Source organism: Zea mays, chromosome 1, assembly GCF_902167145.1.
Source record: "Zea mays cultivar B73 chromosome 1, Zm-B73-REFERENCE-NAM-5.0, whole genome shotgun sequence".
Taxonomy (NCBI): Eukaryota; Viridiplantae; Streptophyta; class Magnoliopsida; order Poales; family Poaceae; genus Zea; species Zea mays.
In genome coordinates, this window is record NC_050096.1 from 178,076,313 (window position 1) to 178,220,491 (window position 144,179).

At 44.4% G+C, this 144,179-nt stretch overlaps 6 protein-coding genes across 14 annotated transcripts; all 6 read right to left on the reverse strand.

Annotated features, from left to right (window-relative positions):
- Positions 1-15,479: 15,479 nt before the first annotated feature.
- LOC103645071 (DNA polymerase eta) lies at positions 15,480-21,918 on the reverse strand. 7 transcript variants are annotated; one of them, XM_035964141.1, is made up of 13 exons: positions 21,500-21,918; positions 19,990-21,309; positions 19,703-19,770; positions 18,129-18,522; positions 17,544-17,687; positions 17,342-17,453; positions 17,067-17,234; positions 16,824-16,988; positions 16,523-16,626; positions 16,243-16,362; positions 15,970-16,021; positions 15,696-15,789; positions 15,480-15,534 (listed from the first exon to the last, which is right to left on the reverse strand). In XM_035964141.1, exons 6-11 carry the CDS (start codon positions 17,447-17,449, stop codon positions 15,985-15,987), a joined length of 702 nt encoding a protein of 233 aa, XP_035820034.1. In that variant the 5' UTR covers positions 17,450-17,453; positions 17,544-17,687; positions 18,129-18,522; positions 19,703-19,770; positions 19,990-21,309; positions 21,500-21,918; the 3' UTR covers positions 15,480-15,534; positions 15,696-15,789; positions 15,970-15,984. The 7 variants fall into 7 exon arrangements, with proteins under 7 accessions (XP_035820034.1, XP_035820033.1, XP_035820036.1 ...); XM_035964140.1 differs by having other exon boundaries at positions 19,868-21,309; XM_035964143.1 differs by having other exon boundaries at positions 18,129-18,345; positions 18,454-18,522; positions 19,703-21,309.
- A 4,398-nt stretch (positions 21,919-26,316) lies between these two features.
- On the reverse strand, positions 26,317-28,138 carry LOC100284931 (uncharacterized). Its single transcript, NM_001372149.1, has 3 exons — positions 27,452-28,138; positions 26,901-27,207; positions 26,317-26,745 (listed from the first exon to the last, which is right to left on the reverse strand). Exons 1-3 carry the CDS (start codon positions 28,039-28,041, stop codon positions 26,590-26,592), a joined length of 1,053 nt encoding a protein of 350 aa, NP_001359078.1. The 5' UTR covers positions 28,042-28,138; the 3' UTR covers positions 26,317-26,589.
- Positions 28,139-28,797: 659 nt separating this feature from the next.
- On the reverse strand, positions 28,798-34,311 carry LOC100273038 (hydrolase-like protein). Its single transcript, NM_001147487.1, is given in 10 exon segments — positions 28,798-29,332; positions 29,489-29,555; positions 29,754-29,863; positions 29,972-30,007; positions 31,005-31,063; positions 31,781-31,886; positions 31,959-32,106; positions 32,378-32,505; positions 32,664-32,799; positions 34,053-34,311. Coding segments are annotated over 9 exon segments (987 nt in total). The 5' UTR covers positions 34,259-34,311; the 3' UTR covers positions 28,798-29,332; positions 29,489-29,497.
- A 2,949-nt stretch (positions 34,312-37,260) lies between these two features.
- On the reverse strand, positions 37,261-40,712 carry LOC542751 (origin recognition complex subunit 3). Its single transcript, NM_001112260.2, has 3 exons — positions 40,307-40,712; positions 37,763-40,073; positions 37,261-37,663 (listed from the first exon to the last, which is right to left on the reverse strand). The coding sequence occupies exon 2, from the start codon at positions 40,016-40,018 to the stop codon at positions 37,811-37,813; it is 2,208 nt and encodes a 735-aa protein (NP_001105730.2). The 5' UTR covers positions 40,019-40,073; positions 40,307-40,712; the 3' UTR covers positions 37,261-37,663; positions 37,763-37,810.
- Positions 40,713-42,031: 1,319 nt separating this feature from the next.
- On the reverse strand, positions 42,032-52,622 carry LOC100193929 (uncharacterized). 3 transcript variants are annotated; one of them, XM_020545187.2, is made up of 14 exons: positions 52,137-52,622; positions 51,782-52,041; positions 51,477-51,672; positions 51,197-51,273; positions 50,987-51,086; positions 50,775-50,882; positions 50,509-50,685; positions 50,105-50,279; positions 49,867-50,028; positions 49,568-49,783; positions 49,439-49,476; positions 49,194-49,357; positions 48,977-49,102; positions 42,032-43,091 (listed from the first exon to the last, which is right to left on the reverse strand). In XM_020545187.2, exons 1-14 carry the CDS (start codon positions 52,291-52,293, stop codon positions 42,273-42,275), a joined length of 2,775 nt encoding a protein of 924 aa, XP_020400776.1. In that variant the 5' UTR covers positions 52,294-52,622; the 3' UTR covers positions 42,032-42,272. The 3 variants fall into 3 exon arrangements, with proteins under 3 accessions (XP_020400776.1, XP_020400758.1, NP_001316441.1); XM_020545169.2 differs by having other exon boundaries at positions 50,105-50,390; NM_001329512.1 differs by lacking the exons at positions 49,867-50,028; positions 50,105-50,279; positions 50,509-50,685; ... (4 more) ...; positions 51,782-52,041; positions 52,137-52,622 and having other exon boundaries at positions 42,159-43,091; positions 49,568-49,781.
- A 13,757-nt stretch (positions 52,623-66,379) lies between these two features.
- Positions 66,380-67,923, reverse strand: LOC109943705 (uncharacterized). The gene has a single exon (XM_020547202.1). It carries the CDS (start codon positions 67,414-67,416, stop codon positions 66,793-66,795), a length of 624 nt encoding a protein of 207 aa, XP_020402791.1. The 5' UTR covers positions 67,417-67,923; the 3' UTR covers positions 66,380-66,792.
- Positions 67,924-144,179: the final 76,256 nt, after the last annotated feature.

Genomic DNA, 144,179 nt, shown 5'->3' on the forward strand with positions numbered 1-144,179 from the left:
ATGAACAGTGGCTGTCCGATGGTGCACCGGACTGTCCGGTGTGCCACCCGATAGAAGGCAAGGATAGCCTTCCTTGTTGGCCTCCAACGGCTCCTAGTTGCCTTGGGGCTATAAAAGGGACCCCTAGGCGCATGGAGGAGTCATCCAAGCATTCACTAAGCATTCTAAGTCCTACACACTCCGTCTCCGCGCACTTGATCGATCGTGTTAGTGATTTGAGCTCCGTTCTAGTTGTGAACTCTTTGTGCTTCATTTTGAGCTCAAGTCGTGGCTTGTGTGCGTGTGTGTGCTGCGGATTTGTGTGTGTTGCTCCCCAACCTTACTCTTGTGTTTTCATTGTGATCTTTGTTGTAAGGGCGAGAAACTCCAACTTGTGGAGATTCCTTGCAAACGGGAAAAAGAGAAAAGGAAGAAAAGCCATGGTATTCAAGTTGATCATTGGATCACTTGAAAGGGGTTGAGTGCAACCCTCGTCCATTGGGACGCCACAACGTGGAAGTAGGCAAGTGTTACTTGGCCGAACCACGGGATAAAAATCGTGTGTCTCTTGTGTGCTTTACCTTTGATCATCTGTGTTCACAAGAACTCATTTCAAGCTACTTAGCCATTCTAACTTACATAACAAAGTTTTGTGGCTATTAGTGTTGAATTTTACAAGATCACCTATTCACCCCCCCTCTAGGTGCTCTCAATTAGTATCAGAGTCGTTCTCTTCACGTAAGGGACTAATCGGCCGAAGAGATGGATCCTAAGGGAAAGGGGATGGTGGTCAACGACAAGGAGAAGGAGTCTTTCCTCAACGAGCCTAGAGATGACAAGCCAACCGACTCAGGCTCGAGTCATAAGAAAAGGGATGGAAAGAAGAAGAGGCGCATCAAGAAGATCATCTATTACGACAGTGATGCCTTGTCTTCTTCACCACACGACGACGATGACTCCTCTTCAAAGAAGAAAACGGTTAATCAAAATTATTCATTTGATTATTCTCGTATTCCATTCAATTCCAATGCTCATTTGCTTTCAATTCCACTTGGTAAATCTCCACACTTTGATGGAGAGGACTACTCTTTTTGGAGTCACAAAATGCATAGTCACTTATTCTCTCTCCATCCTAGTATTTCGGAGATAGTTGAAAATGGAATGCATTTCGATAGTACGGATAACCCGGTGTTTATTAATGAGAAAATTCATAAAAATGCACAAGCTACCACTGTTTTGTTAGCATCTTTGTGCAGGGATGAATACAACAAGGTGAGCGGCTTGGACAATGCCAAGCAAATTTGGGATACCCTCAAGATATCACATGAGGGAAACGACGCCACCATGATAACCAAAATGGAGTTGGTGGAAGGCGAGCTGGGAAGGTTCACGATGATCAGGGGAGAGGAGCCAACACAAACATACAACAGGCTCAAGACCCTGGTCAACAAGATTAGGAGCTATGGAAGCACAAGATGGACGGACCACGACGTCGTCAGACTTATGTTGAGGTCATTCACGGTAATTGACCCCCATCTTGTCAACCTTATTGATGAGAATCCCAGGTACACCAAGATGACGCCCGAGGAGATTCTTAGGAAGTTCGTGAGCGGGCGCATGATGGTGAAGAAGGCTCGATATGTGGACGATGCTCTAAACGGTCCACTACCCGTCCACGAGCCTCAAACTGTTGCCCTCAAAGCAACCAGCAGCAGGGAGACGCTGCCAAGCAAGGTGGCACAAGTGGAGGCCGCTGGCCTCAACGAAGATGAGATGGCGCTTATCATCAAGCGCTTCAAGACCGCATTGAAAGGACGCAAGGAGTACCTCAACAAGAACAAAGCAAGGGGAAAGCGCTCCTGCTTCAAATGCGGTAAGACTGGTCATTTCATAGCACAATGCCCCGATAATGATGATGACCAGGAACAAGAAAAGCATGGGAAGAGGGAGAATAAGAAGGTTTACAAGAAGGCGAAGGGCGAGGCGCACCTTGGCAAAGAATGGGAATCGGACTGCTCTTCATCCGACTCCGATGATGAAGGACTGACAGCCTTGGCCTTCAACAAGTCTTTGCTCTTCCCCAACGAATGACACACTTGCCTCATGGCCAAGGAAAAGAAGGTAAGTATTCGTGAAACCCCCAAATACACTACTTATAGCGATGATGATTCTAGTGATGATGAAATAGATTACTCTAGCTTATTTAAAGGATTAGATAGAGCTAAAGTAGAGAAGATTAATGAACTAATTGATGCTTTAAATGAAAAGGATAGACTTTTAGAAAAGCAAGAGGATATTTTGTATGAAGAGCATGATAAGTTTATTAGTTTTCAAAAATCTCTTGCTCTAGAAATTAAGAGAAATGAAATGTTATCTTCTGAACTATCCGCTTGCCATGAAACTGTGTATAGTTTAAAGAGTATTAATGATGATTTAAATGCTAAGCTAGAAGAAGCAAACAAATCTAGCTCATGTGTAGAGCATGTTAGTATTTATAATAGATGTAAGGATTTTGATGTTAATGCTTGTGATGAACACCTTATGTCTATTACCAAATTAAATGATGAGGTGGCAAGTCTTAATGCTCAACTTAAGACTTGCAAAATTAATTTTGATCAATTAAAATTTGCTAGGGATGCCTACACCATGGGTAGACACCCCTCTATTAAGGATGGACTTGGTTTTCAAAAGGAAACCAAGAACTTAATAAGCCAAAAGGCTCCCGTACTCAACAAGGAGAAAGGGAAGGCTTCTATGGCTAGTAATACTCAAAGGAATCATGATTTCATTTATAATGATAGAAGATATTCTAGGAATGCTCATAGGAGTTATGATCATGATTCACATGCTATGTTTGCCTCTAGCTCTACTTTTGTGCATGGTAGGCCTAGGAAAAGTAATGTTGTGCATCATGTGCCTAGGAGAGTATGTAATGAACCTTCTACCATTTACCATGCTTGCAATACTTCATTTGCGCTTTTGTGTAAGAATGCAAATGTAGTGGCTAGGAAATTGGGATCCAAATGCAAGGGAGACAAGACTTGCATTTGGGTTCCAAAGGTCATTGTGACTAACCTTGTAGGACCCAACAAGAGTTGGGTACCTAAAACCCAAGTGTAAATTGCCTTGCAGGTTTATGCATCCGGGGGCTCAAGCTGGATTATCGACAGTGGATGCACAAACCACATGACGGGGGAGAAGAAGATGTTCACCTCCTATGTCAAGAACAAGGATTCCCAGGATACGATTATTTTTGGAGATGGGAACCAAGGCAAGGTTAAAGGTCTGGGAAAGATAGCCATCACAAGCGAGCACTCTATTTCAAATGTATTCTTAGTAGAGTCATTAGGGTATAATCTCATGTCTGTAAGTCAATTGTGCCACATGGGCTACAATTATTTGTTTACAAATGTTGATGTTTCTGTCTTTAGAAGGAGTGATGGTTCATTAGCTTTTAAGGGTGTATTAGACGACAAACTCTACTTAGTTGATTTTTCGAAAGAGGAGGCCGATCTAGATGCATGCTTAATAGCTAAGACTAGTATGGGCTGGTTGTGGCATCACCGTCTAGCACATGTTGGGATGAAGAACCTTCATAAACTTCTAAAGGGAGAACATGTGTTAGGACTAACCAATGTCTGCTTCGAAAAAGATAGACCTTGTGCAGCTTGTCAGGCAGGGAAACAGGTGGGAAGCACTGATCACAGCAAGAATGTGATGACAACATCAAGACCACTGGAGCTTCTCCACATGGACCTCTTCGGACCCGTCGCCTACCTTAGCATCGGGGGAAGTAAGTATGGTCTTGTAATTGTAGATGACTTTTCCCGCTTCACTTGGGTGTTCTTTTTGCAGGATAAATCAGAAACCCAAGGGACCCTAAAGCGCTTTCTAAGGAGGGCTCAAAATGAATTTGAGCTCAAGGTGAAAAACATAAGGAGCGACAACGGGTCCGAGTTCAAGAACTTACAAGTTGAGGAGTATCTTGAGGAGGAAGGTGTCAAGCATGAGTTCTCCGCTCCCTACACACCACAGCAAAACGGTGTGGTAGAGAGGAAGAACAGGACGCTTATCGACATGGCGAGGACGATGCTTGGAGAGTTCAAGACGCCCAAGCGGTTTTGGTCGGAAGCTGTGAACACAGCTTGCCACGCCATAAACCGACTCTATCTGCATCGTCTCCTCAAGAAGACCTCCTACGAACTCCTTACCGGTAACAAACCTAATGTATCTTACTTTCGTGTATTTGGGAGCAAATGCTACATTTTGGTGAAGAAAGGTAGACATTCCAAATTTGCTCCCAAAGCTGTAGAAGGTTTTTTACTAGGATATGACTCAAATACAAAGGCGTATAGAGTCTTCAACAAATCATCGGGTTTGGTTGAAGTCTCTAGCGACGTTGTATTTGATGAGACTAATGGCTCTCCAAGAGAGCAAGTTGATCTTGATGATATAGATGAAGATGATGTTCCGACGGCCGCAATACGCACCATGGCGATTGGAGATGTGCGACCACAGGAATAACAAGAGCAAGATCAACCTTCTTCCTCAACAATGGTGCATCCCTCAACTCAAGATGATGGACAGGTTCATCAAGAAGAGGCGTGTGATCAAGGGGGAGCACAAGAAGAACAAGCTATCAAGGAAGAAGCACCACCGGCCCCTCTAACTCAAGTCTGAGCGACGATTCAAAGAAATCACCCCGTCGATCAGATTCTGGGTGACATAAGCAAGGGAGTAACTACTCGCTCAAGATTAGCTAATTTTTGTGAGCATTACTCGTTTGTCTCTTCTATTGAGCCTTTCAAGGTAGAAGAGGCCTTGCAAGATCCGGACTAGGTGTTGGCCATGCAGGAAGAGCTCAATAACTTCAAGAGGAATGAAGTTTGGAGCATGGTGCCACGTCCAAAGCAAAACGTTGTGGGAACCAAGTGGGTGTTCCGCAACAAGCAAGACGAGCATAGAGTGGTGACAAGAAACAAGGCTCGACTTGTAGCAAAAGGTTATGCCCAAGTCGCAGGTTTGGATTTCGAGGAGACTTTTGCTCCTATGGCTAGGTTAGAGTCTATTAGAATATTATTAGCCTATACCGCTCACCACTCTTTCAGGTTGTTTCAAATGGATTTGAAGAGCGCCTTCCTCAATGGGCCAATCAAGGAGGAGGTGTATGTGGAACAATCCCCTGGCTTTGAGGATGACAGGTACCCCGACCATGTGTGTAAGCTCTCTAAGGCGCTCTATGGACTTAAGCAAGCCCCAAGAGCATGGTATGAATGCCTTAGAGATTTCTTAATTGCTAATTCTTTCAAGGTTGGGAAAGCCGATCCCACTCTTTTCACTAAGACTTGTAACGGTGATCTTTTTTGTGTGCCAAATTTATGTCGATGACATAATATTTGGTTCTACTAACCAAAAGTTTTGTGAGGAGTTTAGCAGGGTGATGACTCAAAAGTTTGAGATGTCGATGATGGGCGAGTTGAACTACTTCCTTGGGTTCCAAGTGAAGCAACTTAAGGACGGCACCTTCATCTCCCAAATGAAGTACACTCAAGATCTTCTCAAGCGGTTTGGGATGAAGGACGCCAAGCCCGCGAAGACACCTATGGGAACCGACGGACATGTCAACCTCAACAAAGGAGGTAAGTCCGTTGATCAAAAGGCATACCGGTCTATGATAGGGTCATTACTTTATTTATGTGCTAGTAGACCGGATATTATGCTTAGCGTATGCATGTGTGCTAGATATCAATCTGACCCAAGGGAATGTCACCTTGTGGCCGTTAAGCGGATTCTTAGATATTTAGTTTCTACGCCTTGCTTCGGGATCTGGTATCCAAAGGGGTCAATCTTTGACTTAATTGGATACTCAGACTCCGATTATGCTGGATGCAAGGTTGATAGGAAGAGTACATCAGGGACGTGCCAATTCCTAGGAAGGTCCCTGGTGTCTTGGAGTTCAAAGAAACAAACCTCCATTGCCCTATCCACCGCTGAGGTCGAGTATGTTGCCGCAGGACAGTGTTGCACGCAACTACTTTGGATGAGGCAAACCCTCCGGGACTTTGGCTACAATCTGAGCAAAGTCCCACTCCTATGTGACAATGAGAGTGCAATCCGCATGGCGGATAATCTTGTTGAACACAGCCGCGCCAAGCACATTGACATCTGGCATCACTTTCTGAGAGACCACCAGCAAAAGGGAGATATCGAGGTGTTCCATATTAGCACCGAGAACCAGCTAGCCGATATCTTTACCAAGCCATTAGATGAGAAAACCTTTTGCAGGCTGCGTAGTGAGCTAAATGTCTTAAATTCGCGTAACTTGGATTGATCTATAGCATACATGTGTTTTATGCCTTTGATCATGTTACTTATACATTTATGCAATTTGTTGCTTATTTATGGTGCTCAAGTTGTGCAAGGGATCCCCGGACCTCACAAGTCCATGTGTGAATGATGCACATATTCAGGGGGAGAAGTGCTACAACTTGATCCTTTGCGACTAACCTTTGTGTTTAAGTGTACTTAATGTAGTCTCAAAGGTGCATTGAAAGGGAAAGGTGAACTTGGACCATGCAAAGACTTCCACTGCACTCCGGTATTAGTGTACTCACCTCCAAGTTCACTCTTATGCTCTTATTGCCTTTTGCTCTTAATTGACAATTTTTGGTGAGGCAATGGGGTTAAAGGGCAAAAAATGAGCCCGTTTTGGTGCTTGATGCCAAAGGGGGAGAAATTAAGGCCAAAGCAAATGGATCAGCTACCACTTGAGAATTTTGAAAATAGTAGAGTTAGAATTTTTGGTTTGCCAAAATACTCTTATTGCAAAATTTGGTCTCTTGTGGGGAGAATTTATAATTATGGGAAAAAGGGGGAGTTTTTAGATCTTGTTCAATTTCACTTTTGGAATATCTCTCTTTATGCCCAAACAAGTGAGTTTGACTTAGAGATAGGAAAATGAATTTGATTTGCAAAAACAAACCAAGTGGTGGCAAAAAATGATCCAAATATGCCAAATTAGAGTCAAAAATAATTTGGTCTTCAATTTGAATCAATGTTGCATGTTTTGCATTGCTTTTTGATGTGTTGGCATAAATCACCAAAAAGGGGGACATTGAATGGGAAATGTGCCCTTGGGCCATTTCTATAATGTTTTGGTGATTAATTGTCCAACACAAAGTGAGTGAAATATTATGTGCCAAACAAGCAAAAGATGCAAATTATGTAACAAGGTACGTTTCTAGACTTAGTACATTGTTTTGAGTACTAACATATGTTGTCTAAGTGCTAGAAACAGAGAAAAGAAAAGAACCAAAAGACTTGGCTCGGTGCAGCCAAATCTCTGCTCAGTCTGGCACACCGGACTGTCCGGTGGTGCACCGGACAGTGTTCGGTGCTCCAGGCTGGACTCCGGTGAACAGGTCGCTCTCGGGAGAATTTGGCGGCATACGACTATAATTCACCGGACTGTCCGGTGGTGCACCGGACTGTCCGATGAGCCAACGGCTACCAGCGCAACGGTCGGCCGCGCAATCCACGGGCGACGTGTGGCCCGCGCCAACTGTCGGCAGGGGGCACCGGACTGTCCGGTGTGCACCGGACAGTGTCCGGTGCGCCAACTGCCACGGCTCTGCAACGGTCATCTACTCCAGAATAGGAAGGAGATCGCGCACCGGACATGAATAGTGGTGCACCGGACTATCCGGTGCGCCACCCGACAGAAGGCAAGGATAGCCTTCCTTGTTGGCCTCCAACGGCTCCTAGCTGCCTTGGGGCTATAAAAGGGACCCCTAGGCGCATGGAGGAGTTACCCAAGCATTCTAAGTCCTACACACTCCGTCTTCGCGCACTTGATCGATCGTGTTAGTGATTTGAGCTCCGTTCTAGTTGTGAACTCTTTATGCTTCTTTTGGAGCTCAAGTCGTGGCTTGTGTGCGTGTGTGTGTGTTGCTCCCCAACCTTACTATTGTGTTTTCATTGTGATCTTTGTTGTAAGGGCGAGAGACTCCAACTTGTGGAGATTCCTTGCAAACGGGAAAAAAGAGAAAAGGAAGAAAAGTCGTGGTATTCAAGTTGATCATTGGATCACTTGAAAGGGGTTGAGTGCAACCCTCGTCCATTAGGACGCCACAACGTGGAAGTAGGCAAGTGTTACTTGGCCGAACCACGGGATAAAAATCGCGTGTCTCTTGTGTGCTTTACCTTTGATCATCTGTGTTCACAAGAACTCATTTCAAGCTACTTAGCCATTCTAACTTACATAACAAAGTTTTGTGGCTATTAGTGTTGAATTTTACAGGATCACCTATTCACCCCCCCCCCTCTAGGTGCTCTCAAGATCCCCTTACGCTACCCTCGCATTTCCAAACATACTCCATTACTTTCCGTTCCATTAGGCAAACCACCGGCTTTTAATGGTGAAGATTGTTCTAGATGGAGTGAAATGATGAAATATCACCTAACCTCACTCCACACAAGCTTATGGGACATTGTTGAATTTGGAGCACAGGTACCATCCGTGGGGGATGAAGATTATGATGCGGACGAAGTCGCCCAAATCCAACACTTCAATTCCCAAGCAACTACTATACTCCTCACCTCTCTAAGTCGAGAGGAGTATAATAAGGTGCAAGGTTTGAAAAGTGCTAAAGAGATTTGGGACGTACTAAAGACCGCGCACGAAGGAGACGAGATGACCAAGATCACCAAAATGGAAACGATCGAGGGGGAGCTCGGTCGATTTATGCTCAACCAAGGAGAGGAGCCACAAGCCATGTACAACCGGCTCAAAACCTTGGTGAACCAAGTGCGCAACCTCGGGAGCACCAAATGGGATGACCATGAAGTGGTCAAGGTTATTCTTAGATCACTCGTTTTCCTTAACCCTACTCAAGTTCAATTAATTCATGGTGATCCTAGATATAAGCTAATGTCTCCCGAGGAAGTTATAGGAAAGTTTGTGAGCTTTGAATTAATGATCAAGGGCTCCAAACAAATCATCGAGCGAGGCGCCACCTCCACACCCGAGGTGCAACCCATCGCCTTCAAGGCAACAGAGGAGAAGAAGGAAGAGTCTACATTGAGTAGGCTTCCCATCAACGCCTCCAAGCTCGATAATGAGGAGATGGCGCTCATCATCAAGAGCTTCCGTCAAATTCTCAAGCAACGGAAGGGGAGAGACTACAAACCCCGTTCCAAGAAGGTTTGCTATAAGTGTGGTAAGCCCGGTCATTTCATTGCTAAATGTCCATTATCAAGTGATAGTGACAGGGGCGACGACAAGAAGGGAAGAAGGAAGGAGAAGAAGAAGTACTACAAAAAGAAGGGCGGTGATGCCCATGTTTGTCGGGAGTGGGACTCCGATGAGAGCTCCACTGACTCCTCCTCCGACGAGGACACCGCCAACATCGCCGTCAACAAGGGTCTCCTCTTCCCCAACATCGGCCACAAGTGCCTCATGGCAAAGGACGGCAAAAAGAAGGTAAAATCTAGAGCCTCCACTAAATATGCAACATCTAGTGATGAGGATAACTCTAGTGATGATGAAGATAATTTGCTTGCCCTTTTTGCCAACCTCAACATGCAACAAAAAGAAAAACTAAATGAATTTATAGGAGCTATTCATGAGAAGGATTAACTCTTGGATAGCCAAGAGGACTTCCTTATTAAGGAGAACAAGAAGCATGTTAAGGTTAAAAATGCTTATGCTCAGGAAGTAGAGAAGTGTGAAAAATTGACTAGTGAGCTAAGCACTTGCCATGACATTATCTCAAACCTTAGAAATGAAAATGCAAAATTAATTGCTAAGGTTGAGAAGTTAGATGTTTGTGATGATTCAATTGTTAGTCTTAGAAATGATAATGATAGTTTGATTACTAAGATTAACAAGTTGAATGCATCACTCTCTAGTCTTAAAATTGAGAATGAAAAATTAATTGCTAAGGCTAAAGATTTAAATGTTTGCAATACTTCTATTTTCAATCTTAAGAATGAGAATGCTATTTTACATGCTAAGATTGATGAATTAAATGTTTGCAAACCCTCTACATCTACAATTGAGAATGTTAATATTTGCACTAGATGTAGAGATATTAATGTTGATGCTATTCATGATCACCTAGCTTTAATTAAACAACAAAATGATCACATAGCTCAACTTAGTGCTAAGATTAATGAGCATGACTTAGAAAATGAAAAATTTAAATTTGCTAGAAGCATGCTCTATAGTGGGAGACGCCCAGGCATTAAGGATGGCATTGGCTTCCAATAGAGAGACAATGTCAAGCTTAATGCCCCTAAGAAATTGACTAACTTTGTTAAGGGCAAAGCTCCCATGGTTCAGGATAACGAGGGCTATATTTTATATCTTGCTGGTTATCCCGAACACAAAATTAGGATAATTCATTCTAGGAAGTCTCACTCTGGCTCTCATCATGCTTTTATGTATAAGAGTGAGGCATCTAGTTCTAGGCAATCAACCCATGTTAAATTGCCTAAAAAGAAATCTCATGTTGCATCAAATGATCATAACATTTCATTTAAAACTTTTGATGCATCATATGTTTTGACGAACAAATCAGGCAAAGTAGTTGCCAAATATTTTGGGGCCAAACACAAGGGCTCAAAGACTTGTGTTTGGGTACCCAAGGTGCTTGTTTCTAATGTCAAAGGACCCAAGACCGTTTGGGTACCTAAGAACAAGGCCTAAACTTGTTTTGTAGGTTTATGCATCTGGGGGCTCAAGTTGGATCATTGATAGCGGGTGCACAAACCACATGACAGGGGAGAAAAGGATGTTCTCCTCCTATGAGAAAAACCATGATCTCCAAAGAGCTGTCACATTCAGGGATGGAAATCAAGTTTGGTCAAAGGACTTGGTAAAATTTCTATATCACCTGACCACTCTATTTCCAATGTTTTTCTTATAGATTCTTTAGATTATAACTTGCTTTCAGTTTCTCAATTATGCAAAATGGGCTACAATTGTCTTTTTACGGATATTGGTGTTACTGTCTTTAGAAGAAGTGATGATTTAGTAACATTTAAGGGAGTACTCGAGGGTCAGCTATACTTAGTTGATTTTAATAGAGCTGAACTCGATACTTGCTTAATTGCTAAGACTAACATGGGTTGGCTCTGGCATCGTCGACTAGCCCACGTTGGGATGAAGAATCTTCATAAGCTTCTAAAGGGAGAGCACATTTTGGACTAACAAATGTTCATTTTGAGAAAGACAGGATTTGTAGCGCATGTCAAGCAGGGAAGCACGTTGGTGTTCACCATCCACATAAGAACATCATAACAACTGACAGGCTGCTTGAGCTACTCCACATGGATCTATTCGGCCCGATAGCTTACATAAGCATCGGCGAGAGTAAGTACTGTCTAGTTATTGTGGATGATTATTCTCGCTTCACTTGGGTGTTCTTTTGCAGGATAAATCCCAAACCCAAGAGACTTTAAAGGGATTCTTGAGATGGGCTCAAAATAAGTTCGGATTGAGAATCAAAAAGATAAGAAGCGATGGAGTTCAAGAACTCTCAAATAGAAGGCTTTCTTAAGGACGAGGGCATCAAGCATGAGTTCTCTTCTCCCTACACACCACAACAAAATGGAGTAGTGGAGAGGAAGAATAGAACTCTACTTTACATGGAGAGAACCATGCTTGATGAGTACAAGACTTTGGATCGGTTTTGGGCGGAAGCAATCAACATCGCTTGCTACGCCATCAACCGTATCTACCTTCACCGAATCCTCAAGAAGACATCATATGAACTCCTAACCGGTAAAAAGCCCAATGTTTCATATTTTAGAGTCTTTGGTAGCAAATGTTTTATTCTTGTTAAAAGAGGTAGAAAATCTAAATTTGCTCCTAAGGCTGTAGAAGGCTTTTTACTTGGTTATGACTCAAACACAAGGGCATATAGAGTCTTTAACAAGTCCACTGGGCTAGTTGAAGTCTCTTGTGACATTGTGTTTGATGAGACTAATGGCTCTCAAGTAGAGCAAGTTGATCTTGATGAGCTAGATGATGAAGAGGCTCCATGTGGCGCGCTAAGGAACATGTCCATTGGGGATGTGTGTCCTAAGGAATCCGAAGAGCCTCCACAAGCACAAGATCAACTATCATCTTCCAATCAAGCATCTCCACCAACCCAAGATGAGGATAAAGCTCAAGATGATGAAAATGAAGATCAAGAAGAGCCACCTCAAAAGGAGGACAATGATCAAGGGGAGATGCCAATGATCAAGACAAGGAAGATGATGAGAATCCAAGACCGCCACACCCAAGAGTCCACCAAGCAATACAACGAGATCACCCCATGAACTTCATCCTCGGCGATATTCATAAGGGGGTAACCACTCGATCTCGTGTTGCTCATTTTTGTGAACATTACTCCTTTGTGTCTTCTATTGAGCCATACAGGGTGGAAGACGCATTAAGGGATTCAGATTGGGTGTTGGCAATGCAAGAGGAACTCAACAACTTCACGAGAAATGAGGTATGACATCTTGTTCCACGTCCTAACCAAAATGTTGTAGGAACCAAGTGGGTCTTCCGCAACAAGCAAGATGAGCATGGTGTGGTGATAAGGAACAAAGCCCGACTTGTGGCCAAGGGATATTCACAAGTCGAAGGTTTGGATTTCGGTGAAACCTATGCACCCGTAGCTAGGCTTGAGTCAATTTGTATATTACTTGCCTATGCTACTTACCATGGCTTTAAGCTTTACCAAATGGACGTGAAAAATACCTTCCTCAATGGACCAATCAAGGAGGAGGTCTATGTTGAGCAACCTCCCAGCTTTGAAGATAGTGAGTACCCTAACCATGTGTATAAACTCTCTTAGGCTCTTTATGGGCTCAAGCAAGCCCCAAGAGCATGGTATGAATGCCTAAGAGATTTTCTTATCGCTAATGGCTTCAAAGTCGGAAAAGTCGATCCTACTCTCTTTACTAAAACAATTGCAAATGATTTGTTTGTATGCCAAATTTATGTTGATGATATCATATTTGGGTCTACTAACAAATCTACTTGTGAAGAGTTTAGTAGGATCATTGTAACACCCCGGGCTCCACAAACACCTCGGAATGCTACTGAACTACACTTCTGACATCTATATAAAATTTCGGCAGCATCTCCATTGCAAAATTGCATAAATGGGGGGGGCAACAGTGTATAAATATATATCATGACAAAAACGTACTAAGTATTATTAATCGGCTAGCAAAGGGAAGTTAAACATACGACATGAACTGAATTAACCAGTGCGCACGACTAGCTAAAAAACAAACTTCCTTTGACAACAAGTTTCTAATTAAATCATGGCTGCGCCTAGGCAGCGTTATTATGAGAGTGAAAGTAGACGTACTGCTACTCCCCTCATTCCCAACATGTATCAAGTACCTGCATTGAGTAATGCAAGAGTGAGATGACACATCTCAGCAAGTAAAATAATATCAAATTGTTTAACCACATAAGAACATTGCTTTACCACCACTTGATTTCACAACCTTCTTATCACGAAGGTGCAGCACGTATACAACGTACAACACTCCTAGTTACCACACCTCGCAGGTAGAAACCACAATAGTAACATAGTAATGTCACACTTCATATATACCTCATGAGTGCAAATGTCTGCAAATGCAAGGATGACTTCTGCCTTCATACCTCTAAGGATATGAAGCCGCATCGTACCCCTCCTCGGGCAACGTACGATGCTAAAAATGTACTGGGTACGGTCGGACCATAAGATCATGACATAACTTCAGAATGCAAGATGGATGATGCGATGTGCATGACATGCCTACAATACTTCATATAACTCCGGTGTGCCAGCCATGTCACCATGTCGATGGGTTCCGACCGTTGGAGCTCTGACTTGTGGGCCCGTCTGGCTGTCCGGTGGTGCACCGGACAAGTCCTGTAGACTGTCCGGTGTGCCACCCACGCGTGCTCTGTCCTCTGTGCACGCAGGCGTGCATTTAATGCGTTGCAGTCGACTGTTGCGCGCGAAGTAGCCATTGCTCCGCTGTCACACCGGACAGTCCGGTGAATTTTAGCGGAGCGGATTCCCGAAGCTGGCGAGTTCAGAGTTGCTCTCCCCTGGGGCACCGGACAGTCCGGTGATTTATAGCGGAGCGCCTCTGAGAATTACCGAAGGTGTTGAGTTCAGCTTGGAGTTGCTTGGTGCACCGGACAGTCCGGTGCGCCAGACCAGGGCACACTTCGGTTATCCCTTGCTCTTTTTGTTGAACCCTTTTCTTGGTCTTTTTATTGGCTTTTTGTGAACCTTTGGCACCTGTATAACTTATAGACTAGAGCAAACTAGTTAGTCCAATTATTTGTGTTGGGCAATTCAACCACCAAAATCATTTAGGAAATAGGTGTAAGCCTAATTCCCTTTCAGGAAGAAAACACCCTTCTGAGTTCTCTCTTCCTAGCTCCCTTCCCTCTCCCTTCTTCACCCTTCTCTCTCCCTCCAAGGCTCCAACACCCTTCTCTCTACACCAGTTGGGAGAAAACAGCTCCTCATCTGAAGGTATATGTCTGAACTTTGAAGTCTCCAGTTAAGACTGAACTTTTCCCATTTTAGACTGAACTCTTAAGTCTTCAGTTAAGACTAGACTTTTCTCATTTTAAATTGAACTGTGAAGTCTCTAGTTAATACTGAACTCTGAGATCTAAACTTTTCTCATTTTTTTTGTTCGGTTTAGACTTCAGTTTAGTTAAGACTTCTGAAATTCTGAAGCTCCTGTCTTGAATTCAGTTTAGTTTAGTTCAAACTTCAGTTCAGCTTAGTTCAAACTTCAGTTTAGACTATATAGCTATATAATATATACTAGGTGAGTGCCCGTGCGTTACAACGGAAACATATAATACTATGATATTTTATGTACAAATGTCCACTACATTGCAACCATCAGTATCATACAGACTTCTATATATAACTAATACAATATTCGTGTGTTGCGACGACACATAAATTATTTGAGAGGGACCTGCTATGACTCGTACGGGTCAAGAGCTATAGTTGTTGCTAGGCACCGGTAAGGCGGTGAACGATTAAGCAATCAAGTGCATAAGCACAATTAAAAAAGGTGATACCATTGTGAAAGTTGCGATGTGGTAAATAAATAAAAATGTATTCATTCAATATTAGAATCCTAGCATTCACCTCGAGAGAATTTATAGACTTGTCCAGAGACATCGCCCATAAGGACCAAACAATTGACCAAGTCAAAAACTATGTACAGCTTTACTTTCAAATAAATTCCAACGCACTATGTACAACTTTGCAGCGTGAATGAATTTCATCCGTTTTAATAATTAGTGTAATCTATCTATAAACAAATACATGTGGGATTTTTCTGACAGATCAAACAACAATGAACACGAGCAGCCCATGAGGGCGTGACTCGACGAAGCAGAGAACTCACTACGTTTTAGCGACAGAAGAGAACGACGATCGTCACAAGCAGCGTGATGATCGTGGATGGGTGTCAGCTTTACTCCTTGAGGTGTTTATTTAAAAAGAGTTGTTCTACAATCTGAAAAAGAACAAAAAGAAGTATTAAATACAAAAACATTTATTTAAAGATACTATTTATGTAAGAACCAAAACAACAAAGCATCTTTCCATACGACAATCCAATACTTGTCACATTATCAGGGGGCAGCATATAGTGCTATAATGTTCAAACGAGAATACCTGAAGACAGCCAACCATCAGTATATTTGTCAGTCAAACTGTACTGATCATTGCAGACTTTGACCATGTGTCCGTCCAGAACCTTTTCCAAACCCTGGAAGCACAAAAATAACCCAATTTAGCAATCACGGGCATCCCATTGATATAAAATATTGTCACAAAAGCAATGGAATGACATAAGAACAATACAAAAGCAACAGAAAGGTTCTCATCTGATGATAATGTTGCTCCAAAAATATTTTCAGTACAGAATTTTTCTGATCCGATTACTTACCATTACACACCATGCTTATATAGTAGTAGGGAGATATATTATATGGTCAAACCTGAAATGGTTTCAGCAGCAAAAATCCTAAAGCATGTTATGGTAAGAAAAATAAAAACAAAATAGTTCCTGAAGCAAGAACTGACAACCTACCTAATGTGCAACTTTCTGCCCTGGAGAACATACATTACATTCATATGGCCAGATTTGATAATATCGAAGAAGCCAAGTAATCAAGGTAAACCAAATAATAACACATTAATAAAGCATGAACATAATTACCCAGTATTTACTCCATACTGCTCTTGTAATTTTTCCTCTGTAAAACTTAGGAGATCACCAATTGTCTCAACCCCAAGATTATCCTGCAAGGAACTTCCAAGCTTACCACCAAGTTGTTTCCTGAACAATATGGTTATTCTCACTATTCAGTTTCACATGCAGAGTTCCAACTAAAGCACAATGTTCTGTGATCTAATAGTGACACAAAGTCTCAAAAACTTTTCCCAGGAAAGCAAGAACCATAAAGGACAGAGGCATCTTGTTAGAGGTAGATCATTACATCTTTTTCACAGGTAGTGATGCTAGTAAGTCTTGAACTGATGAAGAAGGGACAACTGTTTGCTGAGCAGGCTTGTACATTCCACTGACAAGTTTAGCTAACATCTGCACAGTATAAGAACAATGAGTGGAAAACTAAGATAGCAAGAGAAAGGAATAAAGGAATGCAGAAAACAGAAAAACAGGAACCTTAGCTGATTTCCTGAGCACAACAAAACTAACACGATAATAACCATGGGCTACTGAACATTTTTGTCAACAGAAAGAAAAGCATCTACTCACTATTACGACTCATTATAAACCTTATTGTGAGCAATCCCAGCAGAGCATGTGAATTGGGTTTCCTCCAGAACTCTGACTCGTAACTGTGCAACAATTATAGCTCCACATGCCAGTAACTTGTCCTGGTAATCAGCTTCTGATTGACAAAGCCATGCCCTCACATTCTTTTCCTTCTCGCTGGCATCCTGAATATATCATGGCCTATGACCATGCTACATCAAATAGCAGAGCAGTAACAAATCTAACTGTGAGAGTGTTCTTACAGCCGGAAGGCCCAAGATATTTGACTTTGTCGCCTCCATAAAAATCCCCTCTGGTGAATCTGGGGGAGCTTGTAAGAGCATTTCCTTTGCTGCATCAGTAAGGTCAAGATAAACTTCGTCGATGGATGCCCGCTCGCACTTCCCTTTGCTTGCAAGGATTACAACAACCTGAAAGTTCAGGTGCAAAATATAGACTTATTGTTCTATAATAATATGCCATGTAAGTCCTGCGCAATTATAACTTGTAGTAAATTAGTCAGCGATGGTGAACCAACCTCAGCACCAGCACTTCTGTAAAGATTAAGGTTAGCCTTGCCACGCGCCACTGGGACCTGAACAAGATTAATACCAGGACAGACCCTCTTGGCCTCATCTCCGTGCATGGACCTGAATAAGCACAACCATTTCGTCAGAAGTTACGACCTAAGCAAATTCCAATTAGACGGGACTGTTGACGAAGAAATGAAGGGCACTCGCCTCTTCACACCAAATCCACGAGCCTCGTAGCTGACGGCAATCAAGCCGCCGCCTTTCCAGCCATTGTACTGCACCACGACAGTTGGCTGTCCCCTGAGCGCCGGGTTCCTCCGCTGCTCGACTGCAGTAAAGCAGATGATCAAACTGAAAAGCACCAAAAGGAGGGTAGTTAAAAGTAATAGTGATGTTTTTTGGCTAGGATATGGTCAAAAAAACAGCATGAATTTCAGGGTCAGCCACATCACTGTTGTCATATAGGGATGAGGTACATATGGAGTTCTTTTGTGTGGGCATGTGTTTAATAAAATATCATCTCTCTAGTGGTGTTTTCTTTTGGAGCTCATTAAGATATGTCTTCTGCTCTTTGTGAGCCCAGGAAAAAACAATTAAATATAGAGTAAAATTCAATGGAAATGCCTGACCAGTGTGAGAAATGTCAGCTCCTACTTTCTCTCTGGTATTCTCAAGGCATTTGTGTTAGAGGCTTCAGTTAGTAGCAGTTTCAGTTAGTAGTGGCTAAGAGTAGCAGTTTCAAAAAAGGAGGGATTATACACCAGATTGAAATGAGCTTGCTCAAATGAAGACCTGGCACCGTGAAGCTCCTGATTGAGCTAAAAGATAAAAAGGGTTATGAAGTCGTCGCCTTCGGATTAAAGGATCTGGGCAGTTTTCTTCCCTTCTAATTCAAGGATTTGGGCTTGTTTCTTCCCTTCTGATTCAAGGACTTGGGCACATATTCTCCTTTCTACTTCAGCCTGCATCTCCATAGCCTGCCTAATCCCTGTTGGAGGAGTTATGTCCCCTGCATTGCCAAAATAAAAAATAAATAAAAAACATTAGAAGCAAACCATATATTATAACTCAAATTATTAAACACGAAAAAGCAACACATTGATCTCATAGTGGATACACTTCATGCCCAATCTGTGGCTGCCATTGATGGCACTCCTTTTTATCTCTGCAGATGTGTGTTCACAACCTGAAAGAAAACATGTTATGTAGTGACACAAACATGCAAAGCATAGAGTTTGAGAGATTGAACCATCAACCAACATAATTCACACATCCAATTTAGTGCGTCCTATTGACAACGCATGGTGCTTTTTATAATGTCCCCATTTCCCTATTCTTTATGCCATTTGGGAGTTGATATTTGTTAATACATACAAAACCAATTACGACACTACCTATATGTGTGTGCCAAGTTTCCTAAATCATGCAAAACCAAGATAAATCAGCTACAACTACTATTGGTGCAACCTTTCAACTGTGCTGTTACAGCTTTCTTGAAGCCATCTAATGTGGTAACCTTGATATACATAGACTCTTACAGTATGGCCAAATAAACATAAACTAAAGAGCTCAGATGCTAGGCAACTATAGAACACCGTCTAAACGACGCTATTATGTGCAAGCACGCTATGTGTGAAATAGATGGAGTAATTTTCTTTAGCTTCTACTAAACTCTGTCATGCTCTCGGATCACTTTTAGTTTTAGAGAAGAGAGTACAAACATGCCATATAGGGATTTTCTTTAGCAGTCGCCAATCAGTTATGTACGTACTTCATGAACACACCATTTTCTAGCAAATCCTTTATCTCACAAAACCCTCTATAAAAATTGATTTGAAGTTGGAAACGAAGTACCAAAGAGCAACTCGGTAAGATCATAAAACTTTTTCAAGCACTGAAAAATTGCTGCAGCCATGTCCCAGTCATCATCAGATGGAGAAATTTTCCTATCTGGGAATGTGAGGTAACGACAGAAGGGGTTTACCAAGTACGTTAGCTTCATTAGTTGTTAGACATCGATATGTCCATGTCTCGATGAAAATCCAACTAACAACGTATAACAAGTAGATGGTAATGTGAAAAACTGGAATTTGTAGAAAATCCAAATGCATTTCTGACCAAACAAAGCTCAAATAGACATTGATTCCTAAAAGGAAAATCAGAATTCTTCTAGTTCCAGACTATGGGGTAGGACTCTACCTAGCAAGAAGAGACAGTGCAAGTGCAAAAGTACCAGTATCCTGTACAATGCTGCTTAGTTTAGCCTATTACATAGAGGCATGCAAGTGCAAGATCAACAATGTCTGTATTAGTCTGTTTCTCAATAATGTCTGTATAAGTCAAGAAGTATTCAAGGCAAGGCAAACCTTCTTCTCTGAGAGTATCTTTGGTTGCTTGCAAATGTCTAGTGTATTTGGAAGGTCCATATAAATCCCTTTGAAGAGCATGCAAATATAGGATAGAAAGCTTGGTTAGAAACAATATTTATCCACGCTGAAAAATCAGTTATCTTCTAACTCAGTTCAACTTACCATTTCTTCTTGTAGCTAGGATAGCCAATTCATTGAAAATATATCCATGGACCAGGGGTGGATGGCGCACATCCGAGGATCAAAATAGGGATTGCAATTTCTAAAGTGGGGGATCGTTTTACCTGTGCCCTACTGTTGTCGCTGGCTGCTTCTGCCCACCTGCACGGTACCCCCTGTTGGCTGTTGGCGTGCAGCACTCGGTGGCTAATGCTTCACGCCGGCAGCCTCCACCGAAACCCCAGCAGCAGCCCACGCCTCCAAGTCCCCAATCACTGATCCGGCCTCCAGGGGATCGCCTGCTGCCCACCGACAGTAGATTTGGTCGCTGTGCCAGTCGATTCAGTCATCGGCCTGGTAGATTTGGCTGCTTCGGCCGTCGATCGCACGTCACGGCTGGGGGCGGCTTTGATGGGTGGCAGCGGCTGGCACGGTGTGGGCGAGCTGGGCGCGTGTGGCGTCCGCGCATCGCCTGTCACAGCAAGCAAATGCAGGGGTCACGGGGAACTCGCGGCGGGGGCTGCAGGACGGGGAGCGCGTGGGGGTGAGCGCGACGTCCATGTGGCACATGTCGCGGCAGGGAGAGGCAGGTGTCGCGGAGAAAGCGTGGCGGGGGTGGGCGCGCGTGGATCCACAGATCGCATTTATGGTGGATAGGCGGATCCGCGGCATCCGGATCTACGGCATCCGGATCTGCGACGCAGGCAGTGCGCGTTGATGGCGGGGAGCAGAGGGGAGGAGGGTGGGGGATCCGTGGAGCGACGCGACTGTAGGTGTTGATGGCAGCGTGCAGAGGGGGAGGAGGGTGCGGTGCGTGCGCCATGGATGGAATGCTGGGGGAGGCGCGGTTTCTGGGGGACAGGATTTCACCGCGGCGACGCCATGGATGGAAGGGGCACCTAGGGGAGGCACGTTTTACGAATGAAAGGCCATGGATGGAAGTGGGCGTGCGCGTGGGGAAGACGAGCGCGGCGGGCGGGATGCAGAACGGCAGAACCGTAGGCAATGTGGACGCCTACAATAGATGCTTAAGAGATAGTAGAGATAAGTAGTAGAGATACTATACTTCTATCACAAGGAATCTTTAGGCAAAAAAATGCTACAAATTAATAAAAAAAAACTTTGCTCCATCACAGGTAATCTAGGGATCTTAGATAAGATGAGCAAAGGGGAAACAATTATGTTACTCTATGGTCAATGTTGACAAAAACATTCATTGTAATTAATTAAAAGAAGATGAAGATCTGATGTATGATTGATCACGGATCTATTGCACAATGGACCAGTTGTACCATGGACATTTAGAGTCTAAGGTGACAAGCCACAAACCTCTGATATATGACGGATCATAGATATGCCTCAAGAAATAATGGTCACATGTACCAGTATCATAGTTGTCCTCAAATATGAGATGCCTGAATCCAGCCTTTAGCGCTTGCTTTAACCTATTCATAGTATGTTTAAACAAAAGTATTAATAAAAAATAATTGTTTGATTTCTCGTCACTTTCATGCTTAGGATTGGTGACAAAAAGAGCGTAATCAAACATAAAAAACCATGATACATTGAATCAGAATTATAGTTTAGCACGATCAAGATAAAAACAAACAGAAAAGGTCTATGGATAGATTTTACCTTTTCAACTCACTTTGGTGGTCATCAAAGAAAATGAGCACCTTTTCAGAATCAGAAATGCCATGATTTCTCAATAGTCTTCCCCAATCAATGCTTCCAAAATCAACAAAATCCTTCCCATCGAGGTAAGTGCAGTTTCTATCAAATATGCAGGTCCCTTCTTAAGATATTTCTCAGGGTGCGTAGGAGAGTGATATAATCCTAGTAATTGGCATGGCCTTCCGCAGAACCCAAGTAGAGTGCCCCTTGAAAGCACCACCACTCTCAATCATCAAATCTGGTTTAAGCCAGCGAGCCATAAACCAAAGCCCAAAATTGTGGTCAAAACCCATTCCATTTAAGTTATTCTTAATGGGGTTTGTCTCATATATTGGTACGAATTCTTCCAGTCCATATAGTCTTCCATGTTTTTTATCTGCCTTTTGTGACGGAGAAAAGGGATAAGATATGGCATCCCATATAATGTAAAGAATAAACTGACACCAAGGAAATTATGGGTCGCATCATCAAAACAAAAAAACTCACTTCGAAATCCACAACACCTACAATTAACTAACATAAATAACTGTTCAATGCATCCAACAAGCCTATTCCAAAAGGAATACCAAGGAAGTGGCAATAGTTATTGCCCTTATGTTTCTTTGTCTTTATGTTCAATGATACATCCGGAGGAGAAGCATAAAAAGAAGCAGGTGAGAGAGAGTAAAATAGGAACGTATGCAAGTGCACCGTACAAAAACATACAATGTTTACAATGATCAGGATACAAATAGTAGCTAGCAATTTACATAAGAATAGAATACAACGGAACTAAACATTAGCAGCATGCACTGCCCCCATATTTCCTGTCTTGCTCCACAACCAACTATCCCAGACCACCCATGCACATCACAACATGTCAATAATTTCTTTGAAAATAGATTCAAATATCTATCTAATGATACTAATTATATATTATAAAATATTAATATTTTCATGGTAGAGAAATGGAACCATAAGTGTTACCAAAACTCTTTTTTTTATTTGTGGGATAATTGTGCTCTCTACCAAAACCATGCTCTTAGACTACTAATATAAAATAACAATATGGGAATCTCATGGGATCAAATAAAAGTTAGTCACCAAATCTACATGGACCACAAAATGACAAAGTGTGTTTATTGTCCATACCAATCAGGCCCACTGCCCCACTCTATTGAAACCCTACCCTGCGAGGGAATATATAAAGCTCAACGAAATCTATGTTCCCAGAAAACCATGAAGGTGAACTGAACTGTTCTCACACTCCACACCTACAACTTGTGACATCGTAATCAATAGATATTGTGATATCGTAATCAATAGGTATTGTAGTATTCTAATGGATTTATATTTCATTTTCCTAGCTACAAATCCTCAACTAACTCACAAAAACAGGAACTTCTAACTCCAGAAACTATTGTCCAACAAAAGACCTTCCAAATAGGTCGTCATACTCATGAATCAATCAATTGTACTTACTTTACCATACAAAAAAGAGCAACTAATCCAAGAAATAGTATGACAATTGGATGTAAAAAATGCGACTATCTTTTAATAAGTCTAAAAGGACCAGTCCAAACAGCTATCAACATATTGATGTATGAACCAACAAGTTCATCAGAAAACCTGTTCGATGCAATAAACCAGCCAACCAGGCTACTCCCTCCATATCAAGAACCAATGTTAAAAAAGCAAGCACCCCATTAACCCCCATTACCTTCTATGTGCAAGTGCAAGCTGCATATCATTGGCATTGGAGTAATCCTGGATTCCTGGACCATCTATTGTGGAGAAATATTGTGCCCATACGGTAAGCATATTTTAGTGGAAATGGGGTTTGGAACTAAACAGATTTATAAGCTATCAGAGTCGAGAAGAGGGAAAATTGCTATGAGAAAAAAAGGAAAAGGAAATACATAATTTTAGATCTTCGGTAGAAGCTAATCATTTAAGCTTGATTGCTTAAAAATAAAGAAAATCAATGAACCAAATTAGCACAACGCACGCAAAGGTTAGATGATGAGATCACTAAAAATAGCACCTCCTTGCACACAAGGCAAACACTTTAGCCGAGCTAATCATTTAACCTTGAGTTGCTTGCTTCTGAAACATCTTACAATTTGACATGCTTCACTGTTCGTGCATGCAGAGAACAAGGAATCAATAGAATTTGGCGGCAAACCAAGTGCTGCTTACTGGATAATTAAAGACATTCTTTCCTACTAAAACATAATCAGGTAGTCAGAGAAATAATGAAGTCATACCATATATTGCTCCCAGTGTAGCAATCCAATCCGATAATCTTAGAAAGTGATAGCTGTAAAGCAGAAAACGATGTGTGGCCGATCTATCTGTTCACATGCCAAATTGAGAACGGGAGTGGGGTCACGTCAGGAATCAGGTTGGTAATACGTTGAGTAGGTGGCGAGTGGGAGAGTTTTGAAGCATCGACGGTGGAAACATGGCAAGGGTTGGGCGGTGTACGGTGTACCTCCATGGTGTGTTTCAAGCGACTGTACTTCCGAAGCTCCCTGACGACGTGATTGAGCTGATAGTTCTGCACTGTGCGGCCCTCCTCCGCCCATCGCCGCAGCACCACCACCAACGCTTCGGGTAGATGAGCTTCAGCAGGCGCTGCCCTGGTGTGTCACCACTCCCCGTAGTGCCGCCCGCGTGACCGCCTCGGGCGGAGGAACTTGGCGATGCGGGTGTAACCGGTGGTGTGTGGAGGGCTTGTCGAGGACGGCGTGGGCGGAGATGACGTGGGCGGTGAGGGTATGGCCATGCATCTAGGGGCGCGGTTGGTCCACGGTGGTGAAGCGCCGTCATTGGGGCTCGTGCCAGGGGCGGGCCACAGCGGACGGTGCCAGGGGCGGGGCGTTGACCGAGGTGCAGCATGCCACGGTGGTGGCGACCCCCGCCACGAGCTCCCCTTCCAAGTGCGACGCCGAGTCCTCGCCCTTGGTAGCGTCCCCCGCATTGTTGGATGGGCGGCGACATTTGCTTCGGATGGGCGGCGACAGTGGTAAGAAACCCTAGACGACGCTCGCAATGACCTCAGGCCACCGGCGAGTGAGGAGCTCGCGGATCCAGGACGCGGCGAGCAGTAATGGCGGCGAGGAGGGGGCGACAGTGGTAGAGGAGAGGAGGTGCGCGACTGCCTGCGGGATGAGGAGTAATGGCGCTGGTCAGCCGTGGGGATGAGAGCTCGCCGGCCGGGATGAGAGCGGCCGCGCTAGAGCCGCGCGACCGACGGAGAGCCTGCGTGCGGGCGTCTCTAGGTTTTTTTTGCTAAATGGGCCGTATACACTTGAATTGATAGATGGGCCTCAAATAGGCCAGCCAAATAAATTCCATCTTCTCTACCGCGGCGCAAATAAATGGTACCATATCGGTCAGCAAAAGAGAGCGGTAGCAACTTATAAACGTGCCTGCTATGGAGAAAGCAATCAGCTCTTGTAATCAGTTAGTGGTATTGTGTACATGTGTCAATTTTTTGCGCGCGCGGATGGACGATCCAGATTGAACAACAGTGATGCGGATGGACGATCCAGATTGAACAACAGCGATGGACGCTCCAGATTGAACGAAGGCAGAACGGCAGGCTACCCTTAGAGCCTTAATAAGTAGTAGAGATAGTGTAATATATATATATATATATATATATATATATATATATATATATATATATATATATATATATATATCCTGCAAATACACAGGACGACAAGGGGGCGATTAGGCTCGATCAGAGGTGATTAATTGCCCTGATCGTCGTCTAATCGCAACTAATCGTCCAGTGGGATCCATACCATCTGAAAACAATGTGTAGGTGTACTAATCGAATCCACGCTACAATACTACAACAGTATGTATCATCATATTTGTCAATGTGGATAACTTACAGTTCATTTGCTATGCAGTACCCGATACTACCAAGAGTGAGGAAAAAGTAAGAAACAAGTACACATAAATAAATGGAAGCGAACATTTTGAACTGCGGTTCAACTTCAACAAACAGATATGCAAGCAGGACTTAACACCTAACTATCTGGCTGTTTATCATGAATGTATCTGGCCATGTTCAGAAAATATATACAAATACACTGGTAGTTCGTAGAAATATTACACAACCAAATTCGTTCAAAATGCAGCACCTTAATAAAATGACTATGGTCACATAGGCCATGCAACAAAACTTTAAAGTCTGGTTTGGTGGATAAGGATTACGAGAGGATCCATAGGAGAGGAATCCTCTTGCTATTCAATTTTCACCAAATTAGCTCTCACCAAATTAGCTCTTAGAGGGCACATCTATTGTCGGAGACTCCTACACGGGGTCTGCGAAAGGGATAAACCAAGATAAGCCTTCTGCTGCAAATATATAGAGATTGCTTTGACGTCTGCAAAAGGGATAAACCAAGATAAACCTTCCCCGCAAATATAGAGGCTGCTTTAAACCTGTGATGAGACAGCTCTCACCACCACGTCAGCACTTCTGGAGCAAAACTTCCAAATTAAAAAAAAAGGACTCCAAACCAGGTAGCATCCCAATAAGACATGATCTTTATGCAAGGCTGTCAGATATTACCACTCTACCACTTAGCGTAACAATACTAACAACACCAAAGTCCGAAGCCTTCTAATTATAAGCATTCTAATTATAAGCAAGTTGGATTAAGCTAGAGATGAAATCCAACAAGGGTAACAAAGATTGAGCATAGAGTAACAAAACAGGTCTTAGAAATCGTACTGGTGACAAGAAAGAAGGAATTTTGTTGAACCAGGAACCAAATAAACTATACAAATTTATATAATTTAACCAACTAAATTACACATCATATAATTTAATTTCGAGGTTCCACTGCAACCAGTCATGCTCAAGAAACAGGAGAACATCGATGTCTTAGTATTATTAATTACCACAAACAGGAACAGCAGTGCAAGAAGTAAATAGCAGAAGGAAAACAAGAGGTATTAATACAAAACAGGCAGGAAGCGTCTAATATAGAGAAGAGTAAAATTCAGACGTTGGCTATCCTCTCTTCCATGCAGCTCATTCCCTTCACTCAGATTGGCATGCCTTTTGGCACGATCTGGTCCTTTATCCACATGTAAATAGGCACCAGAACATAGTAGGCAGCACATATCGTTCCTACGAGGAAGCGGAAGAGGAAGGTGATCGGATTCACTGGCTTGCTGACATCCTCCGCCTTGGGACCAAGCTGCATAGGAAATAAAACGGAGAACTCATACCAAAGCCATTGAATGCCTACCTACTTGCAGGAAAATGAACAATCTAGAGTCTTAACGAGATGTGCCAGAACCAGAAGCGCCACCTCTTTCCATTGTTATTAGCAAAATGAAAAGGAAAAGGTACCTCCAAGGGAGAGTCACCGCGCTCTCTCTTGACGCCTGTGACGGAGCAGCCCATGATGAGGCCATGCCTTCGGACACCGCGGTACCACTTCGGTCCAATCCTCTTCAGCTTGACATCCCTAAACCCAGCCTTCTTGAACCACTCGATGTACTCTTCCTCCTTGGGGAAGAGCATCCACATGTCGGCGAAGAAGCGGGACAGCCAGAAGGTCGGGTAGACCGGGCCGATCACACAAGCTAGCCCACCAAATCTCAGGACCCTGTAGGCTTCCTTGATCCCCCGCTGTGGGTCTGGCCAGTACTCGATGCTGCAAAGCACCATGACAGGGCAGGAAAATCAGCAATCCGTACTTGGGTAGCTCAGCTGTCATACTAATGGCTTGTTTGGGAGCAAGGGGATGATTAATTCCCTTTAATCCCCTTCTTCCAAACAGGCCCTAATGGAATGTGCAATCATCGCAGCACCGCTTATTTGGAACATATTCACAATACGCACAGGATGGTATACACGGACAGTAGCGAATCGAGCGGCAGGGGAGGACGAGAAGAGACCTGCCGGCGGAGATGTATCGGTCGAAGGAGTCGGTGGGGAACGGGAGGTCCTCGGCGTCGCCCTCCATGATGGTGACCCCCTTGAGGGCCTCCTTCTGCCGGGCCTTGTCGAGCTGGTGCGGGGACTGGTCGAGCAGCGTGACGTTCTCCGGGTTGACGTGCTTGACGATGCCGAGCGTGGTGAACCCCGTGCCGCCGCCGACGTCGACGACCGTGAGGTGGCGGCTGAAGAGGTCGGCAGGTTCCAGCGCGTCGTCGCGCATGTCCTCGGTCCAGTGGCCCGGATTGATGACGTGGTCGTACACGATGGAGAGGAAGCGGTAGAACCAGAAGGCCTCCTTCTTGTGCTGGATGAAGCGCGGCGCCGTGGCGGGCCGCGCCGCCGCGGGGGACGACGACGCCGCGCATCGCAGCCTGGCGCCCACCGCGACGGGGCTGCTCATCCGCCTGGCGAGGGCGAGGGGGCGGGGGAGGCCGGCGGCCTTGGAGGGGCCGAGGAAGCCCAGCCCCGCGGGACCGCGGACCCTGCATCTACCCTGCGCGAGCGCCCGCGCGCCTCCGCCCGGCGCGTAGGTGGAGGCCATCGCCATTGCCGCCGCCCGCGCTGCGAAGATGAGGAGGGGGGATGCGACGAGGAGAGTGAGGCCACGCTCCTGGGACTGGAAGGGAGAGAGGATGTGTGGTGGCTGGTGGGCGTATTGGATGGATGGGCTGCGGCGCTGCGCGGTGCCGTCCTCTCCTTCTCACACACACGGCCCGCGCCTGCCCTACTGGCCGTGCCGCGTGTCGGCGTGTGTGCGCGCGCGTGCGCGCGGCATGTGGGCCAGGGACCGGCCTGCTTGGATGAACGGCAAATTTTTTTTGGAAGCCCAAGGTAGAGATTGGAAGTCAGAACTTCTTTTAGGGGTGTTTGGTTACACCCCGCTAAAATTTAGTCTCTGTCCCATCGAATGTTTGAACCTCCGTTCCGGATATTAAATGTAGTCGGATTATAAAACTAATTTGTCAGCCAAAGATTAAAAGACGAGACGAATCTAGTCCAGTTGGTTGGGTCTATATTTCATACTCATATTTAAAAGTCAAACGTTTGATGTGACCCGGGCTAAACTTTAGCAGGAGCAACCAAACACCCCCTTACGAAAAAAGAGTAGTAGTTTTTCTTAAAGAAACCTCTGCTGATACTCAGGAATCAGGCCTAGACCATGAATCGTTTCACTTTTAGTCAAACATTATTAACTTTGACCACATTTATATAAAAATATTAATATTTATAGTACATAATTAATATCGTTAGATAGATTTTTGAATTTATTTTTATAGTAAAGTTATTTGAAGATATAAATATTACTAATATATTTTATAAATCTAGTCAAACTTAAAAAGTTTGAGCGACAAACATTGGTGAACCTAGAGTAGGAGTCATCTGCGTGCTCTTCACAAGCAAGAGTCTTGGAGATCGTGTGGCTCGGTCTGGCGCCACGAACATGCTCAATCGACTTTCCTCTTACGGTATACTACAATACATGACCCGGGCGCGACCGAGGGAAAAAAAATCGCATGCTCAGTTCGACTGGTGGGCATGCATCCAGTGCAGTGTAGCTTCCAATTGACAAGATTACAAGAACATTCGACTACCTTTACCAGGGAGATGGCCATTAATTTGCCGGGGCACTGAACCAGCTACTAGCAAGTGGCTACTCTCTCTCTTTTCTTTTCTTTTTCTCTTTTTTATTCAGAGATTCACGTATAAACTAGCGAAACGTAAAATGATGCACCAAATAGGCTCGCCTTTTTAGTCAGTTTGCACTTTCTTCACAAGTGGGAATGGATGTTACATCAGCCAGAAAGCCTGGCGCGGTTCGCTGAGTATGGCATATTTTCCTGATATACAGCGAAGAGTAGAAGACTGTCAGTGAACCGACAAACATCATATGCATGGTACGCTGGATAGTGAACTGTTAGACCAACGGACCATGATAATGAACAAAGCAATGTGACCTATCGCTATATAGTCAAAACAAAGGCAGTGACGTGTACCTTTCACGGCTACAGATCAATGTAGACACGCAAGCCATCACGAGCTAACTGCACGTCAATCCCCTCCCTGCGTTTCCAAATTACAGGACATGAGCACGCACAGTAAAGCGTCTGCTTTTAACGAATAGCAGTAAATGAACATGTGTCATGTGTGTCTTTCTATGATAAGATCGTGTTTCCATCTTCCTGTGTTCTTCATGTCAACTTATTCGGTACATGAACCTGTGTCTGCACACATCTAAGGTATCTAGGAGGAAGGCCTTACCTCCTGGACCATTCTTCCAATGTTTGGTTGTCCTTGTGATGATCCATCTCGTGGGTCATCCCAATAAGCAGTGCTCTTTTGGGGCAAATCCTCCTAACAGCATCTAGTGTCTGCATAAGATCTTAATATGAGCATAAATCATGCATGCAGGATATACAAGAAATAGGGAAACAGTTTGCATATAAATTATGAAAAAGTGGAATGAAATGAGAACCAACCTGGTCCCAACACAAGTGCACATTGTGAGAACCCGTCTGTTCACATGTCAAGAGATGCAACAAATTAGTGAAGACGAGAATGAAATATAACACTGCTAACTAATGATCACATGTTCTTAAATAATAGCAATTGTATTGCCCCGAATTACAAGATAGCTCAACTGCTATGTAACTAGTACTTTGCAAAGTGCAGAATTACTTCCATAACCAAAGCCAAAAACTATCTGGACAGTACTGGTTGTTCAATATCATCTATTTGTTGCAGTCAGTCAATGTTCTGAAATTGATTTCAAGAATCTCGTGGGCTGTACGCTTGATGCAAAATCAACAGATCATGCTTGTGCTATATGAAAAACATTAATGTTCACCCCCAAGAAACAAAAATGGTCGTCCATACAATATTACCAGCAATTAAAGATTTCCTACTATGTGCACGCATCAATTTCTGGATTACAAACTCGGCCAGTAGGGGAAAGACCGCTCCCACGATATTATATTAAGAAGAAGCTCAATTGGAGCCCCAACCGAGAAAGGTCAAGAAAGCTGCCTGCCCCCCCGTGTAGCACGAGGGTCCACCCCCCTATAGGGTAGATCTTTACTCGTGCTTTGAGTCCTCCTTAGCCCCTACATGAGGATTCGGCCTCCATAGGTCAGTCTATCTTGTGTGCACACTACCAAGGGAACCAGCGAGTGACATTTTTTAACCTCAACTTGAAATTCGCTCCCACTAGAATTCGAATTCAAGACCTGAGGATTCATACCACCTAATCAACTCAGCTAGAGGCCCTTTTGCAATTTCAGGATTACAAGCAAAAGAGATCTTGAGAAATGGTGTTTACCAATTTCTACATGTATGTTCCTATCAATATTCAGAGACATCTGTCCTTATTCTGTAATCTGAGGTGGCTAGTGAGCTGTGGTTCAATAAACTAAATTTTTCATAGTTTATATGTAAATCTAGAAACAAATACATAATGAGCAGCAGTAAATGGAAAACACAGCATAGAAAACGTAAAGAGCTAAAGAAACTAACCCTGTATAGGCAATCCAAGATGAGCAAATCAAGTTGCCCTCCTCCAGATTTTGAAATTGCTGAAACATACGTACATGTACAATCAAACAAGGTAGAACACGCAATAAATCTACAAAACCTGCAGCTATTCTCAAACAATCAGCAAAGATAATGTAGCAGCGCATGCATGCATGGATTGTTAAGGTCAAGGAAAAGGACAGGCAAAGCAAAGCAAAGCACTCACAATGCATCTGTGAAGTACATATAAACAGATGTTTATTTCCCAAACCCCATGAATAAGTTTGCAAGTCTAAGTATTAATATCATCATATTTGTACTATATTGATCATCACTTTCTGCGGCAGGGGAACAATGTATTATGGTGAGTACCAAGCAGAGATGGTAACACATAATACCATGGAACAACAACAACAAAGCCTTTTATCTCAAACAAGTTGGGGTTGGCTAGAATTAAAAACCCAATAGAACCCACAAGTTAAGGTTTGGGCACATGAATAATCGTTTCCATACTCCTATTTAAAGTTAAATCTTTGGGTATATCTCATCCTTTCAAGTCTCCTTTTATTGCCTTTTCTCATGTCAACTTCAATCTTCCTCTTCCTCTCTACTAGGGTAATTCATCTCAACCAAAACCTAGACTGAGTCACCAGTCACCACGGTGCACACTCCTATCACTGCGAACTTTATTCCAGAAAAATCAAGCATAGGCAACATGGTAGCATAAGATGGTTAAAAAGCAGAACTAATAGAGTAGCATTAGCAGACAGCAGAAGTACCATATTCTGTGCTTGGGGGAAACCGTGAAACATCTGATATGTAAGCAACTTTTGATTTCCTTCCGAAAAGGAAACCCAAACAAATGTAGTCTTCACCATGGATCACCTGATACCAATACAGATTAAGAAAAATGAATAGCAAACTAAAATGCAGTTGAGGGGAAATGCTTCTTATTACCGGCAAGGGAACAAACTCTAGCCCTGAAGTTGTGAATGGTTTCTGAATATCACTCTCAATTATCTTCCATTCAAGTTGAGCAACTCGTCTAACCTCCTCCCCTTCCTTTAATTTCTTTTTGACCAAATAGGGGAACTTTTGGCAGATGCTGTTTCAGATTGAATTTATGAGCATAGCATTGTTGTATTTTTCAGTTACTATATCAATATTTATTTAGAAATGCTTGAAATCCTTCACTAACTTAGTTCTCATGATTATGAAACATGCTAAAGTGGTAAATTGTGTGCATGAGAAGTGGTTCCCTAATGTACATGTGAGAGAGAATCACTCAGCTAAGTGTAGTATAATTATGACAAAACAAGTTGCACACATTCCTAACTGAAATATATTATAACTTGAAAAGAGCAGTAGTGTAGTACCTGTCCATAGCGAATTGAGAGAGATAAATTGGGGTTGGATCAATATCATTTGTGGGACTAAATGGCTGTACGACCCGAACATCATCAAGGCCCAAGATCGCATCTGCATGCTCATGAGTCAGAAGAATCTGTTATCAATAAGGAAGAGGTGTTAGTGTACCATGGGTATGCAGAACACTGGATTTTCTTTAACAGCCATAGTGAACCCTCTCTTAGTTGGCCTTTTTGTTTGAAATAAACCATTATAGGAAAAACTAAAACAAGCAAGAGTATATCAGGGACTCACAGAATCAACGCAAGGGATTTTGTGGCGAACAAACCATCTCAGAACTTGTTCTCTGAATGTCTTCCCAACATCTATTATAATATACTTATGTGCACGTTCATCTTGGCAATAGTCAATCAAAAGAGAAGTGTTGCACCTGCATGAAATACACATATAAGCATAAATTATCTACCAACCTTGTTCAGGTACAACATCATTCTAGAAACATTTCAGAATGAAGTTTTGATTTCTTTCCCCTCAAGTAAAACATAAACAAGCACGATACAATCCTAAGTCACTAGAAGAGTTTAACATGATCCTAGAGAAGGTATCAGCCAAAAGTATGAGCATGAACAGAGATCAAACATTTCAAAGTTTCATCATAATCTAAAAATACATAAAAGTACGTTTGATTTACCAGAAGATGTAAAATACCATATACAACTTCTTTTTGTAATCTAAAGGTTAAGATATCCTGGGTTCACATATCCTGCTTTCACGACATTGTGCAATTGCATCTAATGTATGTGCCTTCTTCTTTTGCGTAGGTACTGGTTTCATCATATACATTATCTTTCTTGAACAAAAAGGAATAATGTTCTAACCTCACTTAATCACATATAATCTAAGCCTCCACAATACTACTGTGTCTCCTGTATACAGTACAAAGGAAAAACAGAGTGGAAAAGGTGAACCGTGATTTCTGCCATGGCGCCTAGCAGTCCAATGTAGAAACAAAAACTGGAAATAAGCAAGTCAATAAGATATCAATTACCACATCTTATAGATGAAATAGGAAGCCCGGCCAAGAAGTGTGTAAAAATAAAAATGTGCATAACCTGTGAATCCAATTCATTTGATCTCAAATATATTTGCCAGTCCATGGAGAATTCTAAGTTGACTCTGGCCTATCGCATACCCACATATTTGATCATCTAATCTGGTACATCCTAATATTTCCCTTTTCACAGCATTCCAGCTTCATACTGCTCCAAATGCATGTTGTGAACAACTAGATAAAATATATGCTAATGCACCAACAATTCTCAGACAAAACAAAATATCTATGCAACACCAAATCACCCTAAGGCCTTGTTCGTTTGTGTCGGATTGGTAGGTCGGAACGATTCCGAGCCGGATTGCTTCTCTAATTTATATAAACTTTGATTAGCCGGAACAATTTCGGGTACAATCCGATGTAAACGAACAAGGCCTAAGGATGAAACATTCCCGCATAATTTAATAGCAGTAACCAGGCCAAACCTCTCCGATCTCATACCATCACAGATCCGCACCGACCCCGTGATGATAGTAAACACGCTAAACACCACCACGCTCACCCCCCGCCGCAACACGACGGTAAAGTCTCACAAGGTTAGGGAGGATGGGCGAGAGGAGGCGAGGCGGCACCTGTAGTTAGGGTTTAACTCGGGCGGGACGGAAAGGGACTGGGAGCAGACGGGGCAGGGTGGGTCGGGGGGCTGGATCAGGCACCGCGCGTTCGGGACCGCGCTCGAGCACCCCGTGCCCAGGAACACCAACGACGACGAAGCGGCGGGTGGTGCGTCGTCGTCTCCGGCGGCGGCGGTGTGGCCGTTGGGGACGGCGGCGGCCATTGGGTTTGCCGGAGCGAGACCACGACCGCGACCGTGGCGAGACGGAGAATGTGGGGCCTGCGGAGACAAAGTAACAGCAGAATAGGAACGGGATCACTGGGAGGAGGTGCGCAGAATTTGCTTGCCTGGAAGATGGTTTAGCACGCAGCCACGTGCACAATAAACTATTTCCAGTCCTGCGATTTTACAATTGTGACCTCCGTTCATAAGTATATGATACTTTTTTCGAAAATTTAACCACTCGTTTTATTTAACAATATAAAATTTTAAGACAAACACAAACTATCTTAAATAATAAAACAAATTAAAAAAATAAATAGTAACTCATTATTCTTTTGAATAAGTCTTGTAGTCAGAATTTTTTAAAAAGTCAACAATATTATATATTTATGAACGGAAAGAGTATAATACTTCGTCAGATTTGTATAAAAATATACTAGTTAGTTGTAATATACATTTCTATATATCATATATATATACCTTATTTAAATGATATATTAATTTAAACATGATTATATATTTTTATTTACAATTTGTTATATATGTATATTTACAATATATCTCTTTTGTATAACATAAACAAATATGGGTTGTAGTGGTAGAAGCCAAATGCTTTATACCAAGTGAGTAGTGTTCGAATACTCGCATCCTACTCGTTCATTGCGCTCGCTGGAAGAGGTAACACATAAATAAACTTGCACTTAAATATAGCAGAGAACTTGTCGGATACCTAAGATGAGGGTATCCAGAGTAAGCCTGTAACCACTGTTCTAATCCGGTTCACTAGGTCCTCATAGAGTAAAGCCTGTGAGGCAGGACGACCAAGTCTCCCTCTCCCGAGCAAGTCTACGAGGCGAAGTGATCGACTAGATCCCCGCCGAGTAAAGTTGATGAGCAAATCTGTGAGGCGACACGACCGATCAGGTCCTCGCTGAGCAAATCCTGCAATGTCGAACGACCAAGTCCCCACCGAGCAAGTTTGCAAGGCAGACGATCGACCAGGTCCCCACCGAACAAAGCCTGCGAGCCAAGACAACAAGTCTCCGCCAAGCAAGTCTACGATGAGCGACCGACCATTATCCCGCCGAGCAAAGCCTGCGAGGCGGAGCAACTGACCAAGTCCCTGCCATGCGAATCCTGCGAGACATGACGACTAATTCTCCGGCAAGCAAGGCTTCGATTAGGCCTGCTAATGGCAAAAAATCCAATCCACTCCCACTCATACCCAAATCTAATTACTTTGATATCCATCCCACACCCAACCAAAAATACTAGAGGGAAGTTAAACCCAACCCATCCAATAACATTATTGATCCCAAACCAACCCATAAGGGCTTGTTCGGTTAGCTCTCAATCCATGTGGATTGAGTGGGATTGGATGGGTTTGAATCCCAAACAAGTCAAACTTCTTCTCAATTTTTTCCAATCCCATTCAATCCATGTGTATTAGGAATAACCGAACAAGCCCTAATTGGATGGAAAACCATGGAAAACCCGCGGGTTTAGCTTATTGTCTCACATTAAGCCAACTGCATACACATTTTAAAAATCACATTTTAAAGCAGTAAATTAATTCAAATGAAAAAGTTTTCAACTACAAATTTGTATAACTCATCATGATTTACATTTTATATTTTGAACATTTCTTCATATGATAAACTAAAAATAAATTTGTTCATAAAACCTATATCTCTCTCATAGTTTATGGAACTACAAGAAATATGTATAGAATTTGTGCATATTGTTAGAACTATCATGTGAGATGAACAAATGATCAAACAACCAAAATAAACTTTGTAGATCTTGAAAAGTTATAGAAGTTTGTAGTTGACAACTTTTTCATTTGAAGTCATATTGTCAACGAAAACTATGCCCGAATTTAAAAAATTTAAAATTTGAATTTTGAAAACAACCTCGAAAGAAAAAACCACCAACATAAAAGTTGTAGGTATTGAAGAATTATGAAACTTTGTAGTTGACACCACCAAAATAAAACCATTTCTTAAACCCACCTAAAATACCCATTTACATTCACCCCATTTGCAGGCCTAGCTTCGAGGCGGAGCGACTGCCCCGCTAATCGAACCCGAATCCTGGACCGGTATCGCGAGCATACGTCGACCACGGCAGGAGACATCGCTAGTAGCACATGCAGTAGTCATCAATATGACTGTACGCCCCTTTTGATAGTATAAGCATACCTCACGGCCCTGGGCCGCCAGGCGTATCCATATATCTGTACTTATATTTGTTGTTTTTTATCAAAATAAAAAAATTATATCTACTAGACCGACCCGATATTCGATTGGATTCTGGACCCGTCCCATGCACCCAACGGCCACCTGATCAACCTTGGGCAGATCGACACAAACAACACCAACGTTGATCGACACAAACAACACCAACGAGGATTAGGCTTAGCATAGTACTTTGATTTTGTGACAAGGGAATCCTTGCTATTCAATGGATTTCTCCTAGGGATCCCTTTTATTTTTCTTGTTCAGTGTTTGGTTTATAGGGCTAATTTTAAGAGAGTGTTTGGTTTCTAATGACTAATTTTTAGTCCCTCCATTTTATTCTATTTTATTCTATTTTAGTGCCTAAATTATCAAATATGAAAACTAAAACTCTATTTTACTTTCTATATTTAGCAATTTATAGACTAAAATAAAATAAAATGGAGGGACTAAAAATTAGTCTCTAGAAACCAAACATCCATTAAGTTCCTTTATTTTATTCCATTTTAGTTCTTAGATTGTCAAATACGGAAACTAAAATAGAGAGACTAAAAATTAGTCTATATAAACCAAACACCCCCTTACTTATTGGATTTTGTTAACACATAGAGCATAGCGATTCTTCTTTTTTTCCTTTGCCTCAATTCATTTTGAAGGCAAACTTATCAAACGCCAACTTGGAAGGAAACACTTCTTTCCAAGGTGCCAACAGAACTGCGGCAGGCAAGTGATTTCCAATGGGAAAAATGGTTAGATATCAACAAGGACCATACCGACACATCATCACAGCTTTGCAGGCAGCAGCTATGCTTTGCTTTTCATACGTTGTTCCATGCTGTGCTGCAACTGAAAACAGATCAGTAAAAGGGGAAATAATTCGAAATGCCCTTTGTTTCAAGGATAAAAATTTCTCAAATGTACCCCTTGGGCTACATGAGCCCATGTCAGCTCTACAGAGAGCCGAATCAATAGCTAAAACATGTTTAATACTGCTCTTAAGAGGAAAAAAATAACGACATAGCTTAGCCATCAGACGCAACATCAGCACTGCATATCTGAAGCGGCGGCTGCTGCTCCATCTCACAGCTCTCTTCGAAGCACCGATACAAGTAACCAAACCTTCCTTCCACGGCTGCCCAATTTACCACATGGTGGGATTATCGTCAGCCTGCAGACGCAAGAACAAAGCCATCTAAGTTAGGAGACAAAGAGCACAAAGCTTGCAGCTAATCTACCTTGCTCCGATTCAACAACTGGAAACCCTTACGTGCACAAAACGTTTCGTCTGTATAGCATGCATGTAATCACCGAGCTGTTAAGGACCGAACGCGATTCTCTGCACAAGATCGGGCCTTCTCTTGCTCGGCATCCGAACAAGGCCAGTGACCTGCATCTCAGTAACGGCGCTGCAGAACCTTGCTTGGATCATGCCATCACCCTCCAGAGGCGTGGGGTTTGATTTCTTCTTCTTCTTCGAGGGAGAGCTGCAAGATTTCCCTTTGGCTTTTGAGTTTGTGCTCTTTATAATCCCTTCAAAGGCCGTGTACCAGTCATGGAGGTTAATCATGTCACCATACTCTTGGGCTAGACTGCACAGGATTGATGTGTCGTGCAACGATCCTGACACGGCAGCACCACTCCTACTGCAACAAGAGCATTTCAGATGGCTCTGTGACCTCAGAAGATCGAGTTGAATCATTCTTCTTGGGTTTCCAATCAGCGCAGATCGGAGGATGTCAACATTCTTGAAGCAGACTATTTCATGGAAAGGTAAGCATTCAGCAGGTACCAAATATTTCCTGATAACATCCTGTAACAGCGCAGCCGCTTCCTCGTTTATTAGAACCACTCCATTTCCAGTATTGGCGGTTGATTTCCTTTTGGCCCTAACACTATCTGCACCACAACCTTTTGACCGAAGCTCCTTCACTCTGTCGTTGATCTCACTCATTCCTTTTAAATGGATGCTCCAAACCTCAAGGACGTGTAACAAAATTTCCGTAGGCAAGTACCTTATTGTATTCATTACTTGGGCTATAAATCTTCTAGCAGACCCTGACTTTACTCCTAATAAAGCCACTTTAGAAGCAAATAGGTAACTATCTGGTGCATTTTCAGTTTGCCAATCTGGGCTGGCTGCCTCACAGAAGATATCCAAAAGCTGCACTTTGTCATGCCTTCCAGCTTCATACAGGCACAAGAGAACAGAACTCCAATCCTTTTGCGATTTCAGCAGCCTAGACAATCCTTCTACCATGTTGCAAGAATTCCTTGCATTTTTGTTTGAGGGTAGATCGAAAGCATGTTTCCATATTGTTTGAGGGAGCGATTCAAGCTTATCATGCCAAAATTCCTCAGAATCTTCCTCCACCATTCCTAAGCACAAAAAGCTTAGAGGTTCCATGGAGAAGTGCTTACTGCATGCAAGCTTGAGAGCAGTAATAAAAGAAGTTATTGTCCCATCATGCCTAAAAAAGTAATTTCTGACGAACAGTGCGACTTCATGACTGATGCAAAATCCAGCGCATGGTTTAACAAGGACAGCCTCAACAAGTGCATTCAATCTATCTGAGGGAGACCCCAAGGTAAGTTTGCAGGGCTCTAATCGTTGAAGAGCCTCTGACGAGAGAAGCTTCTTTGGAGCATCAAGGGTAGTTGCTATCCCCATTACAAAGAAGACTGGAATTTTAAACACCCACTCACTCAGCATCATCACAAACTCTCCAAGCACATCGCCAGAACATTGCTCCAAATCATCAATTATGACAATGATAGGCTGATCAAAGTTCTCAGCTTCACAATACCATGATGCTAGCGCAGATACATCAGCAACATCTGGAACATCGGATAATAGCTGTCCCAACAGGCTCCTGAAGCAACCACCAACTCCATGTTTTGCTGATAACTCAGCCGCTGACAGCTTGACTATGTGACATCCATTGGACTTCATATGCCCTGCAAGGTCATGAAACGTTGTGATATCATCAACAAACTCTGCATTCTTGGTGAGGACGAATACCGTCGGGATCCTTCTGCAGATCACATCAGTCAGGAGAGGGTATGGCTGCTGGACTTCAGTGTGGTGCTTTTTCGTGATGGCATGGGCCGAAGCGAAGGACTCCTTCGCCCACTGCAGCACCTGGTCGAACAGCTTGAGGTTGATGGCCCTGAGGACCTCGTCGATGGTGGACTGGATCTTGGACCAAGTTCGGTGGAAGGCCTCAGCACGCAGCTGCTCATATAGCTCCGAATCCCCTTCGTCCTCACACTCCTCACCCGCTGGTTGACGACATCTGTTTGCTGATTTGCGGTTGGGTGAGGATGGCTGTGAGGTCTGAATCTGGCGCTGAGACCGGGAAGATGGCACCGAGGAGGCAGCAGCCTTGTGAAGGACAAGAAATGGCTGGATGTTGTTGGCAGCGGTGGGCAGGGCGTCACAGGGCGGCGGCGACATGGCTGATTTGACTGGAGGAGTCGGTGACTGCTGCGGCGGCGGCGGTTGGCGGGGGCAGTTAGGGTTCATTCAAGCCTCATGTCTTCACTTTCATCAGCAATGCCACCTCAACGCATATAATATACTGTAAATGTAGATAGAAATAAGCGACACGCAACTAAAACAATTACTGAGCATACATTTGTAATCTGAAAGTATTGGTTCTCTTCAGTTTGCAACCCGGTTAAAGATGCAATGAAATTGATTTCGGATTATGGTTCATGCTCCCTAAATCGAAGTGCCAGCTGATGTTGAATGCTTGAAAAGTAACGTTGCAAGACTTGAGGGATTTCTAGGTAATTAAGAGAGAAAAAATACCTGGCAAGATACTCGGCTGCTTCCTGTTTGCTTGCTCCTCCTCGTCCCCGCAGCGGAGATGGTTACGCCGGGCCAACGATGGCGCGGAGAAGGGGGTTTATGGGCACCCGGGGGAGAGAACGGCGGTGTGGGCGACGAGCGAAGCGGGCAGCGGTCGTGTGGGCGAGGTCGTCAGGAGGCGGAGGCGGAACCGCAGCCCGCAGAGTTGAGACGATCGAGAACTGGGAAGTGGGAGGAGGGAGAAGGGAGCGGTGCCCGGCGAGTGCCACGCCGATTTGCTTCTGCCAGGTGTTGAGAACTTGAGATTCGCCGGCGGCGGCCCTAGTGGTCTTCGCGAGGGTATGAACCGCCGCCGCCAGTTGGTAGGGACCGCTTCCCAGTACGAGAGGGAGCGCGTCAAGGTTCGTGCCACGCCAAAAATGAAAAAGTGGGCCCACACGTTGGCGACGTCCAGCACTCCACTCCCTTGCTCTAGACGTCGGGTTGAGTAGGGTTTGGATCGTATCAAGAACGGTTTGTACGTTTTTTTTTTTGCACGACCCGTGTTTAGTATCGGATTGAATTGGGTTGGGACATGCCTCCCATGGATATGTCAATCAGTTTTTTTCGAATTGAATCAGGTTTTTTTAGTTTATGGTCGATTTTTTTAGGTTAGATCAGATTTTAGGTTACATGCATAGTTTGTGCCTAGGCTATGGATTATTGTGGATCAAAAAATGGTTTGTACCTATTCGTTACACTGGCCGCCGAGTAAAAAAAAATTAGCAGATTGGATCAGATCGGTTGGCCTTAGTCTAAGAGCAATTCCGAGAGATGTTGTATACCAATTTGAGCATTTTTTGCGTCGAAACTCCATCTTTTCTTTATTTTTTCGGCTTCCCACAAAGGTGACAATCGATCGCTCATCTATACGTGAGTCAAACTCTCTTGGATAGAGTGCGCGCAATCCAGCAGCCTACGTGACAGGATATGGTGGAGAAGTTGTTGATGTGGCTCATTAAAGCTCCCCTAGGCCAATGAATTCCTTTAAAAAAAATTCGAGTGAAATTTTTATACATGTTTTTTGGATTTTTTTCAACAGCCTCCAATAAAAGATTTTGTGAAAGATTTTTGTAGTGTTCTTTTGGAAAGGCTCTAACCTCAAAACACATTCCTCCAAAACGAACCGGCATCGTCTACGAGGGATCACTTGCTGCCATCGCTCCCGTCACGGTTCCTACCAGCGCTTCTTGTGAGACTTCTTCAAAACCTTGACCATGCTCAACCTTGTTTTTGCGTCGCGTCCGACACAACTTTACCTGATGTCTCGAACACCACGTGTCTACGATCGCCTACACCAAGGACATGGACGACGGGATCCGATTCGTGGTAACCGACGAGAAGGTTTTTTACTCACTTCATTTTAAAATAGTAGTTGTTTTAGCTTTTAAATTATATATATATATTTAAATGGATTATGATAAATCTAGACACATATATGAAACATATACATCAAATATTATATAAACTCATTAATTATTTATGACTCAAAACAGGTGGCTTCGAGACAATAACACACCTAACGTTGCCGTCAAAACGACGCGAATGCGTGTTCTCTTACTTTTTTTTCTTAGGATATGCCCATTTAAAACTTAAATTTCATTGCAAATCTGTGAAAAGGGTCACCGGAGCTACAAGTTTTTGCAGAGAGGATCATTTCTATTGTTCACATCGAAGCACACCTACTACCCGAAAAAAAATCCCTGCAAATTTTCTTCTCGCATCGGGAAAGCACTGTCCACTGTGTCAGTAATCAGCATAAGAGATCGTTACATGAACACTCCCAGCCTCCCACAAAGTCCCTGGAAGCATTGTAAAAACCTGACCTGATCGGGGTCAGCAGCAAACGGTCGAGTTCTCTCACAATACGCGAGAACTCACAAACCCAACCAAATAATAACACCTAAATTTTGTACAAAATAAACACCTAAATCTCCACAGGCTTCTTTAACAATAGAGGTGCCGCGATGTTCTGGTCAGAAGTTGCTCCACCCCCGCTCCTTGTCCCTGTTCTGCTGTACCTTTGCCCGCCAGCGCCGTCGCTCACAGGCACCCGCCGCGCCGCCCTGCGTGCGCTGTCAGTACCCCGGGCAGCAGCAGCACCGGCGGCTTTCTTCCCTGCCTGCGCTGCCAGCGACGGCCGGATGACTACCTTCTTCTGCAGGCTTCGCCGCAGTATGCTGTTGATCCTCCTACTCCGGCTGCCCTTGTCGTTGGATACAGCCGGAGGAGAGCACAGCGGGGGCGAGGACAGGTTCTCAGTGATCTTGTCAAGCGGCAACACCGCTGCTGCTGCTGCTGCAGGCTTTGCTACGGGCATTGGCAGCAGCGAGTTGCGCCGTGGCAGCGGTATGAGGGACGTCCTGCGTGAAGCTGGGTTCAACGGCCGCTGGTGAGCTCCACCGTTGCAGAGTGACACTCGCCTGGCCTTCGTTGTCGGCGGCAGCTGCACAGCAGCTTCAGGGTCGTTCTCCTTCTCGTCCCCTAGTGACATCAGCTGCTTGAAGCTGTAAGTGTCAGTGTTGCTGTCGGAGAACATCTGCTTCGAGATGCCCCCCAAGTCTTTAGGCGCTGCTGCTTTCTCTGCTGTGGAGTTGAGGTTCCTCTCGGCCATCGGGCTTCTCGAGTACGAGTTCTCTTCTTTCATGCCGTGCTGCTTCTGCAGATGGTCTTGGGCAATCTTGTTGTCGACATGCTGCCGTGCTATCTTTCTTTCAACTAGGAGCTGTGATTCCAGCTCTTTGATCTGCAGAGAGTTTAGAAGTAGCGATCAGCATGTAAACTTTTTTATTCCGATTCCAGTTTTCCCATGCACACTAAATCAGTTACCACATCACATTTTGCAAAAGCATCATATATGCAACAGCAGCAGCAGCAGCAAAGCCTTAAAAGCATGATATATAAGAAGAGAAAATCATATCATCCATTTTCTTGATTAACCAGTCTAATTGAAATTTAATTAGCATTTAATTGGTTGTAACATGGAAGTTAATTGTATTTATTTTTTATATTGCTGGTTGGTCTACTCAATCAATTTTGCCGGCAAGGTGCACTAGTGCCAACTATCATCATTCATTGTCACATATTTTACATTTATGTTACATATGAAAATGATAAGTTCTGTTAAGTTGCATCTAAGAAAAAATTGCAACATAAATTGTGTAGGCTTTGCATGAGATGTTGTATCCATGCTTAACATTAGCTACTAAGCAATAATTCATTAGAAATCGCAGACATGTGACATTGGAAAAAACATATAGAGCTTGTTCGGCTGCCATTTTCATCCAGCTGCAGCTGCAAACAAACACTGTTCCTACAGCAGCAAGCAGCAGGCGGCTGCAGCAGCTGCCACTGTAGAAACTAGCAGCCGAACAAGCCGATAGATCAAGTACATGTGTACCCATTCAAAGTAGGCGATGACTAATGTACAATCAGACCTTATGTACAAGCGTCTTCAAAGTATTAGATTACCTACTTTAGTATAACATTTGATGGGCAAGTGGTACCCAAAAAAGACACTTTTCGTTACTTAGGATCAATGCTTCAGAAGGATGGAGACATCGATGAGGATGTCAGTCATAGAATTAAAGCTGGATGGTTGAAGTGGCGGCAAGCGGCGGGTGTCTTATGCGACCCCCGGGTGCCGCACAAACTAAAAGGCAAATTCTACAGGACAGCAATCCGGCCGGCTATGTTGTATGGAGCAGAATGTTGGCCCACTGAAAGACGACATGTCCAACAACTATGCGTGGCAGAGATGCGTATGTTGCGCTGGATATGTGGCCACACAAGGAGAGACCGAGTCCGGAATGATGATATACGAGAGAGGGTAGGAGTGGCGCCAATTGAGGAGAAGCTTATGCAACATCGTTTGAGATGGTTTGGACATATCCAACGAAGATCTGAGGAGGCACCAGTGCATATCGGAATAATTAGGCGTCCCGAGAATGTGAAGAGAGGTAGAGGTCGACCAACCTTGACGTGGACAGAGGCTGTGAAGAGGGACCTGAAGGAGTGGAATATTGATAAAGAGCTCGCCGTGGATAGGAAGGGGTGGAAGTGTGCAATTCACGTGCCAGAACCTTGATTTATAGTTTCGCTTTTCCTCTTTAATCGTTTGACCTTTTCTTGTGCCCATTTAGATCTTGCTGGTTCTTGTGGGTTTTATCTCTTTTATGTGTTTCCCCGTTTCGTCGTTTTTCGGTTCTCCTTTGCCTTTGTTTCCCTTTTTTTCTTTGGGGGTTGAGCTCTGAGGTTTTCATACGGGGTTTCATCTCTAGCCTACCCCAACGTGCTTGGGATAAAAAGGCTTTGTTGTTGTTGTTGTATTAATGTGGAAACACCTTTAAGTGAACAAGTATATTATCTCTGACAAGGAACAGCAAGTCTCAAACCATACTAGTTTCAAGGTGACATCCAAGAATTGGCTTTATAAATGCCAAAAAAAAACAAGTCCTGAGCATAATTGTTTCAAGGTGTCATCCAAGCATTGGCAATATTATTAGCCGAAACATTTATACATAATAGTGATTATCACATGCTGAGCACGCATGTATAACAAAAAAATATAATATGTATTAAAAGTACTGTTCTTGGTTAATGATTACCATGGTTTTAAAGTCGTCCGACTAATCGCGATTAGTCGGGCTTATCGCTGCTGCAAGGCCGATTAGGGACACCGACGCGATTAGGGCGACTAGAAACCTAGTCGTCCGACTAATCGCGATTAGTCGGCGATTAGTCGTCCGATTAGGATGGTGGTCGACTAGGATCTCTGTTTTGGGCTCTAGGCTGCTTTTTCTATTTGGGCCGGCCCACTAGGGGAGCTTTAACTGAGCGCCAATATGCCTATGCCGTTACACCAGGGGAGCTGAAAGCTGAAAGTCTTTTACCCTAGCTTTTTTACCCTAGCTGGAGTTGAGCGCCGCCGCCCTCCTCTGCTTGCTGCTGCTGCTCTGAGCGTCGCCGCCCTCTGCTGGTTGCTGCTGCTGTGAGCGCCGCCGCCCTCCCCTTGCTGCTGCTCTGAGCGCCGCCACCCTCCCCTTGCTGCTGCTCTGAGCGCCGCCCTCCTCTGTTTGCTGCTGCTGCTTGCTGGACGCCCTCCTCTGCTTGCTGGACGCCCTCCCTCCTGCTCTGTTGTTCTTTTGCTGGAACAGAGATGAGCACTTCTGGTAATCCCTCCCTCCTCTAGTCTTTTGTTCTTTTGCTGGAAACAGAGATGAGCACTTCTTGAGTTGCTCTTTGCTTGCTGCAGATGAGGATGGGAGCCAACGTAATAATGTAGAAGTCCTCTTTCCAGGATCTAGGTTGTCCCAGCCTCAGGGTGATGGCGCAGCCACAGATCATGCTGCCACACGTGAATCAGTTGCTTCAGCTTCGTCTGATGTCGCAGCAGCTGCTGGTTCTACCATAAAAGATAAAGCTATTGCTGCACTACCCGCAGTATTGGCTGAGATGGCTAAGGATACTAAGAGAAAGGCTCGATCTTCAGACCCAGGGTGGAATTATGGATTTTGGCCAGATATTGGAAAGGAGATGGTTCAGTGTATATTTTGCCAAAAAGTTGTACCAGCAGGAATCAAAAGGTTCAAGCAACATCTTGCTGGAGGGTATGGTGATGTAGGGAAGTGCCCAAGAGCGCCTGAATTGGTTAGGAAGGAGATGGCAAGCTACTTGAAGAAGAATGCAAGGAATAAGAACTTGTTATTAGAGGATGAAGGGGAGAATGTAGAAGAGGGAGAGGGACAAGAAGATGATGATGCAAGAGAAGTACCAAGTTCTGGCACGGCAGGAAAACAAGTGAAGAGGAAATTAGCTCAAGCTGCTATTAAGTCCTTCATGGTTTCTGGTCCAGTTAAACCACAAACCCAAAAGCAATGCAAGTCAGTTAGTTCCATGTTGTGTAAGACACCGGAGGAAGTTGTTGCAGAAAGGAATAACTCTAAGTGTTCTCAAACTACTCTTGAGCATCTCACAAAGAAGGATAAGGAGTCAAAACAGATTGTTGATGATCATGTGGCTGACTTCTTAATTGAGAATGGGATACCGTTCAATGTCATTAATTCAAGAAGTTGGGAAATCATGCTTGAGTCTATTGGTCAGTATGGTCCTGGTTATAGGTCACCAACATACCATGACTGCAGGGGCAAATTGCTTGACAGGGCTGTTGGAAGGACAACTGAACTCAGGAAGAAACATGAGGAATCTTGGAAGGAGTATGGTTGCTCAATCATGTCTGATGGGTGGACCTCTACAAACCACCGTCATATCATCAATTTCCTTGCCAACAGTCCAGCAGGGACCTTTTTCCTTGGTTCGGTGGACGCTTCAAGCGAGGTAGCAAATGCAAACATGCTAGCAGATCTGTTGGAGCAGCACATAAATCAGGTTGGCAAGGAAAATGTGGTGCAAGTTGTTACGGACAATGGGGCAAATTTCAAAGCAGCGGGAAGAATCCTTATGGAAACGATTCCAACTTTATTTTGGACACCGTGTGCAGCCCACTGCTTGGATTTGATGCTAGAGGATATTGGGAAGATAAACGAATTCAACACTTGCATTAATCATGCAAAGAAGGTGACCAGATTTGTATACAAGCATGGCCGAATTCTTGATATGATGAGAGGTAAGATTGGTGGAGATCTAGTGAGACCTGCTGTGACCCGTTTTGCTACTTCATTCCTCACATTGGCAAGTATGCAAAAGAATAAGCAGGGTCTTAAAAGTTTGTTTGTTTGTGATGAATGGCATAATCACAAATTGGCGAAAACTAGAGAAGGAGAACTAGTTGAAAGCATTATCCTTTCTGTTCCATTTTGGACAAAGTTGGAAAACTGTCTTCGAGCTTCACAACCACTTCTTATTGCATTAAGAATAGCAGATGGAGATGAAACACCAGCAATGCCTAAGATTATGGCAGCCATGGAAAAAGCAAAGAGCAGCATCACTAATTCTTTGAGTAAGAAGCCACAGTTGCTTAGAGAGGTCTTGGATTGCTATGAAAAGAGATGGGATGGTCAAATGGAGCAAAAGATATATGGGGCAGCCTTATTCTTGAACCCAAGCAAGTTTTTTACTTTGAGAGAAAAAGATAGGAGGAGTGCTGCAAGATTGAGGTCAATGTTTAATGATGTTTTATGGAAGATGGTGGTTGATGAAGATGAGCAAAGTAAGATAAGTAAACAAGCTGATGACTATGAGAGGTCAGAAGGTGATACTTTCTCAAAGCCTGGTGCAATAAGAGATAGAGATAAAAAAATCCTAGTAAGTTTATCCCCTCTTCTAGTAAGTTTTGTTCCCCTTTCACTACTAACGATTTGATTTTAATTACCTGTAGTTAACTGGTGGGGATCATATGGTGGTAATACATTTGAGCTCCAATGTCTAGCAAAGAAAATTGTGAGCCTTTGTTGTTCTGCTTCAGGCTGTGAGCGCAGTTGGAGTGCATTTGCAAATGTATGTTAGTATTTGTACCTTTTGTTTGCATATTTCGTCTTCTCAAAATTGCTTAGGTTTCCTTTTGTCATTATGTAGGTTCATACCAAAAAAAGAAACCGTTTAGAACATAAAAGGCTGGACAAATTGGTGTATGTTAGCTACAACCGAAAGATGGCAAATAGATTTCAAAGAATTAGAGAGTTGGGCTCAAAGGGAAATAAAAGCAACACCTTGATCCTACAAGAGTTCCAATAAGAAAATGAGTGGGTTCATGAAAATGATGAGGACAATAACGATGAAAATTCTCTTTGGAGGGCTGTTGATGAAGCTGTTGGTGCAACTGAGCATCTAAGGGGTAGAAATCTCCCTAGAGCTGCTGCTGGGGCTGTTAACAGAACATACACTAGAACAAGGAAGCGTATTGCTCGTCCTCCACAGTTTGGTGAATCTGATTCTGATGAAGAAATGCAAGAACAAGGAGAAGAACTTGTTGTTGCATCCACTGAAGATCCAACTGAAGAAGGCCTCTTTGAACTAGCTGATGAAATGCTTGATTAGCAGTTTAATCTAGTGTCCTGCACTCCTACTATCTTGCATTTGTTTGTTTTAATCTAGTGTCCTGTTGTCCTACACAACAATCTAGCAGTCCATCTTATTTTAATCTTATCAGTTGACCTGCATTTAATCCTGCAATCTTGCTATCCTGCTGTCCTACTAATATTTATAGCTTTATGTATATATACATATGCTCTTGGCCTCCTGTTGTAGGCATACCAGAAGTGTAATCCTGGAGTTGAAATCAATGTGGCAGTGTGCTGTTGTATACTCCAATCCAAGGTAAGTGTCTAAGTGATCCTTACCTTTTAGTGAAAACATGATCATTCATTCATTCTACAGTTTCATTGTAATATTGTATATATATATATATATATATATATATATATATATATATATATATATATATATATATATATATATATATATATATATATATAGTCTTGTTATAGATGGACGACTATAGGACGACTAGGGAGTCGACTAGGATCGACTAATCGAGCTAATCGACGACTAATCGCGATTAGTCACCTTATCAGTGCTTAGGCGACTAGAGTCGACTAGCCGACTTTAAAACCTTGATGATTACATACAAGAATAAGTTAATGACAATAAACAGCTAAAGGTACCCGGATAGACCTTCTCTTGGAGATTCATTGTGAGCAAGTCTTTGGTCTTATTCTTCGCTTCAAGTATCTGTATCCTTTCTTCCATGCTTTTAATCTGAGCATCTTTGTTCTTGCTGTCCTGTTTGGCCCTCCCAACCTAGCAGAACCAATAGCAGGTTACATTTTAGTAAACTTCAAAATTTACAGCATTATATGCACATGTATATGTTGGCATAATACTATAATACCATGAGCTTGTATCTTGACAATTCTCCAATATCGACTTGCTTTTTAGCTTGTCCAAGCTCTATGCCTCGCACTCTGCTCGCGAAGTTCAACGAACAAAGAGTTTCACCCACGTCGTTCTCATTAGGACTGATTTGAACGAACATCAAGGTTTTGGAATCTCCACCTGCATTGTTTAAACACTGAATTATAAAACTAAATTAAAGTATAAGATTATATAATTTAGTGAAAGAAAAAGACTACATACTTAGTGAGTCTTGGAGCAAGTGCGTTAGCTTCGAATTCCTGTACTTTGAAACAACAATTGTGTATCTCTAAGTGGTTGTAATTTAAGTTACGAGACTAAAATTTAAATAAACGACTCAAATTTAAGTACCTAAAGGGTATGTGCGAGGTCTTCGTTGCAAGAGCAGATATAACATCACCAAGTGCAGAAAGTGATTTGTTTATGTTCTGTGCTTCTTTCAATCTTTCTCCTTGTGCATCTGTCTTTGCTACCCGTTCACTTCCAGCAAGGTCAATTAGCCATAATTTGCTCTTTGTACATTCTCCATTCATCAAGTTTTCTCCTTTGACGATTACACAATGTATACTGAAATTAGAAATCAATTAGCATATAATTTGTGATCGAACTCGTAACACGTGACAAAACATCTTTGACACAAAGGTACGAACCAGTGAGATCGACTACTATGCTCATTAGCATTTGTAGAACCCACAACTCTAGCTTTGCTGCCAGTTTGTAGCACTTCCCAAGCCTCATTCATGTTAGTCACCCGTGCCTCAACAAGTCCTGGTACATGGTGAACCCCTTCTGCAACTTGCCTTACTTCTAGTCTACAAAAAAAGTTACAATATCATAAGAGGATTTAGATTACTAATACAATAACAGAGCTCATGGGTTGAACTGTACCTCTTTGTCGTTGCACCTGGTTGTGATCCTGTCATTAGCAAATCATGAATCTGCTCATTGTACACCTCTAAAACACTAACAGTTATCTCATATAGGAATGTGCCCTCCCTTTCTTTGATTATTCGAAAGAGTTCTTCTAGAGTTCTGTAGTTAACACCTCGAGCACCTTCAATCCCTTCCATAGTAAATGTTTTACCAGTGCCGGTTTGGCCATAAGCAAAGATACAAACATTAAATCCATCCAACACCGAAATTGCATATGGCATGGTTTTCTCAAAAACACTTTCTGTATATATATAAATTGAATAAAAAGTATTGTTAAAAGCATGAACAATCACGTCATTAAAAAAGCATGAGTAATAATGACATATAAGGCAAGTGAATACATCAGTACAATAAGTTACCTTGTCCTTCTTCAGGACTGAAGACAGAATCAAATTTGTATGTTTTTTTTGAAGATACATGACCCCTAACAATGAGCTCTCCATCTTTTGCCAAGTCAAAATCAATGGCTGACGAAGCTCCTTCTGCTATTTCGTCTGCATTAAGTGGTCGGCACCGACAAAAAACTCTTATATTACCTACACAGCATGCAAATAACTGTTAGTTTTGTCACCGCTATATTTTCTGTAAAGAAACTGCAAAATGGAAATAACATAAAACAACAAACCCTTTAGCTCTATAAGCTTGTTGTATAAGTCTTTACGCTCCTTTGCCTCCTCATTGAACTTCTCTTTGAGATCTTTAAACTCGCACTCTAAACTTACATATTGATTCACTGTTCAAATGACCATCTCATGCTTATAATCATTTGTAGGAAGTAAATACAATCAAGAATATTGAATAATGTGATATTTTAAGGCTTGACTATCTCAAGCATACCATATCGCTGAATTGTTGCAGACATTTGTGAAGCATCTAACACACACTTTCTGTACTCTAGCGATTCTTGTCTTAGGTTCTGGTGCTCTGACTTTAATACCTTCATATGATTGTAAAATTTCATACCACATATGAGATAAAGTTATCAGACCTCTTATGTGACATAAAGTTCAAGACAAGTGTGTAATAAATGTTTTTTTAGCCGAATACCATAAATTTTTCGCCCAATGCCTTCAGTAATTGACACAAACGACTCTTCTCCTTCACTTGCCCTTCAACAGCAGAGGCTGCATGAACAACGAATTTTTAAAAAAAAAAGGAAAAAATTTGTTTCCGATAAACAAAGGAAGCTTAAGTACGCACGGCACTGTTTGATGACAAATTTAGTGAGCTGAACATGTGCGCTTAGTTACAGGACCATCAAATTCCGTAGTGAGCCACTACACAAGCCTAGAGGTGTGTGAATGTGTATCTTGTCACAATCCTTTACCTAGTGAGCCAACGTGCATGGACTTCCTCATCAGCTCCATCCGCAGATCACGGAGCGACTCCTGGGCTTCACGGCACTCCCTGGTCTTGAGCTCATTCTCTGCCATGAGGTCATCTAACAGCTTCCTGCATTCCTCCTCCTCCCGCAGAAGGACACCATACTGTTGTTCGGAGATACCCCAGCAATCGGATTTATCCTGCACGGAACACGGAAGTCTTATTTAGGCGGACTGCGGACAGTGAGCGGCCGCGGCAGCGGCAGCGGCAGCGTGCGGTTTCTTGGAGATTTCTGGTGGTGTGGACAACCACTCGAGTCTCTTGCGGCTGCCGACCGCCCACGGCCTCGCCCTCCGTGGCATGGCATTTCGCACTAGAAGCCACCGCATCAGCGGCGCCAAGTCCCGCGGGCGGTGGCGAGGCGGAGGAGAAGAGCTCGAGCGGCGCGACCCTGTGCCGCGCGGCGCTCCTCCGGATGTAGTCCGGCGTGTCCTGCAGCGCGCCCTCGCACGGGACGCCACCGCCAGCGCTGGCTGGTCCGAGCGCCGACGAACCCGTCGGCGAACCCTCTGGCGGTCACCGCAAGAAAACAGCGATGAGAAATCGAGAGCCGCCGGTCGAGATCTGCGGAGAGAGAGAGAGACGGAGAGGAATGGGCGCGTACCCTCGGCGACTTCGAAGCCGGAGCAGCGGCACTGGTCAGCGGCGTGGGGGATGATGAAGTCGCGGGCCACGGGGATCGTCACCGTCTTCGCCCTCGGCGGCGGCGAGACGAGTGCCTCCGCGGCGCGGCGCCGGTCGCCGCTCCCCTCGTCCTCCATCTCGCCCACTTACCCAGGTCAACTCGGCGAGGAAGTACGGACGGACGGACGACGCGTGCGCTGTGACGGCCGGTGACTGACTGTACTGATCACGTCGCTCGCGTGACGGCGGCGCGCCAGCGCGGTTCGATTTTTTTTTAGGAAAAGGGGCAACGCTGCAAGGGGGGGGGGGGGGGGGGGGGGGGGGGGGGGGGGGTCCCGATCCGGATCCCCCTTTGAATCGGGCGGGTTGAGCGCGAAACGAAATAAAGCGACCAGGGCGGAGCAGGAGGAGGAGACGAGGCGACCGTTGCTCGGGGCCGGGAGAGGGGGAAGTATTTTCGAAACGCGTGGTGGGCTGGTGGCTGGGCCCAACGTTAGCTCCTCGGCGGGCCCCGCACCTGCTCCTGGACCAGGCTTGCGGTTAGTTGGTAGGTACTCTCCGCTAGCCCTACCGTATCTGCAGACTCGCATAAACTGCTGCGTGTCCAACTGTCCATCAGCACCAGCATGAGTTATTTTTAATTAATATAACTTTAAAACAAAAAAGTTATAAAGTACAAATTTGCATAATATTTCATAATCAACAATTTTTATTTGGTTATTTCTTCGTCTCATATTTTTTTACTACTTCCTCCGTTCCAAAATAATACTATTCATTTTAGCTCTTGATTTTTATATCTATATTAGGTAAGTGCTCGTGCGTTGCAACGAGAACATATAATAGTATGATAATTTATGTATAAATGTGTATTATACTATTACAAAAAAAAGTTTCGTAATCTATTTATGAACCTAGTCACACATAAATTTTGTTATTTTAATCTAGCTATTTCACCCCCTACATTGCAACAAGCCAACAATCAGTACCATACATACTTCTATATATGATAGTACAATGCCCATGCGTTGCGACGACAGAAGTTTGAACAGTTAAATCATTTGCTGCAGTAACACGTTGCAAATCTTATTCTCTAATAGCAGTTTAGACATATTCCCAACCATTTTATCCGAGAAATATAAATAATAAAAAAGTGTTAATCCGATACAAAGACAACATATCGATCTTAAGTCATAGAAAGTGGTTTTGACTTCAATAGCGCAACGGTAGAACAATATGGATTCCATATTTCAAGTAAACATCGAAAAGTATGAACAAAACTGTTGTTAAGAAATCAGAATAACTATATTGCATTAAAAATCACACGACAGATATGGCTTTGTACATAACGGCGTCTGCAGAACCACCACCTTGAGAAAACGAGCTACCAACGCCTCCAGATTGGCTAGAGACTGTGTATCCAAATCAGACTACAAATTTGACAAAAAAATGTGCAAGGTGATACTCATGTGGTAGAAACAATATACATATTGTAAACAAGCAAGATTTGTTTGGGGAAGGACAAGGTTCCTGATGGGCAAACGACATCCTCACTATCAGGGAATTGCTAGTTTCCAGAAAAATGCTTCCTCTGAACATCCCTGGACACTAACAAGTACAAATATATCTTCCTCGATCTTTTTCGGCATCAATAACATTCCACAGAATTATACTAAAAAATTTATCCAGCTATCCCATTTTAGAAAAAACTACTTCTCTGCCAACAATCATATAAATTAAGACTACAATTATACAAGGTCTAAAGGTCTTAATTAACATCAAGTTTCAAGAGATCACAAGGGCAAACATAAAGGTACATGAGTATTTGGCTTTATCTCAGTGAAATTAATGGTTAATACATTTTCAAAAGAACAAACATAAATGGTAGTTAAAGTAATATCGAATGGGCTCACTACATTTTCATGAAGTAGAACAAAACTAATGGTTTTGGAGTAAAAAGTACCTCATTAGATACATCGAAAAAACTAACTGTGGTGAAAGCATGCCAAACACAGGCATCCCTCTTGGTAAGCACATGCACATGGTGTGGTATGCATATGTACAGCTTCATCTAATGCAATTCCCCGTTGTTGCATCCTATTCATGTCTAAGTCTAAGGCATAGTAGCAACAAGAGAAAAATAAATTATTGAACAAACATCCCTGACCTATAATGCAAAAGTGGCGGTTTAATTTCCAATGACCTGTGATGCTAAGCATGACCCCTCTATGAGATGTTCAAATCCCAGACTTGCCTCGTCTGAAATACAGGAAGGTGTAAACTGGATTATAGGCTTTTAGAACAGAACCATTGTATTCATGTATGTTCACTAACCCAACGCTCCCAATTAGAATAAACCATAGTAGCACCAAAGGTGCATAGAGCCATCCAATTTTATCTGTCCCGTAGTGTTGCATGTAGAATACGCCAATTAATATGAACATTGCGACAATTACAATCACATCTGCAAGAAATGGAAGATATTACACCAATCAATATAGGTAAAGTAAGTTATACTCCTCATCAGATCATGCAAATAGTACACCAGATTCAAAAATAAAAACAATATAACTATACAGAGAAGAAAAAATACATATGTACTCATGTTCTGATTCAGAACCCTTATTCCACTTGCTACAGAAAGAATTGCATATAACATATAAAAATACAGCTTAGATTGCAGTTGCATTAGGTTTACTCATAAACTATGGTTATGAATACATGAGATTGCAGGAGCCAGGATCCTATCTCCAATGGTGGTACATGTACAAATCAAAACGAGAATATGAAGATAGCTATTTTTATATGCACGCCCCTCTAGCCATTTCTTCACTTTTGCTACAACTAAATTCTCCTTATAAGTTTGTCGACTATAAGTTGTTCATTCTTCATTTGTCTTAGTACTGACCTTTGCATGTTGGTAGAGAATACAGAGCAAATGTGCCACCTGTGAATAACCAGAAAAAGGAAACATTGACAGAAAACTCGTGGAAGCAAACTATACTAATAGAAGGAGATGTATTTCTTGCATTAGCAAAAATTAAAATCTAAACTAAACTAGTAGTTTCGCCTTCTACAGATTTCATGATTAGTGAAGTGATGTACATCAATCACTCTACATCTCATATTTAAATCATGTTGAAATAAAGCACAATCAATGAAATCGTGTTTCAATAATAATCTGAAACACCAAATGTGTGTTCTATGACATTGCGAATACATGAACGCAAATAGTTAAAATGCTCTTGCTCATCGTTTGGTGGAGGACCCCTTCTCCACATTTAGGAACATGATACTCCCATCATTAGATGCACTCCCATCTTCGGAGCCACTGTCATCATTAGATAATAATTCGAGTTCACAAAACATTACACAAATTAATAAAAAGGGTTCATGTAACAGTACACAAATTAATAAATAGATATCACAAATTAATAAATAGAGTTCACATCATCATGTGCTACTTTCTACCTGTCCATATAATCCACCCAAAGAAATCCTAGACTCCCAATAACAGAAACTGAGCCAAACTAAAATAGGAAGAAAACTGAAATTGCTACTTGTTGCTTAAACTGAAATTGCCACTGGTTGTTTGTTGCCAAACTGATTTAGGAACTGCATATAACCATAAAAATGACACAGTAAAGAACCTTAAAGCAGACATGGCATAAGACTATAAGTAGATATGCGTAAAGACAAGTGAATGAACTTCGCATCATATTCATGTCTAAGTCTAAGGCTGCAAACATCACATGAGAAAAACAAGTAGTGCACAGGAAACACATGTGAAACATGATCTCGGCCATGAGAATGGAAAAGGAAAACCATGAATTTTGAGGTCAGGTAGATATATTTTTAGAGAATACTCTAAGCAGCCTACTGCATATCATATAAATCAATGCAATTGTGATATACTGATATATCTACAGTTTGATAAAGATAAAAATGTAAATTGTAATACATTTAATCCAAAGAGTAACTGATGTTTTACAAAATAAAAAATATGACAAGTGCTAGAATAGCTCTTGTGGTAAGAAGACTGGAATGATAGCTCTAGAACTGTTACAGCTAGCTCCCTAGGTACCTCAAATTCGTAGACATGCTCTTAAAAAATAAAAGGAACAATTGGATCTATACCATTAAAAGATCCAAACTTTAGATATATATACCATGGACCCCACATGTCATTGACTCATGTGGACCCACATGTAAGTGAGATAGTAATGGTATGGATCCAAAGTGGTGATCTTTTAATGGTATGGATCCAAATTTCCCAAAATAAAAATAAAAGTGAAAGATAAATAAACAAAATTCCATGATCCAAGAGTTATTGCCTTGTTGATTCGTTGAATTGCAGCTAGTTTAGGAAAATCATTCATCTTGGTCTTTTATGAAAGTATTACCACAATGAATCAAGAGACCGAAGACATCTTACCCAAAATTATATGCAACATTGTGAATCATATTAATTCCACTTCTATCATCAATGTGTGGCTGAAAGCACTCGTCCAAAACTGTGGAAGCAAGGGTTGTCCTGGAGTTGAACTATGCCAACTCTTCTTTATTTTTAGGGGGCATGGCCTGACCATTAGGAAAACTGTGAACCAGACTCCACAAAAATTCAACCTCCATATGATTTTTTATCCCAAGAAGCTTATTTAGTCATTTATAAATCTATGTTATTTCAACGAATAGAACAACCTTATTGTCCATATTTATAGAAAGAACATACATATACAACGACAAAAAAAGATTATACATATACAAGAATAAAACAACAGATATAATACATTTCTAAAGATAGATGACAATGATTAACTGAGACGTGTAAGAAAATGTCATGGGCTAATCAAATGCTAAGGTAAATTGTATTAACATGATAAATATGTTTCACATGTTGCTTCAGCTGCAAATCTGTTGGAGATGTATCGATAATGCCTTTTAATAGAATCCCTGAAGGATATGATTCACGTCAGTCATGCTGATCAGAAGCATAATCATCCAGGATGAACATTATAATATATGGTATAGTCTGTTACCCAAGAACTATAAAATACTGATAGCTTAATTTAGGTATAGAAAAGGTCGAGTGCAAATTTCAACAAAATTCATGCCCAAGAAATATATGCACATCCCAAATTGAAACCTCACCTTGCAACATAATAGAACTAGATGCACAATGAAGATCTCTTGTTCTGATCGAGCTACAAAAGTATAGTTTATAAAAAACATTTTACAGGCTACTCATCAATGGTGAGTTGCATACCAAAGAGAGTAGAAAGTTTGTCCAACTATAATCAAGAACCTCTAGATATATGACAATATTTAGGGTTAACATGAAGCATTGCATGTTATAGGAGCAGCGAAAAAATTGATGAGACCTTAGGCAAATGCATTTTCTAGGTGAGAAACTGTGAGGCAAAAAGGGTGATGTCGCAACGCACTAAAAAGGGTGTGCCTCTTCATCGATAAGGACCAAATCGGAGTGCAACTATTTTGTTTTGTACCGAGGGTTGTAGAAGTCCCAGAACCTTGAAACGCGGGCACACAACCATTTACTACAATCTCCCACCATAAGACTGTTGATCAATGTGTCACCCATCTATAGGTAGAGGAGGCAGGTGGAACAAATGGGAGGGCATCCGCTTGTGAAAATGCCAGCCCCGAACCTCATAGCAAGTCCCAACACGACAGTGAAACCTATGCCCAGGACAATGCTCAGTTGTAAGGTGAAGAGGACCATTAGCGTAACGCAAGGACTCACGTCGAATACCTGGTGTGCGCGCCCAAGTTGCCTTCATCGGAACGTGACAAGGCGAGGAGAGGAAAGGTTGTGTGCGCAGCAGCCGTTGCAACATTTACCCTGCCCCGTGATGACACTCTTAGTTCCACATGTTAGAGTGGATGTCGCAGACGTCCATGTTGTGTTCGGGCTCGAGGTCATGCGACCGCGGTGACCTGCTACTCTGTGTCGTCCTGTCGCCCACCTGCTAAGTCCGGGCTCATGGTCGTGCGTCTGTGGCAGCGGCAAGGGAGGGGATTCCGGGCATCACAGACGCGGGGCGGGGCAAGGCGGGGGGGAGCAGGGGCAGCGGTTGTGGACCCCAAGCATCGCAGATGTGGGGCTAGACGGCGGTTGTTGCGTGGGAGGAGGGGCATCACGGACACGGTGCCGAGGCTGGAGGGAATGGAGGCCGGGCGAAGCGACGAGGGGAGCGGTGATAGGTGGAGAAAGACGTGCCACCTTGGACTCCAAAGCCAGTGAGGGTTTCGTGGCACTACAGGAAACGCATAAATATTCGTGGGCTGGAATATTTTCGTGGGTCGGCCGACGAAAATACAGCAGTTATTTTCGTCGGCTTCCGTGGCCGACGAAAATAGAGGTTATTTTCGTGGGCCGCTAATATGTACGTCGGCCGACCGACGACAATTCGACACTTATTTTCGTCGGCCCCTGCGACCGACGAAAATAGCAGTTATTTTCGTGGGCCGCTATATTTACGTCGGCCGACCCACGAAAATAACTTCTATTTTCGTCGGCCTAAATCAGGCCGACGAAAATACAACGACCCTAATCCCGCGGACACGCTCGATTCGATTCCGTTTTGCCCAAAGTCACCGCCGCTCGCCGCAGCCCGCTCCTCACCCCGCCCGTCGCCGCGGCAGCCCGCCGTCCGCCGCCCTCGCCGCGCCCGCTCCTCGGCCACGCCCGCCCGTTCGCCGCCCCTCGCCGCGGCAGCCCGCCGTCCGCTCCTCACCGGCTCGCGCGCCACGGAGCACGCCCGCCCGTTCACCGCCCCTCGCCGCGGGCAGCCCGCCGTCAGCCGCCCTCGCCGCGCCCGCTCCTCACTGGCTCGCCGCGGGCAGCCCGCCGTCCGCCGCCCCTCGCCGCGCCCGCTCCTCACCGGCTCACCGCGGGCACGCCCGCCGTTCGCCGCCCCTCGCCACGAACACGCCGCCGTCCACCGCCCCTCGCCGCGAACACGCCGCCGTCCACCGCCCCTCGCCGTGCCCGCTCTTCACCGCCGCGTGCCGCACGCCCGTGCCCGCTCCTCACCGCCACACGCCCGCCGTCCACCGCCCCTCGCCGCGGGCACGCCGTCCGCCGCCCCTTGCCGCACCCGCTCCTCACCGCTCCGTCGAATTCGAACCCGCCCAGGCTCCGGACACGCGCCGTCGACGTCCTCCCACGTCCGCTCCGGTATGGTCGCCTTGTGATTAAGATTTGAGTTAACTTGTCGAGTTATTTTTTAATGTTTAGAGTTCAGTTTTAATCGTTAACCGTAGCGAACCGTATGTGTCACCCGTTCGGGAACGGCGAACGTCACATTGGCTTGTGAGGTTCGCCGTTCCGGAATTGTCCACGTATTTTGGACAGCCTGAGAGTGTAAGCCGATGCTTGTGATTTGTGACATGTGCCTTACGATTGACGCGGAATTTCGGTTGTGTAACCCAGTTGTTCTCCAACACACCATGTTCAGGCGTGTGCTTGGAGAGCAGCGGGGTTATGCTGCCGAAATTTCGCGACAATCGTAGGCTACACGTCATAAATCACAAGCATCAGCCTACACTCTTGGGTGGGTTTAGGGCCTTTACCTAATAGGGAGTTCACCTAATTAAGCCACGGACGATCGTTGATGTTCTTTGACTTTTGTTTAGCCTTTGAAATGGACGGTGATCGGAGGGTGATGTATGACGGGTGGAGAAAGGATGGGGCACATTCGAATGAATGGATGAGTGTAACAAAGGCTTTTCTTGAGCACGCTTTCAAAGATGCAACTGGTCGTCTAGTGAAGTGTCCTTGTAATCGCTGCGAGAACAAGTGGCCTCAGAAGAAGGAAGAAATGGAGAAACACCTTTGCAAAAGTGGGTTTATGCCGAACTACCTTGTATGGTACCGGCATGGAGAGTCTATTAGACACGTTGACGCGGAGGTGGAGCTTGATGACGATCATGATAGGATGGACGACATGTTGCATGATCTTGGTAGGGATGTTGAAATGAACGCTGAGGAGCCGGGACAGCTTCCACGTGATGCTCAAGAATTCTTCCGGCTACTCGCCGCGGGAGAAGAGAGACTGCACGAGCACACTCAGATGTCAGTTCTTGGGACTCTCACAAGACTAATGGCGATAAAGTCGAGGCACAACATTTCAAACAGTGCTTACAACGACATCGTCCAACTGATGGGCGAGGTTCTCCTGGAGAATCATAAGTTGCCAAAAAATATGTACTTCGCAAAGAAGATGTTGGCTGGTCTTGGGATGACATATGAGAAGATCGACGTGTGTCCCAACAGTTGCATGCTATTCTTTGAGGAGGATGACAAGCTGGACCGTTGTAAGCATTGCGAAGCTTCTAGATATGTCGAGGTGACAAATGATGAGGGTGAATTGGTAGTTACGAAGGTCGCAGCTAAGCAACTTCGTCGGTTGCCCATCATTCCTCGGCTTTCAAGGTTGTTCCTCAACAAGGAAATAGCTCTGCATATGACGTGGCCAAAGAATGGTGTACGTCTCGTCACTGATCCAGACATAATGGTCCATCCGTCGGACGGTGATGCGTGGAAGGCATTTGACGAGTTTGATCCCGAATTTGCAAACGACCCTAGGAGTGTACGACTTGGTCTATCGACGGACGGATTCACACCTTTCAATACCAGTGCAAGCCCTTACTCGTGTTGGCCTGTCTTCATTGTGCCATATAATCTTCCTCCTGAGTTGGTCAATAAAGAAGAGTTCATGTTCCTTGCACTAGTCATCCCAGGCCCTGAGCATCCAGGGCCAAAGCTGAATATGTTTGTTCGCCCTTTAATTGAAGAGCTGAAACAATTGTGGAGAGGTGTGAAGGCTTATGACAGCCATACTGAAAAGGAGTTTACCATGCGCGCTGCTTATTTGTGGTCAGTGCATGATCTGCTGGCGTATGGAGATTGGTCTGGATGGTGTGTCCATGGTCGGTTGTGCTGTCCCATATGTATGAATGATACAGATGCATTCAGATTGAAGCATGGTGGGAAAGTGTCATTCTTTGATGCTCATCGACGTTGGACTCCATTCAAGCATGATTTTAGGAATTCGCTTACTGCATTCAGAGGTGGAGCCAAAATCAGAAATGGGCCACCAAAGAGGCAAACTGCACCGCAGATAATGGCATGGCATGCTTGTCTGAAGCAAGGAGAAAATGATAGGTTCCAAGGCTACGGGGAGGACCATAACTGGACCCATATTTCATCAATATGGGAGCTTCCGTATGCAAAAGCCTTGATCATGCCGCACAACATAGACTTGATGCACCAAGAGCGTAACGTTGCTGAAAGCATCATAAGCACATGTTTCGATGTGACTGATAAAACGAAAGATAATATGAAGGCAAGAAAAGACATGGCTGAAATTTGTAAGAGGCCGATGCTCGAGTTGAAAGTAAGCGATAAAGGGCATGAAAGTAGGCCACGAGCTGATTACTGCCTCAAGCCGGATGAAAGGAAAGAAATATTTAAGTGGTTGAAGAATCTGAAATTTCCAGATCGGTATGCGGTAAATCTGAAACGGGCAGTCAATCTGAAGACCGGTAAATTGATCGGTTTGAAAAGCCATGACTACCATATTATTATGGAGAGGCTGATGCCCGTGATGTTTCGAGGCTATTTTAAGGATGAGCTTTGGAGCATATTTGCAGAGTTGAGTTACTTCTATAGGGAAGTATGCGCAAAGACGATATCGAAGAGGTTGATGCAGAAATTTGAGAAAGAAATTCCAATTCTTATTTGTAAATTTGAAAAGGTTTTCCCGCCAGGATTCTTCAATGTGATGCAACATCTAATTGTGCATTTGCCTTGGGAAGCTTTGGTAGGCGGACCAGTGCAATTCAGGTGGATGTATCCTATAGAAAGGGCGTATGAATAAACAACGAGCCGAAGAAGCATCATCGGATGCGGATGACTTTTGATTAGTATGTTTCTTTTAGTTAATCAATTAAGCTATGTATTCCAATTTCCACATTATTAATTTTCATATTATTTGTTTCATATACTGTGGTTTGACATTAATTTATCTACAGTTGAACATGTTCAAGCATAGGAGATCGAGGAGGAGTGGGGGCAGCGCGGCCAGCGAGGACAGCTCGGGCAGTGGGCTTTTTCAGGGCACCTCACAGAGCCGACAGAGGCAGCAGCAACTTCTCGACTGTCTAGACGAAGTGCAGGGTGAGGAGGGTGAGCAGGAGACTCCTCAGCAGGATGCTCATGTGCAGGGTGAGGAGGGTGAGCAGGATGAGGAGGGTGAGCAGGATGAGGAGGTTGACCCAATGGGGGCAGGCAGCGCGGGCGACGCGTCAGATGGTTCTACGTCCTTCAGGTATTATTATGCATATTAGTTTAATTGATATTAGTTTCTAATCATTTCATCATATTGAATTTACTTGTATACTTAGGTATAAGAAGAGCAATGCGCTTGGTCCGAGACCTGCCGAGAGGAGGCTCATCCGGCCGCATGGAGAATGGTGGGGCTTATTTCTGTTGTGTTAATTTTTTAATGTGAACGTGATTGCACTGGTTTACTTGTTTTATTAATGTTTGTAGGTCATGGGAAGACTTGACTTGGGACGGTACAGGCAGACGTCCCAAGGTGAACGCGGTGTTGGGTAGCCTCTGTCGCTTCTACTACCCTGGCATGGTGGAGCTGAATGGCGAGAGGTTCGCGGCTATGCAGTGGGCTGACTGGGGTCTAAAGGACTATGTCGAGCCAGGGGAGTCAGGGGAAAGCAGTAGCGGAGGGGGAAGTTCGGAAAAAAAACGAAGGACTTTTCAGGTGGCTGTGTGGGACGAGTTCTGGGTGAGTTTACTTTCGTATATAAGCAATTCACTGAATTATTCCTTCTCCTAATCTTACTTTAACTTAACTTCTCCATTGATATGTAGGGGAGGTTCCAATTGCCGGATGACATCGAGGACGATCAGGCTCAGTGGGCACGTGTGAAGAGGCACTTTCGGAAGTGCGCTGATAAGGTCATCAAGGATGCCATGTACAATGCTCGCATCGCGGCCGTCAACTACTACTACAAGAAGATAAAGGGGCAGAAAATGAGCAAAGCATTAGGGGCCAATGAGATCTACCTCACAGAGGAGCAGTACCTAGAGAGCGTTGTGGATTGGCTGGCGAAGGACATGGAAGCCTGGAGGTGGTTGACAAAGAGATGGGCGTCGCCTGAGTGGATTGCAGAGTCCAACAAGCACCGTGTCAACCGTGGCACTGAAGGACCAGGGCATAGGTACGGCACCGATGGACACCTTGGTACCGCACGCCGCATGGTAAGTATATAAATCAAACTTGTATGTTACATCTATGAAAATTATATGGTTTAACTCTTCTTTTTCATGCAGGAAGCTGAAAGTGGAGTTGCTCCAAGTTTTATGGAGGTTTACGTCCGTGGTCACCGTGGCCCTGATCCGGCGAACCCTGATGAGCTATGCAGCGAGGCGGCAAGGGAGAAAATGGTAAACAAGTTGTATTTACGAATTAAATTGCATGTTTTGTGTCTAACTCCAACTCTAACTTTCTTTGCAGAATGCATATGGGGAGGAAATGACTCAACGCCATGGGCCTGATTTCGACTGGATGCATTCAGACTTAGATGCCTCGGCGTTGTACCACAGTGGTGGGGGTAGAAAGCATGGCAGGTGAGGTGGTTGTCTTTGATTCGACAATTTCATTAACAAGAATGTGTCCACTTAATGGCTCAACTATGTGTATCATGCAGGTTTGCCTTTGGCACCGGCGTTGTGGAGTACAACAGGACATTAGGTCAAGGGAAAGCATCGTCTTCGGCAGGGAGTTCTCGCTCCTCCAAGTCTGCTCGAGAGGCTCAGCTGGAGGAGGAGACTCGGGCAGCACAGGAGCAGGCTCGAGCAGCACAGGAGCAGGCTCGAGCAGCACAGGAGCAGGTTGGACAGCTGACGCAGTATATGGCTTCTTATTTTCAGGTAATCCGTCTATCTCATCACGTGTCGTCATTGAATTCAAAGTATAATGTTGCGATTCTAACGTTTCATCCATTTGCAGGAAATGACTACTCGACTCGGCCCTGATATGAACTTGCCAGCTTTTCGCCCTCCCCAGGTAACACTATCTGAACACTTCAATTCCATAGCAACTCTTTTTTTTATTATAAAAAATGGCTCGCAGGCACAAGGATGGGGACAGTGGCCAGGACAAGCTCCAGCGTCGCAGCCACAGTGGACTGGTGTTGGGTGGACGTGGGCACCTCCAGGCACTTGGACACCTCCACCACCCCAAGGATCGCAGCCAGTCCCGGGATGGGTGCCACCGGTCTTCCAGCCACCAGCGGGCTCTCAGCCATTTCAAGCGTGGATGGCACCGCCACCTCAGGGGTGGCCAGCACAACAGTACCCGTGGATGCATGCACAGCCTCCTCCTCACCATGGATCACAGGTGACGTTCCATGTTTAGTTTTATGCAAATATTGACCAAACACAGCCTTATTTGAATGATTGATGAATTGCAGGGTTCAGCGTCACATGCTCAGGGATCGGAGGGTGCTGTCAACGTCCAAGACTTCCTCGTCCATGGTTCTGGAGGGAGTGGCCACCTTCCTGGTGGCGGAGGAGGGAGTGGCCAAAACTCACATAGCCCGCCGGAGTGAGTAGTGACTTTGTTTATGGACTATGTATGGATACGTATAGACTTTGTTTATGGTTCTGGAGGGAATGACTTTGTTTATGTATGGACTATATATGGACTATATGTATGGAATATGTTTGAAACAATTATGTAATTGCTTGTGAATGTTGTTTGTGAAAACTGTATTGTTTGTGAAATCTGTATATGTGATTGTGTATATGTTTATTTTGCTGTGAATTAATAAAAGGTGCAGAAAAATCTGTTTTTGGGGGGGTATCATGAATTTTCGTCGGCCTGGGTGGTGGCCGACGAAAATACGTGCCCAGATATTTTCGTCGGCCACCACCCAGGGCCGACGACAATTATGTTCCTATTTTCGTCGGCCTCAGTGGCCGACGAAAATAGTCAGCCGACCAACTATTTTCATCGGCCTTGGGGAAGCCGACGAAAATAAGTCGTTTTCGTCGGTACCGACGAAAATAATTCCCTATTTTCGTCGAACTTATTTTCGGCGGCTATTTTGCCGACGAAAATAGGCTATTTTCGTCGGTTTAGGCTTATTTTCGTGGGTTTTTGGCCCACGAAAATTTAGTCGTTTCCTGTAGTGTGGTGAAGGCACGGTGAAGTCCTAGGGTGCTCCATGAGGCGCGTGCGACGGCAGGAGCCACCGCGACACAGGGGGCGTCTGGGAGGGAGAGGAGCCGGCGTGGCCGACAATAGCCCATCGCCACGTGGCCACAAAGGCAATAAGGGAGGGGTGGGGCACGCGTGGGGAAGAAGAGGGCGGTGTTGGGGGCGGGGGTAGCGGTGGCGTGGGGAGGAAGATGGTCGGGGACACCGAGCACGGGGACTTTGCATCGCGGGGCGGGCATTACGCTAGGATTTACCATTGGGGCGGTCATCGCGGGGAGGATGGCGCATGCGAGGGCGCGGGGAGTGGTCGGGCGAGGGTACATGTAGGTGAGGGTGGAGGGCATAGGCGGGGGCATGGTGAAGCAATGTGGACGTCCACATTGAGTCCTTATATAGTAGTAGAGATTCAACTAGAGAATAATGAATATAGACACATATATGGAACATATACACCAAGCATTGTATGAATCCATTAAATAAGAAGAATGAATTATGTTTTGATACAGAGAGAGTATTATACGCTCACCACAAAGCATATGAAATCATTACATTACCTATAGACAAACATGTAAATCAAATATTTTGGTCCCAAAATAACTTGAAATGAAAAGGTTACAAAGTACAAGTTAATAGATGTTGTCGAGTAATACAATTCTATAATATAAAGTTTGCCTTTATCAAACATAAAAAAGATAATTACAAAACTTCTCGTGCAATCTATCATTATCGAGTCGTCTAGAATTGATCACTGTCGGCTCAAGGCATAAACCGACAGAGATAGATGACCATGTATCACTATTGGCTCGTGGATAGAACCGACGATGATGATGCTAAGTCACTACCATTTCATGGATAAAATTGACAGTGATAGAGACCGCCACTCATGACTTAATAATCACTTTCACTTCTAGACATACTATCACCACCGGTTAATAAGCAATGTGCACGATGACAGTGAGGTCAATTATGTAGCATTGTAGCTACTTCTGTTAACGTCATAATCCCTTTTAGTTCTTGCAGTATGGATTAATTCAGATACAACCATATCCAAATCAAATGCTATATTGCTATTGCTACCCCATTGGTCACAAAAGAATATAAATGATGCCATTCGGAGACGAACCGTCGATTGCCATGGTTCGCTCCAACAACAGCACATAAAATATCCCTTCTGGTCGCATTTCATGGCGAAAGGGCATACTGCCATTTTTACACCTATCAAGGTTGTTTTAGGTTGCGCATACGCAATAGCGATGCGAGAGAAAACTGCAAAACCATTGTTGGATCGATGAAGACCATACATATAAATAGCTAGTGCTTTTCGAGTTCCGAACTCGGCAAGGAGTTCCACAGATGGCAGTGCCAAAGCTACCATGCCCAGATGGCGCTGACGCGGTCGGCGACGAACGAGGCGAGGCGTCGAGCGGAGCGAGCGAGGAACGCAGCGGGGTCGTCGACGCAGCCCTGCCATGAGCAGGCGCGCATGAGCACGCGGCCACGGCCGCCCCGACCGCGCCGCCCGCCGGCACGGAGCTGTGCCCGGCGCCAGAGGCGGGTGAGGCAGCAGCCCTGGTCGCGGCCGGCCGCCACGACCACAGCCGACTGTAGGTACGCGGACGCCGCGTGCTTTAGCAGCTGGTTGCGGATGCCGATGTTGGACGCATCGAATTCGTGGATGTCATGGCACGAGTACTCGCCCCAGCTGCTGCCCCAACGCCACGGCTGTTGTTGCTGGTGCTGCTCGCCCCCGCCGCCCACGCAGTCGCCGCCGGCGCCTCCGCCGCCGCACTCCTCCTCCTCCAATACATCGCGGAGGCTTGTGTACTCGATGTTGCTGCCCCCGCCGCCGCTACTGCTACGCCCGATGCTGATGCTCCGTCTCCACGGCTTCGTCCGCCGACAACTCACCGTCCGTGGCGAGACCTCCAGCGGCGACGCGTCGACTAGGTCCATCGTCTCTCCTTTCCTTCGAGAATGCAATTTTTTTCTCATGTGTTCTTTCTTTGGGGTCAGGTGTAGCTTGAGGCGAGGAGAAAAACAAGGCGTGCATGCGTCGGCGTGTTGGCAGTGCAGTGTCTCACTGGCTCTGCTTCATTGTAGGATGATGCTTGTCCTAACTCCGACCAAGCCAGATATAGCACTTTCGTCATGCAACTCTGCATGCATAACGCCTTCCGACGATCAGGATCAACAACAGGACCAACACACCACAGTGTTGGTCTCCGATCACATAGACTTATAAAAGATAGACAATCTTCGTTGATCAAACTTAATCAACAGTTACCCAAAGTCCCAAACCAAAACTATGAAAAATGTCTGAGGTCAGTATATATTTCATTTTTCTTCTAAAACAACCACACTGAGATATACAAGGCAAGATAAAGTTATATTCTAGCCGGAAGCTATTTTATTAGCTTCGGACGATATAGTTTTTTTGGACTCCTGAATGTTAGTGTTGAGCACCAAAATGAGGTGCGGACGGTCCGGCCCTGAGGCCGGACGGTCCGCAGTCCGGACGGTCCGCGCCTGTGGGCCGGACGGTCCGCGCACGCGCAGAATAGATTAGGGTTCCGAGTTTTGTGCTATGTTTGTTAGCTATATCCGCGGAATTAGCTCGGAGTCCGGTCGTGTAAAGGGTCCAGCCCCCCTCCTCTATAAAAAGAGAGGCATACGGCCGATTTGTAATCAACAATCGAATCAATACAACTTCTATTCGCATTTATTTCCAGTACAATTAGGAGTAGTTCTAGTCTAGTTCTAGTTTAGCCTCTCGATCCCCAAATTCTTCGCCTCTCTTCGACTCTACGCCGATTAGAGGAGTCTAGGTCGGCCGGCCCGAGCCTAGACACCACCTAGGATCTCTTCTCCCCGACGGGGTCCCTCCCGGGAGCGAGATCCAGGCGCCGCCGGCGACTTCCGCCGCCTCTGCGTACGCGCGGACCGTCCGGCCCCAGGGCGCGGACCGTCCGGCCGTCAGGCAGAGAAGCCCTAGCCGCGCACCAGGCCACGGACCGTCCGGCCTCAGGCCGCGGACAGTCCGCCCCTGCGCAGAGAGTACCACCGCGCCTCGCACCAGGTCGCGGACCGTCCGGCCCTGCGCGCGGACCGTCCGCCCCTGTGCAGAGGGCACCGCCACGGTTCTTGTTGAGTGTTTGACGCTCCGAAAAGGCGTCAACATACTTTTTGGCGACTCCGCTGGGGACAACACATCTAGGCTCATCAAATCGGCCCTCAATGGCCGGTTCAAAGGAGAGCTCTGATATTTCTCCAAGCAACATCATAGAGCCGACTTGGGAAACCTTGCCGGCTGACGAGCAGCTCCAGTTTGAGGAGCACAAGGAGCGGATGATCCAGGAGGCGAAAGCAAAATTCTTGGCCAACTTCAAAGTGGACAGGAACAACAAGGTCGTCCGACATCGGGCGACGGATCCGGCTTCGCTCCAACCCACGCCAGATATCCCCAATGTAAGTAATACCAACGAGCTACAATCTCTTAGAAATTATGTAGAAGAGCAGCGTGAACAAATGCAGAACATCATAGGGGGTATGCAAAGCGATGTTAAGAGACTAGTACGTGCATTCGATAAATCTAACATCGCAAATTTTCCTTCACACGAGGTTGAGTTAGGAGGTAACACGCGTAACACATCGGCTACAGGTTGTCACGACCAGTCACAACCCCTTTATGGGATGCCGATGGACACATACCCTGAACAACCGCAAATCGGCAGCAAATCAGCCGATCTGCACATCCCCGGACCGTCCGCACGTGAGCGCGGACCGACCGGGCCAACAACAGTCGGGCCTATTTTTAATGAGTTACCTAGATATGCGCCCGAACCACCACACACGACACATAATCTAAACTACCCAGTCGGACCATCCGCGTACAACGACGGACAGTCCGCACATAATCACGGACGGTCCGGGCAATTGTCCGGACAGTCCGCGCATGAGTCTTTTGAGGAGGATTATTACATGAATCCTCGCCTGTCCCAGCAACACTTCCCATCGCACTATACAATGCATCAACCTATTAATTCGAGATCTAGAACCCAGGAAAACTTTCCGGCCCCACCTAGAAGACCGGAAAGGAACGATCAAACATACGAACCATATAGGGCAAGTGGCAGTGCACCACGCAGCTCAAACCAATGGGGGGGAACGACAACATACCAACATGCAACCAACCCCACCTATGTTTGACCAGAGAGCCGGTGGTCTTGCACCGGCTGCCATTGATATAGTGAGGGAAGAAATAGCCGGGGCGTTCCGAGATAAGCTCGAAGTAAGCATGGTCCCTGGGGGGCAATCATATCGGAAACCTTATGACAGCCGATTTGATCACCACTCATACCCACAGGGAACTAGAATACCCGAATTCGCAAAATTTTCGGGTGACCAAGGGAAAAACACGCGTGAACATATAGGCCAGTTCTTAGCACAATTGGGAGAATTGGCCGACACAGAGGCATTTCGCGTGCGCTTATTTTCATTATCTTTAACAGGAACCGCGTTTGCATGGTATGCCACTTTACCTCCTAATTCCATTTCATCATGGGGGGATCTAGAACAAAAATTTCATGATCATTTTTTCTCCGGTGACTATGAGTTGGATTTGGTAGATTTAGTGTCATTGCGACAGACAAAAGATGAATCGGTTAATGATTACATCCGGAGATTCCGAGATACAAGAAACCGATGCTTTCAAATTCATTTGGCAGAAAAACAGCTAGTATGATTAGCCTTTAATGGTCTACGATATTATTTAAAAGAAAGATTAGAAGGCATCCAATTCTTTACGCTAGCACAATTACACCAGAGAGCTTTGGCTTGTGAAAGCCGAAGCAAAGAAACTGCTAAAACAATTCGTCACAACGTACATGTAGTAGAATGCGACCAAAGTAGCTCAGAAGACGAATCGGCAGAGGTGTATGCTGCTGAAATGGTTTGGCCAAAGCAGGCCAAATCTTCGGCTTGTGCCTCCTTACAGCCGGTTCAAAAGAAACGGCAAGAGGAGGTTAAGTTTACATTTAATGTTGGTAAGTGTGATAGAATATTTGATGAATTACTCAAAAACGGCAACATTAAAATAAATCACACTGTTCCATCCGCCGACGAGCTAAAACGTCGTGCATATTGCAAGTGGCATAACTCATTTTCTCATGCCACTAATGATTGTAATGTATTCCGTCGACAGATTCAATCGGCCATTAACGAAGGACGATTGAAATTTCAGGAAATGCAGGTGGACACGGAGCCCTTTCCAATGAACATGATCGACTTTGAGGGCAAGAAAGTCCTGACTCGGCCAAACACAGCCGATGAAGGCAAAGGCAAAGAAATAGTCATCGGCGATGCAAGAGAGGCCGGTGGGAATCATAAGACTTCTTGCAGAAAAGTGGTGGCCGAGAAGACTCCTGATGGAGGGGAGACCTTGAAGGTGACCATCACAGCCTCTGGCACTGGGGGGCAAACATAGACAGGGAGACAGGTGCAAGAACCCATTCTGCGCATCACGGACGGTCCGCCATCCAGACGCGGACTGTCCGATGCTTCTCCGGACGGTCCGGCGAACTCCAGCGGACGGTCCGGCCGTGCTCAGGACCCACAGCAACCACGTACCTTCAAACCACGACGACCCGAGATAGGTACGTGGAAAACAAATACATTTAAAGCAGCTGGTCGGCTGATCAAGCCTGGCCCGACTTTCGATCAATTGTTGTCTAAATACGTGAAAAAGAAGGCCAACCCCAGTGACCGGCCACCAAAGCGATCCCGCTCACCCATTCATGAGCAACGTCAGGTCAGGCCGATTGGACCACTTCACCAATCGGAAGAAATGAAAGGTCCTATTGTACAATTGAGACCTAACATACCGACATGGACCCCTCCACCCCCTTATCCATCTATGCCATATCCATACACATACTTACCTCCACCATATGTCCCAAATCAAATGTGGGGCATGCCACCATATCCATTTGGGATGCCACAGTACCCCGCCTGGGGGGCACCCCAAACATCCGTTTTTGATAGGTTGGCGCCGCCAGTGCAAGACCGATTGAGCGCTGCTGAATCTGGTCACCAGGCACAGGCCCAGCAAGATTGCCGGACTACTCGGCCTCCTAGGCCGACCAATCCGGCAGGGGGGCATATGCATGTAGCAACTCAAAGAACAACAAAAAAGGACATCATCAAAATAGGCACTGCAGATGTTGTCATACAGGGAGACAATAAAGGGCCGATGATTTTCGGCGAATCGGCCAACACAACAGAAAAGGATACAGCTACCATCAAAACAGCTGATCCAAAATACTCCATGCCTCGATGGTGCCCAGCGGGATTGACACGATCCCAAAAGAGAAAATTACAGCGCCTAAGAGCAAAGGAGAGCCAGGAGAAGGAGGCGGAAAAGACATTTAATGACACACATCCACTATACCCGCCACCGCAAAAGAAATGGAGACCGAAGGCCGTTGAGAAAAAACAAACGGCCACAGAAATAGAAAGTCAATCTGCACCAGGCGCGGACCGTCCGGCCTCTGTGCGCGGACCGTCCGCCGTTCACCAGGAAGTTTCTGGACAACCTGCACCAAGCGCGGACCGTCCGGCCCCCACACGCGGACCGTCCGCCGTTCACCAGGAAGCCTCCAACGACACGACAACATCAATGGAAGAGGACGACCTGCTGGGAGAAGACCTGGTCGACTACGAGGCTTCTCTAGAACGCCCAGGTATGGATGTAAATATTATTACATTTTCTGCCGATTGTACTATCATCGGCGACGATGAACCTGTTGTTGCCCAGTTTGATTTTGGTCCTAAAGAAGCCGCCTTTACTAAACCAAAGGAATCGGTAAATCATTTAAAGCCGCTCTTCGTGCGCGGTCACATTGATGGGATACCGATTGCTAAGATGTTGGTAGACGGAGGGGCGGCTATAAATCTAATGCCTTATTCATTATACAGAAAATTAGGTAAACAAGATGACGAACTTGTCAAGACCAACATGACCCTCAGCGGTGTTGGAACTGATAGTTCGATCAAAGCCAGGGGAGTCACGTCCGTTGAATTAACCATCAGGACTAAGACCCTTGCTGCTGCATTCTTCGTCACTGATGTAGAAGGAAATTACAGTTTAATTCTAGGCAGAGATTGGATTCACGCCAATCAATGTATACCTTCTACATTACATCAAATACTAATACAATGGGTAGGCGATGACATAGAACAAGTACATGCTGATGTATCGGCCTGCATCGCTGTGGCCGATGCTCCTGTACTCTGGACTTATGAGACTGCTACATGTCTCACAGGAGTAGATTTTTCTGATTATCAATTCATAAGTATAGATAAGAAAGGTTTCATTCCTGTAATGCTAGAGCCGATGGAGAATCGGCTAAATCCTAAATAAAGTTTAAATGATGAATACACACAAAACTCATGAGTCTCTGGCCACGGACAGTTCGGTTTCCAAGGCCGGATGGTCTGGTCTTTCACAAAAGGGTTCGGACTTTAAGACCGAACATACATCACAGCAAAAGGACAGTATTACGGATGATCCGGTCCCTGAGACCGGAGAGTCCGACATCACACAAAGATCTTCTAATTCCTCTGTGGGAAACATAATAGAGGAATTCAGAGATCTTGATAAACTAGGACAGGGGTTTACATCGGCCGATCCTTTGGAGGAGATTGACATAGGAGATGGTAAAACTCCAAGGCCGACTTTTGTAAACAAGACCCTGGAGACCGATCCTAGAGATGAGATGATCGGTCTATTGAAGGAATATTCAGATTGCTTTGCTTGGAATTATACTGAAATGCCTGGATTAAGCCGAGAGATCGTAGAGCATCGGCTGCCTATTAAATCTGGTTTCAGACCTTTCAAGCAAAGAGCTAGAACATTTCGTCCAGATCTTCTCCCACGCATCAAGGACGAAATCCACCGGCTGCTAGAAGCTGATTTTATCAGACCTTGTGAGTCAGGTAAACTTAGAGTATGCATTGATTTTCGCAATTTAAATAGTGCAACTCCTAAAGACGAATATCCCATGCCCATAGCCGACACATTAATCAATAATGCATCAGGAAATAGAATTATTAGCTTCCTTGATGGTAATGCCGGATATAATCAGATTTTCATGGCCGAAGAAGATGCGTCTAAAACGGCCTTTATATGTCCAGGCTTCATTGGTTTATTTGAGTGGGTTGTCATGACATTTGGTCTGAAAAATGCTGGTGCTACTTATCAGAGGGCTATGAATTTGATCTTCCATGAATTGTTAGGAAACACTGTGGAAGTTTACATTGATGATATTGTAGTCAAATCGGCTGAGTTTAGTTCTCATATAGCTGATTTGCGCAGAGCCTTTGATAAAATGCGTCAGTATGGTTTGAAAATGAACCCACGTAAATGTGCTTTTGGAGTGTCGGCTGGTAAGTTTTTAGGATTTGTCATACATGAACATGGTATAGAAATAGACCCTGACCGAATCAAGTCTATTCGGAATGTGGGACCTCCGACCTGTAAGGTCGAGGTACAGAGGTTTCTCGGCAAGGTGAATTATTTACGAAGGTTTATTTCTAACCTAGCTGGGAAGATTGATGCGTTCACCCCTATTCTTCGGCTTAAGAATGATGCCGAATTCGCTTGGGGGGCAGAACAACAAGAAGCATTTGATCTCATCAAAAAATACTTATCTTCGGCTCCCGTATTAAAAGCACCACGAGCAGGAGTACCATTCCGATTATACATTGCAGCTGAGGATAAGGTCATTGGGGCTGTTCTGACACAAGAAACCAAGGGGAAGGAGCATGTGGTGACATATCTAAGCCGAAGGTTGGTGGATGCTGAAACAAGGTACACTTTTATTGAAAAGTTATGCTTATGCTTGTTTTTTGCATGCACCAAATGTAGATGTTATTTACTGTCTAGTCATTGCACTGTTTCTGGTCAAGCCGATGTGATCAAATACATGTTGCATAACCCAATTATGAGTGGTAGAATTGGTAAGTGGGCTTATGCACTCGTAGAATATGACTTGGCCTATGAGCCATTGAAATCTATGAAAGGCCAAGTCATAGCGGATTTCATTGTAGAACATCGGGTTAATGATATTCATGAACTAGACATGTCATACCTCACTATTACTCCTTGGACTTTATATTTTGATGGATCGGTTTGCAATGAAGGGCAAGGAATTGGCATTGTGCTTGTGTCACCAAGTAATGTCTCCTTTGACTTCTCTAGCCGATTGAAAACTTATTGCACTAATAATCAAGCTGAATATGAGGCCCTCCTATTCGGCTTAGAACTTTTAAATGGTATGGGAGTAAAACATGTGAAGGTATTTGGTGATTCTCAGCTGATTGTCCAACAAGTATTAGAAGAATATCAATGTTTTGATGGTACTCTAAATAGTTACCTTGAGAAATGTTGGAGCATAATTCATTCTTTTGACGAATTCAGTATTCGGCATATCTCTAGAGTTGAGAATCATAGAGCTAACGATTTGGCACAAGATGCATCAGGTTATCGGATAAAGAGAGGAAAGTTTCACAAAACTGAAAATCTGATAACCGGTGCAAAGCCAAATTCCCAGGTCGCGGACCGTCCGCGTGATGACGCCGGACCGTCCGGGGTTACCAGAAATGTTCTTTTGATCAATTCGGTCGACAATGAGGCCGATGCAAGTGATTGGAGGACACCTATACTTAATTATCTACGAAATCCCAATATAAGGACAGATAAGAACATTCGGCGAACAGCTTTCAAGTATGTTTTGATGAGTGATGAACTTTACCGCCGAACAGTCAATGATATCCTGCTTAAGTGCTTGGGCCCAGATGATGCTATATTAGCCATGGCCGAAGTACATGAAGGAATTTGTGGTACTCATCAATCAGCTCCAAAGATGAAGTGGTTGTTGAGAAGGGCTGGTTTTTATTGGCCTAGTATGATAGCTGATTGTTTCAAGTACTACAAGGGTTGCCAAGTGTGTCAAAAATTCGGCGACCTACAGCTAGTCCCTGCAGCCGAATTACATCCTATCATCAAGCCTTGGCCGTTCAGAGGATGGGGATTAGACTTTATTGGAGAAATTCATCCTTCATCATCAAAGGGGCATCGGTTTGTGTTAGTTGCCACTGACTATTTCACCAAATGGACTGAAGCCGTTGCTCTAAAGAACATGACACACAAGGAGGTAATTGAGTTTATAACTGAGCATATTATTCATAGATTCGGCATTCCCCAGACCTTAACTACAGATCAAGGTACTTCTTTTATGTCAAAGGAGGTACGTGAATTTGCTGAATTATACAGAATTAAGCTGCTTAATTCATCTCCATATTATGCTCAGGCCAATGGACATGCCGAGTCTAGTAATAGGACATTGATTAATTTGATTAAAAAGAAGATATCTGATAATCCTAAGCATTGGCATAAGATTTTATCTGAAGCTTTATGGGCTCATAGGATATCTAAACATAGGGCTACTCAAGTGTCTCCTTTTGAGCTTGTCTATGGGCAGGAAGCAGTGTTGCCTGTGGAGATAAGTTTGAATGCTGTCAGGTTCGCCAGACAAAATGATTTAAATGCTACTGATTATTATAATTCAATGATGGATAATATTGATGAGGTGACCGACAAGAGGATGATAGCTTTGGGAGCAATAGAAAAGGACAAGATCATGGTAGCCAGGGCCTACAACAAGAAGGTCAAAGCAAAATCATTTCAAGTAGGGGACCTGGTGTGGAAGACTATTCTGCCTCTAAGGAATAAAGACCGGAAGTTCGGGAAATGGTCGCCAAGCTGGGAGGGTCCTTATAAAGTAAAACAAGTGATGTCTGGCAACGCCTATTTGCTACAAACATTACAAGGCAAGGATTTGCCTAAGGCTTTGAATGGGCGTTTCCTCAAACAGTACCATCCTAGTATGTGGCAAGATGCCTAAGGGAACCGATGTAATCTCATCGAGTTATTTGCTTTTGGTCTGCTCAGCTCCACCAAAAGGCAGGGGGGCATATGTTGAGCACCAAAATGAGGTGCGGACGGTCCGGCCCTGAGGCCGGACGGTCCGCGGTCCGGACGGTCCGCGCCTGTGGGCCGAACGGTCCGCGCTCGCGCAGAATAGATTAGGGTTCCGAGTTTTGTGCTATGTTTGTTAGCTATATCCGCGGAATTAGCTCGGAGTCCGGTCGTGTAAAGGGTCCAACCCCCCTCCTCTATAAAAAGAGAGGCATACGGCCGATTTGTAATCAACAATCGAATCAATACAACTTCTATTCGCATTTATTTCCAGTACAATTAGGAGTAGTTCTAGTTTAGCCTCTCGATCCCCAAATTCTTCGCCTCTCTTCGACTCTATGCCGATTAGAGGAGTCTAGGTCGGCCGGCCCGAGCCTAGACACCACCTAGGATCTCTTCTCCCCGACGGGGTCCCTCCCGGGAGCGAGATCCAGGCGCCGCCGGCGACTTCCGCCGCCTCTGCGTACGCGCGGACCGTCCGGCCCCAGGGCGCGGACCGTCCGGCCGTCAGGCAGAGAAGTCCTAGCCGCGCACCAGGCCGCGGACCGTCCGGCCTCAGGCCGCGGACAGTCCGCCCCTGCGCAGAGAGTACCACCGCGCCTCGCACCAGGCCGCGGACCGTCCGGCCCTGCGCGCGGACCGTCCGCCCCTGTGCAGAGGGCACCGCCACGGTTCTTGTTGAGTGTTTGACGCTCCGAAAAGGCGTCAACAGTTAGCTACTTTTCATCAAATGACCAATGGTTGTATATGCAAGTTTTGCGTCGGAACCGAACACAAAACTTATGCATCCTATGAGGAAGTCATATTCTAGCTCTCTTTGGAGACATTTTAATAGGTACCGAATTATATTCGGTACTAGGGTGGACCGATCTTCACGATAGTAGGTTGATGAATAGGATGGTTGGATATAAAGGTAACAGAATAACAAGATAAATTTGCTGAAGGACAACGGGTAACTTACTTTATACCTGATCAAGGTCGGAAGTGACCAAGCGACGGGAGAGAGACACCGAAACCGTGTAGACTTCGACTCGATCTCCGAATTGAACGACCGCAAAACCACGACCGGAGCTAATCCACATAATGCGAGGCAGCCGTACTGGAACTTGCAAGGCACGAACTAGTGGATCCCAAAGGAATCTCTTCACAAGTCCAGGAGAACAAGGAAGAATGGGGGTAGAGTAAACACTCGGCAGCTCGGTTGCAGTAATCACTTAGATTATCAAATCATCAAAGGTTATCCAAAAGTTTCTTTACATCATAGACATAGGGATGTATTTATACTAGCTACAAACAGCCTTAGATTGGTATAAACATTAAAAATAAAGTATTTTAACGTGCTAATGTGAAGGGCCTCTTCGGGAGATCTCCAGAGCTGAATTTCGCGTGACTATTTGACTTCTGTGCAGCCTTCAGTATTTTGATAATAACTTTTCCTAGGAATCTCCAAATGGCGTGGGGCTGGATGCGTTGGAAAGATAACTTGATAAGCTTTCTCACCATCTATAGTATGCCTAATGAAACTTCGTAGAATGATGCAGTTTAATATTGAAACTTGGTCATCAAGCAGATTGTTGACCTTTTGACCAGTCAGCACTAAAGTAGGTCGGTTGCCTTGCTAGGAGATCCGATTAAATCGGTCTTAGAAGCATTAGAAACTAGACTTCAATAGATTTCTAAAATGTACTTATGGACCTTCATAGATTTTGAGAATTAAAAGATATGACTGTTTCTTCTGGACGGTTCTGTCACGCTGGACTAGCTCGAACATAGTTCTTCTCTCTGATTCGCCCTTGATATGTTTTGTCTTTCCTCGTCAGTGAACCTAAGCAAAATCAACATACACGACTTAGGTAGCATAAATTTATCATTAGTGTTTAATTTAAATTCGTAAAGTAGCACGTGCACCTCTTATTGTATCTGTTTCGCTCGGCTTCGAGTGATAGGTCCAGTAGGAATGGTCGACAAGGTTGACAATGCTGGTATGGTCACATCATCCCCCCTTGAAAAAGAGTCGTCCTCGACTCTTCCAATCCAAAGAAAGGAGAGAGGTCGACTATATTAAAACTAGAACTCACACCATAAGTATCTGGCAAATCAATTGCATAAGCAATGTCGTTGATCTTGCGAAGCACTTTGAATGGACCATCAGCTCGTGGTTGTAATTTGCTTTTGTGTTGTTCATGAAATCTTTCTTTGCGTAGATGTATCCAAACCATGTCTCCTGGTTTGAACAACATCTTTCTTCGACCCTTGTTGGCACGCTTTTCATATTTCTTGCTCATTTTCTCAATATTTGCTCAAGCTTTTTCATGAAGGTTCTTGATTAACTCGGTTCACTTGCTAGCGTCAAAGTTTACCCGTTCCTGCACAGGCAATGACAAAAGATCTATGGGAGTAGTGGGTTTGAAGCCATATACAATTTCAAATGGACTCAACATGTGGTAGACTTTCTTCCCAGAGTTTTCAATTTTTCTTGAGGATAGCTCGCAGCAGCATTGATAATGTTCGGTTTACAACTATAGTCTGTCCATCTGTTTGTGGATGACACGTTGTAGAGAACAGTAGTCGTGTTTCAAGTTTTCCCCACAAAGTTTCCCAAAAGTAACTCAAAAATTTAGTTTTACGATCAGAAACAATGGTTCGTGGAATCCCATGTAAACGAACAACTTCTTTGAAAAACAATTCAACAATATGTGAAGCATCATCATTCTTGTGGCATGGAATCAATCAACTACAACAAAAATGGAATCCCTTCCCTGCTTTATTCGTGGTAAACCAAGAATAAAATCCATGGATATGTCTTCCCAAGGCACACTATAAATAGCTAGTGGAGTGTATAAGCCATGAGGGTTTAAACGAGACTTAGCTTTATGACATGATTCGCATCGAAGGACATGTCGCTCCACATCCCTTCTCGTTTTAGGCCAAAAGAAATGATTGGCAAGCACTTGCTCTATCTTCTTGGCGCCAAAATGAGCCATAAGTCCTCCTGCATGAGCTTCCCACAAAAGTAAAATTCGAACAGAACATTCTGGAATGCACAATTTGTTAGCCCGGAACAAAAAACCATCATTAACATGAAATTTTACCCATCCTCTGCCATCACAACACTTAGAATATGGTTCAACAAAGTTTAAGTCAGTCAGATATAATTCCTTTATACTTTCTGATCTAAGAATTTTAGCATTGAGTTGTGTTAGCAAAGCATGTCATCGAGACAAAGCATCTGCTATAACATTATCTTTTCCTTTCTTGTATTTGACAGTATAAGGAAATGATTCAATAAAATCACACCATTTTGCATGCCTTCTATTTAGTTTTAGTTGTCCTTTAAGATGTTTTAGTGATTCAAGGTATGAATGTATCACAAATTCCGTAGGAAAAAGATAGTGTTGCCAAGTTTCCAAACTCTAAACAAGAACATATAATTCTTTATCGTAAACTGAATAATTTAGAGTCAGACAACTTAACTTTTCACTGAAGTAGGCAATTGATCTTAGTTCTTGCATGAGCACGCCTCCGATCCAAATTCCACTGGCATCACATTCTATTTCAAATGTCTTACCGAAGTCTAGGAGTGCAAGAACCAGGGTTGTTGTTAACTTTGTCTTCAATTCTTCAAATGTCTTCTGTTGTGCTTCTATCCATTTGAAAGGTACTTCTTTTTTGGTCAATTCGTTGATGGGAGCAGCAATAGTACTGAAGTCTTTTACAAACCACCTGTAGAACCCAGCGAGCCCAAGGAAGCTTCTCACTTGTCTCACATTCTGTGGAGGCATCTAGTCGTGTACAACTTTGACCTTTTCTTCATCTACCTCCACACCTTGTCCTAATACAACAAACCCAAGAAACCTAAGGTCTATTTGATGTTCAATTCCTCTCTTAGGTGGTAGCCCTTGTGTCACTTCATTAGGAAACACATCCTCATATTCCTGTAATGCATCAAAGACAATACTTGGCTAAGTAGAGGGTAAGTTGTTAGTAGAAAGTAGGATGTCCTTGTATAGGAGCACAAATAACATACTTGGCTAAGTAGAGGGTAAGTTGTTAGTAGAAAGTAGGATGTCCTTGTATAGGAGCACAAATAACATGGCATTAGGTTCACTCAATTCTTTTAGATCCCCCTTCCTAGTCATCATGACTAATCCTTCTTTTCCCGGTGTCTTGGTTATTGGAGGCTGTGGAGTTTTATTTGGCTTTGGAAACTCTTCCTTGCTATTTTTGTGGATCACTCTCAAGTGGTTCTCGCTCTTTCGCTATTTCTTCCTTAGATCATCCTTCATAACTTCCTTCGGTGTCAAAGGAAGCAAATAGATTCGCTCTCCTTTATACAAGAAAGACAACTTGTTGGTTCTTCCAAAAATCTAGGCATTACGATCATATAACCAAGGTTGGCCTAGCAACAATTGACATGCTTGCATAGCGACCACATCACATTCCACATGATCATTGTACTTCCCAACAGAAAAAGGAACATTCACCACGTGGCTAACACGCAACATAGCTTATCTTTGATCATACCTCCGGTATGGAAAAGATAGTGGCGCTGTCCATTTTCTTCCCTTTCAGCAGTCACACTTAGCACTCGAAGAGAGATAAAATAGTTATGATCTCTGTTGGGGACTTGTTCTCAAATGCTATGAATTAAGAACAAGGCAACACTAATGTTAATCATTAAAGGCCTTCGTCCTTCGAAGCATTATTTCCCTTAGGATACGATGATCTTCAGACGAAGGTCATGAAGGACGTACCTTCATCATCTCAATATACAATGGAAAGCAAGATCATATAATTCATATAAAAACATGAATAATCATATGATAGCATTAAGACATTTTTATTATATAATCATGGATAAACATGGACAACATTGAATTACCTCTATACCTTCGGCTTTGACAGAAGGTGAGAATCCGAGTGTGACGAGCGAGTGAATACAAGTCAGCGTGAACAGTATGGGGGTACTGTTCATCTATTTATAGGCACGAGACGCAGCCCAGATGAAATTACATTTGTGTCCTTGGTAACTAATCATAACTAAAACACAAGTTATCATGGACTAAATGGTCTTTTACTCTTTAAGTTGCTGCTGCACTTCGTTTCATGGCGTGTTGTCATGCCGAAGCTCCCTGGATTGTAGCTTTGGCTTATACCTTCTTGTTGTGTCTGCTTGCATATTACCCTGCCGAAGGTGTTTTTACTTGGAGGACCTTCGGCGAGGAAGAAGGCCCCCAACAGTAGCCCCTTCGCGATGCTAGATCGTTTTTTCGTAATGAGCTTGATCCGCAAAAAATCTCAAAGGCTTCGGAATGCCGAAGGTCCGAAAACACCTTCCCTGAGCTCGTTGCTAAGAAACAATTAAAATACTCCAAGCATCGGGTGGTCCACCGTTCAGTGGATGCGAGCGATCTGGCGATTCACCTTCCAGGCGCCGAGTGGTCCACCGTTCAGCGGGTGTGGGCGATTTGGCGATTCACCTTCCCACCTGCAGCACTATATAAATAGACGGGTTGGTGCAGAGTTACCACAACATTCATTGTCATTGCACAGTTGTACTGTTAAAAAATTTAACCATAGCCGAAGCTTTTTCACTACGCTCTCAAGCGAACACTTCATCATTTATAGTTAACTTCGTCAAAAGAGTGAGCTTCGTCAAAACTGCAAAAAGAATCATCAACTTCGTAAAAACCGCAAAAAATCCATCAGATGGCCAGAGTGCGTTCGACTGCAAGGGTGACTCATGAAGGAGAGGAGACCAAGGCCACCGAGACAGCTCCAATTTTCGAAGTTATGGGACAGTCAGGTCTAGTTGTGACAGAGGGAGCTACTAACGAAGGTGCCCCTATTGCCGAAGCTGAACAGATCGTTGCTGAAGAAGAAGACGCTGAAGTAGATGAAGAAGATTATAGTATTTTGATCCCATCAAAACCAAGCCATCTAGATTTTGAGAAGTCTACTGTTACTGAAGCTGACATGCCCATGATGATGAAGTTGGGCTACTTTAGGGAAGCTGAAAGGAAACTTGTCCGATTTGCCGGAGAAGAGACCACCCCAGCGCCGAAAGATGATGAAGTAGTGGTTTTCAAGAGTTTTTTCAGAGCAGGACTCCGACTTCCTCTGAATGAGATGATAGGGGAAGTCTTGAAAAATTTCGAAATATATCTTCATCAGCTGACCCCTAACGCCATTGTTAGGCTCAGTGTTTTCATCTGGGCCCTCTAAAGCCAAGGGATGAGCCTAGATGCCGAAGCATTCTTCCGAGTGCACGAGTTGCACTACCAGACGAAGGCCTGGGCAGACGGTCTGCATGAAAATTTTGGCTGCTACAATTTTGCGTATCACAAGGATACGAAGGCGCCAGTTCTTTGCTACCACACCAAATGGCCAACCGACTGGAAAGGTGAATGGTTTTATATCAAGGCCGATGAGAAGAAAAGGGGGAAACTGATGACGATAGTCATGTGCCCGCTGACTTTAAGCTTCGGAATGACTAGACCCATGTGCAACATGCAGATAGGGTCAACATGCCAGCTGGCCAAGGTAGAATTCAGGGTGGTGGCTGAACAAATCAGCACCAGGGACTTGGTGCAAGAATACCTAGCCAACCGAACATACCCAACGTCAAGTGACTAGGTGATGCCGAAGATGAAGGGAACAAAGAAGAAATATGAACTTGTTCAATTACCTTATCGCTTTAAATTTGAGAAACAGTTCAAGGAGCCTTGCCAAGAATGGCTGGAAATGATTGAAACTATGTGCAATGAAATTTTGGGGAACTATACCAAAAAAGAAGACCAACTAATGTCAGCAGCCTTCGGCACCCGACCAAAACGAAGGTTAAACCGGGTAATGGACACTCTAAAATTTGAATACCCTGATTATGAGCAGCTCAACAAGGGCGCCGAAGGAGCAAAAAGGAAAAGGATTGTTAGCGTTCTAAGCAGACAAGCTGCCAGAATGGTGAAGGAGGATGAGAAGATTTTAAAGAAGAGAAAAACCACTCCTGAGCCGAAGGTGGCAGCTTTGAAGAAAAGAAAAGCTGAAATTTCAGAGCCGAAGGTGACCGAGGTAGAAGAGGAGACTCCTTCGACACCTCCTGCTGCCGAAGTAGCAGAAATTTTAAAGGTAATGACTGAATCTCTACCTATCAAGCTGCTAAGTCCTCTGGGACCGGAACTAACGAAGCTTTTACAGAAGAAAGACGAACCTTCGGCTACAAAAAGGTGGTCAGGCAGAAAAAGCGAAGGATTGGTACTGTAATGGAAGCCATTGAGCGGACGCCACCATCAGCCTCGACCACTGCCGAAGCAAATGTTTCTGCCGAAGCTGCAACAGCCACCGAGGCTGCTAACTTGGAAAGCACACTATCTGAAATCGATAAATTGCTATTGAGTATGCCTACAGAAGAAACAGTTGTAGCTGTAGAAAAAGTCATGGCCCCAGTGCCTGACAAAGGAAATAAAATTGCCGATGCTGCTTCGGATGAGAAAGATTTCGACCTTCGGAACCTGGTCTGACAAGAACTATCTGAGGCCGAAAGGAAGGAGCTACAGGAATATGGCATTTCCTGTGGCTACCAGCCAGGAGCCATGCTCTTTGGTGGAATCGAAGAAGAGGCCTTAGGATGCTTTCGCGACCGTACCAGGGCGAAGATAATCAGTACTCTATCGAAGAGTGTTGGTTTTCTGAAGCTCGAAGTTGATATTAGCAGCTACCAACGACAACATATCGTCGGTAGTTTGTTTTATTCCAACTTTAAGGTAAAATTCTTGAGATGAAGCAAAATTTTACTTTTTATTTTTGTGACGAAACAAGTTTGCTAATGAAGGTTTATTTGTACAAAGTATGCTGCTGAGCAAAGCACTGCAAATGCAACAAGACCTCGAGGATAAAAAGAACAAAATTATAATCGAGGGTTTAGAGAACAAAATCAAAGAATCTGAAGCTTCTTGAAAAGAAAGATTTCCTACTCCAAGCAATGGAAGGTTTCCTTGCAGAAGCGCAAGCCAAAAATGCTAGATTAAATAGGGAACTCCTGCAAAAATCAGAGAGTTTCGAACAAGAGAGAAAAATCTTGTAGACGAAATACGAAGCTGAAGCTGCCGAGAATACGAAGCTGCAGCAATCCTTGAAAGAACTTCGGAACATGTGTCTGGATTTTGGCAGCCGCTGCGTACAACGACTGAAAAAGGTTTTTAACTCAGTTGGGGCCAGCGCTGAAAAGTTTACCCCTTCGGCCGAAAACATATCAAGCACCTTCGAACACATTGAAGGCGAAGTGGAGGCGCTTGACGAAGTAATAGCCGGGCACGGTGACTTCTGTGCCCTGCTAGCTTCTCGTGGCACAGCTGCAGCATTTTTGAAGGCTGGTTGTACGCACGCAAAAATTGTAAATAGGCCAAACTTCAGCCTATCTCCATCAGATTTGGTTGACATCCCCAGTAAAGCCCGGAGCATAGGGAGCAGATTTATAACACATATTTGGGCGAAGGGTGGTCGAGATTCGGCTAGTGACGAGGCCCGAAGCTTGCTTAAGCCGGTACAATACTTATACATGTTGCTTACTCTCTTGTAATTACTTTTTACCTTATACTGCTTTGTTGTGTACAGGATGACGATGCCGAAGGTCAATAGTCCGAAGCACATTTCGAAGATTGCTGAAGCTGCTGCATAAAGCTTAGAAACATTTGTATTATCTTTGTAAAAGACATTGTAATTGGGAATCGAACATTACTTTGTATATTTGTCCATACCTTGTAATATATTTTTACCTTTTTATCCATGTATGAATTGCTTTGTTATGGACGAAACTTGTATCTTTTGAGCCGAAGGCGAAAAACACCTTCCCTTCTTTTCGTACACAACAAAGCGTATCTTTGCTTCTTCATGCTTATCGAAGCATTGTTATCAAAGCTAAAGTATTTCTGTTTGTGCTTCATGTTATGATGATGATCCTATGAATGTCTACATGAATGTTTATGAATGCAATGAATGATATAATGTAACATGCAAATGAATGTCCCGAACACACACGAAACCACACCGAGACTCTGCATCCCCTTAGGAACGACTTTTGAGTCTTTTAAGCTCTGCATCCCCTTAGGAACGACTTTTGAGCTTCTTCACCTTCTATTTCGGTGGCATATAAGTTCTGCATCCCCTTAGGAACGACTTTTGAACTTCTTCACCTTATATTTCGGTGGTATTTGGCCCTGCATTCCCTTTGGAACGAATTTTGAGCAGAAAACTTACGCTGCGCTCCCTTAGGAACGGCGTTTTTGCAGCTTCATCATGCTTTTGGCTTTGCATTCTCTTAGGAACGACTTTTAAGTAGAAAACTTACGCTATGCTCCCTTAGGAACGACTTTTTGCAGCTTCGTCATGCTTTGCATCCCCTTGGGGACGTCTTTTGAGCTTCTCCCTATTTTTCTTTTTGCACTCGATGATGCATGCTCAAATTTTACATATTACATCTTTGGGGATTTGGCCCTCGTAGGGCTAAATAAGAATGAAAAATTACAAGCTATGGCCCCATTAAAAACCTTTCTCCCCTCTTGAAAGGAAAAGGGTGCCATAGGAAAAAATGAAAAAGGATTACATCAAATTACGCATAGTAACGCCGAAGCTCATTCGCATTCTAAGATCTGGGTATGTCGTTGCCGTCCATATCCTTCAATCTATAAGAACTAGGTCTTGACGAAGATACTACCAGAAAAGGACCTTCCCACTTCAGTTGCAACTTGCCCACTGTGTCTGGGTTGGCCACTCTCCGAAGCACTAGATGCCCTGGCTTGATGTTTTTCAATCGAACTTTTCTATCATGCCACTTTATTGTTTCGGCCTGATATTTATTGATGTGCTATATAGCCTGAAGTCTGGTCCCTTCTATAGTATCTTTTGTTACTTGATAATCAGCTTCATCTTCTGACGAAGCTATTGTTCTTATTGACCCTGCCTTTGCCTCTTCTGGAGTTATTGCTTCGTCACCAAATAAGAGCTTGAAGGGTGTAAATCCTGTTGACCTTGACGCAGTTGTGTTATGGCTCCACACCACTTTAATCAGCTCGTCTGGCCACTTTCCTCTGGGCTGGTTAAAGATTAGCTTCATTATTCCTATCATTATAATACCATTTGCTCTTTCTACCAGCCCATTTGATTCTGGATGTCTAACTGATGCAAAATGAATCTGTTGGGGACTTGTTCTCAAATGCTATGAGTTAAGAACAAGGCAACACAAAGAATGTTAAACGTTAATGCCCTTCGTCCATCGAAGCATTATTTCCCTTGGGATATAATGATCTTCGGACGAATGTCATGAAGGACATACCTTCATCATTACGGTATACGATAACGAAAAGAGAATCACATGAAATGTGAAAAATAACATGAACATTTATGTATCATTATCAGCTCATTTCTATTTTATTATCATGGAAAAATAGAAATGATATCAAGTTACAAATGTACCTTCGGCTTGAAAGAAGGCAAAAGTACAAGCGTGACGCAAAAGCAAATGCCAAGTCAGCGTGAACAGTACGAGAGCACTGTTCATCTATTTATAGGCACGGGACGCAGCCCATGTAAAATTACACCCATGCCCTTTACATTTGCTAATGACTCTATAGTGATCCATCGAGGTCTAAATAGCCTTTTCCCTTTTAAGTCGGTTCCCTTTTCTGCTATCATGCCGAAGCTCCCTTGCGCATAGCTTCGGCTCTGCGTCAACCTTCGTATTCTTCGTGCTTCTCACACTGTGGTTCTGCTCCAGGTCCGAAGAAACCGTTTTTGAGCCTTCGGCGAAAAAACACCTTCCCTTCTTTTCATGCTTCGTAAAGAAGATCTTTTATGCTTCGTGAGAAATCCTCTAATCGTCGCAAAATCATTAATGCTTCGTCAATAATAGATTTTTTCCTCCTCATCAGAGTACTTCGTAAAAAGTCGTCCAAGCATTGCCAAAACATTAATGCTTCGTCATCAATAGATTTTTTCCTCCATATCAGAGCTGATGAAGTTGTATCTCTTCAAAACTTATTTTGTGCCTTAGCACAATTTCACTTTTTCGAAGCATTCTCCGAAGGTCAACATTGTATCCCCTTCTTGTGCCATTGATGCAATATGATGTATGATGTTATGTTATGCGAAATGATGTGATGATGTTATGCTATGCAAAATGATATTTGTGCCGAAGACACACACATATCCCCATAGTGGAATACACAATCTCTTTGCCGTTTATTTTTCGGCTTCACCGCTTATTTTTCGGTGTATCAGCGCTGACTTTTTTGCTGTAAGTTCTGCATTCCCTTAGGAACGTCTTTTGAACTTCTTCGCCTTCTATTTCGGCGGTATTCGTGTTGACTTTTCGCGCTTCGCCTTATATTTCGGTGATATTTGGCTCTGCATTACCTTTGGAACGACTTTTGAGCAGAAAACTTACACTGCGCTCCCTTAGGAACGACTTTTTGTAGCTTCGGCAAACTTACACTGCGTTCTGTAGAACGACTTTTTGTAGCTTCAGAGATACTTGTGATGTAATTTTTAGCCGCGCGTTCTCTTAGAAACGACTTTTTGTGCTTCAGCGACTTTTTTAGACTCCGTAAGTCTGTGGAGAAGATATATTTTCACTATGGCAAAAACGAAGCTATTACAAGGAATTGAAAATGACAAGAAAACTAGGTTTTTGATAATTGTTCCTTAGTAAGAAAGAAAATGACAATGAATGTAAAAATTGTTTCAGGGGTAGGATATCTCTCAATAGATATGCTTCGATTCTAGCACAGTACTGTTGACTGTGCGAGCTTCGGACTCCTCCCTGAAATCTCGCTGTTGGTGTGTCTATTGGCTCCCTTCTGGCTGCTGACCTCGTGGATATGCTGGTTGTAGTGGTGGCGGAGGTTGTGGCCAAGATGCCTGTGGCTGGCTAGCCGAAGCAACAGAAGCTGCAGGATGGTTACCCACATACTCTGGTATGTAGGGTGAGTGATACGAAGCAGTGTGCATGACTTGTTTCGGCTGGTTCTGCTGAGCCGCGACTTCTGCTATTTCTTTTTGTTTCTGAATGGTGACATGGCACATCCTTGTAGTATGGCCCTTGTATTCACCATAGAATAAGCAATAAATTTTCCTAGGTTGATCCCCAAACCTTCCTCCGAAGCCCCTGGCCTCTGCCTCTTGGAGCTGGCGGCCGAAGATAGCTTTGTTGCTGCCCCGAAGCTTGCGAGGAATATTGTGGCCTCTATTGCTGACTTCCTCTGTCGTCACTCTGAGTGGAGTGGATTGACCTGACATGCCTCAGATGGATTCTCCCTCCGAAGCCCCTGGTCATCTCAGAGAACCTATAGGCTTCCTCCCTTCTTTGACGAAAATCATTGTCAGCGCGAATATATTCATCCATCTTTTGAAGTAGCTTCTCCAAAGTCTGTGGAGACTTTCTGGCAAAGTACTGGGCAGTAGGTCCTGGATGAAGCCCCTTGATCATGGCCTCAATGACAATTTCATTGGGCACTGTAGGCGCTTGTGCTCTCAAGCGCAAGAACCTTCGGACGTATGCTTGGAGATACTCCTCATGGTCTTGCGTGCATTGAAACAAAGCCTGAGCTGTAACTGGCTTCGTCTGAAAGCCATGGAAACTTGTTTCCAGCATATCTTTGAGCTTCTGCCATGAAGTAATAGTTCCTAGCCGAAGAGAAGAATACCATGTTTGGGCCACATTCTTAACTGCCATGACGAAGGACTTGTCCATGACAGCTGCATTGCCTCCGTATGAAGATATAGTTGCTTCATAGCTCATCAAAAACTGCTTCGGATCTAAATGTCCATCATACATGGGGAGCTGAGGTGGCTTGTATGATGGAGGCCATGGGATAGCCTGCAGTTCTGCTGCCAAGGGAGAAGCATCGTCAAAAGTAAAGGTATCATGATTAAAATCATCATACCATCCATCTTCGTTGAAGAAGCCTTCTTGATGAAGCTCCCTATGTTAGGGCCTTCACTCTTGTTCGTCTTGGGCAAGATGGCGTACTTCTTCAGTGGCTTCGTCAATCTGCCTTTGAAGATCGACTAATCGAGCCATCTTCTCCATTTTCCTTTGTACTTGTTGATGAAGCATCTCCATGTTTCTGATTTCTTGGTCCAACTCCTCCTCCTAAAGTGTTGGACTAGTGGCCTTCCTCTTCTGGCTTCGGGCCTCTCGAAGAGAAAGGGTCTCCTGGTTTGGGTCCAGTGGCTGCAGAGCGGCAGCCCCTGTCGCTGAAGCTTTCTGCGGTGGCATGACGAAGGTCAGTGCTTGCCCAAGGTGGTCGAAAAGGATTCACCGACGGTGGGCGCCAATGATGAAGGTATGTCCTTCATGACCTTCGTCCGAAGATCATTATATCCCAAGGGAAATAATGCTTCGATGGACGAAGGGCATTAACGTTTAACATTCTTTATGTTGCCTTGTTCTTAACTCATAGCATTTGAGAACAAGTCCCCAACAGAATCTTCGTACCAATTCGGACACAAAAATCTTTGAATGCTTCGGCATCAAATTGTGTACCGTTGTCCACAGTTATTGCCTTCGGCACACCGAAGCGACAAACAATATTTTGCCAGAAGAATTTTTGGACCGTGGCCGAAGTTATTGTAGCTAAGGGCTTCACCTCAATCCACTTGGAAAAATATTCTACTGCCACTACAACATACTTCAAGTTGCCTTGTGCTGGTGGGAGTGGACCCAACAAATCCAGGCCCCATCTTTGCAATGGTTAGGTTGGTTGTATTAACTGAGTTAGCGACGAAGGTTGTTTCTAGTCTCTTGCACATTTTTGACAATTTTCGCACTTTTGAACCAGATCTGCTGCATCCGAAGCTGCCTTCGGCCAATAAAATCCTTGTCTAAAAACCTTTACCAACAAAGGTCTAGACCCAATGTGAGATCCACACAAACCTGCATTTATTTCCGTCATTATCTCTATACCTTCAGTTCTGGATAAACACTTCAGAAGTGGAGAGCAAACTCCATGTTTGTATAACTCCCCTTCTATCATGACATATGGTCTTGTCCTTGCTTCCATTATTTTATTATAAACTTCGTCATCCGAAAGACAGTTACCTTGGAGGAAAGATATGATTTTAGTCCTCCAATCTTCACTATGTACAAGTGATATTGCGAGTACTGCTTGTTGGGGCGAAGGCGAAGACGCTACCCTTCGCTCCAGCCTTCATCTATCTCGCTGCACCAACGGAAGCAAAACGACTAGCGAGGTCCACCCTTCGTCTTCTACACTACAAGACGAAGGCCTATGACGGCGTCGCCCTGTCCCACGTCCTCACCCGACCTGGAGGCCCACGTGGGATTCGGCCCATTGTAACAGGCCTCGAACGGAGAAGTGTGTTACGGGCCCGATTTCTAATGGCTTTTCTATAATGACAGTCTATAACCCTCCTTTATAGGAATATTCCGGGGATAGTCCAGGTGCCTGAGGGTACATGTGTCCTTACATCGAGACGTTGGGCACTCAGGCACCTATAAATACCCTCGTACAGTGCCCTTGAGAGGCTGAATGAACAGAGCAATTTCCATCTCGAGTCAAAACCTTGTTCACGTTACTTTCACTCCCCCGTTGGATCAACTTGCCCAGGAGAGCAAGTTCCAACATTTGGCGCCCACCATTCGTGCTACGAAAAAACCACCCGCGATGGCACCCAAGAGAGCTAGCTCGAAGGCAGCCCCATCCGTTGACGAAGCAGGGAAGGCAGCCCTGCTGGCCGAGAAAAAGGGCAAGGCCCTTGCAGACACCACCCACCAAGAAGCCTGCGAAGACGACGCACTCGGTAAGAGACAGTGCAATGATCAACCAACTCCCGAAGGCACCCTCCGCACCTGCAGCTCCGGAGGACAACCGCAAGCACCCCCAGGCTTCGCTCCACTAGAGGGCGAGGATGCCACAGAGGATGGCAAAGTCATCGGCGTTTCAGCAGAGGAACAACTACAGCTGCGGGCCTTACGCATCAAGAACCGTAACCTCGAGGCCAAGCGCCTCCAGAAGCAGAAATAGATCCTCGAGGCCAAGCGCCAACGTGTCTCTGCGCAGGCCAAGGTGCACCAGATGATACGAGACGAGGAGCAGAGGGCTCAGGAACTCGAGCAAGAGATTGCGCTCATGCAGCGCGAAGGCCAACATGATCTGCAGCACGGTCCGCCCCTCCAACAACGCGCGCCAATCAGAGACCTATTCATTCCTCAGTGCGGACCCGTCATCCCACACGCCGCAGCATTCCAAGGCGTCAACTACCTTGATGAGCAGAGTCCCCTAGCGCCGCAACTGCAAGCGTCACCATGGCCCGCCAACTTCAGAGTAGGGGCCTACCCCAAGTACAACGGCAGCACCGACCCAGCACAGTATATCATGAGCTATCAAGTCACTGTCGCATCGTCCGGAGGGGACGACGCCACGATGGCCAAGTCCTTCATCATCGCCCTCGAAGGTCCGACCCTAACCTGGTACACCAGGTTGCCCCCGTTGTCCATCGACTCCTGGAGAAGTCTCCGGGACATTTCTGCTCAACTTCCAAGGGTACCCCCAGACACTGATGCCTTGGCCGAACTGTCACTCTGCAAGCAACTGGAGAAAGAAACTCCGCGGGAGTACTACCGCAAGTTCCTGACTCTCAAGTCACAACTGCCTTCGGTCGACGACCAAATTGCCATTCACTACGTCATCAGTGGCCTTCGGGCTGGCGTCCTCTACAGCCACTGCATCAGGGACCCACCAAAGAACCTCCAGGAGCTCTATCAGCTGTTTGAAAAATATGCCAGATCCGAAGAGCTCCACCAGCGCAAGGTCGAGTCCCAGAGGAAACCCAAGGACCCTCCGCAGTCCAGCCGAACGTGGATAAGACCTTTGCAGTCAGACTCCGGTTGGGACAACCGCAGTCAGCAGCAGGTGCATAATATTGCCAACCAGCACCCCGCTGGTGAGGCCCCTCGCCGTCAAGATTACCCCCCAGGGCCGCGACAATGGCATGCGTGGTCGGGGTCGAGGACGGGCATAGCAACCGCGCAGGTTTTACTGCCTATTTCACGGCGAATGCGAGGGGCAGCGTCTCCACCATCTAGCGACGTCTTCGGCACCAGATGACTTAGTCGAACTGGTCCCTCGGAGGGCAAATGTTGGGGCGAAGGCGAAGACGCTACCCTTCGCTCCAGCCTTCGTCTATCTCGCTGCACCAACGGAAGCAAAACGACCGGCGAGGTCCACCCTTCGTCTTCTACACTACAAGACGAAGGCCTATGACGGCGTCGCCCCGTCCCACGTCCTCACCCGACCTGGAGGCCCACGTGGGATTCGACCCATTGTAACAGGCCCCGAACGGAGAAGTGTGTTACGGGCCCGATTTCTAATGGCTTTTCTATAATGACAGTCTATAACCCTCCTTTATAGGAATATTCTGGGGATAGTCCAGGTGCCTGAGGGTACATGCGTCCTTACATCGAGACGTTGGGCACTCAGGCACCTATAAATACCCCCGTACAGTGCCCTTGAGAGGCTGGATGAACAGAGCAATGGCCATCTCGAGTCAAAACCTTATTCACGTTACTTTCATTCCCCCGTTGGATCAACTTGCCCAGGAGAGCAAGTTCCAACACTGCTCTCTCCATAAGTTCAACCGAAGGTGCTTTTATTGTCTCAAAGAATACTTCCGAAGGTAGAGGGAGCCCCTGTGCTGCTGACTTGGCTAGTAGATCTGCATGCTCATTTTCCCCTCTTGGAATATTTTTTACAGAAAAACCTTCGAAAGAGGCCTCTAACCTTCGGACTGTGTCCAAATATTTTTTAAGCTTCGGATCCCTTGCCTTGCTACTTTTGTCTATATGGCCAGAGATAACTTGGGAGTCAGTTTTAAGGATTGCCCTTCTTATTCCCATTGCCTTTAGCTTCTGAAGCCCCAACAGAAGGACTTCGTATTCAGCAATGTTATTTGTACAACTAAAGTCCAACCTTGCTACATAGCATGTTCTGACTTTAGAGGGCGCTACTAGAACAGCGGCCGCTCCTGCACCGAAGGTTCCCCAAGAACCATCACAGAAGACTGTCCAGGCTTCGGCGTCTTTTGTTACTTCTTCTTCCTGAGCCCCTGGCGTCTAATCAGCAATGAAGTTCGCTATGGCCTAAGACTTAATTGAGGATCTGTGAACATAATCAATAGAGAATTCATTGAGCTCAGCAGCCCATTTTCCGATCCTCCCAGTAGCTTCTCTATTCCTCATTATGTCCTTCAGAGGTTGTGACGAAGGAACAATTATATGATATGCTTGAAAATAATGCCGAAGCTTCCTGGAGGCCATCAACACAGCATATAACACCTTCTCCAATTCTGTATAATTTTTCTTTGATAAACTTAGAACTTCGGAGACGAAATATACTGGTGCTTGTTTTTTAACTTGGGCATCTTGCTTCTCTTGTACAAGCGATGCACTGACTGCAGAGTGAGAGGCTGCTACATATAAGAGTAATGGAGCCCCTGGCAAAGGTGGAGTTAGAGTTGTCAAGTCTATCAAGTATTGCTTTAACTCTTCGAAAGCCCTTTGCTGAGCCGGACCCCATTGAAAAACTTCGGCTGACTTCAGTATTTCAAAGAATGGCATATTTCTTTCTGCTGATCTGGATATAAATCTATTTAATGATGTCAGTCTTCCTGCCAACCGTTGGGCCCCCTTCTTTGTATTTGGCGGCTCCATCCGAAGGATAGCTTCGTCTTATTTGGGTTAGCTTTGATTCCCTTCGATGATACCAGATAACCAAGGAACTTGCCCTTCTTTACTCCAAAAACACACTTTTTTGGATTTAATTTCAGACCAGCTTGCCTGAAATTGGCAAATGTTTCTTGCAAGTCAGCAATGTGATTCTCTTGCTTCGTGCTTTTTACTATAATGTCATCAACATAAGTCAGCACATTCCTGCCTATTTGAGAATGAAGGACCTTGGCTGTCATTCTGCTGAAGCTTCCTCCAGCATTCTTAAGCCCCTCAGGCATCCGAAGGTAACAGTAAGTACCACTAGGAGTTATGAAACTAGTCTTTGGCTCATCTTCCTTCTTTATCCAAATTTGATGATAACCTGAGTAGAAGTCCAATAAACTCATGAGCTCCGAAGAATCTGTTGCATCTACGAGGGAATCTATTCTTGGTAACGGGAACTCGTCCTTTGGGCATGCTTTGTTGAGATCTGTGAAATCAATACACATTCTCCATTTTCCATTAGCCTTCTTCACCATAACAGTGTTATCTAGCCATTCTGGATATGTTACTTCTCTGATAACACCAGCACTGAGAAGTCTCTTTACTTCATTCCGAGCACCTTCGGCTTTATCATCAGACATCTTCCGAAGTCTTTGCTTCCTGGGCCTGAAAGAAGGATCCACATTAAGTGAATGCTCGATGACATCTCTGTTGATACCACAAAGATCGTTCTCTTCCTATTGAATTTCTTCATCAAACTTCGGTCCATCATCTCCTGGATCACTATCTGATTCCCATTCACCTTTTTCATTCAACAACATTATTCTCCTACTTGGATATTAAGCAGCAATGTGCCCATGACCATGACACTTATGGCACACAATTTCTCTTGTACGGGTAGAAGAAGTAGCGACTGAAGCTTCAGTCGGGTCTGATGTACTAGCAGCAGGCTGCTGCTTATTTGCAGGGAATGACCCTATAGAAGTCGCCATCTTTGATGTACCATTGGATGCAGGAGACTTAGCTGCATTTTCTTGGGATCGTCCTCCACCAAAAGAAGCACTGGATTGTTGTTTGCGCCATGGGACAACATTATAATGACTTACATAAGATTTTCCACGTGACTCTTGCTGAATTTTTCTCTCTGTACGCGTTGCTTGATCAACTAGATCTTACAAGGTACGATATGGGAACATCTCGACAAATCCAGAAATCTCTTCATTGAGTCCGGCTAGAAATCTTGCAATGGTTGACTCAGGATCTTCTCTGATTCCAGTCCACACTAACAACAACTCCATTTCCTTAAAATATTCATCAACTGATTTCCTTCCTTGCTTCAATAATTGCAATCGATTTCGAAGACCACGTTGATAGCTGGAAGGAACAAATCGCCTCTTCATCACTCACTTCATCTCTTCCCATGTATTAATATGTCTTAGTCCCAATCTAATTTGATGTTCTTGCACTTAATTCCACCAAGTAAGAGCATAACTAGATAACTCGACTGAAGCCAAGTTCACTCGGTGTTGATCTGAAAGATTGTGAACTCTAAAAATTTGATCATATTGCTCAGCCCAGTTAAGATATTCATCTGCACTTTCTTTCCCAGTAAATTTAGGAATATCCAGCTTGACTCGGGTAATATTGTCCGGGTCATTTCTATGACGACGCCCATGATAACGATCTCTATCTTCAAAGTTAGCATGTCAGTGATGATGACGCCGACCAAACATTCCATCATTTGCAAATGGATTCTCATCAGAGCCTTCCTCACGATCACAGTCTTCAAACTCCTCGTCTTCAAATCTTACTCTACGTTCGTGTGCATGATGCCTTCCACACGGATTATCGAAATCAGTGCGGAGACCATCACCATAACCTCTACGACCATCGTCGAAGGGATCAAATTCATGGCCGAAAACAGAATTCTCATCTTCGGATTCTTCATAGTTAAATTCTTTTGGATCACGATGATGTAGCCTTAGACCTCCTATCATGGGCAGACGTTCATAAAACATCCTTTCCATGGCCTTCGAGTGAGTCAGCCATGTGATGCAATTCAACCCGAGATACAGGAGGCTCTCCGTCTCCATGGTTTCCACCATGAACACTCGAATTTGGATCCTACCATGTTAGATGGAAGCAAAAAATAGAATATGAAAGTATTTGTAGAACACTCGATCTCATCTCTTACTTACTCAAGCTCTTTCCTAATCTCTCAAGAGAACCATTAGATCTCTTAAGAACTATTTTACTGATGGAAAATGGTTCTACAATGTTACTGATCTCTCAAGAGAACCATTCTACTGATATCTCAAGAGAACCATTAGATCTCGAATTGGATCCTACCATGTTACTGATGGAAACCAAGGTCGGGTGACTATGCGATCGAGTTGTATAACCCTCAAGAGAACCATTAGATCATGTATTTACTTTATAAACCTACTTACATGTAGCAGACAAATTAAATACACGATGGACAAGGAACAAATCCCTGGCACAATGCTTAAGAGCATGCAACCATGGTTCTCTGTTATTGTATTTTATTTTTCTTAATCGAAGGACAGAGCTCCTGCTATATGTTTTAAAAGGTTGAATCCAGACTAAGGAGTGAGGACCTTTGCACAATAAAGTATCCACTACCGGAATCCGGCTCTTTGCCGAGTGCTCGGTGCTTTGTCGAGTGCTTTCTATCGGGCACTCAGCAAAGAAGTCTTTGCCGAGTGCCACACTCGGCAAAGTCCTGCTCTCGGTAACGACCGCGTTTACCGAGAGCAGGACTCTCGGCACAGAAATACACTCGGAAAGAAATCTTTGCCGAGTGCCAAACACTCGGCGAATGGCGACGCTCGGCAAAGGGCCGTCAGCAGCCGTCTATTGCCGATGGTCGTTATCTTTGCCGAGCTCCAAGCCTTGGCACTCGGCAAAGAAGCTTCTTTGCCGAGTGTTTTACATCTCACCCATTCTTGGACACTCGGTAAAGTAGATTTTTATTTTTTTATTTTCCCAACCAAACTTTTTGTGGTATGTTCCTGCACTATGTAGACCTACACGTACCATTTTAGCACAATTATAAAAGTGTTTTCTATAACTATTAGATTTAGTTCGTTTAATTGAATTTCTTCGGAAAATTCACATTTGAACTGCAAGTCACTCGAAACATGGAAAACAGTGTATGCAAAACTGATATGCATGTTATTTAGCACAAGTTACGATCGATTTTAGGAACAGACTGGAATCTTCGAGCACCATGCTCATTAAACATGACCGTGAACTTGCCATCCAGTTGTTTAAAAATTGTATAAAACATAAACAAAGTCAGAAAATCATGAAACTTGTCCACATGTCATGATATCATATGTAGAGGCTGTGATAAAAAAATGAGAATGTTTCGAGAAAGTTGTGACGCACTATGTGTAGGAACCTAAGTGACCTACACATGAAATCATAGAGTTTCAATGTAGACTGGCTACGTTTCTACACATAGTGCGTCACAACTTTCTCTAATCATTCTAATTTTTTTATCACAGCCTCTACATATGATATCATGACATGTGGACAAGTTTCATGATTTTCTGACTTTGTTTGTGTTTTATACAATTTTAAACAACTAGATGACAAGTTCATGATCATGTTTAGTGAGCATGGTGCTCATAAATTCCAGTTTGCTCCTAAAATCGGTCGTAACTTGTGTTACTTAACATGGATATCTTTTTGCATTCTCTATTTTCTATTTCTCGAGTGACTTGCAGTTCAAATCTGAATTACCCGAGCAAATTCAATTAAAAGAACAAAATCTAACAGATAGCTATTGGGGGCCTTCGTCTTCCGAATGTCCTCAAAAACATGACTAACATGCTTTCCAAGTATAATATACTGTCACATGAACCTTTAGCTTTGAGATGAAGGTGTGCACGACATGAAGGGCGCGATCTGGGAAAAGGATGAATCAATTCCGAAGCTACGAATGAAGAAGCTTCGGCTTAGCGCAAGGGCGGTAATAGAGAATGGAACCGACCTAAAGGGGAATTTACTACCAAGTCCTCGATTGAGTATTCTTTAGTCAGTATTAAGTGTCAAGGACACGGATGTAATTTTACCCAGGCTGTGTCCCGTGCCTATAAATAGATGAACAGTAACAACGTACTGTTCACACTGACTTGTATTCACTCGCACGTCACGCTTGGATTCTCACCTTCTATGAAGCCCAAGGTATAAAAGTAATTCAATATCGTTGATGTTTATTCATGATTATATAATGAGAATATAAATAGTCTAATGATATCATATGATTATTCATGTTTTATTTATATGTGTCGTATGATCCTGCTTTTTATTATGTATTGAGATGATGAAGGTATGTCCTTCATGACCTTCGTCTGAAGATCATTATATCCTAAGGGAGATAATGCTTCGGAGGACGAAGGTCTTTAACCATTAACATTTGTGTTGCCTTGTTCTTAAATCATAGCATTTGAGAGCAAGTCCCCAACATTGGCGCCCACCTCCGGTGAACTCATTCGACCACCTTCGACAAGCTCTGACCTTCGTCATGCCGCTGAAGAAATCTTCAGCGCTAGGGGCTACATTGCAGCCACTAGACGTCAACCAAGAAACACTACGCGAAGCTAGAAGCCAAAAGAGGAAGGCTACAAGTTCAACACCTCAGGAGGAGGATCTGGACCAAGAAATCAAGGACCTCAAAGCAATCCATCAACAGGTCCAGAGGAAGAAGGAGAAGATGCTTCGTCTTGCTGATCTTCAGAAGAAGATCGATGAGGCCGCTGAGGAAATATGTCATCTTACCCAAGATGACTAGGACCGAAGACCTCAACGTAGAGAGCTTCGTCAGGACAACTACGATGATGACGAATGGTATTGTAGCACCTTAGGTGTTACCAAGGCACTGGCTTCATATAGGCACTGATGATTTGTTATCATGTGGTTAAGTGGAGGAGAAGAAGCACCTAAAACCTTGAAAGCATGGGTTAGCTAAGAAAGGTTAATGACAAAAGCTTCACCCACACATTTTGAACAATTGTCATCTTGAGCCAAGGAGGTTAAACCCTAAAGACACCTAAGGGCACTAGACTTCCAAGCAAGGGATCAGTGGATAAGTTAATCAAATTGCCAAACCTTGATTCTAATCCTTAACCAAAGTTTAAGTAACATTATAACCTACAAAATGCATAGGGGAAACATTACAAAAAGACCCCTTAAAGACCCCAAATTCACCCCTTAAGTTGAGAGCACACTAGAGCTCTCTAATCTTTTCTAAGTCAAATTTAACCCTAATCTAAAGATCAAATGTGTTCACTTAGTAAATGGCGCCAAAACCACTTGGTCTGAATACCAAAAAGGTGCCAAACCACCTAAGGCACCCACTGGAAAAGTTTGAAACCGAGCCAAATTAGTTTGACATGTTTTGGCATCCCTTTTGTCGTTGTTGGGACTATGCTTCGTCGCCGAAGGTCTTGTAGGAAGAAGCATCTTCGGCTGAAGCTGTCCGCATGAGATGACCGAAGGATCCTCTTCATGAAGCTTCGGAATTACAAACCGACTTAAAAGTAGAATGACCTTTTAGTCCATAAATGTTTGGGTCGCTGTTGTAATCCCTTATAAGGGGCATAATTGTAATTCCCCACAGGCTGTGTCCTGTGCCTATAAATAGTGAACAATATTCCTTTACTGTTCACGCATTCCTGTATTTGCAATCACATCATTCGGGAACCAATCTTTGCCAAGGCAGAGGTATAACTGTATTCAATGATTAAATATACTGAGTAGATATAATATGGTTCGTTTATGATTCATTTACCTTTGATACTCTATATTTTATGTTATCTTATACAATCTATTAAAATTCAATTACGAAGATTTAACCTTCGTAATCGTATTGTCATCAACCTTCGTCCAAGGTCCATTAATCCCCAAGGGAATAATGCTTCGTTGGACGAAGGACATTAACATTTAACATTTTATGTTGCCTTGTTCTTAATTCATAGCATTTGAGAACAAGTCCCCAACATTGGCGCCCACCTCCGGTCAACTCACTTCCACTTTTTGAGCTGATGGCTTCGATTAACGATCAAGCTGGAGCTGCTTCGGCCCCGAAGCTGGTGTTCCCGATAACAGGTGGTTCGTGCTCAGAACCAGCCAACAAAAAGCAGAAGAAAGAGGCGCAGAGAAGGGTACAACATGTTGGAGTGCAGGGACCCTTCATCAAGTCAAGATGGTCACACATTCCAATCACCTTCTCCCAAGAGGATCTTCAGCTCAAGGATTTTCCTCATAACGATGCTATGGTTATTTCTTGCGTTATCAAAGGATTTCTGGTCCACAATGTTTTGGTTGATACAGGCAGTGCAGCTGATATTATATTTGCTAAGACCTTCAGACAAATGCAAGAGCCAGAAGACAAGATTCATGATGCTACACACCCTCTCTGTGGCTTCGGAGGAAGACAGATTGTAGCACTGGGCAAGATAACTATGCCAGTGACCTTCGGCTTCATCAACAACACCAGAACCGAGCAAGTTGTGTTTGACATTGTTGACATGGAATACCCTTACAATGCAATTATTGGTCGTGGCACCCTCAATGCTTTCGAAGCAATTCTTCATCCTGCTTACCTTTGCATGAAGATACCTTCGGATCAAGGACCCATTGCTATTCATGGAAGTCAGGAAGCTGCCAGAAGGGCCGAGGGAAACTGGACTGACTCAAAAGCAATCCATAACATAGATGGAGCTGAAGCTTGTGAACAGTACAAATTCAGAAGGGAGAAAGCAGCTTCAGCAGATCAGCCGAAGCCCATGCTCTTATGTGAGGACATAGCAGAGCAGAAGGTGCTGTTGGGCTCTCAATTATCCGAAGAACAGGAGAAAATCTTGATAAGGTTTTTGTTCAACAACAAAGATGTTTTTGCATGGTCAGCCAATGATCTTTGCGGAGTTAACAGGGATGTTATTGAACACTCGCTCAATGTTGACCCATCTTTCAGACCCAGAAAGCAGAGGCTTCGGAAAATGTCTGATGACAAGGCCGAAGGCGCTCGGAATGAAGTCAAAAGACTCCTCAGTGCAGGAGTTATCAGAGAAGTAAAGTACCTAGAATGGCTAGCTAACACTGTTATGGTAAAAAAGGCCAATGGCAAATGGCGAATGTGTATCGATTTTACGGACCTCAACAAGGCCTGTCCGAAGGACGAATTCCCATTGCCAAGGATAGACTCCTTAGTTGATGCAGTAGCTTCGTCAGAGCTTATGAGTCTTCTCGATTGTTATTCAGGCTATCATCAAATTTGGATGAAGAAGGAGGATGAGCCAAAGACCAGTTTCATAACCCCTAGTGGAACATATTGTTACCTTCGGATGCCTGAGGGGCTCAAGAACGCTGGAGGAAGTTTCAGCAGAATGACTGCGAAGGTTCTCCAATCTCAGATAGGCAGAAATGTGCTAACTTATGTTGATGATATCATTGTAAAAAGCATGAAACAGGAAAATCACATTGCTGATGCAGGAGACCTTCGCCAGTTTTAGACAAGCTGGTCTAAAGTTGAATCCAGAAAAATGTGTCTTTGGAGTAAAGAAGGGGAAATTTCTTGGATGCTTGGTTTCAACAAAGGGAATTGAAGCTAATCCAAGTAAAATTGAAGCTATACTTCAAATGGAGCCACCAACTACAAAAAAAGGGGGCCCAAAGATTGACAGGGAGGCTGGCATCTCTCAATAGATTCATATCCAGATCAGCAGAGAGAAATTTACCATTCTTCGAAGTGCTGAAATCAGCCGAAGTCTTTCAATGGGGACCAAGCCAACAAAAAGCCTTCGAGGAACTGAAGCAATATCTGATAGATTTAACAACATTAACTCCACCAACGCCAGGGGCTCCTTTGTTATTATATGTGGCAGCTTCGCATTCAGCGGTAAGTGCAGCATTTGTCTAGGAGAAGCTTGATGGCCAAGTCAAGAAGCAGGTCCCAGTGTATTTTGTATCTGAAGTTCTTAGTATATCAAAGAAAAACTATACAGAATTGGAGAAGGTGTTATATGCTGTTTTGATGGCATCCAGGAAGCTTCGGCATTACTTTCAAGCATACAATATTGTTGTTCCTTCTTCACAACCGTTGAAGGATATTATGAGAAATAGAGAAGCTACTGGACGGATTGGAAAATGGGCTGCAGAGCTCAATGAATTTTGCATTGATTATGTGCATAGATCTTCGATCCAGTCTCAAGCGTTGGCAGATTTCATTGCTGACCGGACGCCAGGGGCTCAGGATGAAGAAACAAATAAAGATGCCGAAGTATGGATAGTGTTTTGCGATGGGTCTTGGGGAACCTTCGGAGCAGGAGCAGCCGCTGTGTTGGTCTCACCATCCAAAGTTAAAACTTGTTATGCAGCAAGACTCGATTTTAGTTGTACTAACAATATTACTGAGTACGAAGCCCTGCTTTTGGGCCTTCGGAAGTTAAAAGCAATGGGAATCAGAAGGGCCATTCTTAAAACTGATTCCCAGGTTGTTTCGGGTCATATTGACAAGAGTTGTAAGGCTAAAGATCCGAAGCTTGAAAAATATCTAGACACGGTCTGAAGGATTGAAGCTTCCTTCGAAGGATTTTCTGTCAAAAATATCCCTCGAGGACAAAATGAGCATGCTGATTTGCTAGCTAAGTCAGCAGCACAGGGGCTGCCCTTACCTTCGGATGTGTTCTTCGAAACAATAAAAGCACCTTCAGTGGAACTTCTTGAAAGAGCAGTCCTCAATATATCTCCTGTTTATAGTGAAGACTGGAGAACTGAGATTATCTCTTACCTTCAGGGTAATTTCCTTTCAGATGACGAAACTTACAACAGGAGGATAGAGGCAAGAGCTCGTCCATATGTCATGATAGAAGGGGAGTTGTACAAGCATGGAGTTTGTGCTCCATTACTCAAGTGTTTATCTAGAGCCGAAGGCATAGAATTGATGAAAGAAATACATGCAGGCCTGTGTGGATCTCACATTGGATCTAGGCCGTTACTTGGAAAAGTTTTCCGTCAAGGGTTTTATTGGCCGAAGGCAGCTTCGGATGCAGCGGAATTAGTTCAAAAGTGTGAAGGTTGTCAGAAATGTGCAAGAGATAAAAAACAACCTTCGTCCCTAACTCAGCTGATACAACCCATCTGGCCATTGCAAAGGTGGGGCCTTGACTTGTTAGGTCCGTTACCACCGGCCCAAGGGAACTTAAGATATGTTGTAGTGGCTGTGGAATATTTTTCTAAATGGATTGAGGCAAAGCCTTTAGCCACAATAACTTCGGCCACCATTCAAAAGTTTTTCTGGCAGAATATTGTTTGTCATTTCGGAGTACCAAAGGCCATCACTGTAGATAATGGAACACAGTTCGACTCCGAAGCTTTCAGAGAATTCTGTGATCAAATTGGCACGAAGATCCATTTTGCATCAGTCAGGCATCCGGAGTCAAATGGACTCGTTGAAAGAGCCAATGGCATCATAATGACAGGAATAATGAAGTTAATCTTCAATCAACCCAGGGGAAAGTGGCCAGATCAATTAATCAAAGTGGTATGGAGCCACAACACAACAACATCAAGGTCAACAGGCTTTACTCCATTCAAATTATTGTTTGGTGACGAAGCAATAACCCCGGAAGAAGCTAAAACTGGATCAATAAGAGTAGTAGCTTCGGCAGAATCAGATCCTGAAGCTGATCATTCTGTGGAAAAAGATGCTATAGAAGGGATCAGGCTTCAAGCTGTGGAGAACATCAATAAATATCAAGCCGAAACAATCAAATGGCGTGATAGAAAGGTTCGGCTAAAGAATATTGAGCCAGGACATTTGGTGCTTCGGAGAGTGGCTAACCCAGATACAGTGGGCAAGTTGCAGTTGAAATGGGAGGGACCTTTTTTGGTAGTATCTTCGTCAAGACCCGGTTCATACAGATTGAAGGATATGGACGGCAACGACATTCCTAGATCTTGGAATGCGGATGAGCTTCGGCGATATTATGTATAACTTGATGTAATTTTTTATATTTTTTATTTTTTCTTTCATGGCACCCTTTTCCTTTCTGAAGGGGGAGAAAGGTTTTTAATGGGGCCATCACATGTAATTTCCTTTTTTAGCTCTATAAGAGCAAAATCCCCCAAAGATGTAAATGTAAAAGATGAGAACGCACCATCGAGTGCCGGAAAGAAACAGGGAAGAAGCTCCAAAGTCGTTCCTAAGGGAATGCAGAGCTTACAGCAAAAAATAAACGCTGATTCCGCCGAAAGTAAAAGGCGAAGAAGCTCCAAAGACGTTCCTAAGGGAATGCAGAGCTTACAGCGAAAAGTAAACGCTGATTCCGCCAAAAGTAAAAGGCGAAGAAGCTCCAAAGACGTTCCTAAGGGAATGCAGAGCTTACAGCGAAAAGTCAACGCTGATTCTGCTGAAGTAAAAGGCGAAGAAGCTCCTAAGGGAGGCTTACATCGAAAAGTCAGCGCTGATATGTGATTGTTTCTAAGGAAATAACGGTTGTGATTATGGCTTCGGATATGTGTTTGGACATTCATTTGCACATCACATTACATCATAACATTTGCATTCATAAACATTCATCCAGGCATATGTAGGATAACCATCATCATAGCATAAGTGGTTGCTTCGGCAAAAAGGAAAAAACTGTCTTTTGTACTTCGTCGTGTACGAAAAGAAGAGCTTCGGAAAAAAGGAAAAGTTGTTTTTTATGCTTCGCTGTGTACGAAAAGAAGGGAAGGTGTTTTTTCGCCTTCGGCTCAAAAAGATAATTTCGTCCACATCAAAGCGTCTCTCATACATTAATGGAAGGGTAAGAGCATATTACAAGGTATGAACAGAATTCATTAAGAACAGTTTAGTCATATTTACAAAAGTTATTTCAAAAGTTTCTTGAGTTTGTCTACAGTCTACTCCTACTGATCTTCATGAGGCCTCAGCTTCGGCGTCATACTCTTTAAGCATCGATCTCGGCTTCGTCATCCTACATGAATTAAGTTGTTGTGGGTCAAAACCAAGCTTGAAGGAAAAGGTAAGCACAAGGTATGATTTCTTACTGGTTCAAGATGACTCCGAGCTTCGTCTCCAGCCTTTTCTCGCCCGCCTTTTGTCCATATCATCTTTACAAATCTATTAGAAATGCTTCGGGCGAGGTCAGGAATATCATCTAAAATTGATGGTGATAGAGTGAAATTGGGCCTATTAACAATTTTTCCATGGTCGCAGCCAGCTTTCAGAAAAGCTGCAGCAGTGCCCCGAGAAGCTACCCAGGCACAGAAGTCACCGTGCCCGGCTATAACTTCGTCAAGCTCATCAATTTCACCCTCAATATGTTCGAAGGTCTTTGGTAAATCTTCAGTTGACAGGGTGAACTTCCCACTGCTGGCCCCGACTGAGTGGAAGATTTTTCTCAGTCGTTGAATACATTTATTGCTAAACTCCAAACATTTGTCTTGAAGGCTTGCCAATAATTTTTTCAAATCTGAATTTTGTTGGACTTCGGCTTCAAGTTTCGTATTAAGTTCTTGCTTTTCTTTTTCAAACTGTTCAGATTGGCAGAGAAGCTTCGTATTCAATTCTGCTACTTTAGCTTCGGCTTCTGCCAATAAGCTTTCAGTTGTCTGAAGCTCGAAGTTTTTCTTTTCAATAGTAGCTGATTGCTCTTTTATTTTGCTCTCTAAATTTTCAATTATAACCTCGTGTTTTTTGTCTTCTAGATCTTGCTGCATTTTCAAAGCCTTGCTCAACAGCATACTCTGCACGTAAACAACCTTCGTTAGACATGTCTTCATTATTAAAAACAATAAAAGTCAAGGGAAAAGTAGTTCACCTTGAAATTGGAATAAAATAAACTACCAACGATATGTTGTCGTCGGTAGCGGCTAATGTCCGTTTCCAGCTTCGGAAAACCGATACTCTTTGATAGAGTACCGATAACCTTAGCTCCAGTTTGATCCCGGATACAGTCTAATTTTTCATCGTCAATACCCCCGAAGAGGAGTGCTCCTGGTTTATATCCGCAAGATTTGGCATATTCTTTAAGCTCTTCTATTTTGGTTTTTGACAATTCTTGTCCAACTAAATTTTGAAACATGAAGGCTTCGTCCTCTGAAGCTTCGTCAGCAATTTCCTTTTCTTTCTCAGACACTGCGGCCATGGCCTCTTCGGCGGCAGTAGTGGCTTCTTCTGTGGCCATGTTTAGCAGCATTTTGTCGATGTGTTCGATTGTGCTTGCCAAATTCAAATCTTCAGTTGAGGTAGCTTCGGTAGCTGCGACCTCCGAAGGTGTGACTTCAATATTTGTTATTTCCTCAGCCGCTGGTATCTTCTGAGCTGAAGCTCTCGGTGGTGTCTTGTCAATGATTTCTGTCACTGCGATGATTCTTTGTCTCTTTGTTTTAGTTGTTTTCTTCGTTTTTTCGGGCTCCTTTTCCTTCTGAAAAAACTTTGTCAGTTGAGGCCCCAATGGACTTAGCTTCGCAGGCAGGGATTCAGTCATTACCTTCAAAATCTCTTCCACGTCAGTGGCAGAGCGTGATGCGGGAGTCTCCTCTTCGTCGGATACTTTTTGCTTCGGAGATGATACTTTCTTCTTCTTCGGAATATTCTTCTTTTTTGGTGGTTCTTTCTCATCTTCATTTAAAGCTTCGGCTACCCTTTTCCTTTTCCGGCCTTCGACACCTTTATTCAGATTTTCGTAGTCAGGGTATTCAAAACCCAGGGCGTCCAGCACTCGATTTAGTCTTCGCTTCGGACGGGTACCGAAGGCCGCAGTCATCAACTGATCCTCTTTTTTGGAGTAATTACCGAGTATTTCATTGCACATTATTTCAATTGTGTCCAGCCACTCTTGGCAAGGTGTTTTAAAATATTTCTTAAACTTGTAATAGTAAGGTAACCGCACAAGTTCCCCTTCTTTCTTCTCCCCCTCTAGCTTCGGCATTTCCCATTCTTTTAAGGTAGGAAAAACCCTGAAAGCCAAAAACTCTTGAACCAGGTCTCTTGTGCTGATATGCTCTGAAATAATTTTAAACTCAGCCAACGCTTTTTGGGTTGGACCTTCTGGTGTCATGTTGCAATGAGGTCGGGTTTCTCCGAAGATTAGTTCAAGCGGACTCTGCACAAGCTTCTCCTTGTCGTCATCAACCTTGACGTAGAACCATTCCGATTTCCAGCCTGCCGACCACTTGCTTCGATAGCTGATGACAGGAAACTTTGTGGTTTTCCGATAGGCAAAATTATAGCAACCAAAGTTATCATGCAATCCATCTTTTCTAGCCTTCGTCTGATAATGCAGCTCATGAACTCGACAAAAGCTGTCGGCAAACGGCTCCACCGCCTGGCTTCGGAGGGCCCAGATATAGACGCTAAGCCTAACGATAGCGTTAGGAGTCAGCTGATGAAAGTAGATCCCAAACCTCTTCAATACATCTGCAATAATCCCATGCAGGGGGAATCTCAACCCAGCCTTTAGAAAGCTCTTGAAAATGACTATTTCATCCTTCTCTGGCTTCGGGGTAGTTTCTTCCCCCCCGAAGCGTAGTAGCTTCTTCTGACTTTCACTGAAATAACCCGACTTCACCATCTTGGAGAGATCAGCCTTCGAAACAGTCGACTTTCCGAAGTCCAAGTGGCTGGGCTTACTTGGCATGGCAATACGATAATCATCTTCGGAATCAGTTTCCTCAATGTTTCCTTCTTCCGCTTCGGCAGTCGCCTGTTCTGTCTCAGCAGTGGGGATTTCTTCTGGGGTTACCAGTCCGGATCGTTGCATCGCTTCGGAGATGGGAACAGTATCCGATCCTTCAGCTTCGCCTCCCTCACGCTCAACCCTAGCGGTAGAACGCACTCTGGCCATTTAACTCTGAATTTTTTGGGAACTAAATGCTTTTTCTTCCGAAGCTTTTTCTTCTGACGAAGTAGGCTTCAAACTGGAGCTTCGTCTGATTCTGAGAGTCAAGCTTCGGCCATGGTTAAAAATTTTGGCAGCAAAACAGTGCAAATAGCAATGAATGCTGTGGTAACTTCACACCTACTCGTCTGTTTATATAGTGATGCAGGTAAGAAGGTGAATCGCCAGGATTTTTACACCAGGCGGACAACCGCTTGCACTCGCTGCGCGGTGGACCGCAGAGACCAAACAGTAGCTCTGCAAGGTGGGACCGCTACGCGCTCGGAAACTGAATCGTTTCTCGACAACGAGCTCAGGGAAGGTGTTTTTTGGACCTTCGGCTTCCCGAAGCTTAAAAGACTTTTTTCACGGATCAAGCTCGTTACGAAAAACGATCTAGCGCCGCGAAAGGGGCTACTGTTGGGACTATGCTTCGTCGCCGAAGGTCTTGTAGGAAGAAGCAGCTTCGGCTGAAGCTGTCCGCATGAGATGACCGAAGGATCCTCTTCATGAAGCTTCGGAATTACAAACCGACTTAAAAGTAGAATGACCTTTTAGTCCATAAATGTTTGGGTCGCTGTTGTAATCCCTTATAAGGGGCATAATTGTAATTCCCCACAGGCTGTGTCCTGTGCCTATAAATAGTGAACAATATTCCTTTACTATTCACGCATTCCTGTATTTGCAATCACATCATTCGGGAACCAATCTTTGCCAAGGCAGAGGTATAACTGTATTCAATGATTAAATATACTGAGTAGATATAATATGGTTCATTTATGATTCATTTACCTTTGATACTCTATATTTTATGTTATCTTATACAATCTATTAAAATTCAATTACGAAGATTTAACCTTCGTAATCGTATTGTCATCAACCTTCGTCCAAGGTCCATTAATCCCCAAGGGAATAATGCTTCGTTGGACGAAGGACATTAACATTTAACATTTTATGTTGCCTTGTTCTTAATTCATAGCATTTGAGAACAAGTCCCCAACAGTCGCGGAGTGGACAGGGAGACAAGCCAGATTTGGCGTCCGCAAATCTCCCTACCTAGGGCATATCTGCCATTGGAACTCCCATACAAGAGACAACCCTAGGTGCTAGGAGGAGGCCTACGCCGGATTTTTGCCAAGATTCGCACGTTTGCGATCTCGGCGAGCTGTTGAACATGGGTAGAAGAATACCTCCACGTGTTCGACGCGCCCTGAACGCGCCAGAGCACTCCCAGCGCCCGACCCCGCACGCCCCGCGCCGCGCTAAGCCATGCCCGTGTCCCCTGCCCGCGCCCGCGCCTATAAAGCCAGCCGAAGCTTCAGTCGTACGCCCCCACACGCTCTCGACCTCACCGGAGCGCGAGATCGCCGGAGTTTGCCCTGCACACAGCGTGCCAGCGGCCGCCCAATCCCCCGCCACCGTAGACCGGCCAGCAGAGCCATTCCCAGCCCCGTCCAACCCTCGGAATAGACTCTACGTGCCTCGGTGAAGCTCCCAGAGCAAGGAATCGAGCTCTGCCTCGCCGGAGAAACCCGATCAAGGTTACCGGACTTCACCCGACCACCAGCGAATGTGGACCGAGCTCCACGGTGAGTTATTCTTCGATTCTTTGAACGGGTCGACTCATTAGCACCCCGTGAAGCTCTCCGTGCCCTTGGATTGACCTATATCGTTGTGGATAGGCCGGAGCACTCGCCGCCGACGAGCTCGCCCGCCTGCGCATGTGGACCGGCCGATTCCGGCCATCACCGTCGTCGAGCCGTACCTCGTTGTGACCGCAAGGACTTCCCGAAGCCAACCCCGTCCTTCGCCGGACCTCCCTCGCCGCCGGTAAGCCGTGCCGCCCTTTTCCTTTCGCGGGTACTGTTCAAAAGGGGGAGGGACCTCGGGGAAGCAGGAATAGAAGTCAGGGGTTTTTTTGAACTGTTAGAGACTCAGATGAATAGTTGCACATGGGTATAAGTTAAAGAACTGGTTTAGGAAAAGCCCAGGGTCCTCGGTGTAAACTGGTTTTCTAGATAACCTTTTTAATATTTCTAATTTAAATGCAAACAGAGCTTGTGAAATTCATAACTTCAGTTTTGTTCAACCAAATTTGGTCAAACCAATTTTGCCAGAATCTAAATAATGTGAACTACCTAGGAAAAATACAAAACCCCCTTGGTACTGCAGAAGAATTTAAAGTTTGGAATTAAAGATTGAATTGGCCAAAAGCTAAATAATAGAGGGAAAAATAGTTACACTGTTAGACTGAGGTTAAGAAAAATCAGGGAAGCACTTAATGACTCCCTAATTTGTTTAAAAATAGTAAACCCCTCAGTGCACCAAATTAAGGTAGGTTTTATTATTTAAAATCATTTTAGCTCAAAATTAAAGAAAATAGAAAAGGTAGTTTAAAATAAGAACCAGAGAGCAACCACATTTTTGTTAGCTCACTTATTTAATATAGTTCACTAGAAAATTTTATTAGACCTTTATTTAGTACAAAAGAAATGAGATACCTTTTATTTTATGAAAACAAGGAAAACTTAGAAAAATCCTAGAAAAATAACCCTGGGGTGAAAACACTCCAAATCTTGGGATAACTAATAATATGTTGCTATAAATATAGGAAAATATGAGTTTTGTTGTTTGATATTTTTCAAATAACAAGTTAGTTATAAGTACCTTTTTGGCATTGAACTTTAGAAAATCACAACTAAATATGCAATAGGTCTTTTTCTGTGATTTTTAACACAGAGGCCTAATATCACCTATGAATCTAGACAAAAATAACATTTGGTACAGAGACCTCACTTAAAGCATAGCTATAGTGTAAAATGCCCTTTTACACTTGTCTTTGTTAATTGTGCACAAGTAGTATCTGAATTAATTTCCACCTCAAATTTTTAGGAGAACCCACAAATGTTAATAGTTACCCACTGTATTTTTTATAACATTTTTGGAAAATGTTAACTAACCCTGATGGATCAAAAAGGCTTAATAGGAAGCAATAGAAAGAAGAGGGAAACCTTGGGAAAAATAGATGCAAATACAAAACCCTTAAGTATATCCAAAAAGAAACCCTAGAGAAACACTAAAGTTAATACTGTTTTACTATGCATAACCCTTATAAATGTTCATGTCATACTTATGCATATATCTCATGCATTGCATTCGATAGATTGTAATCTCGCTGACGGAGAGTACATCCTCGTGCCGGAGCAAGGAGTTGCTCAGGAGGTAGCCCAGGATCCAGCACCAGAGCTTGCCCTCGAAGATCTGCCTGCCCCAGCTTTGGAAGGCAAGCCCCGATTTTATGCATAACCGTTATATATATGCTATTTTACTGCACTTAATGTTTGTAGGTTGTACTGTGCACTTAAGTGTAGGAGTTGACTGAAACCATAGTTGCATTAACTCAGGATTTCCTTTTGAGATGGATACTAGTATGCTAGGTCGAGTAGCTGCTTTACTAATTAGGGATATCGGTAGAAGTCGAGTGATTTTTCTAGCACTCACGTGAGGTCAGGAATTGGTTGTATCCATTTTTATATCATAATGATGTTGGTCTGTGGACAACAATCCATGGGGATTGGTTGTCTATGAGAAGGAAAAATTGGAATAAGGATTAAGGTGTGGTACCGTGTGTCAAGCATTTGAACGTACTAAACATATGCCGAGAAATATGGTAAATCGGTAAGCCTAGTACCTGAGTGAACCTTCCCGCAGATTGCCCTCCTCACGCGACCTGAGACGTGGTCTCCCATTCCGGTTATGGTGGGTACAAGTGCGGTCATTGCACGACAGCAGTTGGGGTCAGTGAGGCATTGTACGCCAAGGCGGTGAGCCCCTTTCTGTTGCCAGGAAATCGATGGGGACGGTTGATGTGTGTGGGGACAGAGTGCCTCGCCACGTCGTGTGTTTAGGTTTACCTTGCAAGGTTGACACTCGATTCGAATCGTCTGCTTCTAGCAGCTAATGAGACTGCTTGATCCATGCTGCTACATTGAGTAACAAGTGGAAATGAGTTGATGTGCAAAAGTTGTTGATTGCTAAATGTTTGATACCATGTATGATTAGATAGGTACACATTTAGTCTTAAGAGAGTCACACTAAAACTTGAAAAAGCTAAAACTTGATTTTTAGACTCAGCTAGTGCTTTTGGCAAGCAAACCCCTCAGCCAGACAACTGCATGTCTAGAGGTAGAGGAGTAGACTCCTCAAACCGGGTAAGTCTAGCTGAGTATTAGTATACTCAGCCTTGCTTGTGGCATAATTTTACAGGTTCTCTGGAGGACATGGCTGCTGGAGTGACTTGGTCGTCCATCTTGCCACCGGGTTGGACAGTCGAGTGGGACCCTACCTCGGCAGAGGAGGAGCATGAGGAGTGATGGGCCAGGCTTCCCCATCCCTCCGTTTATTCACCGCTAGTTTTATTCCGCTGCATTCCAAACAATGAACACTACTTTTGTTAAACTCCAATGATGTTGTCATAAATTAAGTACTCCTTAATGTTTGGTTTTATGCTTTATTGTATTTGCTCTGTGCCTCACCTTCGAGTGAGTACGTGGTACTTGATCCTATTAGTGGCCTCGTCGGACTAGATCCGAGGGATTGACGTTTTATTCCTATTTAAGTGTGGTCTAGCCTTTAAGGTGGGACTTAGGCACTTAAGTTGGAATAATTCGGGCGGTTCCGCCACAGGTATGATGATTTCCATCATGGAAATTTTGCTTTTGATGATGCTTCTCCTCTGTCAGCAGAACTGTAGGCTACCACATGGCCCCCATCATACAAGCCACCCCAGCTCCCTATGTATGATTGGCATTCAGACCCGAAGCAGTTTATAATGAGCTACAAAGCAACCATATCTTCATATGGGGGCAACACTGCAGTCATGGTGAAATCCTTCATCATGGCAGTAAAGAATGTTGCACAAAATTGGTACTCTTCTCTTCGGCCAGGAACAATTACATCATGGCAAAAGTTGAAGGATATGCTGATCACCAGTTTCCAAGGATTCCAAACGAAGTCGGTCACTGCCCAGGCTCTGTTCCAATGCACGCAGGACCACGAGGAATACCTTCAGGCGTATGTCCGGAGGTTCTCGCGTCTGAGAGCACAAGCACCCACAGTGCCCAATGAAATTGTCATTGAGGCCATGATCAAAGGGCTTTGGCCAGGACCTATGGCTCAATACTTTGCCAAGAAACCCCCTCAGACCTTGGAGAAGCTTCTTCAGAAGATGGATGAGTACATCCGGACTGATAATGATTTCCACTAGAGAAGGGAAGAAGCTTATAGGTTTTCTGAGATGACTAGGGGCTTCGGAGGAAGAATCCACCCTAGGCATGTCAGATCAATCCATAACTCCGGTCAGAGTGATGACAGAGGAAGCCAGCTTCAGAGGCCACAACATAGCTCACAATCTTCAGGGCAACAGCAAAGCTCTTTCAGACCACCAACCCCAAATACATGGGTAATCAACCTGCAGCTTCTGTTGCTTCGGCAAGTCATTCACAAGCTTCCTGGCCCTAGCTCCCATTACCACCACCATTGCCACCTACTCACACCCAAAGCCAGCAGCCAGAAGGGCACTAGCACGCCTAACAACAGCGCGACTTCAGAGAGGAGTCCGAAGCTCGTATAGTCAATAGCATTGTACCAGAATCGAAGCATATATACTAAGGAATATCCTACTTTTGATGTACTTTTTTATGCCATTTTATTTTTTGTACAAGAAACAAGTCATGAAGAACTTAATTTCAATTTATTGTAATAATTGTGCCTGCATCAGAGTATAATATGTCTTCCTCATGAACTTCCGAAGCTTGAAAGACGTTTCTAAGAAAGCGGAGTAAATTCCGAAGCTCAAAAGTCATTCCTAAAGGAATGCAGAGCCAAAAATTTTGATCTGAAGCTACAAAAGTCATTCCTAAGGGAGTGCAGCGTAAGTTTTCTGCTCAAAAGTCGTTCCTAAAGGAATGCAGAGCCAAAAATTATGATCCGAAGCTGCAAAAGTCGTTCCTAAGGGAGGCAGCGTAAGTTTTCTGCTCAAAAGTTGTTCCTAAAGGAATGCAGAGCCCAATACCACCGAAATATAAGGTGAAGAAGCTCAAAAGTCGTTCCTAAGGGGATGCAGAGCTTAAATGCCACCGAAATAGAAGGTGTAGAAGCTCAAAAGTCGTTCCTAAGGGGATGCAGAGCTTAAAGACTCAAAAGGCGTTCCTAAGGGGATGCAGAGTCTTGTGTATTCCAATATGGGCGCGCGTGTGTGTCTTCGACATCGCCATCATTTTGCATCATGTCATCATATCATTTCACATAACATTACATCATACATCATTTCGCATCAACGGCACAAAGATTGGATACAAAGCAAATCTTCGGCAAATACTTTGTTAAGATGGAATTGTGATGAGGAACGAAGTAAACTTCGGGGAATACAGTTTTATCAGAATAGAAGGTCTTTCTTTACAAAGCATGAAACGAAGGGAAGTAGTTTTTTCGCCGAAGGCTCAAAAACGGTATGTGTGTAAATTTCATGCATCGTAAAGAAATATATTACAGTAATTTACATCTCATCGATTGTTCCATACATCAAATATTGCAAATTATTACAAAAATAAAGTCTACTCTTCTCTAAGGATTTTCTCCGCGGCTTCGTTCAATAAATTGTCGACAACTTCGTCGATAATAGAGTTAGCAAGGTTTATTGCATCCAGTGTTTCCTTCATGTTCGGATCAGCCAGGGGGTTGTATGGCTCCGGCAGCGGCGATAGTTTAGCTGTAGTAGGTAAACTATTAGTTCGAAGCCACAAAGTAACTGCAGAAGCTAAAATTCAAAAACAATACCTATGCGCCTTTCGCGCTCAGCAGCTTCTTCAGCTCGCTTAGCTTCTTCTTGGGCCTCATGGGTGTCTTTTTCATTCTTTTTTATAATTTCGTTGGCCAATTCTCGACCACCGTGCACCCAGACATCAGAATAAAACTTTCCGCCCACCAAAGTCGCTTCGGCTGAAGGGTCTTTTGTGTCGTCTATGGAGAAGGCGGCTTCGGCCTGAGCTGTAGCTTTGACGTGATCACATCCAGCCTTCTCCAGAATAGCTGCGATTCCACGAGTGCCAGAGAAAGCACAAATATCCCCACGATCACTCAGGATTTCCTCGAAAGCTTTGGCTTCCCCACTTATCCATTCAATGACGCCCTCGGGGTCGCCTCGGATAAAATTTTCCTCAGAGGAATAAGCTCCCACTTTGACAAAGCTAGTTTTTAGTTTCTTCACGCAATCCAATGATTTTTCAAAACATCTTTCCTTGGATCCGTGAAGCTCCTCAATATTTTTCTCTAGCTTGGTCTTCCACCATTCACTAATTTCTTGGTTAGCCTTTGCGACCGCACAATTTTCGTTGGCTTCGGCAAGCTTTTTCTGAAGGTCTTCAACCTCGGCTTTATGACCTTCGGCCTAGACGTTGTATTTCGTCTCATCTTCCTTCACTTTATTCACCAATGAAATTAGAATTTTGTCTTTCTCCAGGGCTTCGTTTCTCAGCTGAATTACCTCCGATCGAAGGTTACCAAGAGTTATTGTGCAGCTTTCATCCTCAAAATTCTTTTGAGCCCTCAGGGCGTTGCTCAGAATTAAGCCCTGTGAAAAAGAAGGATAAATGTTTAGCATGAGAATAAAAACTTTATTTTCCCAAATTCATAAACTATAAGTTTACAATTCCTGTACCTTCAGGCTGTTGTATGCGAGGCTGTCCGTGAGGTCATCCTTTGACATGGCGGAAAGGCCAACTTCGAGCTTTGGAAATCTCATACTCTTAGCCATCTCCCGGCAGACAGATATCTCTTTGTTGTCCGAGAGACAGTACAAGAAATCATCTTCGTCTGTATCATTGAACACCAAAGCCCCTTTTGGGTATTTCAGTTTTCAGGCATAATGGTTAGCTTCTACAATCTCTCTAGATAACCTCTTGCCCGAATCATGACGAATAATAAAGTCAAGATTCTCGGACAGAGCTTCGGGACTAGGAGATTTAGCTTCCTCGGTTATTTCTTTGTCCATAGTTATGCCAAACCCTAGAGATTCTTGCTCACCCCCTTCATCAGTTGCAGTGGGTTTTGTATCAACAGGCACTGAAGGCACAACTTCGGCTTCAGCCTCGGCTGTAGCAGCTTCGGCAACTTTTTTCGCGGGAGCAGGAGTTAATGCTTTTGTGGTTTCAATGACAGCGTCTAGCACGCTGATCATCCTCCTTCTCTTGGGAGTTGTGGCAGGTGCCTTTGTCACCTTCGGCAATTCTGCCTCCATTAATGGGCTCAGAATTTTTGGCAGCATCATTGTTTTTCTAATTCTGGCTCTTTGACTTCGGTTGACCCGACTATAGGCACCTTTGGCACCGCAGTCGATCCTTCGGCTTCAGCCTCAGCAGAAGTAGCCTGTTTTGCTTCGGTAGCGGAGGAGGTCCCTTCACCAAATTTAGGCACTACGGTCGTTTCAATATATTGAGGCCTGTGGGTCAAAACCTTTATTTTCTTGCCCTTCGGCACATCAGTGGTGACCGAAGTGATAGTTTTCCTCTTTTTTCCTTGCCTTCTCAAGGGGTAGCAGTAATCAGGATATATGAAGCCAATTGCATCAAAACCTCTGTTCAATCTTTTCTTGCCCCGACCCCCGAAGGCTGAGGACAAGGCATCATCTTCGGCCATGGTATATGTCCCAAGCAATTCGTCGCTAGTAGCCTCAATGCATTTCAACTAGTCATCATTTGGTTTGTCGAACTTCTCTCTATATCTGAAGGTATATTTCAATCGAACTAATCCACCTTCGTTGGATTCAACAGTAGTCTCCTTCAGCATCTCCTAGCCATCCACAAGAGGCCACACCCTATAGGCTATGTGCTCTTGGATTATATCTCTTGTGCCAATGAAAGCACAGACAATGCTAAAAGCCTTCTGACACACTTCGACATCACTTTCAATAGTCACCTTCGGCCTTCGAAGGCCGAAGCGAGACCAGATGGGGCGTTGGATAATTTCCTTATTATCCTCCCTCTCAATCAGATTATTCTTAACATAAAACCATTCCTCCATCCAGGCCCCGAGCCATCTTTTCCGGTATGTTGGAACTAGGTAGCTTGCATTAGAGCGAGCAATGAATTCGTAACAACCGAAGTTGTTGTGATACTGCTCTTTGCCGATAGCCTTCGTCTCGTATAAAAGCTCATGCATACTGCAAAAGCACTTCGCGCTCGGTTCCAGCCCTTGGCTTCTTACAGCCCAAACAAACAAGCCCATTCTAATTATAGCTTCGAGAGTAAGTTGATGAAGAAAGATCTGAAATATCTTTAGCACTTCAACCAAAAATCTGCTTAATGGGAACCGAAGACCCGCCTTCAGAAAGCTTTTGTAAATAACCACCTCATTTTCTTCAGGAGCAGGGGCAGTGTTGTCTCCTCCAACCCTCACAATAGACATGTCGTGAAAGTATCTTCCTCTCATAGCGTCAACATGACTTTGCTTAATGGTTGATTTTCCGAAGATAGTATGGCTTGGCCGCTAGGGGCGATCTTCGGAATCTTCATCTCCACTTTCCACATCAAAATCATCACTGTCATCTGAAAGCACCTAGAGGGGGGTGAATAGGTGATCCTGTAAAAATCAAATACTAATAGCCACAAAACTTGGTTAAGTGTTAGTACGGCTAAGTAGCAAGCTCTTGTGAACACAAGTAATCGCGAGAAAAACAAGCACAAGAGACACGGTGGTTTATCCCATGGTTCGGCCAAGTATAACACTTGCCTACTCCACGTTGTGGCGTCCCAATGGACGAGGGTTGCACTCAAGCCCTTTCAAGTGATACGATGATCAACTTGAATACCACGGTTTTCTTTTCTTAGACTTTCTCCCTTTTGCGAGGAATCTCCACAACTTGGAGCCTCTCGCCCTTACAAAGATGATCACACAAGAAGCACGGAAGTAAGGGAGGGGAAAAGCAACACACACAAGATAGCACGATCACTCACACAAGTCACAACTTGAGCTCAAAACACAACCCACGGAGTTCTCAACTCAAATGGAGCTCAAGTCACTATCACAAAGAATCATATGCGCGAAGTTGGAGTCTTGATGCTTAGGAATGATCAAAGAATGCTTGGGTTACTCCTCCATGCGCCTAGGGGTCCCTTTTATATCCCCAAGGCAGCTAGGAGCCGTTTGAAGCCAACAAGGAAGGCAATTCTTGCCTTCTGTCAGGTGGCGCACCGGACAGTCTGGTGCACCACCAGACAGTCACTGTAGCATGTCCGGTGCGGATCTCCTTCCTAAGTTGGCGCAGCCGACCGTTGCAACTCCGGGCTGGTTGGCGCACTGGACACTGTCCGGTGCACACCGGACAGTCTGGTGCCCCCAGCCGACCGTTGGCGCGGGCCACGCGTCGCCCGCGTATTGCGCGACCGACCGTTGCGCTGGCGACCGTTGGCTCACCAGACAGTCCGGTGCACCATCGGACAGTCCGGTGAATTATAGTCGTACGCCGCCGTCGAGTCCCGAGAGCGGCCAGTTCACCTTGGACTCGTTTGGCGCACCGGACACTGTCCAGTGCACCCAGACCGAGCAGCAGTTGGCTGTACACAACCAACTCTTTTCCAATCTATTTTCTCTTGTTTCTATCACTTAGACACAATACATTAGTATCCAAATCAATGTATTAAGTCTAGAAACGTACCTTGTTACATGATTTGCACTTCTTCAATCCTTGGCACAATTTAACACTTGGAGAATATGTGTTGGGCACTTAATCACCAAAATAATATAGAAATGGCCCAAGGGCACATTTCCCTTTCAATCTCCCCCTTTTTGGTGATTTATGCCAACACATCACAAGGCAAATGCAAAAGTTGCAACATTGATTCAAATTGAAGACCAAATTGTTTTTGACTCAAATTTGGCATATTTGGATCATTCTTTGCCACCACTTGGTTTGTTTTTGCAAATGAAATTCATTTTCTTATCTCTAAGTCAAACTCACTTGTTTGGGCATTAAGAGAGATAATCCAAGAGTGAAAATGATCAAAATCCAAACCCCCCCCCTTTTTCCCATAATCATAAATTCTCCCCACAAGAGACCAAATTTTGACAATAAGAGTATTTTGACAAATCAAAAGTTCTAACTCTACTATTTTCAAAATTCTCAAGTGGTAGCTGATCCATTTGCTTTGGCCTTAATTTCTCCCCCTTTGGCATTAAGCACCAAAATGGGATCATTATTGGCCCTTTAACCCCATTGCCTCACCAAAAATGTCAATTAAGAACGAAAAGGCAATAGGAGCTTAAGAATGAACTTGGAGGTTAGTACACTAATACCGGAGTGCAGTGGAAGTCTTTGCATGGTCCAAGTTCACCTTTCCCTTTCAATTCACCGTTGAGACTACATCAAGTAAACTCAAGAACCAATGTTAGTCTCAAAGGGTCAAGTTGTAGCACTTCTCCCCCTAAATGTGTGCATCATTCACACATGGACTTGTGAGGTCCGGGGATCCCTTGCACAACTTGAGCACCATAAGTAAACAATAAATCTCACAATTGCATAAAGTAACTTGATCAAGGCCATAAAACACATGTATGCTATAAATCAATCCAAGTTACGCGAATCTAAGACATTTAGCTCACTACGTAGCCTGCAAAAGGTTTTCTCATCTAAAGGCTTGGTAAAGATATCAGCTAGCTGGTTCTCAGTGCTAATATAGAACACTTCGATATCTCCCTTTTGCTGGTGGTCTCTCAAAAAGTGATGTCGGATGTCTATGTGCTTTGTGCAGCTGTGTTTAACAGGATTATCCACCATGCGGATTGCACTCTCATTGTCACATAGGAGTGGGACTTTGCTCAGATTGTAGCCAAAGTCCTGGAGGGTTTGCCTCATCCAAAGTAGTTGCGTGCAACACTGTCCTACGACAACGTACTCGGCCTCAGCGGTGGATAGGGCAACGGAGGTTTGTTTCTTAGAACTCCAAGACACTAGGGACCTTCTAAGGAATTGGCACGTCCCTGATGTACTCTTCCTATCAACCTTGCATCCAGCATAATCGGAGTCTGAGTATCCAATGAAGTCAAAGGTAGACCCCTTTGGATACCAGATCTCGAAGCAAGGCGTAGCAACTAAATATCTAAGAATTCGCTTAACGGCCACAAGGTGACACTCCCTTGGATCAGATTGAAATCTAGCACACATGCATACGCTAAGAATAATATCCGGTCTACTAGCACATAAGTAAAGCAAAGAACCTATCATAGACCGGTATGCCTTTTGATCAACGGACTTACCTCCTTTGTTGAGGTCGACATGCCCGTCGGTTCCCATTGGCGTCTTCGCGGGCTTGGCGTCCTTCATCCCAAACAGCTTAAGAAGATCTTGAGTGTACTTCGTTTGGGAGAGGAAGGTGCCGTCCTTGAGTTGCTTCACTTGGAACCCAAGGAAGTAGTTCAACTCGCCCATCATTGACATCTCAAATTTCTGTGTCATCCCCCTGCTAAACTCCTCACAAGACTTTTGATTAGTAGAACCAAATATTATGTCATCGACATAAATTTGGCACACAAAAAGATCACTGTTACAAGTCTTAGTGAAAAGAGTGGGATCGGCTTTCCCAACCTTGAAAGAATTAGCAATTAAGAAATCTCTAAGGCATTCATACCATGCTCTTGGGGCTTGCTTAAGTCCATAGAGCGCCTTAGAGAGCTTACACACATGGTCGGGGTACCTGTCATCCTCAAAGCCACATGCAGCTCCTCAAAGCGCTCTTCACATCCATTTGAAACAACCTGAAGGAGTGGTGAGCGGCATAGGCTAATAGAATGCGAATAGACTCTAGCCTAGCCACAGGAACAAAGGTCTCCTCGAAATCCAAACCTGCAACTTGGGCAAAACCTTTTGCCACAAGTCGAGCCTTATTCCTTGTCACCACTCCGTGCTCGTCTTGTTTGTTGCAGGAACACCCACTTGGTTCCCACAACATTTTGCTTTGGACGTGGCACCAGGGTCCAAACTTCATTTCGCTTGAAATTGTTGAGCTCTTCCTGCATGGCCAACACCCAATCCGGATCCTGCAAGGCCTCTTCTACCCTGAAGGGCTCAATAGAAGAGACAAACGAGTAATGCTCACAAAAGTTAGCTAATCTTGAGCGAGTAGTTACTCCCTTGCTTATGTCACCCAATATCTGATCAATAGGGTGATTTCTTTGAATTGTCGCTCGAACTTGAGTTGGAGGGGCCAGTGGTGCTTCTTCCTCCATAACTTGTTCTTCTTGTGCTCCCCCTTGATCACACGCCTCTTCTTGAGGAACCTGTTCATCATCTTGAGTTGGGGGATGCACCATCGTTGAGGAAGAAGGTTGATCTTGTTCTTGTTGTTCCTGTGGTCACACATCTCCAATCGCCATGGTATGTATTGCGGCCGTTGGAATATCATCTTCATCTATATCATCAAGATCAACTTGCTCTCTTGGAGAGCCATTAGACTCATCAAATACGACGTCTCTAGAGACTTCAACCAAACCCGATGATTTGTTGAAGACTCTATACGCCTTTGTATTTGAGTCATAACCTAGTTAAAACCCTTCTACAACTTTGGGAGCAAATTTAGAATTTCTACCTTTCTTCACTAGAATGTAACATTTACTCCCAAATACACGAAAGTATGAGACGTTGGGTTTGTTACCTGTAAGAAGTTCATACGAGGTCTTCTTAAGGAGGCGATGGAGATAGAGCCGGTTTATGGCGTGGCAAGCTGTGTTCATAACTTCCGACCAAAACCGCTCAGGCGTCTTGAATTCTCCAAGCATCGTCCTCGCCATGTCAATAAGTGTCATGTTCTTCCTCTCCACCACACCGTTTTGCTGCGGTGTGTAGGGAGCGGAGAACTCATGCTTGATCCCTTCCTCCTCAAGGTACTCCTCCACTTGTAAGTTCTTGAACTCGGACCCGTTGTCGCTTCTTATCTTTTTCACCTTGAGCTCAAATTTGTTTTGAGCTCGTCTTAGAAAGCGCTTGAGGGTCCCTTGGGTTTCTGATTTATCCTGCAAAAAGAACACCCAAGTGAAGCGAGAAAAATCATCAACAATAACAAGACCATACTTACTTCCCCCGATGCTAAGGTAGGCGACGGGTCCAAAGAGGTCCATATGTAGTAGCTCCAGTGGTCTTGATGTTGTCATCACATTCTTGTTGTGATGAGTGCTCCCCACTTGTTTTCCTTCCTGACACGCTGCACAAGGTTTATCTTTCTCGAAACACACAATTTGTTAGTCCTAACACATGTTCTCCCTTTAGAAGTTTGTTGAGGTTCTTCATTCCAACATGTGCTAGACGACGATGCCACAACCAGCCCATGCTAGTCTTAGCTATTAAGCATGCATCTAGATCGGCCTCCTCTTTCGAAAAATCAACCAAGTAAAGTTTGTCGTCTAGTACACCCTTAAACGCTAATGAACCATCACTCCTAAAGACAGAATCATCAACATTTGTGAACAAATAATTGTAGCCCATGTGGCACAATTGACTTACAGACATGAGATTATAGCCTAACGACTCTACTAAGAATACATTGGAAATAGAGTGCTCGCTTGTGATGGCTATTTTTCCCAAACCTTTGACCTTGCCTTGATTCCCATCTCCGAATATTATTGTATCTTGGGAAACTTTGTTCTTGACATAGGAGGTGAACATCTTCTTCTCCCCCATCATGTGGTTTGTGCATCCGCTATCGATAATCCAGCTTGAGCCCCCGGATACATAAACCTGCAATACAAATTAGGCTTGGGTTTTAGGTACCCAACTCTTGTTGGGTCCTACAAGGTTAGTCACAATTGTCTTTGGAACCCAAATGCAAGTCTTGTCTCCCTTGCATTTGGCTCCCAACTTCCTAGCAACCAATTTCTTATTTTTACATGAGAGTACAAAGGTAGTGTTGCAAGCATAGAAAACAGTAGCAGATTCATTACACATTTTTCTAGGCACATGAGACACAAGGTTTCTCTTAGGCCTACTTCTATCATGCACAAAAGTAGAACTTGAAGCAATCATAGCATGTGAATCATAACTTCTATCATAATGAGCATTCCTAGAAAATTTTCTGTCATAAATGAATGCATGATTCCTTTTAATGCTACTAGTCATAGGGGCCTTCCCTTTCTCCTTGTTGGGAATGGGAGCCCTTTGGCTTGTTAAGTTCTTGGCTTCCTTTCGAAAGCCAAGCCCATCCTTAATTGAGGGGTGTCTACCAACAGTGTAGGCATCCCTAGCAAATTTTAATTTATCAAAGTCACTTTTGCAAGTCTTAAGTAGAGCATTAAGACTTACCACTTCATTATTTAATTTAGAAATGGAAATTAAATGTTCATCACAAGCATCAACATTAAAATCCTTGCATCTATTGCAAATTACAACATGTTCTACACATGAACTTGGTTTATTTGCTACCTCTAGCTTAGCATTTAAATCATCATTCAAAATCTTTAAACTAGAGATTGGTTCATGGCACACAAACAATTCAGAGGATAACAATTCATTTCTTTTAGTTTCTAAAACAAGAGACTTTTGTGCACTAACAAGTTTGTCATGTTCTTCATACAAAATATCCTCTTGCTTTTCTAAGAGTCTATCCTTTTCATTTAAGGCATCAATTAACTCATTAATTTTATCTACCTTTGCTCTATCTAAGCCCTTAAATAAATCGATATAATCTACTTCATCATCACTAGAGTCATCATCACTTGAAGTAGTATACTTAGGGGTTTCTCGAATGCTTACCTTTTTATCCTTTGCCATGAGACAAGTATGGCGTTCGTTGGGGAAGAGAGAAGACTTGTTGAAGGCTGAGGCAGCGAGTCCTTCGTCGTCGGAGTCGGAGGAGGAGCAGTCCGAGTCCCATTCCTTTCCGAGATGTGCCTCGCCCTTTGCCTTCCTGTAGCTCTTTTTCTTCTCCTTCTTCCCGCTCTTTTCTTGTCCCTGGTCACTATCATTATCGGAACAGTTTGCAATAAAGTGACCAGTCTTACCGCACTTGAAGCAGGAGCGCTTTCCCCTTGTTTTGTTCTTGTTGGGGTACTCCTTGCGTCCTTTAAGAGCGGTCTTGAAGCGCTTGATGATGAGAGCCATCTCATCTTCGTTTAGCCCAGCCGCCTCAACTTGTGCCACCTTGCTTGGTAGCGCCTCCCTGCTACTGGTTGCCTTGAGGGCAATAGTTTGAGGCTCATGGACGGGGAGTGGACCGTTTAGAGCGTCGTCTACATATCGGGCCTCCTTCACCATCATGCGCCCGCTCACAAAGTTTCCAAGAATCTCCTCGGGCGTCATCTTGGTGTACCTGGGATTCTCACGAATAAGGTTAACAAGATGGGGGTCAATTACCGTGAATGATCTTAGCATAAGTCGGACGACGTCGTGGTCCGTCCATCTTGTGACTCCTAATCTTGTTGACCAGGGTCTTGAGCCTGTTGTATGTTTGTGTTGGCTCTTCTCCCCTGATCATCGCGAACCTTCCTAGCTCGCCTTCCACCAACTCCATCTTGGTGATCATGGTGGCATCATTACCCTCATGAGAGATCTTGAGGGTATCCCAGATTTGCTTGGCGTTATCCAAGCCGCTCACCTTGTCGTACTCATCCCTGCACAATGATGCTAGCAAAACAGTGGTTGCTTGTGCATTCTTATGGATTTGCTCATTAATGAAAACGGGGTTGCCAGTACTATCAAAATGCATTCCGTTTTCAACAATCTCCCAAATACTTGGATGGAGAGAAAATAGGTGACTACGCATTTTGTGACTCCAAAATGAGTAGTCTTCTCCATCAAAGTGTGGAGGTTTCCCAAGTGGAATTGAAAGTAAATGAGCATTAGAATTGAAAGGCATGCGAGAGTAATCAAATGAATAGTTTTGATTAACTGTTCTTTTCTTCGACGAAGAATCATCATCTTCATCTCTTGGTGAAGAAGACGATTCGTCGCTGTCGTAGTAGACGATCTTCTTGATGCGCCTCTTCTTCTTCCCGTCCTTCTTCTTGTGACTCGAGCCAGAGTCAGTGGACTTGTCATCTCTTGCTCGTTGAAGAAGGACTCCTTCTCCTTATCATTGACCACCATCCCCTTTCCCTTAGGATCCATCTCTTCGGGTGATTAGTCCCTTACATGAAGAGAACGACTCTGATACCAATTGAGAGCACCTAGAGGGGGGTGAATAGGTGATCCTGTAAAAATCAAATACTAATAGCCACAGAACTTGGTTAAGTGTTAGTACGGCTAAGTAGCAAGCTCTTGCGAACACAAGTAATCACGAGAAAAACAAGCACAAGAAACACGGTGGTTTATCCCGTGGTTCGGCCAAGTATAACACTTGCCTACTCCACGTTGTCGCGTCCCAATGGACGAGGGTTGCACTCAACCCCTTTCAAGTGATCCGATGATCAACTTGAATACCATAGTTTTTCTTTTCTTAGACTTTCTCCCTTTTGCGAGGAATCTCCACAACTTGGAGCCTCTCGCCCTTACAAAGATGATCACACAAGAAGCACGGAAGTAAGGGAGGGGAAAAGCAACACACACAAGACAACACGATCACTCACACAAGTCACAACTTGAGCTCAAAACACAACCCACGGAGTTCTCAACTCAAATGGAGCTCAAGTCACTATCACAAAGAATCAAATGCACGAAGTTGGAGTCTTGATGCTTAGGAATGATCAAAGAATGCTTGGGTTACTCCTCCATGCACCTAGGGGTCCCTTTTATAGCCCCAAGGCAGCTAGGAGCCGTTGGAAGCCAACAAGGAAGGCAATTCTTGCCTTCTGTCGGGTGGCGCACCAGATAGTCACTGAAGCATGTCCGATGTGAATCTCCTTCCTAAGTTGGCGCAGCCGACCGTTGCAACTCCGGGCTGGTTGGTGCACACTGGACAGTCCGGTGCCCCCAGCCGACCGTTGGCGCAGGCCACGCGTCGCCCGCGGATTGCGTGGTCGACCGTTGCGCTGGCGACCGTTGGCTCACCGGACAGTCCGGTGCACCACCTGACAGTCCGGTGAATTATAGCCGTACGCCGCCGTCGAGTCCTGAGAGCGGCCGGTTCACCTTGGACTCGTCTGGCGCACCGGACACTGTCTGGTGCATCCAGACCGAGCAGCAGTTGGCTGTACACAGCCAAGTCTTTTCCAATCTATTTTCTCCTGTTTCTATCACTTAGACACAATACATTAGTACCCAAATCAATGTATTAAGTCTAGAAACGTACCTTGTTACATGATTTGCACTTCTTCAATCCTTGGCACAATTTAACACTTAGAGAATATGTGTTGGGCACTTAATCACCAAAATAATATAGAAATGGCCCAAGGGCACATTTCCCTTTCATCATCATAATCTTCAGATAAATCCTCCATTATCTCCTTGGTAATCTTCTCTTTATTCGTTTTTGCCATAGATTCGTAAAACCTAGCAGTAAAAGGATCCACAACTTTCTTCTCCTCATACAGCTTCTCTTCCTCAGTCATCTTCTGAGAGCACCTAGAGGGGGGGGGGGGGGGTGAATAGGTGATCCTGTAAAATCAAACACTAAATTCCCACAAACTTGATTATAAAGATATTAGTGCGAGTTAATCAAGTCTATCAGGCAAGCTCTTGTGAACACAGACAATCAAAGAGAGAGAGAGAGAGCAATCACAAGAGACACGCGATTTTATCCCATGGTTCGGCCAAGTAACACTTGCCTACTTCCATGTTGTGGCATCCCAATGGATGAGGGTTGCACTCAACCCCTTTCAAGTGATCCAATGATCAACTTGAATACCACGACTTTCTTCCTTATAGTTTTCTTCCCGTTTGCAAGGAATCTCCACAAGTTGGAGCCTCTCGCCCTTACAATATTGATCACAAAGAAATCACGGAGTAAGGTTGGGAAGAGAAACACACATAAGACTCAAATTCGTAGCACAACCACGCACACAAGTCACGACTTGAGCTCGAAACACAACACACGGAGTTCACAACTCAAATGGAGCTCAAATCACTAACACAAAGAATCGAATGTGTGAAGTTAGAGTCTTGGAGTCTTAGGATGCTTAGTGAATGCTTGGGTGACTCCTTCATGTGCCTAGGGGTCCCTTTTATAGCACCAAGGCAGCTAGGAGCCGTTGGAGACCAACTTGGAAGGCAATTCCTTCCTTCTGTCGAGTGGCGCACCGGACAGTTCGGTGCGCCACCGGACAGCTACTGTAGCCTGTCTGGTGCGTGATTGCCTTCCAAATCGGGCACAGACGACCGTTGCAGCTCCGGGCCCGTTGGCGCACCAGACACTGTCTGGTGCACACCGGATAGTCCGGTGCTCCCTGCCGACCGTTGGAGCTGCCACACGTCGCACGAAGATTGTGCGGCCGACCGTTGGCGCTGGCGACAGTTGGCTCACCGGACAGTCTAGTGCACCACCGGACAGTCCGGTGAATTATAGTCACGTCACCCCTTTGCTTTTCCCGAGGGCGACGAGTTCACCGAGGATGACCCACCGGACAGTCCGGTGCACCACCGGATCGTCCGGTGAATTATAGTCGTACGCCGCCGTCGAATCCTGAGAGCGGCATTTTCACCGGAGACCCGCCTGGCGCACCGGACACTGTTCGGTGCACCACTGGACAGTCTGGTGTGCTAGACCGAGCTGTAGATTGGCTACACAGAGCCAAGCTTTTCCCTTTTCCTTTCTTCTTCTTTAGTCACTGTTTCTAGCACTTGGATACCCATGTTAGTACACAAAACAATTCACCAAGTCTAGAAACATACCTTTTTCCTTGATTTGCACTTCTCACTTTATTTGGCACATTAGAACTTAATTAAATGTGTTGGGCACTTAATCACCAAAACATTACAGAAATTACCCAAGGGCACATTTCCCTTTCAATCTCCCCCTTTTTGGTGATTTATGCCAACACAACCGAAAGCAACCAAAAGAAGTGCAACATCAATGCAATTGAAGACCAAATTGTTTTTTACTATAATTTGGCATATTTGGATCGCTCTTTGCCACCACTTGGTTTGTTTTTTGCAAATCAAATTCATTTTCCTATCTCTAAGTCAAACACACTTGTTTGGGCACATAAAGAGTTATTCCAAGAGTAAAATTGATCAAGTGCCAAAAACTCCCCCTTTTCCCGTAATCAAAATTCTCCCCCACAAGAGACCAAATTTTGCAATAAGAGTACTTTGGATAAATCAAAAATTCTAACTCTATTATTTTTGAAATTCACAAGTGGTAGCTGATCCATTTGCTTTGGCCTTAATTTCTCCCCCTTTGGCATTATTAGCCCTTTAACCCCATTGCCTCACCAAAAATGTCAATTAAGAGCAAAAAGGCAATGAGAGCATAAGTATGAACTTGGAGGTGAGTACACTAATACTGGAGTGCAGTGGAAGTCTTTGCATTGTCCAAGTTCATCTTTCCCTTTCAATGCACTAAATATGTAGTCTCAACGGGTCAAGTTGTAGCACATCTCCCCCTAAATATGTGCGTCATTCACATATGGACTTGTGAGGTCCGGTGATCCCTTGCACAACTTGAGCACCATAAATAAGCAACAAATCATGTAAATGATAAAAGTAGCATGATCAAAGGCATAGACTACATGTATGCTATAGATCAATCCAAGTTACGCGAATCTAAGACATTTAGCTCACTACGCAACCTACAAAAAGTTTTCTCATCCAACGGCTTGGTAACGATATCGGCTAGCTGGTTCTCGGTGCTAATGTGGTACACCTCGATATCTCCATTTTACTGGTGGTCCCTCAGAAAAAGATGCCGGATGTCTATGTGCTTAGTGCGGCTGTGTTCAACAGGATTGTCCGCCAAGCGGATTGCACTCTCATTGTCACATAGGAGTGGGACTTTGCTCAGATTGTAGCCAAAGTCCCGGAGGGTTTGCCTCATCCAAAGTAGTTGCGCGCAACACTGTCCTGCAGCAACATACTCGGCCTCAGCGGTGGATAGGGCAACAGATGTTTGTTTCTTTGAACTCCAAGACACCAGGGACCTTCCTAGGAATTGGCACGTCCCTGATGTACTCTTCCTATCAACTTGCATCCAGCATAATCGGAGTCTGAATATCCAAACAAGTTAAAGGTAGACCCCTTTGGATACCAGATCTCGAAGCAAGGTGTAGAAACTAAATATCTAAGAATTCACTTAACGGCCATAAGGTGACATTCCCTAGGGACAGATTGATATCTAGCACACATGCATACGCTTAGCATAATGTCCGGTCTACTAGCACATAAATAAAGCAATGATCCTATCATAGACCGATATGCCTTTTGATCAACGGACTTACCTCCTTTGTTGAGGTCGACATGCCCATCGGTTCCCATTGGTGTCTTCACGGGCTTGGCGTCCTTCATCCCAAACCGCTTGAGAAGATCTTGTGTGTACTTCATTTGGGAGATGAAGGTGTCGTCTTTGAGTTGCTTCACTTGGAACCCAAGGAAGTAGTTCAACTCACCCATCATCGACATCTCAAACTTTTGAGTCATCACCCTCCTAAACTCCTCACAAGACTTTTGATTAGTAGAACCAAATATTATGTCATTGACATAAATTTGGCACACAAAAAGATCACAATCACAAGTCTTAGTGAAAAGAGTGGGTTCGACTTTCCCAACCTTGAAAGCATTAGCAATTAAGAAATCTCTAAGGCATTCATACCATGTTCTTGGGGCTTGCTTAAGTCCATAGAGTGCCTTAGAGAGCTTGAACACATGGTCGGGGCACCTGTCATCCTCAAAGCCAGGGGGTTGTTCCACGTATACCTCCTCCTTGATTGGCCCATTGAGGAAAGCGCTCTTCACATCCATTTGAAACAACCTGAAAGAGTGGTGAGCGGCATAGGCTAATAATATTCGAATAGACTCTAGCCTAGCCACAGGAGCAAAAGTCTACTCGAAATCCAAACCTGCGACTTGGGCATAACCTTTTGCCACCAGCCGAGCCTTGTTTCTTGTCACCACCTCGTGCTCGTCTTGCTTGTTGCGGAACACACACTTGGTTCCCACAACATTTTGCTTGGGACGTGGCACCAGGCTCCATACTTCATTTCTCTTGAAGTTGTTGAGCTCTTCCTGCATGGCCAACACCCAATCCGGATCCTGCAAGGCCTCTTCTACCCTGAAAGGCTCAATAGAAGAGACAAACGAGTAATTCTCACAAAAGTTAGCTAATCTTGAGCGAGTAGTTACTCCCTTGCTTATGTCACCCAAAATCTGGTCAATGGGGTGATGTCGTTGGATCGTCGCTCGGACTTGAGTTGGAGGGACTCGTGGTGCTTCTTCCTCCATAACTTGTTCTTCTTGTGCTCCCCCTAGATCACGCGCCTCTTCTTGAGGAACCTGTCCATCATCTTGAGTTGGGGGATGCACCATTGTGGAGGAAGATGGCTGATCTTGCTCTTGTTGTTCCTGTGGTCGCACATCTCCTATCGCCATCGTGCGCATTGCGGCCGTCGGAACATCATCTTCATCTATGTCATCAAGATCAATTTGCTCTGAGGTCTTCTTGAGAAGGCGATGTAGGTAGAGCCGGTTTATGGCATGGCAAGCGGTGTTCACAGCTTCCGACCAAAACCGCTCGGGCGTCTTGAATTCTCCAAGCATCGTTCTTGCCATGTCGATAAGCGTCCTGTTCTTCCTCTCTACCACACTGTTTTGCTATGGTGTGTAGGGAGCAGAGAACTCGTGCTTGACGCCTTCTTCCTCAAGATACTCCTCCACTTTTAGATTCTTGAACTCGAACCCATTGTCGCTTCTTATCTTTTTCACCTTGAGCTCAAATTCGTTTAGAGCCTGTGGCGGAACTGCCCGAATTATTCCAACTTAAGTGCCTAAGTCCCGCCTTAGAGGCTAGACCACACTTAAATGGGAATAACCCGTCAATCCTTCGGATCTAGTCCGACACGACCACTGACAGGATCAAGTACCACAATCTCACTCGATGGTGAGTCACAGAGCAAATACAATAAAGCATAAAACCATGCATGTAAGAGTATTAAATTATTACATCACCATCGGAGTTTTGCAAAAGTAGTCATCATTGTTCAAAGTGCAGCGGAATAAAACTAACGGTAAATAAACAGAGGGATGGGGAAGCATGTCCCATCACTCCTCATGTTCCTCCTCAGCCGAGGCAGGGTCCCACTCGACAGTCCAACCCGGTGGCAAGATGGACGGCCAAGTCACTCCAGCAACCATGTCCTCCAGAGAACCTGTAAAAAATTATGCCACAAGCAAGGCTGAGTATACTAATACTCAGCTAGACTTACCCGGTGTGAGGAGTCTACTCCTCTACCTCTAGACATGCAGCTGTTTGGCTGTGGGGTTGGGTTGCCAAAAGCACTAGCTGAGTTTCTAGATCAAATTTTAACTTGGTCAAATTTAAGTGTGACTCTCTTAAGGCTAAATATGTACTATCTACTCATACATAGTAGCAAACATTTTAGCAAGCAACATCTTGTGTCAACTCATCATATTTCCACTTGTTACTCAATGCAGTACAATGGATCAAGCAGTCTCATTAGCTGCGAGAAGCAGACGATTCGAATCCAGTTTTATCCTTGCAAGGTAAACCTAAACACACGACGTGGCGAGGCACTCCGTCCCCATACACATCAACCGTCCCCATCGATCCCCTGGCAACAGATCAAGGCTCACCGCCTTTGCGTACAATGCCTCACTGACCCCGACTGCCGTCGTGCAGTGACCGCACTTGTACCCACCATAACCGGAATGGGAGACCACGTCTCAGGTCGCATGAGGGGTAAAGTCTGCGGGCAGGTTCACTCAAGTACTAGGCTTACCGATTTACCATATTTCTCGGTATGTGTTTAGTACATTCAAACGCTTGACACAGGTATCCACACGTTAATCCTTATTCCCATTTCATCTCGTAGACAACCAATCCCCATGGATTGTTGTCCCCAGACTAGCATCATTATGATATGGAAGTGGGTACAACCAATTTCCTGACCTCGCGCGAGTGCTAGAAAAATCACTCGACTTCTACCGAGATCCTAATTAATAAAGCAGCTACTCGACCTAGCATACTAGTATTCATCTCAACAGGATTCCTGAGATCATGCAACTAGGGTTTCAAACAACTCCTACACCTAAGTGCACAATCAATCCTCATTAAGTATATTAAAATAGCATAAATAACAGGTTATGCATAAAACCGGGGCTTGTCTTCCAAGGCTGTGGCAGGCAGATCCTCTGGTGCAGGCTCGGGTGCTGGATCCGGGGCTACCTCCTGAGCAGCTCCTTGCTCCGGCACGAGGACGTACTCTTCGTCAGCGAGGTTACAGTCTATCGAAATGCAATGAATATGTATGTCATGATTATGCAGGATTTAATAACATTATGCTAAAGGAAGAAAAACTAAGTTAGTTGGCAACTTAGGGTTTCTTGGTCATTCGTGGCTTTTAGTGGTTTATGCTTATCACTCTAGGTTTAGGTTTTGTTAAGGATAAGCATAGTGGATTGGCATTCCCTTTATATATTTCAGTGGACAATTTACAAAGGGTTTTAGGATGACACTAATTTCCATTTTTCATTTTCCTTTCTTTATTTTCTATTTATGAATTCTAGTGTAGGTTTGAACTACAACAGTGGATTAACTTTTTCCAAAAATCTTGTAAAAATTACAGTGGCTTGCCTTTGGTCAATATAGCCTGTTCTAGGACTTTGAGGTTCAAATAAAAAAAGGCTATGCTCTAGACAAAAATAACCAAAGTTGTGTAAATGGGCCACTTTGCACTACAACTCTTAATTAGGGGTGGGTTCTGTCCTAAAGGTTATTTTTGTTGGCATCTAACAGTAATAATAAGCTTCTGTGCCAAAAATCACAGAAAGCTAAGGGATGATTATTTAGTTGTGATTTTCCAAAGTTTAATGCCAAAAAGGCACTTTCTACTGCCTTGCCATTTGAAAAATGTCAAACATCAGATTCCATATTTTTCCTAAGTTCTTAATAACAAAACATTAACTGTCCCAAGGGTTGGGGTATTTTCACCTTGGGGTTATTTTTGTAGGGTTTTTCTAAGTTTTCCTAGTTTTCTTAAAATAAAAGCTATCCTATTTATTTCATACTAAACCAGAGTATAATAGATTTTTCTAGTGATCTACACTGAATAAGTACTCTAACAAAAATAGGAGTGCCCCTGGTTCATTATTTAAATCACCTTTTCTATTTTTCTTAACCTTAAGCATATTGTAAAATAAATGGCAAAAGCTACCTTAATGGGGTGGACAGAGAGGTTTAGCATTTTTAAACAGGTCAGTAGGTGGACATAAACTTCTCCAAATTTTCTTAACCTTAGTCAAATAGTGCAACTACTTTTCTTCCTATTATTTAGCTTTTGGCCAAAACCATAATTAAACCAGAACCCTAAAGTTTTCTGTAGTACATAGGGGTTTTATATTTTTCCTAAGTAGTTTGTAATATTTAAGATCTGACAAAATTGGTTTGCCTAAATTTGGATGAATAAAACAGAAGTTATGAATTATTCAAGTTCTGTTCAAATTTTAAATCAGATTTAATAATAGGTTTCCTGGAAAACCACTTTGCACCGAGGTCCTTTGGTTATTTCTAAACTAACTCTCTCAGTTATACCCCCGTGCTACTATTCATCCGAGTCACTGACAGTTCAAAAATCCCCCCGACCTTTCCTTCTTCTTCCCCGAGGTCCTTCCCCTAATGCAAACAGTACCCACGGGAAAGAAAAGGGTGGCGCGGCTTACCGGCGGCGAGAGAGGTCCGGCGAGGGGCGGGGTTGGCTCCGGGAGGCTCTGGCGGTCACAACGGTGTACGGCTCGACGGCGGGGATGGCCGGAATCGCTCGGTCCACGAGCGCAGGCGGGTGCTTTCGTCGGCGGCGAGTGTGCCGGCCAAACCACGGCGACCTGGTTCAATCCACTGGCACGGTGAGCTTCACGGGGTGATGCAGAGGCTATCTGTGCATTGAATCGAGAAATGGCGCAGTGGCTTACCCGGCCTACGCTCGCCGGCGGTCGGAGGGAGTCCGGCGACCGTGGACTAGCCTCTCCGGCGAAGCAGACTTCGATTCCTCACTCGGGGAGCTTCACCGAGGTATGCCCAGTCTTCTCCGAGGGTCGGACGGGGCTGGGAAGGGCCTGGTTGGCCGGTCTACGGTGGCAGGGGCTCGGGTGGCCGCGGACACGCCGTGCACGGGCAAACGCCGGTGAGTTTGAGCTCCGGTGAGGTTGAGCATGCGCGAAAGGGTACGGTTAAGGTCACTGGGCGTTATATAGGCGCGAGCGCGGGCCATGGCGTCGGCTAGCCTTTGGCGCGACGCGGGGCACGCAAGGTCGGGCGCGGGCGTGCTCTGGCGCGCGCAGAACGCGTCGAACACGTGGAAGTGTTCATCTGCCCGTGTTCAAACGCCTACTGAGATCGCAAACGTGCGAATCTTGGCAAAAATCCGGCGCAGACCTCTTCCTGGCACCTATGGCTATCTCTTATATGTGAGTTCCAAGGGAAGATAAGCCCTAGGTCAGAAGATATGCGGACGCCAAATCTGGCTTGTCCCCCTGCCCGATGCGCGACAAAAGTGATGCCAAGCCATGTCAAATGTCAAGGTCTCGGTCTCAACTTTTTCCAGGGGGTGCCCTAGGTGGTATGCCACATTTTTGGTATAGAACTTAAGTGGTTTTGGTGCCATCTTCAAGGTGAACACAGTGGATCTTTAGATTAGGTGTAGTTTTTGACTTAGAGAGAATTAGAGAGCTCTAGCTCTTTCTCTACTTAGGGAATGGATTTGAGGTTTGTTAAGGGGTCTTTTAGCAATGATTCCTCTCTATAATTGTAGGTTAATAAGTTACTTAACTTTGTGCCAAAAGTTTGGTCATGACTTGCACCTTTGCTTAATCTCTCCCCTTTAACCAAGGTGCTTAGGAGATAGGGTTCAAGAGAGGTCTAGGGTTTACTCCCTTCTTGTCCAAGGTGATAGGTGCACACAACTTGGGTAATGCTTTTGGTCATTCACATTTCTTGGTTAAAACCTAGCCCCCAAGGTTCTTATACTCCTTTCCTTAAGTTTCTTCCACATGTGATCACTGCCATTAGTGCATGGATGTGCCCTAGCCATGGCAACACCTGGGGTGTTACAGAGCCCTCCTTAGAAAGTGCTTTAGGGTCCCTTGGGTTTCTGATTTATCCTACAAAAAGAACACCCAAGTGAAGCGAGAAAAATCATCAGCAATTACAAGACCATACTTACTTCCCCCGATGCTAAGGTAGGCGACGGGCCCGAAGAGGTCCATGTGAAGAAGCTCCAGTGGTCTTGATGTTGTCATCACATTCTTGCTGTGATGAGGGCTTCCCATCTGTTTCCCTGCCTGACAAGCTGCACAAGGTCTATCTTTCTCGAAACATACATTGGTTAGTCCTAACACATGTTCTCCCTTTAGAAGTTTATGAAGGTTCTTCATCCCAACATGTGCTAGATGGCGATGCCACAACCAGCCCATACTAGTCATAGCTATTAAGCATGCATCTAGATCGGCCTCCTCTTTCGAAAAAATCAACTAAGTAGAGTTTGCCGTCTAATACACCCTTAAACGCTAATGAACCATCACTCCTTCTAAAGACAGATACATCAACATTTGTAAACAAACAATTGTAGCCCATGTGGCACAATTGACTTACAGACAGGAGGTTGTACCCTAATGACTCTACTAAAAATACATTTGAAATAGAGTGCTCTCTTGTGATGGCTATCTTTCCCAAACCTTTGACCTTGCCTTGGTTCCCATCTCCAAAAATAATCGTATCCTGGGAATCCTTGTTCTTGACGTAGGAGGTGAACATCTTATTCTCTCCCGTCATGTGGTTTGTGCATCCGCTGTCGATTATCAAGCTAGATCCCCCGGATGCATAAACCTGCAAGGCAATTTAAGCTTGGGTTTTAGGTACCCAACTCTTGTTGGGTCCTACAAGGTTAGTCACAATAGTTTTTGGAACCCATATGGAAGTTTTGTCTCCCTTGCATTTGGATCCCAATTTCCTAGCCACTACTTTTGCATTCTTGCATGAAAGAACAAAAGAAGTGTTGTAAGCATGGAAAATAGTAGTAGATTCATTACACATTTTCTTAGGTACTTGATGCACAACATGATTTCTCCTAGGCCTACTTCTACTATGAACAAAGGTAGAACTAGAGGCAAACATAGCATGAGAATCAAAAGCATCATGATCATAACTCCTATTATAATTGGAATGACTAGCAATTTTCCTATTATAAATGAAAGCATGATTCCTTTGAGTACTACTAGCCATAGGGGCCTTCTCTTTCTCCTTGGTGAGAATGGGAGCCTTTTGGCTTGTTAAGTTCTTGGTTTCCCTTCGAAAACCAAGTCCATCCTTAATTGAGAGGTGTCTACCAACGGTGTAGGCATCCCTAGCAAATTTTAATTTATCAAAATTAATTTTGCAAGTCTTAAGTTGAGCATTAAGACTTGCCACCTCATCATTTAATTTGATAATAGAAATAAGGTGTTCATCACAAGCATCAACATCAAAATCCTTGCATCTATTACAAATAACAACATACTCTACACATGAACTAGATTTATTAACTCCCTCTAGCTTAGTAGTTAATTCATCATTTAAACTCTTTAAACTAGACATAGTTTCATGGCAAGCAGATAACTCAGAAGATAGCATTTCATTCCTCTTAGTTTCTAAAGCAAAAGATTTTTGAACACTAATAAATTTGTCATGCTCTTCATATAAAATATCTTCTTGCTTTTCTAGCAATCTATATTTTTTCATTTAGAGCATCAATTAATTCATTAATTTTCTCTACTTTAGCTCTATCTAAACCTTTAAATAAGCTAGAGTAATCTACTTCATCATCGGAAGAATCATCATCGTTAGAAGTAGTGTACTTAGGGGTATCTCGAACATGTACCTTCTTTTCCTTGGCCATAAGACATGTATGGCGTTCGTTGGGGAAGAGAGAATACTTGTTGAAGGCCGAGGCAGCGAGTCCTTCGTCATCGGAGTCGGAAGAAGAGCAGTACGAGTCCCATTCCTTTCCAAGGTGTGCCTCGCCCTTTGCCTTCTTGTAGCTCTTCATTTTCTCCTTCTTCCCGCTCTTTTCTTGTCCCTGGTCACTATCATTATTGGGACAATTTGCAATAAAGTGACCAGTCTTACCGCATTTGAAGCAGGGGTGCTTCCCCCTTGTTTTACTCTTGGAGGGATATTCTTTGCGTCCTTTGAGTGCGGTCTTGAAGCGCTTGATGATAAGTGCCATTTCATTCTCATTGAGCCCGACAGCCTCTACTTGTGCTACCTTGCTTGGTAGCACCTCCTTGCTGCTTGTTGCCTTGAGCGCAACGGACTGCGGCTCGTAGACGGGTAGTGGACCGTTCAAGGCGTCATCCACATATCGTGCCTCCTTTACCATCATGCGTCCGCTTACAAATTTTCCGAGTATCTCCTCGGGCGTAATCTTTGTGTACCTGGTATTTTCACGGATAAGATTCACAAGATGGGGATCAATAACTGTAAAGGACCTCAGCATGAGTCGGATGACGTTGTGGTCCGTCCATCTTGTGCTTTCATAGCTTCTAATTGTAACACCCCAGGTGTTACCAAGGTGTTGGCTTCTTAATGGCACATATACCTATTATCACATGTGGTTAAAACTTGGAGGAGAGGGAGTACTTAAGACCTGGGAAGCATGAGTGAGTTAAGTAATGCCAAGGACCAAAGTATTACCCAAGCTTTTAGGCAATGATCACCTAGGGCAAGGGAGGATTGAACCTTGGACCCCCCCTCTCTTGAAGCCTTTAGTTGAGAGAAAGATTAGGCAAATGCACATTTCATAATTTAAACCTTAACCAAAGTTTAAGAGTACCAAAATGTTTACAAAAGACAGCAAAGGAACTTTAAAAAAAGACCCCTATAAGACCCCTAAATCAGCCCCCAAGTAGAGAACACTATGGAATCACCCCCATTCCCTCTAAGTCCAAATTCAGCCCTAATCTAGAGATCAGGGGTGTTCACCTAGCTAATGGCACCAAAACTCCAGGGTCTAAATAGCAAAAAGGAGCTAAATTATCTAAGGAACCCCCTGGAAGAGTTTGAACCCAAGCCAAGACCGTTTGACACGAGTTGGCACCTGTTTTGTCTCGGGTTGAACAGTGCAGACAGACAAGACTTGGCGCCACCATATCTTCTAAACCAGACCCGATCTTCCCTTGGAACTTACAGGAACTAGGTAGCCCTAAGTGCAGGGAAGAAATCTTACACAAGCCATAGGGCGAGATTCGCACGTTTGGCTGCTCAGCAGGCGCAAGAACAAGGGCAGAATACAACAGCCACGTGTTCGACGTAGTCTGGGCTCGCCAGAGCACGCCCGACGCGCGCCCCGCGTGCCCCGCGTCGCACCAAAGACCAGCCGGCGCCATGGCCCGCGCCTATAAAGCCCCAGGGACCTTGACCGTACTTCTCCGCACGCGCTCGACCTCATCGGAGCTCAAACTCACCGGCGTTTGCCCGTGCACGTCGTGTCCGCGACCACCCGAGCCCCCGCCACCGTAGACCGGCCAACCAAGCCCTTCCCAACCCCGTCCAGCCCTCGAAGAGGACTGTGCACACCTCGGTGAAGCTCCCCGAGCGAGGAATCGGAGTTTGCTTCGCCGGAGAGGCCAGTCCACGGTCGCCGGACTCCACCCGACCGCCGGCGAGCGTAGACCGGGTAATCCTCTGCTCCATTCTTCGATTCCTTGTGCACACAGCCTCTACGTCACCCCGTGAAGCTCACCGTGCCATTGGATTGATCTAGGTCACCGTGGTTTGGCCGGCACACCCGCCGCCGACGAGAGCACCCGCCTGCGCACGTGGACCGGGCGATTCAGGCCACCCCCGCCGTCGAGCCGTACACCGTTGTGACCGCCAGGACCTCCCGGAGCCAACCCCGCCCCTCGCCGGACCTCTCTCGCCGCCGGTAAGCCGTGCCACCCTTTTCTTTCTCGCGGGTACTGTTTAAACCTAGGAAGGGACCGCGGGGGAGAAGAAGAGAAAGCTAGGGGGTTTTGCGCAATGTCAGTGACTCGGTTGAATAGTAGCGCGGGGGTATAACTGAAAGAGTTAGTTTGGAAATAACCCAAGGACTTCGGTGCAAAGTGGTTTTCCAGGAAACCTTTAATTAAATCTGATTTAAAATATAAGCAGCACTTGATAAATTCATATCTTCTGTTTTATTCATCCAAATTGAGTCAAACCAATTTTGTCAGGTCTTAAATAATATAAACTACTGAAGAAAAATATAAAACCCCTATGTGCTACAGAAAACTTTAGGGTTCTGAATTAAATACTGATTTGGCCAAAAGCTAAATAATAGAAAGAAAAATAGTTGCACTATTTAACTGGGGTTAAGAAAATTTGGAGAAGTTTATGACCACCTACTGACCTATTTAAAAATGCTAAACCCCTCTGTACACCCCATTAAGGTAGAGTTTGCCATTTATTTTACATTATGCTTAAGGTTAAAGAAAATAGGAAAGGTGATTTAAATAAAGAACCAGGGAGCACCCCTATTTTTGTTAGGGTATTTATTTTGTATAGTTTACTAGAAAAATTTATTATACCCTGGTTTAGTATAAAATAAATAGGATACCTTTTATTTTAAGAAAACAAGGAAAACTTAGAAAAAACCCTACAAAATAACCCCAAAGTGAAAACACCCCAACCTTTGGGATAGTGAATCTTTTGTTATGAAGAACATAGGAAAAATATGAAATCTGTTGTTTGACATCTTTCAAATAGCAAGGTAGTGGAAAGTGCCTTTTTGGCATTAAACTTTGGAAAATCACAACTAAATAACCATCCCTTAGCTTTCTGTGATTTTTGGCACAGAAGCTTATTATTACTGTTAGTTGCCAACAAAAATAACCCTTAGGACAGAACCCACCCCTAATTAAGAGTTGTAATGCAAAGTGGCCCATTTACACAACTTTTGTTATTTTTGTCTAGAGCATAGCCTTTTTATTTTGAACCTCAAATTCCTAGAACAGGCTATATTGACCAATTGCAAGCCACTGAAATTTTTACAGAATTTTTCGAAAGAGTTAATTCACTATTGTAGTTCAAACCTACACTAGAATTCATAAATAGAAAATAAAGAAAGGGAAAATGAATAATGGAAATTAGTGTCATCCTAAAACCCCTTGTAAATTGTCCACTGAAATATATAAAGGAAATACCAATCCACTATGCTTATCCTTAACAAAACCTAAACCTGGAGTGATAAGCATAAACCACTAAAAGCCACGTATGACCAAGAAACCCTAAGTTGCCAACTAACTTAGTTTTTCTTCCTTTAGCATAATGTTATTAAATCCTGCATAATCATGACATACATATTCATTGCATTTCGATAGACTGTAACCTCGCTGACGGAGAGTACGTCCTCGTGCCGGAGCAAGGAGCTGCTCAGGAGGTAGCCCCGGACCCAGCACCAGAGCCTGCACCAAAGGATCTGCCTGCCACTGCTTTGGAAGGCAAGCCCCGGTTTTATGCATAACCTGTTATTTATGCTATTTTACCGTATTTAATGATTGTAGGATTGAATGTGCACTTAGGTGTAGGAGTTGTTTGAAACCCTAGTTGCATGATCCCAGGAATCCTATTGAGATGAATACTAGTATGCTAGGTCGAGTAGTTGCTTTATTAATCAGGATCTCGATAGAAGTCGAGTGATTTTCTAGCACTCGCGCGAGGTCAGGAATTGGTTGTACCCACTTTCATATCATAACGGTGCTGGTCTGTGGACAACAATCCATGGGGATTGGTTGTCTACGAGATGGAAAATTGGAATAAGGATTAACGTGCGGATACCTGTGTCAAGCGTTTGAACGTACTAAGCACATGCCGAGAAATATGGTAAATCGGTAAGCCTAGTACCTGATTGAACCTGCCCACAGACTTTACCCCTCACGCGACCTGAGACGTGGTCTCCCATTCCGGTTATGGTGGGTACAAGTGCGGTCACTGCACGACGGCAGTCGGGGTCAGTGAGGCATTGTACGCCAAGGCGGTGAGCCCTGATCCGTTGCCAGGGAAACGATGGGGACGGTTGATGTGTGTGGGGACGGAGTGCCTCGCCACGTCGTGTGTTTAGGTTTACCTTGCAAGGATAAAAACTCGATTTGAATCGTCTGCTTCTCGCAGCTAACAAGTGGAAATGTGTTGAGTTGACACAAGATGTTGATTGCTAAATATGTTTGATACCATGTATGAGTAGATAGTACACATTTAGCCTTAAGAGAGTCACACTTAAACTTGAGAAAGCTAAAACTTGATTTATAAACTCAGCTAGTGCTTTTGGCAACCAAACCCCACAGCCAAACAGCTGCATGTCTAGAGGTAGAGGAGTAGACTCCTCACACCGGGTAAGTCTAGCTGAGTATTAGTATACTCAGCCTTGCTTGTGGCATAATTTTACATGTTCTCTGGAGGACATGGTTGCTGGAGTGACTTGGCCGTCCATCTTGCCACCGGGTTGGACAGTCGAGTGGTATCCTGCCCCGGCTGAGGAGGAGCATGAGGAGTGATGGGACAGGCTTCCCCATCTCTCTGTTTATTTATCGTTAGTTTTATTCCGCTGCACTTCGAACAATGATGACTACTTTTGCAAAAACTCCGATGATGATGTAATAAATTTTAATACTCCTTAATGTATGGTTTTATGCTTTATTGTATTTGCTCTTTGACTCACCATCGAGTGAGATTGTGGTACTTGATCCTGTCAGTGGCCTCGTCGGACTAGATCCGAGGGATTGACGGGTTATTCCCATTTAAGTGTGGTCTAGCCTCTAAGGTGGGACTTAGGCACTTAAATTGGAATAATTCGGGCAGTTCCGCCACAACTGGTATCGGAGCTTGTACCACCACAGAGGAATCAATAAAATATAAATACCATCCTTTTCCGAAGTAAAACTTGATAGAAACAATGTTGGATATATCGTAGGACGATCAGGATAGACCTAGGACGTGAAGCCTTAGGATGATAGAGGGGTAGTTAGGTGGCTAAGTGATTAAGCCCTACAGGCTACTGTAAGGGATGGGAGTTCTTCCCTATTCCCTTTATATTGATGTGAGGTCGTTCAGGACGAGCATGCATGCATTCTTAATTAAACAAATGGAAAATTGAGTAAAGACTTAAATACAAAATGATGACCAACTAAGTACCCCGATACCATTGTTATATTTAGAGAGAGGCTGAGTTGTGTTTCCTTTTTCTTTTTATAATTCTTTTTCTTTTACTTACGTTTAACCGTACAAGATGACTTCCCACGGATCCTCAGACGACGGGATTGCACTGTCCCACACTGACGGGCTTGCACGAGAGGGCTTTCCCTGTATTTTGTGGGAGGTACTTCAGGGGACCGGATACACGACACCTCCTCAGTACGCGGTGCAGCAGTTCGAGAAGCACCGAGTGCCCCGCTGTAGAGTGAGGATGACCTTGGAGCCTCATCCCCTGCAGCCAGGCTGGCGTTCGCTGGACTCTGAGTCCTTTGGATACCGGGCTGAGGACACGATCGAGGCGATTGCTCTGCACGGGTTGACCACTTTCTGCGGATTTCACCCCTTGGAGCTGTCCACCCACCCCATTGGCTTGTTCCCCGCAGAGAAGGAGGACGACCCAATGTGGAAGGATCGGGTGGAGCATGCCAAGGACATCTGGGCTATCTACCCAGGCCAGACGGCTCACTTGACAGTGCGGTGCATGAATGCCCTGTACCGTCTGCAAGTGATGCGTGGTGAGGCAATGTCCCATCTGATGGCATTGTTGGAGGCAACAAAGATCACCCTGGACAACAGAGAGGAGCTTGTGATTGATTTGTCCACTGAGATGGTGGAAAAGGACTTGCAGGTGGAGCAGTTGTCCAATGAAATCCAAGAGTTGGAGGAATTAGTGGGGACCAGGGAGAACACCATCGAGGTTCTCGAGGATCAGCTTATCAACACTCAGCAGCAGCTTGCTGAGGCTAATGAGCACCTGGATATGCATCACCAGGAGATAAAAGATATGGAGGCCAACGAGGATGTCGACATTGAGGGAGGGGAGGAGCCTGCCTCCAGCTTGGACACTACTGGCTCAGGAAGACCACCTTCCCCCGAGTCGAGTGTTGCCTCGTTCACTCATTAGGTATCGGGAGTAGGGCTAGAAGTCGGTAATGGTGGGACTCCTCAAAGCTAGCTTAGCTTTTGCACCCTTGGGGTACTAGGCTAGATAGAGTTGAGTCTTTTGGGCCATTGATGTAATCGTGATAAACTCTTTTGGAAACATGGTTGATGGATGATGTTAGTCTTAATTTGGGAAGAAAAGTTTATGCCTTAAGAAATCCTTTATATTTATGCAAGAATCTATCAACTCGCCTTTTGACTCCTTCACCACGATTAAACCTTAAACTTGAAGATGTGTTATTGAGAATATATGTGATTTTTCAGATGGCCGGGAGAGCGCGTCGTGGTCAGAATGAGTGCGTTCCTCCACCGCCGCCACTGCCTCCCACTCTGCAGGAGCTAATGGCTCAGCAGAATGAGATCTTGAGGTAGCTAGCTCAGCGTCAGCCACCACCTCAACACTATGGTGGTGGAGATCATCAGCGTCACCCCGCGGCAGCCACCTATCAGGAGTTCCTCAGTACCCAGCCTCCATTGTTCACCAGGGCAGAGGACCCACTGGATGCGGATGTATGGTTGAGAGTAGTGGAATCCAAATTCCCGCTACTCCATGGAGTTTGCTCAGAGGTCACTAAAGTTAGGTTTGCCACCCAGCAGCTTCGCGGACCCGCAAGGACTTGGTGGGACCATTTTCTTGCTATGCAGCCAGATGACCGAGAGGTGGAATGGAGAGAGTTCAAGGTAGCTTCCAGGGGGCACCATATACCAGTTGGAATTATGGACCGAAAGCTCAACGAGTTTCTGGCACTCACTCAGGGCAACAGGACAGTGTTGCAGTATGCTCAGGCTTTTAA

Coding starts and splice junctions, on each gene's coding strand:
- LOC103645071 (XM_035964141.1), bottom strand. CDS start 17,449: ATGCACGGAGATGAGGCCAAGAGGGTCTGTCCTGGTATTAATCTTGTT. Junction 16,627..16,823: donor CTGGGATTGCTCACAATAAG/GTTTATAATGAG, acceptor TATACTGTGCAG/ATGTTAGCTAAACTTGTCAG. Junction 16,022..16,242: donor CAGTATGGAGTAAATACTGG/GTAATTATGTTC, acceptor AAACCATTTCAG/GTTTGACCATATAATATATC.
- LOC100284931 (NM_001372149.1), bottom strand. CDS start 28,041: ATGGCGATGGCCTCCACCTACGCGCCGGGCGGAGGCGCGCGGGCGCTC. Junction 27,208..27,451: donor CGATACATCTCCGCCGGCAG/GTCTCTTCTCGT, acceptor GGTGCTTTGCAG/CATCGAGTACTGGCCAGACC. Junction 26,746..26,900: donor GCGGTGACTCTCCCTTGGAG/GTACCTTTTCCT, acceptor TTTCCTATGCAG/CTTGGTCCCAAGGCGGAGGA.
- LOC542751 (NM_001112260.2), bottom strand. CDS start 40,018: ATGAACCCTAACTGCCCCCGCCAACCGCCGCCGCCGCAGCAGTCACCG.
- LOC100193929 (XM_020545169.2), bottom strand. CDS start 52,293: ATGGAGGACGAGGGGAGCGGCGACCGGCGCCGCGCCGCGGAGGCACTC. Junction 51,673..51,781: donor AGCCGCAAGAGACTCGAGTG/GTTGTCCACACC, acceptor TGTTCCGTGCAG/GATAAATCCGATTGCTGGGG. Junction 50,029..50,104: donor CCAGGTGCAACGACAAAGAG/GTACAGTTCAAC, acceptor CTTTTTTTGTAG/ACTAGAAGTAAGGCAAGTTG.
- LOC109943705 (XM_020547202.1), bottom strand. CDS start 67,416: ATGAGAAAAAAATTGCATTCTCGAAGGAAAGGAGAGACGATGGACCTA.